The following is a 144179-nucleotide window of genomic DNA, read 5'->3' on the forward strand; positions in this document are numbered from 1 at the left end:
ATGCACCACACTGAGACTCTATCATTTATTACTGATTACTGGTGCGCATGGAGATAAACTGGCAGGATGATCCCACTACTTTAACCAGCTGTTCATGCTTAGTCATATATGTTTATAGGTTAAGGTATATGCTAGGTCCTATTGTGCATAACTCTACCAAGCTTATCATTGTAAACACTGGAGCGATATGAATAGACAAACATACATATTTTAAAATACATGGAATTTGTGGCTACGAGAACGAATTTGCCTCAAATATTTAGTAATGGTAGAGATTTAGGGGGCGGGCTCTAAATCTGCATTTTGACAAGATGGTGCTGCGTTCTATTACCGTGGGAAATAATGGTTTTAACCATTTAGTGTAACAAAAACACGTCGCGCAACGTAGTAGAAATTTCGTTATGTGACTTTCATTGCCATGATAACGTAGGCTACCATGACAGCCTTTAATAATTGGTTTGGGTTTTTAAATTTTATACTTTTGGGGGATAAAAGCCCTCCCTATATATTTTCTCATTCTTGTTTACCCCTAAACTATACGTTCGAATGTATTAGATTTTACTTGTAAACTTGTAAACAAAAGCTGTAAAATGTCATACTATGTTATACTTCTTTTGTTTAAATCTTCGCATCGCACACAGTGTTTAAGAGATTGCGAAAAAATAAAATAAAATAAAGGAAGCCCAACAAAAATCAGAATTTCCGAGTAGACCATAAAGGCAGCATCGGACTGTCAGCTGTGGAGAGAGAAGGTGTGTTTAGTTAGTGGATTTCGGGAGCGCAGAGTCACTCGGTCTCTAATCTCGCCTGTTGTTAGCTCGCACTCGTGCATTTACCCGTCTCTCCCCTGTTTTTTTTTTCTTTTCCCCTTTCTCTCCGCGGATACACGTTTAAAGTAAAAAAACAAAAAAAAACAACGTTTATGGTCCTGGCTGAAGATTTCACCATGTCTCGCACAGACGAGGTTCACCGTTTGACGGAAAATGTCTACAAGGTAAGGTTCAACTAATTAATAAAGTTCGGAGGTATATACGAGCATGTAATTTTAGCCGCAAAGTAAACACTGCAGCGGCAAAATGAATTTGATCTTTGTATAGTTTTGGTCAAGATGCATTCAAAACCCATTTTTTTTAAATCATCGATGATCCCTTAAGGGAGAGGCGCCGAAGCTCAGCAGGTTACTATTATTATTATTTTTTATTTTTCACTTGATCAAAATAATGTATTTTCCGCCTCCCTGTACTTTTGCGTTCCACCACAACTTAAGGCAACACCTTTCCATCAAAACTGCAAAATCAAAGTCACTCACTCTTGCTATTCCTGCTCCTTGGCCTGATGCATGAGTAGCCTACACCTATAGTGGTCTGCTTGAAGGTAGTGTGAGCTGTTCGTTGGTTAACTACTGGTTATTGAGCACAGCCTGCTGAAACATTAACATACTGCATTCCAGAAGTCGGTGCTTGAGTGGCACAAAAGTCTAAGCATCCTGTTGCAACAAGTAAATATTTGCCTCTTCAAACCTGTTCTTCTTAAAACTCCATGTGAACTGCGTTTGATTGCAAAGCCTCAATTCTGGGAAAGACACATTCTAGGTAAAAAAAAAATGAATGGAAGGGATTGCACCATCTAAACCCACCATTTATTTTTAGCTTTTTTCATGTCTCAGTATTTTTAATGCAAAACTTGTCTTCAAATTCTTTTTGTAGAAACAGCAATGGGTTGGATTTACAGCTGTATACTAAAGAAGAGCACCTAATGACAGAATAATAAGGAGATTTGCCATTTATCATCTACCAGTGCTTTCCCCTGTTGGTGTATACATGGCTGGAATGCTCATTTGATTATAGAAGTGGTTGATGAATAACTTAAAAGAGCTAATGCTCTAATCATGCACTTGTTTTCGTGCTGACTGCTTTATAATTTATTAAACCTCACTGCAGGCTTTGTTTAACAACCTTTGCCATGGTTTAGAGTTGCAGCCAGTAATGGAATGTCAACATAATCTCACCGTATGATGGCTTGCTCCTGTGTCTGCTCTGTAATATTCTTGGGTTTCCTTAATGACTTAAGCCTGCTTGAGGTGGTCTCTATCTTATATCTGTATATATATCTAGGTATTGATACGTGTAATAACCTAAATATACTCTATTGCTAGCTGTTTCCATGCAAAGCATAAGCCAGCAGAAGTTTTGCAAAATCCATGAATGAGTCAAGACGAGCTGTTCTGATACCTACAGGGAATTGAGGTATCAGAAATGAGCAGACATCTAGTGGTTCTTAGAGCCATAAATTGAAGTAAATGTTCCCAGCACTGGTTCCAAGTTTACCTGAATGCCCTTTATCATATGGGGTTTATACAAGTGCTTATTTCCTGCAAATGTTGGTAAATCAGTCCCTCCATAAAAGGGGGAAGAAAGAAATGCTCCAGATTCCCGAGTTCTTTGGGGAGAACAGACCCCTCTGCAGATTTTGGTGCTCATTCAAGTAAAAGCCCAGCAGTGAGTCTCTGTCTCTGGGGTGAAGGCTCCCTGTCAAAGCCCTGACAGTCCAACACTGATGGGCAGTAGAGTGGAGAAAGAGAGTCCCACTTCCAACACTGGGGAACTGACCCAGTGGCAAAAGCCAGGAGGTCAGAGAGTGAGTGTTATCTATAGTCACTGCTTCTTTGGCACTTTGTCATGCTTTTTTCACCAAACCTTGCAGCATAAAAGCAAGTTTCGTACTGTTTCTTTAATATTTCAAGAGTTCAGTGTGACCCATATCTCAGTGAGGGGAGAAACACGAGTCTTTTACTGTATACTGCGTGTTGTTAATGCAGTAGAGCTACAATGATGAACTGAGTTAACAGTCAGAAATTATTCCACAAGTATCTGTGTTATTGTGTGTTATTGTCTTTATTCTGGTCATCCTTGAAACACAACTCTAGATATTGTCTGCCTCTCTACAAGATGATTAAGACTAGCTTTGGGTATATGTTAACAGACACGTTTGCATGTTTTTAAGACATTATTATTTGATCCCGTCCTATGACCTTTAATTTTCACAAAGAAATGCAGTTTCAAATTTTTATAGTAGTTTAATTTTTGTGAGAAACAGAATATCATCCAAAAATCCAGGAAAAAAGCAAGTATTTGATCCAGTGCAACCCACCAAGAATTATGTCTCCCAATATACAGATTAGCTATGTGCTATTTTTGTGGTACACAGATTACAATTAATCGATAAATGATCTAAACTTTTTATGAGTATAAAGCTGACCTGTCCTCTGAATCAGCTTCTTCCAGTCCAACATCTGTGCCAGCATGGGCAAGAGCAAAGAGCTCTCAAAGGATATTAAGAACAAGACTGTAAACCTGCACAAGGCTGCAACGGTCTAAAAGACCATCAACAAGAAGCTTGGTGAGAAGGTGACAAGTTTTGCTGCGATTATTTGGAAATGTAAGAAATATAAAATGACCATCAATTGCCCTCAGTCTGAAGATCTTGCCTCACAAGGTGAGGAGGATCTTGAGAAAGCCGGCAGACACAGAAGGCAGTTGGGACCACAATCACCAAGAACACCTCTGGAAACACATTACGCCTAGTGGACTAATATCTTGCAGCACTCATAAGGTCTCCCAGCTCAAGAAGGCACATGTTTAGGACCATTTTAAGTTTCAAGTGAACATCTGAATGATTCAGCGAAGGCTTGGAAGAAAGTGCTGTGTATGACCCAGAGAACACCAACTTCAAGGAGGTGGAAACATTATGCTTTGGGGCTGTTGCTTTGTGGCTGGGTCTTCCAGCATGACAACAATCGAAACACACTGCCAAGGCAACAAAGGAGTGGCTTGCTTAGAAGCACATCATAATCATGGACTGGCCTAGCAAGTTACCAGACTTCAGTCCTCCTCAGTAGAAAATCTTTGAAGAACCTTAAAGGATTTAGAGAGTTTCTATAAAGAGGAGTGGGCCAAAATCCATCCTGAAACATGTGAAAACCCAGTGACCACCAAGTAGTACGTCATATGTTGCTTGGAGATCAAATGCTTATTTCACTAAATGACAGAGAAGTCAGTTTATAGCATTTATTTAATTTAATGTGGTTTTTTTTCTAGATTTTTGCTTGGTATTCTGTGTCTCCCCATTTAAAGGAAACTGCTATGAAAATTGGAGACTTATCATTTCTTGAAAGTGAGCAAACTTCCTAATTCAGCAGGGGGTCAAATAATTATTCCATTGACTGTATATGTGGCACAATCATTGTTTAATCAAGATAAAAAAATTGAGCTGGATCAGTAATAACAAATTTTATTAACCATAGTTTACACTCAAAATAATGCAGTAATCAGCATGTTTCAGCACTTAAATCTACTGTTATGAGTTAAGATGCAAAATTACACATTGTCTGAGGCTGAAATGCAGACTGTCATCTTTAATTTCAGGGGATTTTCAGCCAAACTGATGAAACAGTACAAGTCATGGCTTCTGTTACAGGATTAGATTAAAATGATAGAAAATGGATGCCTGAAAGTGCACAGAGGTAAATGGAAACTTCATCCACCGTATGATCACTGGCTTGGAAAGAAATACACAATGATTGAATATTTCTTTGTGTTTTGCTGAGTAAGAGTCAAACTTGGAATCTCAAGTTGTTGTTTTTCATGTTAGACTTTTTTTGTGCTAATTGCCTGTGGTGATTGAACATGAATAGTTTTGTGCACCTCCAAGCGATAAACACAAAAATAATTGCTTTAACTTCCAAAACCTTGTAACCCTGCTTATCTCTCTGGTCTGTACATATCAGACAGAAGACAATAGTTGTGTTTGTCTGATTTGCAAGCAAAAAACTCCTGAGGAAGAGAAAATGTTAAAAAAAAAAATATGCAGAGACTGTAAAGTCATTGTAGTCAGCAGCTGGGCAGATACCAAGTAATCACTAGGGAGGTGAGGGGGGTAACTGCGCTGCTGTGAGTCATGTTAGCCCAGTTGAGAGTGTGTGTTTAACAGGGCTGGAACTGTAGGCACGGTGAGAGCAAGAGTGGGGATTCTGCATCTCACTCTGAGTATTGTTCCTTCAGCAAAGGGCAGAGACACTCCTTACTTTCCAGAGATGACTTTATCTTAATCAACAAGGGAGTCAACTCTGTAAACCTAGCAATCCCTGCATGATCCTCCATGACTCACTTCAATTCTCCTCCCTCACGTAGACGGGCAGTTCCAGACGAGGTGACTGGTATATAGTCATTCCTGTGCTGACACAGGGAGACAGATACTTAAGACTGACACTCAGCGCTTGCATGTTTGAGAACGTCTGTGTCTGCACCGCTGTCATCTCCACCAGCTGGTCATGCCACCGGCTGCCCGTGAAAGGTGGTGGCCTAGATCAAGCCTCTTAGCATGCCGCTGGATGAAGTCTCAGACTGACCTGGCTCGGGAGGAGGGGAGGACAAGATGAAGCAAATAAACAGATTAGAGCAGGCCTGAATGCAGCTTCGAAAGAACAGAGCTGTGTGCTAAGCCAGTCAATAGTGCAACCTCTTAATTGCTAACATTATATGCTGCTCTCCTGAAGAATAAATAACATGGACGTTTACATCAAAGCTAAACGCCCCGTGGAAGAATGTAACTTTTTCTTGTATTTCTTTACCCTTTGTCACAGAAAGTATTGCGTGTTCTGCCCCCGATACAATGCAGTGCAGGTTTTGAACACACCCTGACAGGTAAGGAAATAAAAGGGTGTGGCTCATCACCACTAGCCCTCAGGACAGCGCCGTTTTCCCATGGAACACCACTCCCTAAATGTCAACACAGCCCGGAAGCCAGTAGATGCCATTTTCTCAAATGTCTGTTATGAATGTGGCAAAATAGTCGTTTGACGTTAAGTGGATCAAGCGCGTTCTGCAGTGCGCTCTTGTTATTTGATCTTCATTTTGTGGTTGCCTGATAGCGGCTGCAGTATGTCTGATTAAAGAAAAAACCCTCATCTGAAATGCAGTTTCTCTGCCTAAAAGACATCTTGTTATGTAATAGGTTTCTCTCTCAGTTGCAATATTGTCGTGACATTCACTACACTCAAATGAATGTTACTCTGGTGATGATAAGAGAACTACAGTTTCACCACAATCTCATGTGGGAGATCTGAACAGGTGGTCTCTTAGCAACAACGTGCCATTATTCTTATGTGTTTCTGTCATATCATTGTGCTAAAAGACTTGCAGTTGGTGAAGGGCTAGAGAAGGCGTGTGAGAGGGAGGAATAGCGATAGAAGGATAGTATTTTTTTTCTTTCAAATATGGACATGTTTATTTCAGAAAGGGAATAAAAGGAGATGTAGAGCTAATGAAATGCTTACTAAAAGCCCCAGAAAGGATCTAGTGTAAACCAGCCTCTTTGATGTATATACAGTGCTGTGTGTCGTTTGTGTGGTCTTACAATAAGAAGTTGTCTGGAGCTGCATAAGTGAAAATGCCATATATTGTTTTATTTGCCTTTTTCCTTGTTGCACGTCAAATAAGGCAACACTTGTCTTATAAAATGCAATTTAAAGGAGTTTAAAATGACTTGTGCTTCTGAACATCTGCCCCCAGAATATAGTGTTTCAACAAGTTTATTCCTGCGGTGCCTAGGGCCTTGAAAAGATTGCATTATGCACTGCAGGAGATATCATAACATTCATTGCCTTTGGAACAGCAGATTTGTTCCCTGTGCCTTTGACTGCGATGCTGAGAGAGGACTATTGCTCCACACACCCACCTTCTCTGCACGTCTGGGGGCGGATGGTTTAGAGACATTCTCTTTTCTTTTACTCATCATTGCTTTTTTTTTTTTTTTTCCTCCAAGGGCATAGACTGGCGATGCTGACTGCTAAATCCAAAGCTACACTCCAGTGACTCAAACATGCTTCATGACAATCACTGATCATTAAGGTTGATTTGAAGTCACCTTGTTAGCATGGCTACTCTCCCGAATGTAGAGGATAGAAAGAAAATGTAAAAGAATATGGAAGGATTTTGTTTATTTTAGAAAAATAAAGCGTTAAAGTGTTGCCAGTGAAGAAGAAGAAGAGATGAAGAGAAGGAAAAATAGATGGAGACATTCCACATCCTTGTTGAAATAGTCCCTAATTACTGTGGAGGGTGAAGCTGTAATTACAGACAGAAAGAGATACAGACACAGAGACAGAAAATTTCAGTTCGTACTGTGTCAATGGACACAATGGTCTTGCATTGATGGGCCATGAACTAGAGTTAACATGCCTGTGGCCGCTCTTACTCTATGCATCTGTGGCAAATGCTGCTACTTTCAGTAGGATTGGCTACACTACACCCACAAGGCCAGCTCAACAGGCAGCCACAGTGCTCTTCTGAGCCCCAAGCCAGTTGTACTTATGGGCAGAAAGTCAGTAATGCTGCATGGATACCCAGATGGTTTGAATGTTCCTTTAGGTGAGAACATTTCCACGCAGCCAAATTCTGCCATTTGGATATAAAATGAGTAATGCAGCAGATTTGCTGCTCTGCCACTGTAAACTTTCTTTTTTTGTAGAATTCAAAAGACCTTTATCTATATCTATATCCATCTATATCTCAGAATGTACATGTATCTCAAGTTCTCACCCATGAATCAGCATCAAAAAAAAAAATCTGTGGCAAAACAATGCCACCCACATGTTATTTTCAAATTAATCAAGCACTTAGTTGACTGACACTGTGGGAAGCTTAAATGGGAAATTTGCAGTTTCAGTTTGTTTAGGTGTTTTCTTTCTGTTTTCGAATGTGGAGAAACTGGAGTGTTACAGGCAGTTCTGTAGCAGTAGGATGCTTGCACAGTACAACACATATTTTTCATTGTATTTATTTGTTTCTTTATTTTTATAGAATTGCCCGCAAGCTTTCAAACTGATGTGCAAAAATGTTAATTTCCTATACATCCAGCCAGTGACGTAACCTAAAATACAATGAAAGATTTTCTCAGATTCAACATTTTCTATTTTTCAATTTGAAAGCTAAAATCATATTTTGAGGGATTTGTGGGAAATGCATCCCTTTCCTCCACAAAAGGAAAAGGATCTTTTGCTGGTAAAAGAAATAAAGCTAGCAAATAAGTCTGGTCTCGGTTGCTGTGGTAACCAGTGTCTGCACTGAGTTAGTTGAATGGCTGATGCTGAGGTGGATGAGGGGGTCACACTAGCTGCAGATGACAGAAAAGCAAACAAACACAGTAAATAGTTGGTCTCTGGTGTGTATGTTATTTGTCCGGCGGAGACAGAAGGGGACATTTCAGTTTAAAGGTGAGGAAAAGATAAAGTAATTGTTTGTAGAGGGCTTGGTTTTTCCTACTCAATCTGAGACCCCTTAGAGACAATTATGGACCCCAAAAGAGTCTTAAAAAAAACTTATGTCTGCTCTGTTATACTGAAATTTGCCAAAGTGCCTTTTCGTGACTAATATTTACAGTAGGGGGCATCTCCAACCTGACAAACCCTTTTATTTCTGTGTAGCATGCAAGGCATTATCATTGAATTGTTGCAAACCCTGACTGAGTTCACAAATACAGCACACAGGAACTGCTGATATTTACCCTCTGCGCTGCAAGTTAATAAGAGTATAGTACAAATCATAAATTCCCCTTTTTATTCCCATCTTACCAGGAGCATGTTTACATGACAGAGGATGGAAAGTAGGCTACTGTTGGCAAGAGGCGATGTATGATTTATAGGCTTTTTTGCAACAGTTTGTTTTCAGTGTTTACATAGTTCCTGACATGAGTCTTTTTGGACTAATGACCATGACTGTAGATCTGCACGAAACCCTTTCCACTGTTTATGTTCACAATAAAAATAAAACTTATTCAAAAAATTGGATGACATTTAATACAAGCGTCTAAACCTGCACTGGGTTGTTTCACTACATTTCAAAATTTTAGAAAAGGAAACCTCTTGTGTGGCACAGCAACATCATTATCTGTGACATAAAAGCCAGCGCTGAAACTGTCAGGAGTTGTTGCAACCAAAGCACACTGTTATAGGAAGAACGTCTCTGTTCTATTTTATATCGATGCCTGTGTTTGACATGAGTGATGCACAACACTTGAGTGTGCACGCTTCCATAACAAAGGAATGGAGGAGCTGTTTTTGAAGTCTACTAACTTTTTTTTTCTGCCCATAATGTTAAAGTTTTCTCCCTTCAAGAGAACTTGGAAAGGACACACGCATTCATGTGGTATTCTGAGATTTGATTTTTACCTTGGCTTCCACTGAGAGCACATGATGTGCCTTCTGCAGCATTAGTAAGGCTTTAAGTATGCGAAACTGCGAACTGGCCATTGGCATCTGCTCAAAGCATATACCTCTGACATAAGCGCATGCTTTGCATTGTTGTTTGCAGTTTCAGGTTTACAGTAGCTCTTCAGTTAGTCTTTAGAGTCCTTGTACTTCACAGTCTCTTGATAAGTGCTGGGAATGCCACTGTACTGTAGGGCTTTGATGCTTTGAAGTCTTAACTTCTTTTTAAATCAAATGATAAAACTGCCCATCCTATTTGAGTATACGCAAGAAGTCAAAACATTCAGTTGTCTTATTTTAAGTGTGACGTTTAAATGGAATTTACTTTCTTCTAGTGAAATGTGATAAAGTTTGGAATGCATTCTCTTAAACGTGTGTCCTATTTCCAATATGGCAACTGTCTCATTAGTTCTAACACCAAAAATTTTTTTTCTGATAAGCTGTGACCAGCCTTAGCACCAAATTGACTGGCTTAGGAGAAAAACCCAGGATGGCATAGCATAAACAACCAGAATACCCTCTGACAGGTACCCAGATATATTCAAATCCAGCACCACTGCTACAATCACAGATTAATTTTGTTTAAATTTTAGTTAACTTAATTGTCTAAAGATTTCATTTTACCCTGATTGTACCTTGATTCATGTGGTCGATGTGAAAAGAAAAATCCCTGTTAAAAAGTCTGAGTTTCGTGACCACACTGTAGAGACATCATTTGGCCAGCAAGGGGTTTTCCCCCAAGAAATGATTTAGTCAAGGTCCCGTCTGAGGTGTACGGTCTGGATCCCATGTTAATAATCATCACACTGGAGCCAAAATATTTGGTCCTAGTACACCAATTAGTTCAGGTATCAGTTGTCCTCCAGCTGATTGAGACTCATTCTTTGCTTATGCACCCTCATTATTAAGAAAGAGAAAGGCAAATGGCATTTTTGCCACTAGTCAGTCCACACAGTATCCACTTTCTTAACATTCTTCCCTAATAACATCAGCAGCTCTGGCAGCTTCTGTCGGCTCTCATCATGTGATAGGTCCTTACAGTCCTCACAAATGCAGTAAATGGCAGATTCAGCTTTCATGTGATCTGGGCATTTATGTATTTATTTAATTTTTTTTTAGGCCTGTGACAAGTTGCTATGTTGAAGAGGAAGTGAGAAGGAATGAGAGAGGGGAGGGTGAGAGGGAACAGATGATGGCTTCCTGGCTTCTGATTGCGCGTGATTCCCCCTGGTTCTAATCAGCTGGTGTTAGTTTCAAATTGCCCCCTTTGCATGTCATTACGATGTTTGTGTGCGTAGGTGTGTGTGTGTGTGTGACAGAGGAGAACAGAGTGAGCAGAGATGAATGACTGTCCCATAATTTGAATCTGCCATCTAGATGCATCGACCTTGTTTCGATTGTTACTGCTATGGTGAGGGGAAACATTGATTTGTTTAGTGCGCAGAAAGAAATCATTTTTTACGTCGCCTAATAAAGTTTTCCTCTAATCCTCCTTTATACATGCACTCATGCACGCCACAGTTCTCTGTATTCTCCCTGTCTCACCTCTGCAGCACAGCTGGGTGTCAAAGAGATCTGATTAATTTTGCAGGAGACATTAGTCTGCCCTCCTTTGATTGTCTCCCTTAATTTTTTGCTCCGAGTGCTGATAATGAATTCAATCAGTCTTCGTGTAGGCAGTGACGAAATGAGCAGACTCTTCCTCTCAGAAGAGGAGAAAATGACTCCAGCCTTGACTTATTTCTTATTTTATGAATTCTTTAATTAGAAGATGATACAACGAGTTTGAAAAGAGGGGGATACAGTAGCTGATTATACACCTTTTCTTCGTAATTCATAGAATATTTCATCCTCACAGTTTTCTATTCAGTCATCTACTTGATAGCTCTCTCTCCCTCCCTGCCTCTCTGTCGCAAAACCTTAAGTGTCTCCTGGCCCCATTTCCCAATTAGTTGTCACAATTAGGGTAACAATGTAGCACAAGAGAACTGGGATGACAAATTTAGCAACAATGGGAAGAGATGAAGAAAGAAACTACCTCACTTTTTTTTCACTTCTTCACTTCCCTTAACTACATGTCATTTAAGTTGTATTGTAATTCATGTCTCTTATATAATAGTTATATCAGTAGCTAATCGCATAATACTGTAAATTGGCTCCATAGCTGCATGCATTACTGTCTGTTTATAGAGTGACAGTGTGTGTGTGTGTGTGTGTGTTCGGAACGTGGAAGAAAAGGCAGCTAGGCTTGTGTCACATACCTTTGGCCTCTTCAGTGGGAGAATGTTCTGTAATGATGCTGTACTGAGCCTAGCTTTTTTTTTTATGTAATCCTCCCACCAGTTTTAAACACCACCACTCTTTATTATAACCACTTGTATCAATGTAGGTGTGTGCACGAGTACACACACATGTATTTGTGAATTTGTGATACACACGTTTGTGTAACCTCTTCAATGAGATGCACTGAATAATTTAGGAATAAATATTTTCTTAGCAAGGTCCTGAGGGTTGTCTTTTATCTTCCCAGAGGTAGAACAAGCAGGGATACAATTTGTATTGAGGTGCTATGTGAACTTGAGATAAGGTTCTCAACCAATTATATTTGTATCCTTTGAGTGTGTTAGTCTAACAGACCCGGGGGGAGAACATTACAATAATTTATAATATGCATTTTACTATTGTTTCATCGTAACTTTGGAATAAGTTTATTTAAAACAATTTTTTTTATTAAAAAATAAAATAAGTAAGCAGACTGAAGAGTAAGCAGACCACTGAAGAGTCTGTAGGACGTTGTTGCCTTGTGTGTGTTTGTATCTGTATAAGAACAAAGTTTCTCACTGTATTGTTGTTCCACGGTGCACTGTAGACTTACCATGAGTCCGTTTTAATTGACAGCTAGACTCAGTCAACAGAAGAGGAGGAGGACTCTAAAAGGCTGTGACTTCTGATTTTAGCCAAACAATATAGGATCCTGAACAACTCTTCCTTGTCCTTTTGCTCACTGGTAGTGTTGCTCTGACCACAGCAAATACTAAAATACTTCATATGTTGTGCAGAGATTTGTGGGTTTCTAAAATAAAGCTATAGGAGTGGGGTATAGCTTCAAAATTATATTACAATATTTCCAGAAAATTTGGAAGAAAAATATTTAATCTACTGAGCAATGTAACCTCAGTAGTGTAAAAGGGTTTTTTCCAATGAGCTACTGTCATTGATGTCAGACTACCTAATTTGAAGTGTGAATTTTCTTAAACAAGGTGCCAGCTGCAGCGGGTTTATAGTGCAGTAGTAGTGATACAGCAATATATCCGATGACACAGTCAAGTCAAACGTAAACACAAAAGTAGCAAGGAATTTTTATCCACTGCCCTCTTTCCCTGATATATGGAACACAACTAGCGAGCATTCCAGTGGTACTCAGTGGAGCATTTGTTTAAGTGTGAGTTGCTTATCTCTAGCTAGTTTCTCCCCCTTTTGTAGCCTGGTTGTCTGGAACAGTGTTTTTGTCTCAAGTGGTGAAACAAATTTGTTATTTTCAGTTTTAGCGGGAACATTTTTCTCGCATGTTTTGCAAAGTACTTCGTTCTCTTGGAGGTTATTAAAATAGCTGCCTGTTTAGATACTAAATCATTACCTGAGATGGACACATGGCTCTGACTCTCAGACATGCCCGAGTGTGCTAGAACGTAAAGGCAAATTTATTACTGGCATTAGCAGGGACAATATGATATGGGACATCCCTGTAAAGCAAAATACTGAAACAAGAGCAACAACTAAATTACTATTAATCTGATGTGTTTCTTTGCTTATACTGTTAATTATATTTCAATGTTTAAGCATTGGTAGTAAACATTTGCTGGTTTCCTTCAGAGCTTCTTTAGTTATATAAAAAAACAATGGTGGAGAATCTCAGGTATTTAACTCCTAGTGGGGGTTGGCCCCTTTGGAGGTGTTTGCTTTTTAAAGCACTCAAGACTCTCATGACATGGATGATTGCAAACCTACACAGATATTTAACTAACACTATATATACACAGTAGTGGCCCACAAGTTGTATCTATATCCAGTTTATAATATAACGCAGAAAAAGATGTTTGGGTAATTGAGGAATAGTGTCATCACATGATTTGTGCTGCAAACCAACTTGTGACTTCATTGATTACAGTGGTCTAGCAATGTCTTTAAAACATGCACAGCACAGCTCTGAAGGCAGTGGTGTGAAATTGCTAGTTAATATAATGAATGAACAACAACCTTTTTATTTTTCTCTTTTCTCTTGACCATTTTGAAAATGTAAATTCTCTACAATAAAGCATCACTTCTTCTTTTGGCTGCTCGCTTTAGGGGTCACCACAGCAGATCATTTGCTTCTATCGCACCCCATCCCTAGCATCCTCTTTTATCACACCAATCCACTGCATGTCGTACTTCATTACATCCATGAACCTCTGTGGTCGTCCTCTTTTCCTCTTCAACATCCTTTCTCCAGTATATCCACTATCCTCCCTCTGCACATGTCCTATCCACCCAGCCTTGCCTTTCTAACTTTACAAACTCCTCAGCCTTTATGGTTTTCCTTTATAGGGCAAAAGTCTATCAGGTATTTGTTATAAAAATATTGTTGACAGACAATAAAAATTTTTTGTAGCAATACTTAAAACTATATCCTAGTTGAATAGCTTTTAAATTGCATTTGCCAATAGATGTATAGATCTAAACCAGTAAATCAGAGTAAATGAGTCATTGATGGTGACTTGTCTTTTGGCATTTTGACGTTATTACTTGTAGTTTGCTCCAGTTTTACAATTTTTTTTGTAAGCAGAGTCATAAAAAGGTGTAGTAATTTAATTACTTATGATAAAGAAAAATAATAGGCAGTTTATATCTTACTCATTTGGACTTTCACTATAGATGGATTACATGCATATATGGTGCTGCTCAACTTTTGGCACAGTTTAAAAAAAGCAATAAGGAAAAAAACTGGCAGAAAAATGAAGGGAAAAGCAAAAATGCTGAAGTCTGAGTGAGGATAAGAGGCCCATGATTTTCAGGATGGGCTGATGGAGTTTTAGCTTGACACTAGTGGCACCTTACCATATTATTTTGCCACTGTGTGGATTCAGGCTAGAAGTAGATCATAAAGTGTTCTCCAGCAGTATTGATGGTTGGTGGAGACTGCTGCTGCTGCAGCAGTGTTGTAGTTGTCTCTCTTTCCCCCTGGCTATTCCTGACTATGTGACTAGGGACCGGCTAATTGGAGGAAGCCCTGGAGAAGCGAAGGAGGGGAGGAGAAGGGAGGTGGTGTTGAGAAGTGTCAAGAATCATGCATTCTCAGCATTTTACACTGCACCTTGGAGTGTATTGGGATACAGTATTTCCGGAGCAAAACAGTGTAGCTTACTGATCCAGCCAAAACAAAAGATATGACTTCTGCGACTGGTTATTATAAAAATGAGAAACCCATTAATAAAATGCTTGAATTTCACTGAACCAGTACTGCAGCACACAGTTCTTGGAAAGGCTGTTAGTACAATTAATCACACTGTAAGCTGGATGTTTTGTCAGGCATTCAAAAGGCAGCAACCCTACAAACACAGTCGAGAGCTATAGTTCAGTAAAAAGATAAAACTTTAAGACGTATTACATTTGAATTGGTAAGTTTACATTTTAATTTGTTAAGACACCAAACCCCCTTTTGCACTATGCTGTAAACATGTTTATTTCTACTGTGAAGTTGGGCATTTTAACATGGCAGTCTATGGGGACCGACTTGCTTTCGGAGCAAGCCTCCAGTAATCATTTGAGGAACTGCAGCTTTTTGGCACGTCGACTTTGGCTCCATATTTCAGCCCCAGAGGTTGCCTGTTGGTCTGTACACTGGTATGTGTTCTGTATATAGCTGTTTACTTTATAGAAAACTGCTTTTGTGCACCTGGAGAAGCTTTGCATATAAAGAGAATGTGAGGCAAAAAGTGGAATAGCGAATAAATAAAGCAATATGCAAGTCTTTGCTCTTGACTTACAGTCTAATGATAAGTAAATGCCCAACCTCCCATCTATTTCTTGTTTTCTTTTTCAGACCATTATGGAGCAGTTCAATCCCTGCTTACGGAACTTTGTTGCCATGGGGAAGAACTATGAGAAGGCCCTTGCCAGTAAGTCCTTTCTTTTTTTCTTTCATGCTCCTGTTTCACTGCAGATTTAGGCACTTAGCCAAGAAAACACTCTGTTTCTTTCTCTTTCTTTATCTCACACACACACACACACACACACACACACACACACACACACACACACACACACACACACACACACACTCTCTCTCCCTTGCTTTATGTATCTAGCTACATATCCTTTTTTTATGCATTTTAAAAAAACAAAACAAAAAAACCCTACAAAATGTATCCTTATGCTAAATAGGCAGACCTAATCATTTGGTGCAGAGCTTCTGGCATTGCTTGTACATGGTTATAGAGGTGTAGTCAGAGCAACACAAAAGGCCTCTAATCTAATTCAAAAGCGAGGATAGCTCACTGTCAGCAGTCAGATTTACAAAGGAAAACAAGTGTGTGTGTGGCTGTGTGGCTATGTGCTTGTGCTTGTGCATTTGTTTGTTGGAATCCCAAACACTTACAGCCATGCCTTTTGAATTCTTCATTTACTCTCTGATTTGAGCTGCTTTTAGAAAATCAGGTCAGGACATTGTACAGTGTTGTCCTTTCTCACATGTAGCACACAGCAGTGTTATCTCACTGCTGGAAACTGTACTGTATTTAATTTAGGCAAGGTAAGGTAGGATGTGCAGGGTGCAGGATGACCACTTGCTGGCTGTGAATTTGCACAACTGTTACTGTGCAGGCATTATTCCCACATCACATGGACTTTGCAGGAGGTATCAGCTTAAAGACCAGTTCATGTTAAATCTGACTGTGTCCATCATTTGCATTCTCACATAAATCTTTGTTGGGCGTTGTTTAGAAAAATTCGGCATTGTAGGGCATGTGTGAAAAATTAGTTTCAAAAAGACTGTCATACAATGTGTTCGTCAACCATAACAAGACCTCCCTCTGCCAGTCCAACTCATCCTACCATTAAGGATGTTCTCTTCCCTAACAAGTCTTTTTCTTTCCGTTGATGCACAATAACTAATCCTGTCCTTGGTTTAAGTAGGAAACAGACTGGTAGGCTCTCACAGAGCCATTAAAGACCCACTTTGCAGAATTGGCTAAACCCAAGGGACTAAGCAGCTCTCATTTGAGGGGGCTGGGGATGGGAGTGCACACCATATCCATATGGTGCAATCACTGAAATTATCCCACACCAGAAATGCCAAAAGCCTTCACTGATAGGCCTGCTTGGTCTGGGTATTAGAGTATTACAGGTTTTCCAACACAGCATTCAGTCAGTGAATTTCACAGTGGCTGGTAAGTGTAAAAGCAACAAATGCTGCGACTGACCGAGTCTAACTGCCAAGCCAACAGAGCCTGTAATTTTTTTATACAAGTCCCCTGACAATATGATGATTTTGACACAGAAAATCTTTACTGTCTTGATCAAGATGTGTTATCCCTCCTCAGAGTGAAGGATCAGTAGCTCTCAAATAAACCCCTCCCCTACCATTTGCCTGCCGTGCAATCGGAGATCCAATAATCCTCTCCGTCTGTCTCTCTGAACCCCTTATCACACATTTCATTAGATAGACCCACCCGTATAGATTCAGCTTATCTAATCAGCCATTCTTCAGTTACAGAGACACTATCACACATGCTACAGCAGCAGCATCAGCAAAAAGAAAGTGTCTGTTGCTGGGAGATCTGCAAGAGCTCTCACAACCCCCCCTACCACACATGTGCAAACTCACATGAACTGACACTCACACATTCACACTTTCCACATCAAGGCAGGCAGGAGGCCTGTTTGACATAACGAAGAGGACTCAGCTATGATGCTCTGAAGGCTCTGCTCTTATTTCTCTGGTCTTTCCCATGCAGTAGAGAAAGAAGGAAGCACAGGCCATCTCCTGCCATTGACTCAGCTGTAATTGGGATTAGCATTAGCATATGTCCCTCAGCCTCGGAGCAGAGCTTCGAGGCTTCCAGCCTAGGAGACTTCCCTTATTGCTATTGCAGGGCAGCTGCATCTGTCTGCTAGAAATAGCTTGCCCCTGCCAGGACATTGTTGTAAATGCGCCTCTCACCTGGCAGCTGTCTGAAAGGCACAGGCCCATCTGTCACCTGGACTGCTGTTGAATTCACCTCAAAAAGCACTGGCCATTATTTGCTGGAGATTGTCAGACTGGTGGAGGACTGCATGGTAGTAAGGCAGAAATCACTGGAAGCTGACTCTGCCCTGTGTGACCTTTGTTAGCCTGGTCAGGTGCGGTTGAAATGATAGTGGCTGAGGTGGATATTGATTTGTGCAGCCAGGACGACTCCTTATTTAGCCGCAGAGCAAATACAAGCAGAACGACTGCCCATTTGGATTAACTTCACTGATTGTTTTTGTGCATGCATGGAGCAAAAGTCAAACTTTCTGTGTGTGCACGAGTAGCCCCTTATTGGTCACGAGACCTACAGCCATGTGCATTCACTGTATGTCATGTGAGAATTTTAGAAACACTGTATGCTTTATGCCTTGCATTAGTGCTAGTGGGGAGCCTGTGGAATCATTGTCTATACAGGTGTACGAGGCTTGTCAATCAGCAGCCAACACAGTCACTGTGTCACCCTGCTGTGGGGTGTTCAAACATATTGACATAAAAGATTAAATGGAATGGAAGAAGCAAAAGTCCAGTGGCGATTATCAGCATGTGGTTAACAGCATGACATTACTCTTTCCTTTGTGAAACAAGGAGCTATTGATTTCTCTTTTTTTCGTATGTATGTGACCTATTGGCCGTGGATCAAAAAGAGGCCTGTGCATTTTATATACATTTATTTATATTTATATATAATAAATACTTAGCTTTTCTTTACTGTATGATATAGAGCAGCGGTCCCCAACCTTTTTTGCGCCACGGACCGGTTTATGCCCGACAATATTTTCATGGACCGGCCTTTAAGGTGTCGCGGATACATACAACAAAATAAAACTAGTACCGGTACCGAAAAAAAGATTTATTCATAACACACGTGAAAAGACCCAGGAAAACCGAGTTAACGATAACAAAATAACGCTGAAAACCAATTTAAAAACCCTGAAAACCATACATTTCACACCTGAGCCTCAACTCTCGCGGCCCGGTACCAAACGACTCACGGACCGGTACTGGTCCGAGGCCCGGGGGTTGGGGACCGCTGATATAGAGGGGAAAAAATAAAGCACACTTGCAAACTTATTTTAAAAAAGGCTTCTGCAGGGTATGGCACAAAAAATTAACATGGAAAAGCTGTTAAAACATGGACAAAGGAAGTGTTTCCAGGTGTTATAAAATATTGAGTGAGTGGTTTCATAGCAAAATGAATTTATCTGAAGTGACCCAAAAAATGCTCACATACTTTATTCTGACTCAAAGGTGCAACATTTATTATTTTTCATATGAAACTAGAAACAGAACAAAAGGAAAAAAAAGAGATTTATTGTTTGAAATACTTCTAAGAGAAACTAGAGATCACTGTATAGAAAGCTGTCACCTGTATTCACACAAAGCTAAACTGTGCATTGTGAGGTTTTTTTCAGAATGGAAAGTGGACTGTTCTGTAACCTTTAAACTAATAATCCCTTTATTTCTTTTTGTACTCACTCCTATTTTCTTCTAGATGTGACATTTGCTGCCAAAGGCTACTTTGATGCTCTGGTCAGAATGGGTGAATTGGCCAGTGAGAGTCAAGGATCCAAAGACTTGGGTAAGTGATGTATATATGATGACCCTACCTTCTTTCTTTCCATCTTATTGGAGGGTTATATTTTTTCCTTCCTTTTTTCTGGTTACATTGGCCTTATAGAGAAGCCGCATTATCTTTCTGTGTATAAAATAATGTGACAGTTAAGTAGCATTTAAGAAGAAAACATGTGGGTTGATAGAGAAGGTGCTTTTTAATTAGTCTTTTTAATCTAGTCATTTCACTCATGGAGGAAATGACTTCTTCACTACACGGGCTTCCTTTTCATAGGGAAATGTTCTAGGAAGGAAAAACAAAACAATGATGAGTGCAGTATCATCAGCAGCACAGTGAGGCTCGGGCTGAACATTGTCATTTTCAACAGCATACATAGTTAGATGCTTTCAACCAAGCTGAAAAGTATAAAGTCTTTTTAGATTTTTGGTAGGAGAGTGCCAGTTTGATACTTTTCCTGCATGGCATGCTTTCATTTTGTGGAAAAATGTATGCGTATACTGGACGTGTTGCTCTTTAGATTAAGTGCTTAAGTCATGTCAATTAGGTGTGTCTGGATGTGAGCATTCTGGTTGCAAACATAGAGGTCAATTGGAAAAGCAACACCTGGTGCTCTCGTAGTGAGTAGTTTCCTAGGTGATCAGTGATTTTCTGTGTGTGTGTGTGTGTGCGTCTGTGCGTCTGTGCGTGTGTTTGCTGTCCCCAGCCCAGGGGAAATCAGCTCATGTTTGAAGAGATTCCCTTTTGCACTGATTGTGCACTCGGCTGCTTGATCTGCGCAGAAGTAGCTGTTGATTTGATGGGGCCTTTGTTGCTGTGGAGCTGAGATACAGTTTGGGTTTCCTCCAGCCCAGCCAACAGGGACTGACATGAAAGTGCTTTCAGGATGTTTTATTCAGCAAGCGATCGTCTCGCTCTCTCTATCTCTATATCTCACAGCGTTTGTGTGGATTTCTATTGATTCCAAAGTTCACAGCAGTACTTCCATGCTTACAGTAGCTGGCTCTTCGTGACCAGACAACCTCGGTTGAAGTTGTCACAAAGACAGAAGAATATATATGTAGTCTAACTGACAGCTGGTCTAATCTCCTCTTGCACCACCAACCACTTGGACTGTAACAGCACTGAATTCTACCTTATTCTTAAAAATACACATTATTGAATGTGCTTGAAGTTTCTGTGTGTGCTGGGATTTGATTTCAATCCTATTCATAACGGAAATAAAGCTGCCAAATTTGGAAATTGTACATAGACCATTGTGTGTAGGATATTTCCATGTGTATGAGGCAACTGAAAACCTATGCCTCAAGGAGGATTTGGAAAAGAACTTGATATTTAAACGACTAAACCTTTCTGTCTTAATATCTGCCCATTCTTGTCTGCCCATCTAGACACAGCAAAGACTGAGATTCTCACTCATTAAGTTTGGAAAAAAAAAAAGATTGTGATGTAATTAAATATAATGCATCCTGTTGTTTGTTGTCTGTTTCATATATCATGTGTGCGTTACACCCAGCGGTTCTCTACGTGCTTCTGTGTTTTCCACAGGAAGAATTAGTGTTTTGTTTTCCAACCGGTTGCTTGCAACATTTTAGAGTCCCCACCCTGAGGTCACGTCCAATATAATGACCTGAAGTTCAACTGTATGTACAGGGTTAGGCCCCAGAGCCGTGGGTTTCCTGTTTGGCTGGTGGTAGAACACTAAAATATCCACAGACCGGGAGCATCTCAACTACCCATATAAACCACAGCCTCTGTGTGCTAAAGTTGAGAGCACACAAAATTTCTGCTTCCAGTATGGAAGTATAGAAGCAGACAAAAGTGTAAAATCAGGCTTGTAAGAAATGCAGTGGATGTGAGTGCTTTAATGGATTCTACCTTAGCAAGCTAGAATCCATTAAAACTGATTGATTTGTTCTGTGGACTAGCTGTGTTTGAGCTGACTGGCTCAATGTCCTTTAAAGGTAATCTGCATCTTTTTTCCCCCGTTTTCTTTTTGTTTGCGCATGTTCACACATGCACGTATGAGTTTGAGCTCTTGTTGCACCTCTTTAAAGCCTGTTAAAAGCTCAGTTAGAGATGGGCGCAAACGGTCCCGCCTACACACCTAAGAGTCTGCAGATGCTAACCATCTCCTTCCTCTCTCCTGGCTTTTTATTTTTTCCTGTCATCTTTGACCCCCTCACACACACTTGCACAGTGAGGGATGAAATTACTTTGTGAAAATGATTGCCTCTGTTGCCTGTTTTCATTATCAAATCGACACACACTGTAGCCTAGCTTGATTCTTTACAACACATTGACAACAAAGCGTGTTCCCACAGGAATCCACTCTGGTGTGCGCTGTACTCCATGTGCGTTCATGCCTTTTATACTTTACATCGTTTTGTGTGTTTGTACATAAACCATGTGCCATTTCTATGTGTTTATATAGTATGAGAGCTCTTTTAATCCACTTGTGTAGATCTCTGCCTAGAGTCTCTCTCTTACCAGCCCCACTACTCCCACATACTCCCTCCCACATATCCTCCTCTGGTTGGGCTAATCATCGCCTGTCACTTTGCCACCCACACACATGCATGAACATGCACACTAACACACACACACACACCTGCTCTCCCTCCCTCATTTCTTTTTCTTTTCTTTCGTTCGCTGTGTCTGCCATCCTACTCTTACTTTATCTCTCTCTCTTCATGTAGGTCTGGAGGGAGTGAGCAATTATAACCTCAGTGAGGCTTGTGGGGCTCTCCAACCCTTTTAGGGAAATGTGGTGTTTGTGGGGCTGGAGGTATTTACAACAGTCCCAACCAACCAGCCCTTCTTCATTGTGTTTATATCCATTTGAAGCTAGAGGCGTGTTATTTACGACTACGCCTGTAGCTAAGGCAGTTTACAGGTTTAAACTCCTCCGGAAATTTCAAGCATTTTGATTTGTCACTGTAACAAGCCCTCTTTTAAATTTCTCAAGGCTGGTTGGTTAGATTTCTGCCAGTCAGTTAAGTTTCCCTATTTTTCCAGAAAAAGTCTTGCTTCAAAGTCTGGTGTGTTGGCTATTTTTGCTCTACTCAATTGATTTCAGAGTTCAAATTAATATGACCTAAATAAAATTAAGAGTCTACACATAACTTTGCATGTCTGAAATATTGCCTGAATCATGGTAGATTGAATCTGTTGTCTTGTCTGCATTTTCTTGCTGCATAACATGGGCTATGTGTATTGCAAATAGACTAGTGCTTTTCTACTCTACTTGAGCACTCAAAGCACATTGCACAACAACCCATTCACCAGTTCACACACACATTCGAACATGCACTTTTCTCTATGCCTAAGCGCTTTCTGTCTAGCATTTACATGCATTCTTACTCTGCTGAACGCATCGGGAGCAACTCAGGTTCAGTATCTTGGCCTTTGACACACAGACGAGAGCAGTCAGAGACTTAGCCATCAACCTTCTGATTAGTAGATGACCTGCTCTATCTCCTAAGCCAGCGGTCCCCAACCCCCGGGCCTCGGACCGGTACCGGTCCGTGAGTCGTTTGGTACCGGGCCGCGAGAGTTGAGGTTCAGGTGTGAAATGTATAGTTTTCAGGGTTTTTATCGGTTTTCAGTGTTATTTTGTTATCGTTTTGATCGTTTACTCGGTTTTCCTGGGTCTTTTCACGTGTGTTATGAATATTTTTTTCTTTTTTTCGGTACCGGTACTAGTTTTATTTTGTTGTATTTATCCGCGACACCTTAAAGGCCGGTCCATGAAAATATTGTCGGGCATAAACCGGTCCGTGGTGCAAAAAAGGTTGGGGACCGCTGTCCTAAGCCACAGTCACAATAGGTAGGCTCAAGCTGCCAGTCTCAAGCAGAGATGAGGCTATTCAGACCCACCTGATGCACAATTGAAAATACTGATTTATTGCGGCTGTCCATGCCAGTAGCTTTCAAGATGTAAACTTGGTGGTTTCCCTCTAACCAGTGAAAGTCAGCACATTAGTTTGTGCACTTGAGTATCATGGATCTGCATGACTGACTTTTCACTGAAGGTATGCTGGAAGGTTTTGGCCTCTTTAAGACTCAGCATGGTCAGTCTGTTCTTCTTTAAAACTTGCCTGTGCTTGGCTGGGTGTGTTCCATTATGCTGTCCTAAATGTTAGCATTTCAGTGAGAGCTTTTTCTAAAAACCTGTGCAAGCACAGAAATTTCGTAGATAACATATTGTTTTTATATTTGCTGTGACTTTCATTTACCCTGTCTCTGGCTAACAATAAAACAAACTCCCCTTTGGCCATTTGATTTATTCGTCTGTTTTCAACAACCCAGGCAAGAATGTGAAATGCATACACTTTAGACTCCCCAGCCAGAGGAAATCAAATATATTTCATCCCCTCTTATCAGCTTCTCTAGCCTTGCTAATAGCCAAATTTTAATAACATCTTGCATGATTCAGCACAAAGACATGTCTTTCGGGAAATAACATGCATTAGGAAAAAAAAAAAGGGAGGCAAATATTAAAAGCACACACTCGCACACAAAAACTCATATTCCTCCCAGTAATTATTGTAGAAAAAAGTGGTACACTCTGGGAAAATGAGGCTGCAAACTGATGTAGCATAACTGTCTTTTTTAGGTTAATGGACCTGGGACACAGGCATTAAATATCTGCCTGTAATTGTATGCTGTCTAAAAGACTACAGTAAATGACATGGTTGTTGCTGAGAGTAAATACTGGGACATGAGGAGTTAACTTTGACATGCTGTATTTGAATACACATACTTTATACATGCATGTCTCTTTAACGGTCTGTCTGTCTTTAGTGTGGCCTACCTCTCTCCTCCTCCAGCACCTGTCCCTGTTTAAATGAGAGCAGAGGAGCTCTTTTCTTAGCTCTGTGCCACCATCCCAGGGGTCTCTGCCTTATCCTGCTCTATTTCTGAGATACGCATTGCATGCTGGGAAGCTAGTGGCCCCTACAGTCTCCATCTACACACATTCACAATGCCCTTCATTTGTTCATGGCAGGGAACGGCATAGTACTGGACAATTTTACTCAAGGCTCAGTGTAAAGGTTACTGTTAAAGTAATCCTACGCAAAATCGAGGTTGTGTAGATCTGTCACTTTAATAAAAGGTCACTAAGGTAGACAATGCAGAGATGTATAATCAATATAAACTACACAGCAGCTGTCCACAAAAATGCATATTAGCACATATACTCACACGTATAAACACTATGTTGCTAGGCAACTTGGTGGTTCTTGATAGTCTCATCTGAACGATTAATTACAGCAATCAATATGTTTGTTGTACTCAAATGTAGGCTCAGCCATCTGCAAATCTACCTATTTATTCTACCAAATACAGATAGTCTATGGAAAGTGTACCTTAGTGCCCTCTTAAAGAGATGGTGCACACTTTGTTGAGGGTAGATATTCCTAAGTGAGTAAAGAAAATAGAGCCACCTTGAGCCTTTTAATATTCAGCATATCATATAGCTTAGCCTAATCGGATGCTAAGATGAAGTAATTCTAATCTTAAACGTCACCAGCACAGTGACCTAATGCTGTTGGGTTGTTGTGCTTTCCAATATTCACAAGCTGCTAACCCTGGTCTCTGGTGGAAGTGGGGAACGTACAGGTGCTGTATACATTTTTAAAAATGTATCTTTTACAGAAACAGCTCTGCCTTCAACTGGCTGCAGATCCAGGAGCAGCTTCTTCTCTGCTGCAGAGTGCTCCACTGCCAAAATGACTGCTACAGCACATTTAAATTCTGCTGGTTAGGCTGCCACCAATGAAAACCAGCAGTTAGTGCCATGCCAGTGTGAAAGTGTGATCAAACCAGTATGTCCACATCCGACATCCATTTATGCAAATCAGATTTTTATGTCATCTAAAACCTTGTCTACTATTTCTATGCCATGATCCAAAAGAGTGTGTGTATTTGTAGGTCTGAGCTTGTACATGGGAAATAATCCACTAGCAGCAACTCTTAGGGTGTAGCCTATACAAAACAGATCAATGCACTTTAGAAGCCCCAGTGAGTCTACTGTTGTTTCCTCTCAGTGGTGCATTAGTGTACTCTGTTGTGTTTAGATGCCCTACACACACACACACACACACACACACACACACACACACACACACACACACACACACACACACACACACACACACACACACACGGTTAAAGCGTTAGATTTTCAAAGCAACCACTCTTTTTTTTTTCTTTTTTCTTTTTTTTTCTTATTTCAGCATGACTGTGCTCTTTTTTTCTTTTTCTTATAGCCTTATAGCATTTGATAAAACTATGCTGTATTAGGGATTCAAATGTAATGTGAAATAAAGGCTATTGCTCTTTTATTTTGAATGCTCTTTTTGTTTTGTTACATTGTTGTGTGACATGACAGCTGTGTTCTTCAGGGATTTTCCAGGTCTCTTCACTTTTCCCTGTCCTACCTCCTGGTGTCTCTTTGCCTAACTTACCCTAGATTGTGTTGAACTTTTTTTTCACTCTGAAGTTGATACTTTTGATTCATAGACGTCTTTGTGTCAGGTGAGGGAGACAAAAGAATTCCACATCACAAACACAGTACTGTGTATTTCTTTATATTTTGGTTTCAAGGAGTCAGACTTTCTTGTAACTTTTGGAGTGTTCTTAAGCAATACTGTAGTTCTCCATGCTTTCTCAAAGTCTCAAAGTCTCAAAGTTTTTCTTTGGATTTTGGCTGCTTTTTTACTCACTTTCAGTCCAATCCTCTGATCATTTTTGGAGGGAGGTTTCATTTGTTAAGCCACTTAACTTTGACCTATAAGTCATTCAAGCTTAAAAAGCTCTAACTGGACAAGTGTGAGATCTAAAAAGATATCTATGGCAGATAAACAGTATTCGATGTTGCTATTGCACAAGGGGGGTTGTACAGCAGCAACCAAAGTATCAGTCATGGTGCCAGACTTTGTTCGGCTTTATGCAGGTTTCCACTAGTTTACTAAAGTACATGCAGCTCTTATACTCCCAGAGGAGACCCCGCAAAACACATATAACAGTTTAGATGTATGGGGAGAATGACAGACAGGAAATGGTCTCCTGCAGTGATCCTTTAGCATATGGGTGACTTTTCAACCCAGTGAACTATATCGGCACCCCACACAAGTTTACGTTGTCATAAATGTATTGAGTCATGCATGTAAACCCCTAGCTTTACATGCATGACTTAGTGAGATCATAGTCCACTAATTAAAATAATTTTAGTGTTTAGTTGTTTTTCTTAAAAGAAAAATCATTATTATTCAAAAGATGCAAAAGTGATGCAAAATTTTCAGTCTCTACTGCCCCTGCGGTAGCATTAAATATTCAGAAAAGGCCATTGTGAAACTGAAAATATGCATATTTTTGGTTTTAAATTATTAGGTCAGCAGCCAAAAAAAATAAAGGTTTTGGTTTAATGATGCCTGATCATTTGAATGTGCTGTCTACCTCTACCTCAGAATTAAAGTCAAGATTATGATATACATTTTTAAACTTTGCCTCACTTCCCATTACATATTTCCGGTTATTATGGCCTACATGCATGACACCATTGCTGGGCAAACTTATATCAGGCTAGTAGGTTGAACAGCTGTGACTGCTAAGCTTCTAATTTAAGCCAGATGTCAAATTTGCATCAGTATTTTTTTTCTCCTCCTGTGAGAGGCTACATGAATGAGCAAAGTGGGAAACGAGTTCAAACGGAGTTTATCGTTGAGTTTACAGAACCTACGTGTACACGGGTGTGTGTCTGCGTCTTTACGAGAGAAGGAGATGGATGAACTTTAAATACAAGCTGGCCTCACAAGCTGTGCTTCCACAGTGTACTACACATGTGCAGCATACACCCTGGGCCATCCAGAGTCTCAGCTATTATCTGTGTCTCACACATTATACTGCTGTCCTATTATACTTGCCTACTTACAGTGTAGTTGTTTCCCTTGTGGCTTGGCTTGCCAGGTAGGCTAGCTTTTACATCCCTGCTTAGTCACAGAAACTGTGTGCACACACACACACATTGTACTTTACTCAGACTCCCCAGGCGAGCCGCACACCACTCTCCTCCCCGGGAGATTTTATATGCGGATGCAATGATGGTTGATTGTAAGGATGGAGATCTTTCAGCTGTGTTTTGTAACACAACATTTTTGCCAGCATTGCTCCTCATCTTGTAGCTTCTTCCATGGCAACGACCCTCGCATTATCCTGCTTCCATGACAACCCTTAGTGAATCTGGTTTGACCTTCACCAGTGATTCAGTGTCTCTCCATCCACCTCCATTCTCTCCATCTCTGTCTCTCGTGTTGCAAACTTCCAGTTTTTATATATATATTTTTTCTTCACCATAGCCCACATTCTGTTATTCACTTTTTTTTTTCTCTATCTCCACCTGTGTGGGTGTATCGTGGCTGCTGTTACACAAGCAGTCAATACATCTACACAAGCTGATGTCATACTTCAGGGGACAGTCTGTTCATATGCATGCACTGGAGTCCTGCAGGCATGCTTCCTTCTCTGACTCAGTGGTTTAAGCTAGCAGGCGTGTGGCTGCTTGTTGCAGAGCTGCAGGTGCAGATAAACCAGATCACCTCACAACAAAGAAACTATTGTTTTTGTCAGCCAGGGACACAGGCGAGGTTCAAGTGCGCTGGGAAATATTGATACTAGAATGACAAGTCCATGAAAGTTTATTTACCGGTGTTTTTCTGCATATCCCATACATAGGTGTGTATCTGTATCTGAGTTTATGGTGAGCAACCTGTCATGTCAGTCCTTGATAGTATGCGGATATCCTTATCAGGCTGGTTGCTCTAAACACCAAGTGTCACTAGCTGTCGTGCATGACACATGTTTTCCGTAGAAACCAATAGCGTTGCAAAACAGATTCCGATTTTTCTCATTTTTGCTTCTTTATTAATTTTAGATGCAATGCTCTGATGTTAACTGCTATTGAAAGATGCCCACGTTGCTGTTGCTGTTGCTGTTTTTATGTGATGTTGAAGTTGCCATGGTAACAATTTGTATCCCCAAAGTGTGTGTTTTCTTTCTCTCTCTCTCTCGCTTGTAAAATATGCTTTGACGTTGTACGTACTGCAGTAATGAAACTACAGATGACAGGATGATATCTTTTTGAAAATGCGTTTTTGTACCTTTCTGGCATCTTCCAAATACCCTGTTTTGCCTGTTTACTGCCACTGTACATGATGTGTGAGTGTACTTTTGTCGGCAGCAGGGTGATGGATACTCATTAGTTAATTGATCTAGCTAGTTGAAGCCACCAACAGAATGACAGAGTTTCTAAGCCTGAAGGGCTGTGATCAGGGATGAGTATCTGTAAGCTGCTTAGCAGGCCTGCTGGGAACTGACAGGATGCTTTGGCCTCCTTCTCAACCCCTGTGAGGCGCAAGATCAGCAGGCAGGTTGCAACATGAGCAAAAGGCGTTGCTGTCTAGGGCATTTGGTGATGAGCTCGTCAGGCGTTGTAGTGTCATTGATTGCAGTGAATTTAGCAAGTGATGAAGGAGGAAAAAAAATCTTGATAAGATGTCAGTTTTTTTGCTGCGCACACAGGTTTTCTGGTGATAAGCAGGTCAGCAAAATTGTAAAAGTGGAATTTTAATTCTGTCACTTTACTGTACTATAAGTCAGAATTGCTGGCAAATGCAGTAAAAAATATCCTAATAAACTACAGTATGCAGTGTTTTGTGCAATTTAATATGCATCTATATGCTGCCTCTAGATGCTGAATGGGGTTAAAAGTAGCTGTGCTAGAAAAGCGTTTCATTCACTGCACGTTATGCTACTGTTAACAATTTTCTTGCAGAATGCTGATTGCATATTGCAGTTTCCTTCCCTCACACGATGTAAACACAAAGCTCAAGTTTCGCAGCTCTGTATAAACTTTGGATTTGTGTTTTTCTTTGAACTGTCAAAGTCAGCTCTGTCGTGGTCACTTCAGTGTCACCGGTTTGCACCGCGCTTGCTGTTTGTTGCAAAGGAGACCACTCCAAAGCCTTTTGGTGCAGAATAAAAGTTTGTTCTGAAACCACTTCAGCTCGAGTAGCGATTTTTACTTATGGAGCATTTTGAGGTGGGTTGAGATGTGCTCTCCTAGGTCAGTTTTCAAAAAGAGGCTGCAACAGGAGAGGAAATAAAGTGCTTTGTCCTTATTTGATGCTTTTACAAAATGGTCGCAACATTAATGTCTGCAGAGACAGAGTAATAGCAAATTGTTTTTTACCCAGACTTTCATCTTTAACTTTTTTCCAGTCATGCTTTTAATTTCTTGGAACCTTTAATTGAAGGTTTCAATACGTAATGCTATGACAAAAAACTTCTGTTTATTTTATAAATGAAACCAAAACTAAACTCATATCTCAGTGCTGTAGCCACTTACTGAAGTTCTCAATCTCTTGTCATTAAATATAGAGCATGTAGCATGTCTGATAGATCTAAAGGGGCTTTGGAAAATATGTCTCATATTTCTGTACATGTATATCTCACACTGTCTTTACACCAGGCCTGTCTCTGTATGTTTGTATGTGTGTCCTTTGCTCAATGTTGCTCTTTGTATTCCTTTTCTTGACAATGCACTGCACATTCAGAAGAGGCAGTCTGTAGGTATATAAACATTAAAACCTCAGTAGCTGCATGACCCTACCTTATCTCTACGTTTTGGCTGTTTAACTTTACTTGTTTATTCTGTGGAGAGTTTAACCTTTCTTTTAGGTGTTTCTTTTTTTTTTTTTTTTTTTTGTTGTTGCACTATAAATTACACTGCCTAGTAATCAAAGAAAGAAAGGCACTATGTTTGATCTCCACAAGACATCAGTATTTTTACCCTTGAACAGCTAGATTTAATTTGAGCCTTTTGCTTCCCCCAGATTTTGTTTTTCACTTCATTCTCTTTTCATTTTTCCCCATCACTTGATGTTGCTTCCCTGCCTCGGTTTTCTGTTATCTTGGGCCAAAAAACAAACTTTCATAACATTCTTCATCGTCCCAGTTGCAAGTCACTTGTCCTGTATGTTTGTGTGTCTTGTATTGCTACTGCATGGGCGTTGCAAGATGGGGTCTCTCTGTTTCTTCTCTGTTGCATTCCTCGTTTAATGTCTTTCTTGTTTCAAAGTTTTTTTTGTTTTGTTTTTCTTGTGGTTCCCCGTTCTCTCTGTTTTCTGCTCATGTTGTAGAGCACTGTTCATGTGTTTCTTCTCTGTCTCCCTGTTTCTCTCTGTGTAGGGGATGTGCTGTTCCAGATGGCAGAGGTCCACAGACAGATCCAAGTGCAGCTAGAGGAGATGGTTTGTATTCTGAGCTCAAAAGGTTTCTAACTGTGCAGCTCAACACTATATGGATACAATTTAAATCTTTTAACAGTAGATCAGTATTAGTTTGGTGGTGTGGCTCTGCTCCCAAAACAATTTGCCCAGTAATGACACAAATTTTGCCCGGAGCTATTGACAGTATGGGATAAGTGATGTTAAATGAACATAAACTGGTATTGAATGAATAGGCCTGCTGAGGCTATATCATCCACATTGCTAACACAGGAGGTGGTTGGGAAAGTCGAGTGAGTTAATTGCGCAGTATGGCATTCTGGGTAATTTTCTTCTTTGCTGCATTATCCAGAAGTTACTGCTGTGCATCTAATACAGAAAAATAATAGAAAAATGTCGTTGCCCTCATTGCTGCCCTTTAGTCATTTGTTTTGGACAGTGTTTCTTAATTCTGCGTCTCTCCCAATGTATGCTATATTGCCAAAAGTTTTCACTCACGCATTCCATTCAATTCAATTCAATTCAATTCAATTCAATTCAATTCAATTCAATTTTATTTATATAGCGCCAAATCACAACAAAAGTCGCCTCAAGGCGCTTCATAGATACAGAGAAAAACCCAACAATCATATGACCCCCTATGAGCAAGCACTTTGGCGACAGTGGGAAGGAAAAACTCCCTTTTAACAGGAAGAAACCTCCGGCAGAACCAGGCTCAGGGAGGGGCGGCCATCTGCTGCGACCGGTTGGGGTGAGAGAAGGAAGACAGGATAAAAGACATGCTGTGGAAGAGAGACAGAGGTTAATAACAGATATGATTCAATGCAGAGAGGTCTATTAATACATAGTGAGTGAGAAAGGTGACTGGAAAGGAAAAACTCAATGCATCTTGGGAATCCCCCGGCAGCCTACGTCTATTGCAGCATAACTAAGGGAGGATTCAGGGTCACCTGGTCCAGCCCTAACTATATGCTTTAGCAAAAAGGAAAGTTTTAAGCCTAATCTTAAAAGTAGAGATAGTTTCTGTCTCCCGAATCCAAACTGGAAGCTGGTTCCACAGAAGAGGGGCCTGAAAACTGAAGGCTCTGCCTCCCATTCTACTTTTAAATACTCTAGGAACAACAAGTAGGCCTGCAGAGCGAGAGCGAAGTGCTCTAATAGGGTGATATGGTACTACAAGGTCATTAAGATAAGATGGGGCCTGATTATTTAAGACCTTGTATGTGAGGAGCAGGATTTTGAATTCAATTCTGGATTTAACAGGAAGCCAATGAAGGGAAGCCAAAACAGGAGAAATATGCTCTCTCCTTCTAGTCCCTGTCAGTACTCTTGCTGCAGCATTTTGGATTAGCTGAAGGCTTTTCAGTGAGTTTTTTGGACATCCTAATAATAATGAATTACAGTAGTCCAGCCTGGAAGTAATAAATGCATGAACTAGTTTTTCAGCGTCACTCTGAGACAGGATATTTCTAATTTTAGAGATGTTGCGCAAATGGAAGAAAGCAGTCTTACATATTTGTTTAATATGTGCGTTGAAGGACATGTCCTGGTCAAAAATGACTCCAAGGTTCCTCACAGCGTTACTGGAGGCCAAGGTAATGCCATCCAGAGTATGAATCTTGTTAGATACCATATTTCTAAGATTTTCTGGGCCGAGTACAATAACCTCAGTTTTATCTGAATTAAGAAGCAGAAAGTTAGCGGCCATCCAGGTCTTTATGTCTTTAAGACATTCCTGCAGTTTAACTAATTGGTGTGTGTTATCTGGCTTCATGGACAGATAGAGCTGGGTGTCATCTGCATAGCAGTGAAAATGTATGCTATGTCTTCTAATGATGCTGCCTAAGGGAAGCATGTATAATGTAAACAGAATTGGTCCTAGCACTGAACCCTGTGGAACTCCATAATTAACCTCAGTGTGTGAAGAGGACTCTCCATTTACATGCACAAATTGGAGTCTATTAGATAGATATGATACAAACCACTGCAGTGCAGTACCTGTAATACCTACAGCATGTTCTAATCGCTCTAATAGGATATTATGGTCGACAGTATCGAACGCTGCACTGAGGTCTAGCAGGACAAGCACAGAGATGAGTCCACTGTCAGAGGCCATAAGAAGATCATTTGTAACCTTCACTAAAGCTGTTTCTGTGCTGTGATGAGCTCTGAAACCTGACTGAAACTCTTCAAATAAACCATTCCTCTGCAGATGATCTGTTAGCTGTTTGACAACTACTCTTTCAAGGATTTTTGATATGAAAGGAAGGTTGGAGATTGGCCTATAATTAGCTAAGACTGCTGGGTCTAGAGATGGCTTTTTGAGTAAAGGTTTAACCACAGCCAGCTTGAAGGCCTGTGGTACATAGCCGACCATTAGAGATAGGTTGATCATATTTAAGATCGAAGAATTAATCAATGGCAGGACTTCTTTGAGCAGTTTTGTAGGAATGGGGTCTAAAAGACACGTTGATGGTTTGGAGGAAGTAATTATTGAAGTTAACTCAGAAAGATCAATTGGAGAAAAAGAGTCTAACTTAACATCAATGGTACTAAGAGTAGCTGTAGATAATATTACATCTGTGGGATGATTACTGGTAATTTTTTCTCTAATGATAAAAATGTTATTTGTGAAGAAGTTCATGAAGTCATTACTAGTTAACGTTAAAGGGATGGTTGGCTCAACAGAGCTCTGACTCTTTGTCAGCCTGGCTACAGTGCTGAAGAGAAACCTGGGGTTGTTCTTATTTTCTTCAATCAGTGATGAATAGTAAGATGTTCTGGCTTTGCGGAGGGCTTTCTTATAAAGCAGCAAACTATTTCTCCAGGCTAAATGATGATCCTCTAAATTTGTGACACGCCATTTCCTCTCCAGATTACGAGTCATCTGCTTTAGGGTACGTGTTTGAGAATTATACCACGGAGTCAGGTACTTCTGATTTGAGACCTTAGTTTTCACTGGAGCTACAGTATCCAGAGTCGTACGTAGTGAGGAGGGGAAATTATTAACAAGATAATCGACCTCTGTTGGGGTAGCGTTCAGATAGCTGCTCTGCTCTGTGTTGGTACAGGGCATTGAAGATGATAACAGTGGGTGGATTATATTCTTAAACTTAGTTACAGCGCTTTCAGAAAGACATCTACTTTGATAAAATCTACTCTCCACCGCTGTGTAATTTAAATAGATTCAGGTGTTCCAATCACTTTCATGACCACGGTGGTGTAAAATTAAGGCATACAGACTCCTTCTACATTTATTTCTGAAAGAATGGGTCACTCTCAGGAGCTCAGTAAATTCCAGCATGGTATCGTGATAGGACAACGAGTCCAGTTGGGTAATTTCCTTCCAACTAAATATTCCACTATCAACTGTTAGTAGTATTATAACAAAGGAGAAGCGATTGGAAACAACAGCAACTCAGCCACAAAGTCGTAGACCGAGGGTGAATTTTCCATGGCCGAGCAGCTGCATCCAAGCCTTACATCACCAAATGCAATGAGGTGGGATTATGGAGTGGGGGGTTGCTGTTTTTCGGAGTTGGGCACAGCCCCTTAGTATCAGTGGAGGAAACTCTTAATGCTTCAACATACCAAGACATTTTGGACAATTTCACGTTTCCAACTTGTTGGGAACAGTTTGGGGACAGCCCCTTCATGTTCCAACATGAATGTGCACCATTGTACTAAGCAAAGTCTATAAAGACATGGATGAGCCAGTTTGGTGTGAACTTGACTGGCCTGCTCAGAGCCCTGACCTCAACACAATAGAACACATTTGAGATTAATCAGAGTTGAGACTGCGACCCAGGCATTCTTGTCTAACATCGGTATCTGACCTTGCTTCTGAAAGAATGGTCATAAATTCCCATCAACACATTTCTAAACCTTGTGGAAAGCCTTCCCAGAAGAGTTAAAGGTGCTAGAGCTGCAAAAGGTGGGCCAACGTCATATTAAACCTTATGGATTAAGAATGTCTCTCACGTTCATACGTGTGTGAAGACAGACGAGCAAATACTTTTGGCATTATAGTGTATATGTGCGACTATCTGTGGGGTACCATCTTGAATCCGATTTAAGAGAGGAGCAAGAATGACCTGGGTTTAAAGTCTACCACTAATACACGGCATTATACATGATAAAATCCCAAATTTGTTGCAGTTTTAGACTTAAGACTTGTTAAACTCTTTGCCCACATTCTCATTCAAAGTAGTAAATCCCTCCACATCTTCACTTTTCAAGCATTCTCCCAGAGGCTCTTGTTATAGCCAAACGTTTTCCTGTCTAAGATTAGTTTTTTTTCCCTTTCCATTCATTATATAACATTTTCAGTCTTTTGCTGCTTCTGTCCTTTTTCTTTTGTTTTGAGTGCTACATGAATTTTTAAAGGTTTAAATGATTTGATAGCCATTGCCTTTTGGTTTATGAATATTTCAAATAGCATTCAAAATTTTTTGGAAACATTGTTGTGGTTTAAACTAATACATATATGGGATATTAGCAGAGCTTTACCTAAATTCCCATTTTTTGAACATTAAGTTAAATTGACATCACAGGACAATATTGTTTCTGTATGTTATCTCACTTACCACACAAGACCTGTCATGTTAACTTAAATCTTTTGCGTTTTTTCTCCAGCTGAAATCCTTCCACAATGAGCTCCTGTCCGAGCTCGAGAAGAAGGTGGACCTGGATGCTCGTTATTTGACTGTGAGTATTTGTACTTTGTGCTTCCAAATCCAGAGGAGAGCGCCACTTCATAAGTACACTCCATATGTGAGCTTATTTTAACAGTTCATGTAATGTGGCATCGAATTAGTTACGGCTTGATTTGACCTTAAATGGTTACAGAGATGGAGGTAAAGCTGTGTGTGTGTGTGTGTGTGTGTGTGTGTGTGTGTGTGTGTGTGTGTGTGTTTGTGTGTGTGTCTGTGTACACATGTGTGTGCATGTGTGTTCTCAACTATTTCAAAGTCTGAGACAATTAAAGGGTCTGTCTGGGAAAGGAGATGTTTTGAAATAACATAATAACATTCAAGTCTACTCACCCCATCAAGGGTAGACTGATTATAATAAACCCCTCCTGGAGTGTGTTGTGTGTAAGCGCTGTGAAGCTGGTCTACATGTGATATCTTTAGAATGAGTGGGTTGCAGCCTGAGTGTAGAGCAGTACTGCTGTGCCTTGTTTTGGGGGATGGGACGCTACCATTATTGTACGGTTTTGTTGGAAGGACCACGTTATGAGCTGCTTCAGCTCCCAGCTACTCACTCACACACACTCTTTATATAACATTGCTTTTTAATGGGGAGGGGTGGGTGTCATTTAACAGGGAGACCTATCAGTAAACTCAGATGGTGTTATATTGAGTTAATATTAAAGCCGTGAGATGTGTTAGAAACCATCTTGAATTGCTGACTCTCTTATACATCTAATATAAATTTCTCATTCTTCTGCAGTTTCAGACATTTATTTCTGGGAATTTCCCCGAGCCTTTAACAACCATCATTTAATATGGATGCCTTTCTGATCTGCTGCAGTGACAATAGTGATCACTTTACCTCAGACTTTTTGAAATAATCATCTGAAACTTTGACTGAGTTCAGAAAGACTGGAGTGTTTCCTCGGGGGGATTTTTCTCTCTTTTCTTCTATTTTGCTTGTGCTCCATGAAATACACATCAGAGTTTGGACTGAATAACACTGAATTCCAAAAAGCAAATAGAAGCAAAGAGAAGCATCTCAGTCAAATCAGCCTTCAAAACAAGGGTCAAATTCTCAACGCATACCAAAGTTCACCATCTGACCCCTCTGTTTCTAATCTGCTTTAAGCACACAAACCAGTTATCTGTCTGGAATAATACCCAATGATGGAGAGTTGTGTAGTAAACGCATGAAAGTGTACTGGCTTTAGCTTTAATTAGGGGGTGAATTTCAGCTCAACAAAGAGGATGCTTGGGATATTACTTTATATACCCTGCAGGGCAAACTTACTCAATAGTCAATTGTTCTGTTTCTACTCACTGCTATGATTTATGTGCTAAAGTGTGTTCACAATAGAGCCACAGCTCCCAGGACCTAAATTAAATGTCAATAGCAGAACAGCAAATGCTGTGTGCACTGCTCTTCTGGAAGGACTGCGGTAATGAAAGGATGGGTTATTCAGATTCGTTGTTATTGTGTTACAAACAGGATAACCTGTGCACAGACGTATTTTGGTAATTTTTCTTTTGTGAAAACATATTAAACAGAGGGACTTCTTATGTTAAACTATGTAGTAGTGGCCAAAAAAATCCCAGCCATTTTTTTAAGTGTGGTGTTGGGGAGGTCTGTGCTGTTTACAGGATTTCAGTCAAGCTCAATCCTATAGAAGTAAGCCACCCTTTTCTCAGCTATGAAATTGAAAAACCGCATGTGTCATACTGCTAGATTCCTGGTGACAACAGCGGCTTCTTTTCTGTGCCTTTTCAGAATACCTAGAATATGCTACCTGCATCTTCAGTGACTTACAGTACGCAAATGTGGGTGTTGAACCCTCATGCATGAGCTCTCCAATTTTGCCGTGTACTGAAACCACATGAGCTTTGTCACACTAGGCACTGTTTCTATAGCAACAGAGCTGGTAAAGCCTGGAAACAAAGTTGTTTTGCTCATAAATGAATAAATAAGCAAATTATATTAATCAAAGTATATTTCTGGTTTAAAAAACACTAATGAATAGCTTTTATAATTTTTACAAGCAATCATGCATTGGTTTTGTTTTGTTTTTGTTTTGTTTTTGTTTGTTTTTTTTAAACATTGTTGGATCTCACAGATTGTTGCCCATTTCACATCATGAAAATCAATTTTAACCAGGTTGAGAAAGTACTTAGTGACAGCAAATGCTTTAGGAGACACAATCGCAAGCAGTGCAGATGTTAAATCAGTCAAAAAGGACAAATAAAAAGCAATCCCAGAGCTTATAAAAGATTATGTAAATTGCATTAATTAAAAAAGACTGCTTTGGGACATTTTTAAATTATCCTATCTTGCAGCATCAGTGCCATACAAAAATAATTTTCTGGTGTATCATAAAACTGAAGCATGTTTCAGAACTCTAGCAAATTATTTCTGTGCTTTTGTGCTATGGGTGGAATCCAGAGTTTTGTTTTTTAGTTTTCTTCTGAGCTTCAAACTTGCCTGAAAACCTTTGGGAAATGGTTTTCATTCCTGTTACTTACTTGCCTCATTTATTTCTCTGCCTTTTTCTTTTTTTCTCACTCAGACTATTTAATTTGCGGCCCTGTTTTAGGAAGTCTAATTTTGTGTTGTGCACCACTTGCTGCCCCACGTAGGCTGCCCTGAAGAAATACCAGATGGAACACAAGAGCAAAGGGGAGAGTCTGGAGAAGTGCCAAGCTGAACTAAAGAAGCTGCGCAGAAAGAGCCAGGGCAGCAAGAACCCCTCCAAGTATGGAGAAAAAGAGATACAGGTGAGCCTGTTTTGAGAGTTTTTGCATGTCTTCAAACATTTGCAATTATTACAATGAAAGGGCAACATTTAAGCATGCAAAGCCCCCAAGAACAGAAATGACAAGAACAAAATTCAGAAATAACAAACCAAATCTTGAGTTTCTCAAGTCAGATGGACTGCTGTGCTTAGTTTCAGCAGGATTTCCATGAATTTGGGTGACTTATAAGACTCAAAACAGCTAGGATGCGGTGGTGATGAGGCGTTTTCCTGAGTGGGAAGGCAAATAGTGGAGGTTTGATTATGAACTGTGCACCCTTAACAATCTTTATTACATTGAGACACGTACGACAAGCACTTTGACAAGAACATGCGTGAGGAAATAACTACACTAATTCATGTACCGAGGTGTGTGCACTTTACTCAGCCAGTATTTTACAGCGCAAGGCTTTGATCAACGTTTTAATGGGGTGAGTAAAAGCACAGCCTGCAAATGCGACACAAAATAGATGACTCAATTATCAAAAATGGGCTAGATACGATGACAGAAATCTGAGGATGTTATACATCAAATGTTGATGGTTAAAAAAAAAAAAAGTCATAGCCGGATGTTATCCAAGTATACTATTTATCCAATTTTTTCTGTGTTTTAGTTGCTTAATAAAATGATTATCCTAATAATACTACAGCGTATCACAGCCTGAACTGTCTTAGCCAAGCTTTCTTGTAGTTTAAGTAATCTTCAGGAAGAGTTCACCAGGCTTCTCAAAGCTCTGCTTTGGATGTTAGCTACCTTTAGTTCCCACGCTGCTTCGATAATGGTGAGGTCCAGGCTCCTGGGAGGCCAGTCCATGTGTTCTGATAGTGTTAGTACTGATAGTCCTATCTAGTACTGATAATTAGATACTGATAGTGGTCCATTGTTTGGCTTTCTATTCAGGTATGCTTTTAAATCATTGGCAGTGTGTGTGGTAATGCTGAAAAATGACGTTGCTGGCAAAGAGATGCTTTTCAGTTGGGATTGCATGTTGGATCAAAATCTAAAATCTGGGTAGAAACTCACTGTTGTATCTCTCTCCTGACGTCCTGTGCATATGTTTAAATCAACAACTTCAGCTTTAGATTTATCACGCTATAACACTCATTTCTCATCTCTTTTATCTTGTATCAAATCGTGATTTATTTATTTTTTCCAAATTTCTTAAAGACATTACTTTCAGACACAGTTCATCTGCTATTAATATTTTTATTAACTCTGCCACTTCTTTTGCACTCCACTTGTACAGTTTCCTCAAATTTCTTAAGGTAACACTGTGCACCATGCTGGTATATGCCAATCTTTAAGCTAATAGCTCTCTAGGAATCACCTTGATGCAAAAGATGCTATTTTTTTTTATGCCTGTCAAAATGTGTTATCTTTGGCATCTTTTTGCAGATTCATCTCAAGAAATCAGAACAGATGTTCTGTGACAGGCTGCCAGTTACAAAACGCCTAAAGATACAACCTAAAATTGTTTTTTTTCCAAGATGTGTTTTACGTGTGGACAAAAAAGTGGTTCATCCCTTGATTTATGTGCCTGTTTACTCATAGGTCAAAAAAAATGAGTGCTAAAGCAGGAAATATCCAAAGAGAAATGTTTGAAATACTGACAGCCTGGAGAAATGCTGCTCAAGACCACTTTAAAAAACAGCAGAATATCTAGCTCCTTTAGAAATAAAATATAAAGGAATGATCAGTGGCTCAACGCTTTTGCACAGTACCGTGTGTCTTTTGCACAGTTATTAGAAATTCGACATTTACTTTATAACCTGCTGTGAAGTATAGATCAAATGTTTAATCATCACTTAAAAGAAAATGATTTAAAAAAACAAAGCAATCAAACTTTAAACAATGCTGACTCAGTGTTTACATGCATTATGGAAACTGGATCCACGAAGAGATCAAAGCACCGTTTGCACTCATTTCGTGATTGTTTCCATAGGAAAGCAGCATCTGTGGGAGTCCTTCAAGTGAAACGAATGTTGACGAGTTGAAAAGACTCTTTGCTGTTAGACATAACTTAATTAGTTATCTTTCATAGTTCATTATCTAGCATTTGACCACCTGCTTGACAGCAGAAAACATGCTCCTGCAAAGGCACTCCTTTTCTCATTGTCAGGCTTTATTCAAATGCTGTCTGCATGTTTATTTGTTTAGTCCTGTAGCCAGTGTCAATATCAAACTGAGAAAAATGACACAGCAGAGAATGTCAACAGTGTGATTGCTGTTCCTTCACAAGGCTGGAAACTTGAGTCTGATGGAGGGAAAAATGTCAAACTAACAGGTCAAGACTTGTAGGGTAATTACTGCGGGGTTGGTCTTTGCCGTGAAATGTGGCCGTCCATGACAGAATCAGATTGATGATTCTAGCCTCACTTAAGCATAGCACTGTTTTCCAGAGTTCTCTGGGTTTAAAAACATTCCTTTGCTTTTCAGGTTCTTGAAGAATAGGCTCCTCCTCTGTCTGATCAGTTTACATGCTATGACACGCACTTAGTCACACATCTGCCCTATCCTGTCTGGAGCAGTATGGCAGTGCTGGATTGATCTGACTGCTGTGTCACATTGAGTTTGTTCCACGGTGTCAGGCATGTCATGAAGAGACGCTGTCTGAAGTGTCATCATAAAGCATCAAAGCTCGCAGTGTGTAGCCGTCCGGTTTTGTTCAGACCACTGCTTGAATTGAGACGGATGTTTGAGGGCACTACAGCAATAAAGCTCAGCTAAGAATGGCAAGTTGCTACATGTATCTGGCTACCTAGCGTGTGCTACATAATTAGACCTGTGGTAAGGTTCCCATGGCATAATTTGATAACAGCAACTGCAACTTTCAGAAATAAAGAAGTGCAAATAGTAGTTTAATGATGTAAAATTTCAAAATATTGGTCTAAATTCCCGATATAAATGACAGGCCAACTTAGATTAATGCTTTCTGTCTTTACATTCTACTGACAGTTTAGCTTTATTATAGACTTCAGAGTTGTAATAGGATTGCAAAAGACCCCTGGGGGCATCAATCCATCTTTTTTTTCTTAATGGCTGTGCAAGAGGAAAGTAGTTGCCACAGTAGTTGGGCAAATAAACTGACTAATATCACAGAGCTACTACCCAAAAAGCAAAAAATACACCTTTTGCTTATTGGGCATAGAGAAGTGAAGCTCTTCTTCTGAGTTTGTATGACCGGAAAAGCTCTGGACCTACAATGTTCAGTCAGTTAGCAGAAAAAAGCAAAAATCAATCTCCCTTTCTCATTTTCAGCCCGCTCACTCTCCCTGATCATATCATGTCTGTGGGCGTGTGAGAGAAAAGTCAACTCGTTTGTGCCTGAGCCCCGCAGGGAAGACGACACACAGAGAGGGAAAGAGCCCTGCACTCCCACAAGACCTGCGCTGCACAATGACAACCATCCACCTAGAAAGAGATAGAAAGTGACCGGCTGCAGATATAAAGTCTGCAGCTTACTTTGTGCAGATAGAAAATGGTTCTTTCTCCAGCAACTGAGAAAGCACAACTAAAAGTTGCTAAGATGCACTCACCATTTGCTTCTCCTAGGCCACATTTCTGTTATTTTAGCAGATGAGAGTCAAAAAGATTTCCTTTTTTTCGTGGCCTCTCTTTTCATTAAAAAGTAAAGTATGTCTGAACAGTCTGGCAACAGACACCGGCAAACTTATTGATCGTCTTCCTCTCCTCTCACTCCACTGTCTCTCCCGCTTCGGTATATGTCCCTTTGTATTTCCTCCCCTCCTCATTCTCTCTTGCCTTCAGTGGTCAAAGCCTGCTAGAATACTAATCAGTTCATTATGTAGTTCATTGGAGAGGACAAAGGTACTATAGAAAGGTGTTTCATCTAGATAAACTCCTTTGCTCTGTAGAGGCTGTTAATAAGAGCCCAGACAGTCACAGACAGACGAGTTCATGATTAAGAATTAATATCATTAGATGTTTGATAAGCTCTGGGCTTCTTCAGCTCTGTGTCATTAAAAAAAATGAAAAGTGATCCTAACCTGGAATTGTGGGTACATTCAATCACATTCATGCACAGCTCGAAAAAGGCACAAGATATGAGCTTTGACAAAGACACTGTAATGTGTAGTTTCCTTCTGTCGTGCCCTGAAGCATTACAATACAGTTCTTGAATCCGAAGAGTACTGATGAGGAAGGAACAGAAGAGCAGACCTAAGCAGCTCTGAGCTGTGCAATGAGATGCTCTCGAATCCCCACAGGAATAAACGGAGTATAAACAGTTTTGATGTTTTGAATCTTATAGTTTTCTTCACTTTTTGAAGGATGTGAACGCTCCTCCCTCCACGTTGCGTGCAATTATGGAAAGCCCTGTTGGTACACAGTGTAACAGAGTGCATAATGCCACATGCAGTTTTTTGCTGTCTTATTAGGATTTCGTCCTGAATATGTCAGTGTAAAGAGGCATAAAAAGAGAGAGGCAGATATGCTAATCCAGTGAACTCTGAATGTAAGAACTGCACTAACTTGTAGCAGGTTCCATTCATGTTCATAACCTTTGCAAAACAAGTCATTCGATCTATGATGTAGCCTGAGGTCCCTAAGTTATAATAGTGGCTGGTGTTTGCTTAGGCTTTTTCTTACTGCATCATTGTCTTGGGTTACTTTGGTGACCTTTTTGAATGACTGAGAATTTGGGGCTTGTGAATTTGAAAAGTGGAGAGGGCACACTGGTTGAGCTGCTCCTATTAGCTCTGCTTAGAAGTGCTAGAAAGGCTAGCAGACTGTGAGTCACAGGCTGCAGAAACAAAAAAGGGTCACTCCAACAGAGAAATGAGAAGAAGAGGAGGAGCAGATCTTTAAATGGTCATTTTGTGGCTTCCCTGATATAACTGAAGACCCATTTACACATTTTAGCAAGCTGAATTGTCCACCTTTGGGGCGGATGTGTGACATATTTCTCTCTTGCTTTCTGCCTCCTCTCTTTATTCTCTCTGCAATGTAGACTATGACTCATACCAAAACAAAATTGCAGTCTTTAATAAGAAAGCAACAGGTGGGAGCAGGAATGCCCCAAATTAAAATGTAGTAAAAAAAAAAAGAAAAGAAATAAAGAGCTCTCAGTAGACTAAAATATGTGCATCATTCTTCCATCCTTCTCTTTCCTGATTTGCAACTTGGCTCCATTGAATTGTGTAATGGTGCAGGTGAATTTCTTCCTGTGACAAAAGGCTGGAATTCAAAATGTGGTGAGCACTGTTTGCTCACAGGAAGACGGTCCCGGGTTCAAATCCACCGGCCGTCTGGGACCTTTTTCTGTCGAATTTGCATGTTCTTCCTGTGCCTGTGTGGGTTCTCTCCAGGTACGCCGGCTTCCTCCCACAATCGAAAGCCATGCATGTTAGGTTAATTATAAATTGGCGGTAGGTGTGAACCTGAGTGTGAATGGTTGTTTGTCTTCCTGTGTTAGCCCTGAGACAGACTGGCAACCTGTCCAGGGGTTCCCCGCTTCTAAGTGGGGTACTGGCTACAGTCCCACACCTCTCCCCTTGTGACCCTGAATTAGATAAGCAAACGAATAGCTGGACGCATCTTTTTCAAAATGTTTGTGTTCACTATCATTTAGCCACTTTAAATATTCCTACATGCATGGAATCAGTGTTGTGTTGACTGCTGGCAGTGGGGAAGTAGTGTGCTCTGGTGGTTACTCAATGAAATGCAGTACATCGGCGCTGCGTGGTCTCACCATGGGATCTTAGATTTGCCTACGGGGAGGAATTTGATCAACTTCATCAGTCTTAATGGGCCACAATGTGGAACCCTCGAACTTCTATTTTAATTAAGAACACTGAACTTAGGACCTATTAATCACACTGAGATGCCAACAGCAGCATAAGTTATGAACTATTTTTCTCTTTTCAGCCAGTAAGATTCAGATACCCAGGAATCATGTTTCATGCAGACTTGTGGCTTTACTATGCAGTGGTTTACACCTTCGCCGAACAAGAGAAAGATCCAAGTTCAGTGCTGAAAGATGACAGGTTGCACCAGAAGGTCATTCGAAGCAGACCTAAAGTAACCTCTGCGGTGACCCCTTATGTTAAGGAAGCAGCCGAATTTAGCTAATATTTGATTCAGACTAATCCAAACTTTACTTTTTAAGAATATTTATCATAAACCTGCCGGGACTACAGATTAAAATTTGCATGTATGGCTAAATTTCTTAAATTCCTTTGATGGATTTAAGTGCTCATGTAAATAATGTGCATTGTCGATATCTTATTCTTGCAACAGTGTATTTATGTTTAACATAGATGACCTGAATGAAGTATATTTACAGAGCATTCAACCAAAAGAAACCCCAGTTTTCACTCTAGTTAAAAATCAATGCAAGTAAATATAACACACTCTTCTAGGTCAGTATTTATTAGCAGATGGTACAGTATTAAAGCCATGAAAGTTGACTCAATTGACCTACTTTTAGAATAGTCTGCAAAACTCTTAGCTACTTGAATGCAAACTCAATGCATTGTAAATGCACTTTGGAAGAACGTGGTCACAAAAACACCTAAATGCCATTTCATCTTGGAAAAAAAAGACCCCCTATAGCTTCTCGCCACTTACTGACCCTTCGATGCGCGTGCATGTCTGTGTGCTGTCCCCGCTGACATTTCCCATTTTACAGAATTCATGTTTAGACAAACTTAAAGTTTGGGATCGCTCCCTCCTGCTGTTTTAACATTACTCACTCTTGTACAGACATTAACACACCTGTTATTTGTTATTGTCCAATATGTAAAATGGATTAGTGGGTCTTTGTGAGCAGTTCCTCCTCCACACTGCGGGATCTTCAGTCATAATTGCTGTGCCTCGATAGCACTCGGCAGGGAAAATCTTGCCAGAGAAAGTTACTGAGTAAGGCTCTCTCCTTGCACAACTATTACTGCCAAGGTGCACTTAACCCCTAATTGCTCCAGTGGAGCTGTGAAGTGATTGACAGTACAAGATTGTGCAGCACTGAGCAGCTCCTTGGTGTGAATATGTGTAATTGCATGAATGTGAAGTAGGGTGTTATTTTGAAAAAAAAAAAAAAGTACTTAGGTGTTAGCCAGCTGCAAGGACCCCTTTCTAGTCAGATCTTCCGTCCACTGGCCTTACTTATTAAATGTGAAATCTGTCTTTTTACTTTTTTTTTCTTTAATTACAATACCTATGAAGCATCTGTACTTCACAGTGTACCAATAACCAGAACTTCTTTCCTGGCTGTCTCAGCAGTAGAATTTTTAGCAGCAATAATGAAAGGTCTTCTTATTTTTTTTTTTTTTTTTGGATAAACATCTTTGGGAATCTTTCTACAAATCTGCAGATGCAATCATGATGTCCTGCTCAGTAATTGTCCTGTCCATTGTGTTTTCTCCTTCAGTATGTGGAGACAATCAGCAGCAAGCAGACTGAGTTGGACACCTTCATTGCTGATGGATACAAGACGGCCTTGTCTGAGGAGCGCCGCAGGTACTGCTTCCTAGTCGACCGTCAGTGTGCTGTGGCTAAGAACAGCAGCGCCTACCATGGCAAGGTAAGATCACTAAATTATCATACCGTTCTGGGTGGAGACTACGGTCTCGTTCCAGATACTTTAACTATCTTCCACAGTCATACTTTAATTGGTAATTCTAAATTGACCGTTGATATGAATGCAAGCCTGAATTGATGTTTGTCTGTCTGCAAACGTCTGTCTACCTTTCTACTTATGACAGCTCCCACTGGTGACCCCAAATAGGATAAATGGTTAAGACAATATTTTATACCTGTATGGTTAGTATTTCCTGTAATAATTTGTTCAGTTATCAAGCGTTTGTAGGCAAGGCTCAGCTCCATGTGGAGCCTAGCCTGTTTTCAGTAGCTGTATTAATTTAGATAATTTGAAACATGTTGTCTGTATTATCTGGTCAAAAAGGGATGTGTGCAGAGCTTTTAAAGTCAGTTTAAACAACTACTCCCCATCTGTTATCTCAGAGTCATTTTAAGTTTATGAACCACTGTTGTATATATAATTCAGTTGCATTTGTTTTGACCACTCAAAGGGGCCTCTTTGGTTTTAAAAAATTGATTATCATCGTAGACGGTGCCAAGCTGACAGGTATATTTGAAGCTGTAATCCATCAGTGCACCTGCATGCATCTGGTTGCCTTTTTCTATGTGGAGAACGGCTTCGCTTTTTCAGTTTATTAAAGGCTAATAGGAAAAGACTTTAAAAAGCCAAATCTTGAGTAAGACGGATTGAAATAAATTGCACACAGCCTTTTGCCCGTATTGTTTACAACAGCAGTCACTAGAAAATTTTTAACTGCTTGTTATTTTTCACATTGGTGCTGACATTTGAAGCAAAGAACCTTTGAATCCAAGCAAATATCCCCTCATAGCATACAATCAAAGGTAGTGGAGAGTTGTTATAGAAGGATTTAGTCAGTTTATATATTTATGGTGTGTGTGTGTGTTTGTCGGTGTGTGTTTCTGTGAGCTTGTGTGAACTGCAAATACAAGCCTATCCATTTTTCAAGGATATCAAATTCATGTGTAATGGAGTACATCTGTCTCCAGGGAATACTGGTGGGTGTAAACTGTCAGCCTGAAGATGTGGCTGGAGGAGGTGTGTGTGTGTGTGTGTGCGTGCGTGCACGTGCCAGCTATCCTCCTGCTGCTTTTTTTCCCCATCATGGAGTCTAGTCATTAATCAGGATGGGAGTGTGCGTGAGAAGAATTCACCTTCAGCAAACTGAAGAACCCTCTCCCAGAGGGTTTCTAGTGTGTGTTTGCCTGTGTGTAACACAAAGAAAAAAAAGAGATGATGTGAGCTGCAGACTGGTCAATACACAGTGACAAAATACAGTTTGTGCATGCATGTGTGTGTGTAGGTACCATACAGACATACAAACGTGATCTTGGTTTAACTGTACAGTATTTTGGTAGTTTTAAAAAAGAACAGCCGTGTCCACGGGCTGTGAGATGTTGCAGTGGGCAGCTTGGTTGTATGTTAGCCTGCCTCACCCACGCAGCACATTATCAAAGCTGCACTGAGGGCAGTGGTCAAGGATGCTCTGCAAGGAAATATCTTTGAGGACTTGACTTGTTTTTTTTTGTTTTTTGTTTTGTTTTGTGTTTTTTTTTTTAAGGGGGGGGGGGCTGCTTAGCTGAGTGCTTTTTCTCTGGTGACACTGCAGCCACAACAGTATCTCTGCTTTTAACATAAATGTGTTTTTTCTGGTTTCCCCAAATCACTTCCTTTTTCCTTTCAGGGTAAAGACCTTCTGACCCAGAAGATCCCAGTGTGGCAACAGGCCTGCTCAGACCCAAACAAGCTGCCGGAGAGGGCCATGCTCCTGGCCCAGCAGATGGGCTCTGCTGCCCTTGGGGGTGCAAGTCCTCTGCATACCTCCAAATCCAATCTGGTCATTTCAGACCCCATTCCTGGGGCACAGCCACTTCCTGTGCCCCCAGAGTTGGCTGTCTTTATGGGTAGTGGCCTTGGACACCCAGCGGTAAGTTTAGAAAATATTTATTTATGTTAATAAGTGAGTTGCTGTTTATTATGTTAGTTAATAGCATTGATTTTCTGCTTGGAAACCTATGAGTCCTTGCATTCCTGTAAAGGCTTTGGCATGCACACCCACACCAGCATTGTTCAGACAAAGAATATTCCAGTGACAAAGGCCTAGAAGAGCACACGGACCAACCCAAATTTTTTATCTGGTTTCCAATCTCCCCAGAACCCCTACAACCCACAGGACTCAAAGGGTCTTCTGCCCCAGTGCTTGATCCCACAGTGCACTTCCGCAGATAGTGATCCTTATATTACTTCTGTAATTTAATTCTCAAATATGATGTTAAAGATTTAAGATTCCTGGCATTTTACACATACTTTAGGCTTGTTTTTATAGAGAAAATGAAATTATTTAACTGGAGTTTCTTCACTCCATTTCCTCAAGGCCACCACTGAGTAAGAGCTAGCACTGCTCTCCTTATGTCGGCTCGTGTGCTTTTGGCCCTCCATAAGGAAGCAAATCAAACAAACATTTCTCTTTAAAGATGGCACTCAAGTTAATGAGCTGTTAAGTCTTCATTTCATGCAGTGCAGCAACAAAGTAAACTTAGATGACCTTACTAGACTTAATCAGTCACTTTGAAATGTATTTTGTAGGTCTACAGCTCCAGTGCTATTCCGTATATACCAAACTTCATCTTAATCCAAAAAATTAGGATGAACTGCCGCTACAGCATTCCACACTGTAAGCCTTTTTTACTGTTCTTAGTGAATCTATGCTTGTTTATTTCAGAGACTGATGGGTCCCGATGGCATGTCCATGGTCAATGGGACAACGGGAGTCCAAGGAGAGGAATACTGGGCAGAAGAAGCAGCAATGTCTATTTCCCAAGTTAGGCCTTCATCCCCTTCAACCCAGGCACAGGTACAGTCCCAGGTCCAGCCCCAGAGACAGGTCAGCGACGTCTACTCCAATACCCTACCTGTCCGCAGGCCTGCCCCCGCCAAGAATAAAAACCCAGTGGGTAAGATGTTATCCAAATACTACAAAACTGTCGAAAGAGGAAAACGGGCAGAATGTTTGAACCTCTTCCTTCATTGAGGAGCATAAAACTTATCATTGCAAGTATTTTTTCAATAACGATGAAACATTACCTTCCAACCTGAATATGGAGTTAAAAAAAGAAAAGGTGAAGTTTGCTTTAAAATGTTGATAATATGATCATATGCAAGATTTCAGTTAAGTACAGAATTGTATAACAAAAGCTGCTAATGTTGTTATATCTGACTGTTGACTGATTCTTCCATGAGTTTGTTCAGCTCAAGTCATTCCAGTAGTCTGATGTTAATCATGTTGCTCACATATATCCGCTTTCAAACCCAACAGGAGAGACACGAACCCTGCCTAGATCCAGTTCGATGGCGGCAGGACTGGAAAAGAACGGGCGCTCCCGTGTCCAGGCCATCTTTTCCCACGCTGCAGGTGACAACAGCACCCTGCTTAGTTTCTCCGAGGGAGATGTCATCACCCTGCTAGTGCCTGAAGCGCGTGATGGCTGGCACTATGGGGAGAATGAGAAAAACAAGATGTAAGTAATGTGTAATTTATTCTGTTTTGCCCGAATCCAAACTGTAAAATAAGCTAAATGTTTGTCGATTAGGAGCAGCCCATAGTCACATGTACATTTAACAAACTCTGCACTTTTAACAGGCGTGGCTGGTTCCCGTTCTCCTACACACGCGTGCTTCCTGACAGTGACAGTGAGAAGCTCAGAGTGAAGTATGCAGGATAAACACTGCCACACTTAATAATTCTGAATGAGACCAAGTCTGAGGCCATTGTTTTCTTACCCCTCCAGCCTGCACCATGGGAAAAGTAGCAGTACAGGGAACTTGTTGGAGAATGATGCATCAGTGCCCACACCGGACTACGGCCTGACTGCCCGACTGCTGGCACAAAGCCTAGCACAGCCCCGCCCACGCCCCTACAGCATGGCAGGCTTTGGCACACAGGTACTGTAACATGTCGCTGTACTTTTTAGTGAACAGTACCATTTCTGCACTTGTTACTTGCTAAATTAATTTGTAGCTCCCACCTGAGTTTGTCTTATGTTGCGTAATTAAATGAGTAATCCTCCAGTAAGTGAAAATCAGACTTTTGCTCACTTTCTGCTGCCATCTAGTGTTTGTATTTAAATACAGCAGATGATTCAGTAGTGGGTCTATGAGCACACAATGACTGCTTAACACTTGTTTTTTCAGCCTGCTATTGAGGATTATGATGGTCGCTTTGCCACAAGGTAAGTGCCTTTTTTGCCCTACCTACTAAGTATTGATCGATAATGTATGACTGCTACTGCCATCTGAAACACTTGACACTCGAGACAGCAAGGCAACTGCTGAACATGCACATATCCCAATTTAAATGTAGCATACTTTCACTGCTTTCTAAACAGATAAAATTTATTTTACTGAGGAAAAATAACCTACTAGTACTGGGGTCATCACAAAGTCAGTATGGATCGAAGTGTGATGCCTGAGTTAGTGGTAATTAAGCTCAATTGTTCTGTAAATGTATTTTTTTATTATTTATTATAAATCTGCTTTTATTACTATTTTTAATTTATTTAGTGTGTTTTTGATTTTTTTTTATGTGCAGGAGTGTTTTTATTTACTTATTTATCTATTTTATACTATTATTTTATTTTATTTATTTATTTTTTGCCAATAATCCCAAAGACAGTAGTTCACTACTGATTTCAAACTGAAAAAAAGAGATAAATAGATAAATTTGGCCTTCTTTTTTTTTTTTTTTGACACAACTTTGACAGTAAGCCACTGATCTCTTCATCCACTAATTGTTTCTAAACTAACGAGAACACTTGGACTCAAGCAAAAGTTCTGCTTTGCCATAGAATTTAAAATTTTCAACTTTGCCATACTGTATGTATGCAGTGTTTGCTTTAAATATTATTTCTTGTGTCGTCTTTATCCTTTCCTCTTTGCTCTTCTTTACTTTTTAAGTAGCTTGTTAAAGTTGAGCAGGGTCAGTATCAGTGTATTGACAGAGTGATTTTTTTGATCCATTGTGTTTTAACTCTAAACAAGTCCTTGCTGACTCGTCAGGGTAATGTGAGGTTGAGGTTCAGAATTATGCTGTGCCTGTTTCTGTCCGATCAGGGAGTGCATCTTTGCGTATATACCTGTCTGTAAATGTGTGTACGTGTGAGAGTGGGAGAGAGGAGAAATGTCCTGGTGTGTATGTGCATTTGTACTGGTGTTTGGTGGATTACATGTTGTGACAGTAGACATCACGCTGACTTCATCTCAGTCATCGCTGCTTGTCAGCCTGGGGCTTTGGGCACCAGTGTCAAGATGTTTTACATACTCCTGTCTGCTCTAAATGTGTGTGTATTTTTCTTTCTGTATCAGTATTTTGAGACAACTCTGTCCTGAAGGGTGTATTCACCCCAACAGACTAATACTGCATCCCTCCAGCTAAGGAGATGACTTGATGATTTTCTCATCAACAGCAACATATTGGGTTTGTCTGTTTTTCAAAGACTGGTCGAGTCAAACACAATCAAAATATGCACAACAATATCAGCAAACATATCTGCGTAAAAGTGTTGATGAGGGAATTGGAAGTCCAATCTTCTTGATTATGGCAGGTGTGTTTGGAGTTGTAGCTGTGGGTGGGGCAAAATAGATTTCCTGACCCCACCTGCCCTTCTCCTAAACTCTACTCTGCCGCCTTGTGCCTGTCTTGTCTTTCTCCATTTCTCTCTGAGTGTGTCCGACCTGGCAAGCTTCCTTCTCTCTTTGTTCCACAGTGACAGTCCTGATGGCAAATTGATTTCGACTGTGTGAGAACAGACATACAGACAGAAACAGACAGCTCCGGATAGCACAGGGGCCTCTTCCCCCCCCCTCCCCCCCATCTTTCCCCCTTCTTAGCCTCCCTCCTGTCCAATTATCTCCACCTCTTCTCCTCTGCCTCCACACACACCCCTTCTCCGAATGGAAGAGGCCAGTTTCATCCCTCCTTTCTGTCCTCTCTTCCTCCCCGGGTCCCTCCTTTCCTCCTTCCGTCCGTCCTGGGGTGCTGCTGGTGGTGGTGTCGGTGTGGACAGTAGCGGTTGGTGGGTGGAGGATTGCGTTGAGCGAGAGAGCCAGAGCGGGGCCTACCTGCTCGGCATGCAGCGATATGGACTCTGAATTCGCTATCACAGTCCACCATCACGGACTGATCTCGCAAGAGACTGCCTTTGCTACTGCTTATCTTTCATGCATGTACATGGTTGTGTCATTTTGTCAAACTAAAGGACATTCATGTACTGTACAAGTGCCAAAAGACTTCAATGTCGATGTACTAAAGCCACTGACTGAATGGCCTTTTTAAGCACAAGTGGGCCCAATATTATTGATTTCCCACCAAACACATACACGCTCAAAAAGCTTTGTTCAAAGTAAGGCTGCACGGCAGATTACTCTGTTTCCATTCTGAGACTTCCCCTACGTCCTGCTGTGCTTCCTCGTGTCAGTGCTAGACTTTATTTTCCGTCCAGAGGGTGTGTCATATATGCCTTACTTTGCTTTTTTTTTTTCTATTTAATACAGATTTTATGTGCGATGAAGCATTTTTTTAATTGAGCTTCAATAATATACATTATATATAGCTAAATATAAATTGTTTCTGTCCGTCCACTAAATTGCACTGTATTTTTGGTCATCACATGGTATAGTAAAAAAAAAAAAAGCAAATTAAATTAAAATTCCCACTTTTGTCAACACAAACCCTCTTTTTGCCATCCTTTCCTGAACCTACTGCCACAGTTATTACTTAAATAAAATGCCTCACTCCTGTAACCTTCAGTTTTGTCTTCTTTTTTTGTTCTTTCCTCCCCCCCCCCCCCCCCCCCCCCCCACACACACACACACACACTTTTTTTCCTTCTAATCCTGAAGGTACAGTTAGCTTGGAAGGGTCCATGATCTTTTGTTGAGTATCCCCAATAACAGCTGTGAATTAGTTTTAGGTTAAATAATAACCACAGCTTCTGCAGCTTTCAGTGTTTATGATTGTATTCCCTGAGTGGCTATGTAGTTTTTTTGTTGTTTTTTTTATTTATTTTTTTGGTCTTTTCTTTTTAAAAAAAAAAAATATATTGTCCTTGTAAAAAATAAAATCAAATAAATGATAATAATAATAATAAATATTATTATTAAATTAAAAATTAACATATTTCCAGAAACAATGAAACCTGCTGATTAGTTGAAGTGTTTATCTTATGCATGCTGTGGAGGGAAACCAGAAAATGTAATATTGAGATTTGACCTTGAATGTATGGTGAATTTTTACAAAGGTATTCTAAATAAAACATACATCTATATATTAATAAACAGTGTGGTCTGACGAGAAATCTGTTCTGTCGATGATAATTTCCTTGTTCGGCTCAGAACTGATTCTTTTTATTTTTCACTTTTCCCCCTCAAAACCAACACCTACCTGTGACTCATTTCAAGCCACAACTCTGTTCTGTGCATGCGGTTTCATCCTTACTCACTCCCCCAAGCACCTGTAACATCTGTGCTGCTCTTGATAGCCTGTTGGTGTGTGAGGTGGTGTTGTGTGCACTTTGACCTGAACTCTACCTGCCTGCTTTCCTTCTCTTTGGTTGTTTTTTAAATATGATTTTGACTTACTTGTGCTTGAGTTGTATTTGGGTCATATAAACAGCAGTGCACACACTTTTTGCAGACGTGCGGTTGATTTTATTTATTTTTATTTACTGTCAGATTTGTTCCCAGTGAGCTTTGCAATTTGAAAGGATTGTAGAGTGCTGTATACAGTATGGCATGTTGAGCATGAAGTGCGTACCTCTGTTTTGCATCCCCCATTTCAGTCGTGTACTGTTATCAGTTTCAGTATGTATGCATTGCACCAGACTAACCAGTGTCCTTACAAAATGTGACCCATGCATGATCTGAGAGATGAGCCATTCAAATCCAAAAGTTCTTTTTACCTTCCAGTTTGGGTCCAGAATTGTCCCGGTTCTGAGGGAACAGGACCTCCGTAAGTCCACCAGTCTCCATCGCCTTTCAGCCAAGCAGTCTCTTATCTTCTGCTCTCTATTACTGTCTGGTTCTCATTGTTGTCATTGGCTGTCTGGCTGCAGTTAAGACGCAGGGAATAGCTGGTCTTTTCTGTCCTTTGGCCTCTTTGGAGTTGGCATCACTTGGTTCTGTCAATCCAGCAGGCCTTGGGTTGTAAAAGAAGTACTTTTATATTTTAATTTATGTATTTTTTTTTCTTTCTGTGTGTAACCCAACATCATACAGAGAAGACACTAACCCTTCATGCATGCCTATAACACGCTATTTAATTAGAATTTGTTCATCATATGCTTGCTAAATCTCACAAAACTGCAACTTTTTGCTCAACTTACTGTTGGAAACTTTAGGAAGGTAGAAGTCTTTGGGTGTGGTTACATATTTAACCATCTAGATCTTGTACTTTGCTCAAGCTAACTATAAGTCTTGTCTCACCCCTCCTCTCCCCACAGTGACCGTTCCCTGGAGGTCTACCTCCGGCCTTCCTTCTCTGATGACCGAGCTACACCCATCTTCTACTAGCAGCCTGCTGCCCCCTTTTTACCCTCGCGGGCCTTTCCTTTTTAAAAAGCAAGAGATAATGGCCAACACTGGCAGGTTTCAGTTGTATAACGTTATCGCAAGAGGGCCCAGTGGCTGTGGAAATTCACTTAAAGAATTTCCCATCAATGTTTTTTGCAAATGCTTTCACGAAACATTGAATGTTTTAGTCAGAACAGTGTGACAGTTAGATTTAATTATTTAGATCATACCAATTGTGAATAAGGTATTGCTAATAAGTTTTACTAGTGATGCCAATACATTAATATTTATCTGTACTTCTGTTATGCTATTTTTTGGTTTCTGCAACACTTTACACTGTAACTTTCACTGGAAGATTATTTGAATTAAGTATCAGTGGAGGGGCACACTGCAATAGTTGCTTACGTGAGCTGAGAAAACGAGAAAAAGATGGTTGTAAACAGTTTACCACACATTGCTGTAATGTGAACTGAGTAATTTGAATACTCAGACTGATGGTTGAACCCTGACAGGCGATGAGTAAACTATAATTTTGCTTTTGTTAGGTAATAATATAGAATTATATATTGACTAGTTGTGATACAGTATACCCAGATTTCCAATGTGGGAACTGTGCCTTCTAGGTGTTCTTTTTTTTGTTTGTTTTTTCTTTATATGCATATGGCGATATCCATTTTGTTCTGTAAAGTGGTTTGAGGGAATATGCATCGCAGTTCTATTTGTATTTTTATATTACTGAAAACGTTGATGGGATTATTTCACTTTCTTTGGCTTGAGCAAGCTTTCGTACAGTGCAGGCGCAATTCCACAGGTATAACACGGGAATAAACTGCTACTCTTTCCTTATGTTCAAATTTCAGTAATATCTAAGCTGCCAGATTGCCAGGAAATGAAATGCAGTGCATACAGGAGGTTTGTTTTTTTTAATATATATATATATATATAAATACATATATATATTCAGCTTTGAGGGGGTGGTAGCTTATCAGATAAGGTACAGTATTATCATAGCTTTGATCATTTGTTCTCAGTATTTTACAGTACACTCACCTGGGACACAAGATTAGAGGCATGTTTTTCTTTTTTACAATATGATGTATGGGGTTAGTGCTGAAAGTGTGGTTGAAAAGTAAGAATGTGTTGTGTGAATGAGCTGAAATGCCTCTTAGTCTCCAGGAAATAAACTGTTACGTCACAAAAACCTTTTGTGGATGAGTCGTTTCCACTGAGAATTACGGTCATGCTTTTACTACATAGCTCATTTAAGAATCAAGTTTCAAATGCATTTTTTTTAACTTTTATATAGCCCTCACCTCATCCATGTCTCTCTGTTTGTATTATATCTGTACCGTGCAGACCATGCATGTAAATTAACTTGTCCAAAATAAATCCATATGGGCACAGACTTCATACTTTTATGTGTTGTGTTTTGTTTGTTTTACACTTGTTGACATTAATACAGATAAATATATCACAGACACAAAAGGGGGAAAAGTATTTGGATTTATTTGTTTTGGATAGTACAACAGCCGTGAGTGAGGGATGAATGGAAACAGCAATGATGTTACTACCGGTGCATAAAACAACCCACCTCACCTTCTCCAAAGGCGTCTGCCACTTTAGCCAATGGGCTTTGAAATATCTCTTTGGCAAATTTGAGAGACTATCATCCTGGATTGCATCTTCTTCAAATTCTCTATACAAAAATACTAGCAATGTTTTCTCTTCTTGCAGAACTTCAAAGGCAAGGAAAGAGGAAACTGAATTGGCACTTGGAGCTACAGGAGGATAGAGAGGGGGGAGTGAGCTGCCGATACAGCAGTAGTAATTCAAGTCAAGCTACCTGCTACATGTTGATATAGGATTCATACAATTGTCCTATTTTGAATGTCTTTTTTTCTTCCCCTTATCACCTCATACCTGGTTCATTCAGCACTAACATAACAGATGCGTAATGGATGAGACCAAGACCTAGATGCAGAAAAGATGCTCGAAAATGATAACTGACATTCAACATTTATAACTGGCATGTTGATACTGACACCACTCAACAGTGGTAACGCATCTAAGTCCCTTTTGAAGTCATTCTACTGATGATCAAATTTATTTAAAAAAAAAAAAAAAAACAACCCTAAATCTAGAAACGGCACGTGGACACTAATGGGGGGAATCTCATTGTTCAGCTGATTCGTTGCAGAATGTGGACACGGAGAGCAATGTGGGGAACACAAAGTGTTTCAGAAAGGTGTGGAGAGCCGTGGGTTGTCATTAACTAGAGTGAGTGGTGGAGAATATGGTAGTGGTAACATCCTGGTTTTCTGTATTATGTTGCCATTAACATTAAATCCACAAAGTCCCACAATGGTGATTTGGATAACATGAGAAATTAGGATGAAGCACCTCCAGCTCCACCATCATCACCAGCTATAACTTTTCATTGAAGTCAAATATTTTGTTTGAAAATCCATTGTAGTTTCTTATGTAACAATCATCAAGCACTGTTTTCTGGCACCAACAATGAGAGCCGTAACAGTCTTAAGTTGCCAGAAAATGCCAGATGGTAAGCAGATGGACAAAGGCAGCCAATGAGAGGAGCAGCTATGTCTGTCATTTCACTTTTTTTTTTTTTCCTTTTTTGGGGGGATTATTTTTATAATTCACAAATCAAAAGAACTGTAAGGTCACGAAAAGGAACTGATGCCGCATTTAGCAAATAAATACTGCGTGTCAAAACTAACATTTCTATTTCTGCAGACAATAACACTTCGCTTTGTATCCACTTTAGGTTGCCATCCGTGCAGCTATTGCTCTTTCTTCATAAAAAATAAATAAAATAATAATAATAGTGTGCAAATCATTCGGGGTACTTCACTACAATATGAGGCACTGTCTCATAAAGGGTCACCAGGGTCAGATGCCCCAAAGGTCGATTAAAAAATAAAACTCTGTAAAACATCTAGATATAATAATGCTTTTTCTGTGTTGAGAAGAACCTGGAATCGACCTTCTCTCATCGTGGTGGCATGGCACTCTCAGTCTTTTGGATTATCGTCACTGTTCCCTGTGAGACACAAGAGATTGGAAATAGAAGGTAAAAATATTACATTTATTTATTTACCAACTTCACAACAAAAACAAATTAACCAGGAATGCCCTAGATCTACTTTGTCTGTGTAATAAGCCACATCCCTGCCAATATTAGCACTTAAATATTAGATTTTAGGAATCTTTAAATCCACTTTGTCTTTCAGCTGTTTATATTAGCTGCATGTGGATCTTTGCTTACAACATTACAATGGAAGCCATCTTTCAATAGCCACATTGCAAAGTAGGATCAGTATTTTAAACTGAGGTGACGTTTAGTGGAGTGTGACAATTTTAGAGAAACTTTTACTACCACAAGTTGGACTAAAAGGCATTTTTACCTTTTGCTGAGCTCATCTGGGAGTCGCAAACATGTGTGATAGAGAATCGTGACACCATAAAACGATTAAGTGCTACAGCGGCTGGTTTAGGTGCCTCGGGACTGTTGGAGAGAGAAGTGGGTGTTAACGGGGGCTCGAGTGTGGTGACAGGTGAGGATGGACAGGGCTCAAAGGACAGGTCATCTTCCGATTCGCAGTTCCCACCTGAATGCACACAGAAAGTCATAATCGCTTTGTTAAATGCAGTGAGAAAAAAAGTGAGGCTTATTCTTTGCAACATATTGCATCCTCACCCTCTTCTGATTTGTTTCCATCTGTTTGTTTAGAAACACAGGGTGATTCACGTGACTGAGCTTCAAGTTCAGGGTCAGGTTGGGGCTGCTGGTCAAAGTTTTTTGTCTCTGATGTTTCTTCTCCACTGGCCTCTACTTCTGTTGAGAAGGAATAGTCGGCCAGCTCTCCTGTGGGGCTCTCCTGGAAGGCATAAAAACCAATTAAGTGATTTAATTTAATATAATAATCTCCCCAGTTTGTACAACGTTGACCTATTAAAATATTGTACCTGGTCAAAAAGGAACACTGTGACATCATCAAAAAAAGACACCGCTTTTTTCTTCCTCTCCAACTCCTCACAGAAGGATTCGGTGAGCAGGCCGGGCATCTTCAGGAGGCTGCGGAGGTGTCTAGCCCTGCTGCAGTCACTCACCACCACCGGCACTGTGGTGAAATCCTCCTCACTCTCCTCACTGTCTTCATCTTGAATGTTGTAGGTCCTCAGCTCTTCATCAGAATCGCTATCATCCGAGTCATCTTCATCCTCTGCCTCCTCCAGTGGAGCTCTTACATCCTCTCCACAAAGCTCCAGCAATGATGAGGAAGTGGACAGGTCAAGAGGACCATTGGATTCTCCACACAAACTGTCTTGTGAGTCACATTCTTCTGCATCTATGTCCTCGAATTCTTCCTCATTTATTCTCGCACCATCCCCTCTGTCGTCTGTCTCCTCGTTGACATGACTGAATTCGGGTAGCTCCTCCTCCTCTGTGGAGCCATCACCATTTTCATTTTCTTTGGGGGACTCGTCATTGTCATTGTTGGTTATGGTGGAGCCAGTATGCAATGACTGGGAATTGGAGCAGTCTTCTCTCCTGCTCCCCTCTTCCCGGGCATCCTGGACAGTGGAATTTGGCTCAGATCCAGTGGCGGGGTTAAGCTCTGTGGAAGGTTCGTCTTCTGAGTGCTCTGTCTCCAACCCAAGATCATCATCTGCAGGGGCGGTCTCTTTGGTCAGGCAGCCACCCATCTGTGGAGGAAATGGTGACAGCATAGACAACCCAGGGGTGGGAAGAGAATGGGCTGAACTATTGTCAGCCTCTGAGAGATTCACCAAAGCACAACTTTTGATGTGTCTCAGATTTGTTAAAGTTTCCCCATTGGCAAACTTCTTTTCTACAGCATGATTATTTCCTAAAAGGCTTGGTTTCTCAGCAGGGGGGTGACAGTTACGTGGACCTGCAAAGAACTTACTGCCGTCCTCTTGGGGACTCCTCTCATCATAGTCAGAAAAATAGGCTGAGTCCCTGTAGGGGTTCTTCTCAGTTAGACTTTTTAACTGTACCTCTGAGTTGCTTGTGGAAGTGCAGACCCCTTGTCCTAAACCCACCTGCAAAACAAGCTCGGATTCTCCGCCCAGCCTAGGGCTCCTCTCACCACCCAGGGGATCTCCAAGCTCTTTAAAAATAAACTCTGGAGATTCGTTGTTCTCTGTGTCATAGCCGCTATCCAGTGATTTGGGCAGGACTGGGATATTGAAGGGATCAGGGCTTAAGGGGCTTGCCATTGATGAAAACAGGTTGTTGGTGTCTAAAGAGTCACCAGCTGTCTCTGGCTTCTTCTGCGGGCTGAGCTCTTCCTCCTCTATCTCAGCATAGTCGAGGTTGAAGTCTGCAAAGATCCCTGAAGTAATATCTGTAATGTCATCTTCTTCCTCACTGTAGTCACCAAGTTCAACCAGGCATATGCTGGAGTCTCTTACGCCAACTCCACTATCTAATGTTCTGCTTCTCTCAGGTGTCTCTGCATAGTTTAGCTTCTTGTCGCTCAGATCAAAAGATACTCCTGTCGAAATGCCCTCCCAGATCTTACTTCTCTGCTTATCTGACAGTTGTCCTGCTTGACTAGCCTGAGGCTTCCTAAAAGAGGATGGTGATTTTATGTGGCTTGCCTCAGGTATCATTTCAGAATACGTTCTCTCTCCATAAAGAAATGATTGCGTTCCATATTTTCCACCCTCTCTATCTCTGGTATTTATTCTTGCATCTGTGAGAGAATTGGTACTTTGCACATTATCTTTAGTTGTGTTCCTTTCCACTTGAAAGGCATCTTCCTCTTTTTCTTGGTGGCATAAGTGAATGTATGAGCCTAAATCAGTTGGTTTGCTACAACTATTACAGTCAGATCCTCTTCCTCCTCCTTCTGAGGCACCACAAGACCTGGAGCTGTGGAAGGTTCTGGTGGTGGCTTTGGTTAAAGACCATAATTCAGTTGTGTTTGACTGACCGGTATACTGCAGATCCAGACAGCTGTCACATCCACTGCCTGTCTGCCTTGTGTCAAAGCTCAGGCTGTTATTGTTTGCAGAATGGTTTGAGATCCAGTTTGTGGCCTCTCCCTCGGAGAAAAGGTCATCCTCGATTTCTCCACTTCTCTGTTGACCCAAAAGCACGCCGTCAGCGGTTCCTGCATCAATTCCGATGTGGTTAACAATAGATAGTCTCTTTCTAAGATGACCTACCATATTATGGCAGCTTTCATTAACTGTGCTATGATTTGTGTTTGCTTCAAGGTAGGGATCACAGAACCCTAAGCTGGGGCTACTGACTGCTTGTGATAAACTGCGTGGGTTCTCTAACTGCTCCTTAGACTCTGCTGGCCGTTCTGCAGAGTCATTGAGATTGGACGAAAGGCAATTTTGGGAGTGGCCTAGTTGTGGGGGGCTGGTGCTGTATATGTGTCTGAGCAGTGGTTCCCTGGTTAGTTGGCTAGTGGGACTTGAATCAGAGTCATAGGCAGTGGATTTGATGTTATCAGCAGTAGACCAGTATGCGCTGGGTTGTGCTGTGGTTGAACAAGTTTCACTCTCAGATAGCAATCTACTGTCACTGACTTCTAATCCTGGGCTGTAGTCCACAATGCTGTCATCCAGGTTAATGTTACACTCTACTGGTTCCTCTATGCGAATGTAGTACTCACTGCTGACTGAGGGGCTGTGGGCACTCAATACTGGAACCACACTCGGGTGTTGGGGTTCATAATAGGATGGGGACATGCTTGAGGTAAGGCTATCAGTCTTGCAGCCCCCTGTGGTGCTTCCCTTGCTTGAATAGTAGATATCCTGGTAATGTGGGTTCCCTTGCCCCAGTGGACCACTGGTGGAGGAGGAGCAGTAGGGTTGCTCAGCTCGGGCCTGCTCCCATTTGTATTCAAAGTTGAGACCGTGGCTGGTCTCTGTGACAGTCAGTAGGTCATCACCTGTGTCAGAGTGGAAGCTGTCAGAGAAGTGCTCCAAGAGGGGGAAGGAGGATGAAGCAGAGGAGGCCAGCTCCACTGCTTGAGTTTGGTCTGTATTAGGTGCTTCTGCTGAGGCTGGTGTAGGGGTTAGAACTAGAGCTGTGGATGTAGCTGTGTGAGAGGTGCTGCCAAGCAAATTGGGTCTCAAGGCATTCCAGCGTTGCTCAAAGTCTTCCTCAGCTTCACTGGAGCCTTTGGCACACAAGTATGTGACCAGAAGGTGTACTTCCTCACTGCTGGGTCTCAGCTCTGGCTGCAGCCAGCAGAACTGCATTACCTCGTACCTGAACGGAGAAGAGGGACCGAAAAGACCACACACACCTTCAGGCTGGAAAACACTTATTGGTATCCTAAGATATTTTTGTTAAAAAAAGAAGAAAAGTTCAGAAGCAACATTTTAAAAAAAGGTAATATAAGGAGAACTTCAAAGTCAGCACTTTATAGCAACACCTAGCACTTATTTACTGCACTAGTCAATAGCATATACAGCATAGTATATGAAGGAGGTGCAGTGGAGATGCTGACACAGTTAGAAGATGTTTATGCTTTTCTTTGTGCATCTGTGTGGCTTCTCAGTGTTTGTACCAAATAGTTTAATTCCTTAGGGAGCAATTTTGAAATAAAAAATAAATAAAAAACAATATCTGGCAGGCTTCCCAGGTAAAGATGAATGACGTGATTCGGATCTGGTCGATGCCAAGGGGATCATAAAGAATAGGGAGAGTATTGATCATCTGCCCTTGGTAGCAAAGACAAATGTTGCTACAACGGACTTGTATCAAAATAAATAAAAAAGTTATAAAACAGGAAAAATAAGGTTGTTAGAAACTCATTGGTCAGTTTGAACTGAAGGCTTACCAGCATCTAGAATCTATTTTGTGTGGCATCACTAATGTATAAGCTACTAGTCTTTTCTAGTGTCAGTATTCACTGTATGTACAGTAGGTTCTCCTGAGTGTAGTTATGTGTGGATATCTTACCAGCGGTCAGCCAAGGGGAACTGAAGCTGGGGTTTGGGTAGTTTAAGCTGCTGTTCCTTCACAGCATATGTCAAGACCTGTCTGTCAGAATAGTGTCTATACGGCTGGTTTCCCAGCTCAAACAACTCCCACAAAGTCACCCCAAATGACCTGAAACACACAAAGAAATATTTTAGGTTGGTCAATTCACATATTCCGGATAGAAAAACTTTCCAAACAAACTGTTCCACTCATTCGGTAACCCTTCAGATGGCTTGCCTTAAGTATGTGTGAACTCGAACTGTAGCTTCGATAATCTGCAATAAAAGCTTCCATTTCTCTCCCTTTACATAACTCACCATATGTTGCTGCTTTTGGTTTGGTCAACAACCAACAGGTTTCCATGGACCTCGTCTATGAGTTCAGGTGCAATCCAGCGCAGGGGTACCCAAATCTGGTCTTGTGTTATATAATAGTCATCCTACAGAATTAAAAAAAAAAGAGATATTGAGTACTAGGAGCATTACTAGCAGTCTTTAAAAATTACAGATATTTCAAAAGACTGACCTTGTACCGACTGTGAGAAAGTCCATAGTCTCCAATCTTAACTGACATTTCTGATGTTAGGAGGCAGTTTCGCAAGGCCAGGTCACTGTTGAAAATAAAAAACAACCAACCCCCCCAAAAACTGTTAAATAGAGAGATAAAACAATGCCACTTTTATTCAGAAAGACGCACTATGTGCAACAATGTAGCTGTTATTGTTTTCCCCTAATTAACTCTCTGTCCATGTGTGTGTTACAGTCTAAGCCTGTTCCTTAATAATTTAACTTTTTGGTATTTTCATGTTTAAAAAAATGTTTCTCTTGCGATCTGATCTATTTTAAAAAATTGCAGCTGAAGTATCTTGAGAAGAGTCTGGGGTGATTTTTCTTTTAACCTGCACTAGAATGTTGGCACTTCTTTTTTTTACTGCAACATACAGTAATGTTGTCAGTTAAAATTCAGTGATAAATGACAGAATTATATAATTAGAGTAACATACATATCACCTAAGTGCGTAAACACACTCACAATTAAGTCAGTAAGTGGAATCTCACCTCCTCCACAATGGGAGCTTTCAGCCTGGCAGTCACTAATTGGTTGCTAGGGCCACCACCACTGCATGGATGGTGGAGTGAGAACGAGAGGGGCTCGCCCCCAGCAACAAAATCACTGATGCTGGAGTTTGTGACAACTACTCAGGCAGCACCAGGATGTTGTTGCCAGGAGAGACCAACAGGTGGCGCACAAACCATTCAAGTAGATTCTTCCTTTTAAAGCTCAAATTGCAGAAGGTAAAGGGAGCGGGACTGACACACATACCTGTGGATGAAGTTGTTTTTGTGAAGGTGCAGAAGCCCTGAAGCAATGTCACATGCCATTCTCTGGAGGATCAACGGGTCAGGTGTCTCAGAATCAGCTACTTGACAGCTGTGGAGGTAACTCTTCAGATCACCCTAAGAGGGGAAAAAATATGAGAACATGAGACACACTGACTTTTCTTTAATTCTGCAAACAAAACTAAACAAAGAAATTTAAAAAATATATATGAAGGACTGAACAAACAAAGTTGGTCATTAAAATGTGTCTTACCATAGGGCAAAACTCCATGACCAACAGAAAAGGAGTAACCTCTGTACATTGTGCCAAGCACTGCAAGAGGGCAGGGTGCTGGAGGGTCCTGTGAGACAATTTTAGAAGGTATGATTGTGCAAAGACCATACCGGTAATAAAATAAAAACGTGTGGAGTTTCTGAAGTTTGATAAAACTGACCGGTATGGCTGGACCTCTTCAAGAAATTGCATCTGGTCCTGGACACTGGCACTGGCCTTCAGCTCCTTCACCACCACCTGGGTGGTGCTGAGGCCTGCATTGACCTCGCCCAGCAGAACCTGCAAGATTTAGCCAGCATCGATAAACTGTAGATTTAGAAACCAAAGTAAACATAAAGTAGGAATGGAAATGGTGTGCAAAACAATCCAGGAAGAAAGGTAAATTGTAGGGAATCTAATGTGGCTGTGTATTTCAACTCTTCCCCTGTAGAATAAACTCCCCGATCGAATTAGCCTCACTGGAGCATTCAATATAAGAGTAGAACACATTTTAAAAACCACTTATTATAGTAAGGAAGCTGCTGTTTAAACTAGAATATTGAAATAGTAATATTGAGTGCAAAGGTGTTTAAAATCTCTCTATCTAAAAACTGACTGAGTGTATTCTTTCAGAACTAAATAAAAGTTTTACCTTGCCAAACCAGCCATTTCCAATCTCCTTCAGATAGAGCAGACTGTGGCGTCCAAGGTCTGATGATTTCAGCAGTTGGACTGGAAAAGAGCAATAAGAAATACATACAGTAAGATTACTCTCAGACATGAAGAAAATGATGGCTTTAGCATCAAAGAAGTGACTAAGAGAAAAGAAATCTTACAAGAACAATTTTCAACGCACTGAACGAGGTAAACAAGAGAAAAATCGAAAGTTAAGAATGCTGTCTGCAGAAACGAAAAGAAGCTGAGCTCCACAGCAGAGAAAAAGAAAACTGAAAACACAGATAAGGCAAAAATGCAGAAACCTCTCTGAGCAAAAGAATACATTTCCTAAATAAAATGTCACATTTACTGAAGAGAAGCTTGCCTGAAGCCAAATAAATGTTTTACTTTCCATATAAATTAAATTGTCCTTTAAGAACAAAGGATTTTTTTGTCACGACACAAATTGCAGAAACACCATAATTCTACAAATCATCCATCTTATGCACAAAATCAAATACCTCCATGGATCTTCATATTTTAAGTATGAAGACGTTGAAAGGACGATGATGATGGAGCAGCGGAGCGGCCAGCCACTCTGAGCACCGTCACAGCGACTGAGTCCGAGTCCCAGGCTGAGATGAAGTACTGGTTCAGAGTGTGAGAACCAAGAGCCCGTGGCCCCGGCCCCAGCCCCAGGCAACTTAGCCTCATTGTGTGTATGTGAGAAGGAGCCCACGGTCACAGTGTGTGTGTGAGCGCCTCGGCAGGATTTAACCCTCCGAGCCCTTGCACAGCTGAACAAGCTCACCGCGTTGCCTCTCCCCGTCTCCACCGAGCTCATCCTCCAACTGGGACACATACAAAAACACATACTGTCTCATCTAAAGCTCTCCAGCTGTCGAGCGAAGGCCGAAATCCCTGCTTCCTATATAGTCTTCCAGCTACAGTACACAAAAGAGCAGACAATCTTTAAGTCCGATCTACTGAACAAAAAAAAAAAGATGAGATGAGATGCCCCGGCCACCAAGATCTTCTGGTCATGTATCCCGCCTGATGTGACTGTCATGTATGTTGGTTGTGTACCGTTTGACACGCCACCTCTATGTGCAGCTTCAACACACCCAGTAGTGACATAAGGCCCCCATAATGCCCCCCTATCACCCAGGACAGCAGCATTCCTCAGCCAAACATGACACAAACACTGCTCTGTCCACAAAAAAAGACCTCTGTCATATGCATTCACCACCCCTATCTCTCTGCTCTTAGGTCCTGGTGCATGCCACCACCCTTCCCCTGTCTTTCCTCATTCTGTCACAGACCCCTCACTGTATTCTCCTCATAATGCCAGTCCTCCGCTTGCGCGTTCCATGGACGTTTTAGCCAGGCCTTATGCTCCCCCACTGCCCAGCCGGTTTAAAACAGGCCCATTGTTTGGTTCGCTCACTCACACACACACACTCACAGTGTCTCCTGGTACCCAGTGCACCAAACACACACACACACACACACACACACACACACACACACACACACACACACACACACACAAAAGTGGCACACAAGGCCCATTCTCCACTGGAACGCTGGACAGAGGTTGTGTCACAGTGATAACAGAACAACACTTCTCCACCCCAGCCTCCAAGCCTCTACTACCCCTGCTCGACAGAGCGACAGAGAGAGAGAAATTAAGAAGTCATATTATTCCAAATGTGGAATTTATGAGCGTGAGTGTGCATTCTTGTCCTACTATTGGCATTTCTTGAAAAGATGCAACTGAAAATACATGCTAACACTTTAAACATGGACTTTGAGTCAGCTTTGGGCTTCTATAGGGAGTCTGAAAGTTTGACACGATCTGTTAGACAAAAGATTAGAGCAACAAGTGGAAAAGAAGAACTCTCAGATTGTTAAAGGCAAACATTGTGCTGTGTGTTCAAACTGATGTATGGGTTCATATAGAAAATATCATCCATGCCTGGTGTATAAAATATACTACTGGTATTTTCTTACCAGTAGTGAGGATAATTCATTCACCCCATGCATGCTAGTTTGAGGGTAGGCAGTTTATGACATGTGACGGAGCTTCTGATGATTATGTATGGGTAACAACAAATGTAAAACATCTATTCAGAAAAACCGAAAATATCAACTTTAAAGGAAATATACATTCTGTGTATCTTCAGTGCTTAATTGTGTGAAATATACATGTAAAAAAGTAAATCCAACAGTGCAAAAGGTTAAACTATTTATAAAGAGGAATGAGTCATAGAGTGTTCTCCCTCTGAATCACTGGAAGGAGTCAATATCACTCTTTTCACGATCTCGCCTTTCGCCATTTACCCATTCCTCACCCTGCAACACCTGGACCAATCATACAGCAGTAGCTATGGGGGAAAGAGGCGAGAATAGTGATTGGCTGTGAGCCCGAGGCTGCCTTGTCCAATCATTGCTGACGCTTACACCCTGGGACGCTGAGCAGCAACTCACCTCCCTTCTAGCTGAGCACAGTGCAGCGCGCACAGCCAGTGAGTCATACAGGGTGAGGCACTTTGAGCACCCAGGATCTGACTTGCACTGAGATCGACAAATATATACACATCACATCAAGGCGAAAGCACACTTGAACATCCCGCGTCTGAGGTAGAATGTCGTGAAATAATACAAATATAGAATTATCAACTAAAAATACTAAAATAATATGAAACACTGTTCTAAAATAAGATGATAAAAACAGAAAAAAACAAACCGCATTCATGTGCTGGAACATGGATTTAACCCTCATCTCATTGCCTGGGTTCCATGCAGATCACAGAGCAGTAATCTTTGACATATCTCAATTTTTCTCATATTTTCATGACTTTTTTAGGCAATTTGTTCCTAATGATTCCACGTCCCTGTTTTCCCTGTTTTGCTTTAATTAGTGCTTTTTAAAAAATACACATGTTCTGGGGTCTCAAGAGACCCCAATTACGCCTAAGCAGTTTTTAAAAAAAAATAGAACTATTTATTTAGTCAATGTTTGCCATGAGTCTCAAATGGGAGTATCACACAGTTTTCACAGAGGCGGAGGCACTCTAGCAGTGATTTTAAAGAAGAAAAACTCAGATGTCATTGCCAGATGGAAACTTATCAGAACATTGGAGACATCGCCGTCTACATGTCTACCTGAGACAGATAGATGCCCTGGTCCTGCCACATATGAAAAGGAGGGCTGATACTGTTGCATTGCAAGCCTCAATCTGAGCAGCAATGACCCCCCCTGGGCAAAACTCCATCTGCTGACGTGACTGTCAAATGCTAGGCTGGACAATCTAAAAGGTGTTACCTTTGCTGCTGAAAGCAGAAACTGTTTGCTTCCCCTGTCACATGCCAACATGCCCTGAGCAAAGCATGAGGCTAATTGGGTGCTACAGTGTAACTGCCTGGATTTTGTGTTTGTTTTTTGCTAGTTCCAGTCTCTGTTCAACTGCAGTTAGAGTCGGTTTACATTTCCAGCAATAAGTCAGACTTGCTTCAGTGGGTGTTGGTCGATTCTGTTCATGGACAGAATTTCTGGGTGCAGCCGGGGGGTGGAGGGTGTCAGGTTCAGTGGTCTCAGGATCTCGTTTCTGTTTTTCGCAAATTATGTGGTTTTGCTGGCTTCATTGAGCCATCACCTTTGAGTTCGTTCTTGGCCTGTTTGCAGCCAAGTGTGAAATGGCTGGGATGAGAATTAGAAGCTCCAAGTCTAAGGCCATAGTTCTCAGCTGGAAAAGGGTGGAATGCCCACTCCAGTTCAGAACAAGCAACTGCCCCAAGTGCAGCAGTTTAAGGTATCTTAGTGTTTGTACACGAATGAATGGAGAGTGAAGGAGGAGACTGACAGATAGATAGGTGAAATCTTTGCAGACACTGAGCATATAAGTGAATCTGTCAGTTTAATGGTCAGTGTAAGTTCCTACATTCTCGTATAGTTATGAGCTCTGGGCAGTGACTGTTTATATAACTAATAATGCTTTGAGTAGCAATAAGGTGTGATATTATCATTATTTTGCTATTATATTTGCCTCTTGGAGTAAATTGCAGGGTTTTTGTTGGGGTTTTTTCGTCTTTGTTTGTTTGTCGCATCAGTCCATGTATGTTAAATATGTTGGCAGGATGAGGGTTGAAAAGACTGCTGTAGCAGTCTCTTGCAATGGGGTTAGGTCAGATCCCTTTTTTACATTTGCGAAATTATGCAGCAGGTCAATTTCTATATACGTTTCACAGTAGTTAGATATCGCTCTTTTACTGAGACACAGGGTAAGGGAGAAAAAACAAATAAAAGACTAAAAATGAAGAAGGCCAACTGAGCTTGGCAGAATTTGCTCAGTTTATATCTTCTACATGAATAAAACCAGTGAGATGTTCCACAATCCACTTGAGAAATGCAGCCTGTGTTACATCTCTTAGAATGGCTTAAAAGAAGTAATGGAGGTCAAGAGGACTGAAAAAAAAAACCACCCAGCAAACCCAAGTTCATAGTTCAAATACTCCAATACATCACCTAGAAGTGTTATTTGTGTATGCTGTTGTGCAGTTTCTTACTGGATCTGCCAGGTTGTTTGGAGACAGGCAGGGAGACCTCGGTGAGTGGAAGGATGTAAACCTCGGGGCCATTCTGGGAGGAAGGCGAGGCCAGGGCGGAGAGATCTGCCTGGTACTCCTCTCCCTCTGTGTTTTCAAACTCCTGGCGCAAAGAAACACGCTGGGATTAGTCATCCACTCACAGTCGTCCTTCCACTGAAATAGTGGGAGACAATGGTTCAACTGTGAAGACATTCAAATGCACTGAGGCACTTCCACCTACCCATATACATTAGTCATGTACATTGTAGGGTGCATTGTGTGGGACGCTGTGGGGGAACACATAAATGCATGCCACTATTCAAACCGTATGCACAAAGCCTGTCTTTATTTCCTCCCTCCAGTGTATTTACTTTCTTACACAGCTGAACATCAGAAACATAATTCTTATTTTCAGGTTTTGTTTTGTTTTTTATTCACAGAGAAAGAAACTTTGTTGTTGAGTACATTTTATCTCATAGAGACTTGTTCTAATAGATTTAACTTTGAAAATTACATCAGGATTCGCACTAAAAGGCCTCATGGGAAACAACTGTGTTCTGATAGCTGTGAGATTTAAACTGTGCTATTACATCTGCCACTACAGTGTCTGAATGATCTCAGTTTTTCCTGGTGTTTCCGTCTGCACAGTTTTATGCGACGCAGTCTGTATTGCACACTACACACAAAAAAGCTATTCACACAGTGTACACTGAGCCACTATAGCACATTAGGAGGAAAAGGAAGCGAATATAATCAGCTATAAAAAACAAGCAAACAAACAAAATGCTAATCCCCTCCTCAAAGAGGCAAAACTCATGGAAGATGATGATCCTCTCTTTCCATTTGCTATACACCATATCCCATATCTTCCACTCTGCCACTTATACTTCATCCTAAAAATGGACTCTCTGGTCTGCTGCAGTGTCCTTGCACTTCAGCTGCTGTAGCTTGTCCATGCTCTCTCCCAAAATGTATGTATAAATACTGCTGATATTAAACCAAGAGGCAGATCTCTATGGACTACTTGCCTTTTACTGGCCAGTAGGAACACTTAGCACTTGCAAATGACAAATCCTGCACTGCCGTTTACATGTAGTTGCCTCTCCTCACCTTCTGCTGCATGCATATAGTTTCAAAATATGCACTGTGTTCATTCACCCAATAGGTAGAATTTATTGTTTGGTAATTTACAAACAAGGACCACCATTATTGATACAATTGCTAAAAATACTGAGTGAAAAAAACAACCAAACAACTACAGTAAATAAACAGTAAAGTAGAAAAACTGTAATCTAATATATATAATAGAAAAAATTGGTTTCATCAGGATATGTAAAAATAACTGAATAAAGCAAGAGTCTCACGTGTGTTCCATTAATTTATTGTTCAGAGCTTTTTCTCCAGCAGTTTCAGCCTAACAGCAACCTCTGAAAGGTTAATAACCACTGATGTAAAGAAACAGTAAAGAGAGAGCTGGAAGAAATTAGAAAGGATGATATTAAGCTGCAGGTTGAATATTTGAATGGCTGTGTGTGTGTGTGTGTGTGTGTGTGTGTGTGTGTGTGTGTGTGTTATTCAACATGTGTTATAAAACACTAATATGTACATAGGAATGTGTGTGTGTGTGTGTGTCTTTCTCATTGAGCAGAACCATCTGCCACTCTCCTCAGAGTGAAGTGTGAAAGCGAGCACCTGGCTGTGAGTCAGCATTGCACAGCTCCCCAGAGAGCCTTCAGTTTAGAAAGCACTTAATACCCAGCCTTGCACTACATGCACCAGTAAGAACACTGCGATGAAGAGGAATAATGAAGCTTTTTGGACGGTGCAACAGTGCAGCTCTGCAGTCCCACAACACTGCACACCTTACAAGCGAGTTGTTGAGAGGGACAGACAGGGGGACCGCTTAATCATGATGTGATACCTGGTGTTAACCTAAGAAACAGAGATAAATATTTGAAAACATCTGCGCTCTAAAATCGAAATACATCTCCCTTAACAAGAACTTGGCTTGTCTTCATATGCAATGTCTGTCATGTCCTTGTGCAAGACACTGACTCGTTGGGACGGCTGTTTAGTAGCCCTATTTCCATCCTGAACTCTGATGACATGGTGCTGGAAGACAATATCCCTGCAGGAATCAATAGTTCTATACTGGTTTATCAACCCGGCTGAAAGACGAAGCTTTGCTTTGTCAAGAAAAACAAATCAACTATTGTATGACGGTGTTTTAGCAGCTTAAGCCATCTTTGTGTCGTTAGGGCCAGTGAAAAGTAGACACAGACTGAGGCTTCTGCTGTTCCTGCTGGTTATTAAACTACGTTTTCACATAATGAGGCTGAGGCGATCTGGCATGGGAGAGACAGACTGCCACACACACAAACACACTTATCCACTAATAGGAAAAGTTCTGCAGTTGTTAAAGGTACCTCTCTATGCAGTGCTCATTAGTGACACTGTTGTCCCTGCAGCATGTACCTACTAGAGGCAGTTCCCATTGATTCTCATCACATATAGTACATACACAAGGAACAAGCAGCTCGGCTCTAATCCCCACTCCTGCACTGTCCTCTGCTTTCTACAGCTATCTAATCAACAACAGCAATGTCGAACACAGGTTTCATCCTCCCATTTGAATACTGTAATTGAATTTGCTCAAGTAATTACAAAACAAGACACTGTTGTCCAGTCAGGGCTGTAATGTTTGCATTCCCTAACTAAAAACAGTTACAGACAAATATACATAGACAAAATGAAAACATATTGCAACACTTCTTCCATAAAACAAACAGCATGCTCATAAGAAACTAGTAATGGCAAGAAGCAGGTACGGCAGCGACTCGAGAGTTACTCCTCCTTCTCTCCTTCTTTCCATATGCCCCCTGCCTGTGTCAGTCACTGTTAGCCCTCATCAGCTGCTCAGTTCAGTGCTGATGTTTGACACAGCATGACTGAGTCATGCTGGCAGCCAAAGGCAACACACAGACAATGTGTGCCAGTGTGGAATTGGTAAGTCTTCCACTTTCATACAGTCAGACAATAGTCATTAGCAAGACTAAAACACTTAAGGTGTGCTTTACTGATGCAGAAAGAGAGAGACATTCACGTTAATTAATTAAATCAGTACAGAACCCTTTTTTTTTTGAGGAAAAAGGGAAACAGGAACAATAATTTGTTTACACACATGCCAACATAGATGTAAGGCAAAAACACAGTTTGTATAAATTCTAACAAGCTTGGAAGTCAATAATTGTTAGGACCATTTTTATTCGTCATCACAGTTTTTTTCAGGAAAAATTCAGTTCAATTCAGTGGTATTATATAGCACCATATCACAACAGTTGCCTCAAGGGGCTTTACATTGTAAGGCAAAGACCCTACAATAATGCAGAGAATACAGGCTTCTTAAAGGACATTCAAAGCTATCCTTTAGGCACTGGCTGCCTTGTGTTCCATGATGGGTAGCGTTCCACTGGCTGTTTTTCTACCCAGGTATGCTTTTACTGCATGGGTAGTACGTAACTGACATGCTGAAAAACAAAGCTGCTGTCAATCAAATGCTTTCTAGACAGCATTGCATGCTGAATCAAAATCTTTGTGTTCGGAATTGCATCAATTTTGATAAGATCCCGCAAACCCCTGGCTGAAGAGTCTCCACCAAGTTTTACTGATGGCTGTACACAATCAGTGTTGTACCTTTCTCCTGACCCTCTTCATATATACTGACAGTGATGTGAACCAAAATTTCAAGTTTGGATTCATTAGTCCATCAACCTGTTGCCACAGATTTTCAGCCTAGTTCTTTTGTCATTTGGCTTATCTAAGCATTTTCTTCATGTTTCCCTTCCTTTAGAATGGATTCCATGTGTGTCCATGTGTGTGTGGATACTAGCAGTGTGTTATTTTAACTGCATAAAATCTAACAAACTTCAGCAGATATAAAAGCAAGTTTCCTTTTTTTTTTCCACTTTCTTTCTTTTTTTTGTTACTCGGCTAACTCGCAGATCATCATATTCCCTGGACATCTACTGACTCCATAGAGTTTGTGTTACTCTCACTACGTCCAGTTGGGGGCAGCAGGGAGCTCACCTTGAAGCCAATGTCTCCCTTCTTGCAGCAGAGGCAAGCCAGCATGAGGAAGACGAAGGTGAAGAGGCCAGAAAAGGAGACAGCTACTACTGCCAGAGATGAAGGCCAAGACAGCTCGCTCAGTGGAGCCCCATCTGCAACATCAGAAGATAAAGCGAGTGTTAAAAGCATGGAACCAGAAATCAGATGGTAAACTGTAGTCATACAGGAAATTAAAACCAAAGTGCAGATAGAGGTGATTTGTGAATGTTTATGGGCAAGCCTGATGAAAGAAGCATGACTCCTCATTAGCATTTCTTCTTCAGTTTCATATTCATCTCCATAGACTGTGTAGAAAGTAGGCTGCCGTAGATTAATTACAGTGGTTACGATGTACTCTGAGTCATAGAAGCTGAAAGTTTTAAACCGCCCACCAAAACAATTGCTGCTAAATAAATGAATAAAGCGGCAGCAGAGTAGGAGTAATGGCTCATTCTATTTCAGTGTAAAAAACGATGATGAAAATGCTGACTGTGTACTTTTAATGCACTTTGCGACTTCTTCAATACCGCCCAAGCTGCTCTCAAAGGAGTCTTTGGAACTAAAGTACAACTAAAAATTAATTAGTTGTAGGTAATTGATTTCCATTAAACCACAGCAAAATGTTTTCTTTTGGTTTGTATGTGGCCACAATCTGCTGTGTTGTTCCTGTATGCATATATGCAGCACACATGTGTTAGTTTGTCTTTCAGCCTGTAGTAACTTAGAAAAGGCCAGAGGGGCCAGATGTCAGAGTTTGGCGCATCTACATAAGCTGATTTACAGCGTTAAACCTGCTGCCAGCACAGATGGAAGAGACAAAGGAAGAAGGAGAGACAGAGGAAGAGAGACAGAGAGTCTGTGAAAGAAGGCTTGGAACAGATGCAAACATGCAGGCATGAATTAGCAGTATTCTTTCCACATAGCTCAAGACATTTATTCAATCATTTTTTACTTTCTTCTTCTTTTTTAAAAATCTTTCTTCATGACATCTACACAGACACACAGCAACAAAACTTTATACACCTTCAGTTCAAACTACTGATCAGAGGACAAAACATGCCGATATTATACTGTGTTGTACATATATGTTATTTCCTCTGTCCATAATTATGATAATCTCCAATTTCTTAAAGAGCACCTTGCTGGCATTTTCTTAACTAGAGATTTTCTGTATTAAAGAGCAATTCTCAGATTTTGGTGATAACCTTCAGGTTTACTGTAATGATAAGATTTTTATTCCTTGCAATAGATGAATAAATGTCTTTCAGACTCTGTCTCTCCTGTCTGAAATGCAAGAACTGCATTAGAAAGTTTTATTAAACTGACCGTGGTGACATCATTATGATGTGACTCAGAATAACGTTTTCAAATAGTGAATTTCCTATTGAGGCTGAAAAAACTTAACTTATCATAAAAATATAAATTATATAAGCACACAACCTAAATTAAGGATTATAGTTAGATTATATATATTATATATTCAGTAAAAGATTAGATGTTGTAGTCACTGATAATGCATTGCTTTAAATGGCTTTATAGTTTTATCTACAGTAGTTTATCTACAGTAACCCTGTAGCTTTTCTTTATATGTAAATCATGAATTCATCAGCCGGTTCAAGAAAAGGAGCAGAACTGTATTTAACTGTATTCAATCCATTTTCCTTTATTACTTTACAACTGTGATGTTAACACACAAAAGCATACTCCAGTGCTGACTGGGATAGCTGTGGTCTGTGATTCTTGTGCCTGGGTTTTTAACAGCTCCATGACTAAGACCCAGCAGTCCAGACCCATTCGGCTGCAGGGAGCATCCTCTTCCGGCCCTGACAGCTTTTGCAACCCAAACAGAACTACTCCAACCAAAGCTTAACCCTGAGGTCATGGCTAAAAAGCCCTGTATACCCTCCATTTACATATACATGGAAGTGGACAGTGCAAACAGGCAGGGTTCCTATGTGAAGCCTGCTTTGAGAATTGCAGTGCATGAGTGTATATGTGTGGGCACTGACCCGCCAACACATCACCATGGTAACGTCCTGATGGCCAACACATATTAGTTGATTGGCTTTTACAGTGCGGTAAACCTCATGCCCCTTCCTTTTTGCTGATGCCTTGCCCGCTGAGAGAGGGTGTGTGTGTCTGTGTGTCTCACTATGTGAGAGCTTGTGAAGTGGAAAAGAAGGTGATTATGAAACTAAACAAAGCAGCGTCCTTTCTAGATCCACCACATACCACAACACACAGCCTGTGAGGGGGCTGATAGGGAAATAGGGGATGATCCTTAAAATGCCATCTTTTCAAGCCTTCTAATGTTCTAAGTATCAAGAAGCAAACCATAAAAGTAAATGAAATATGCAATCTTTCCCTCTGTAACACAATATTAAACATTTCACCTCTGTTATTCTCACATTTATGGCAGAATTTGTATCTGCTCAACAGTTACTCCAAAGAATTACACTGTATACTAAAACATATGTACATGCACTGATTCATTACTCAATCCCTTTGCACAGAATTTTCTGCTGTCTCCTCATTACAAAACAACAAACACAACCCATTATATCAAATAGGAATAAAATGTTGGGTGCTTTAGAATGCAAGAAAAATGCAATAAAATATTCTAAAAGCAACATGAAAATGTCAAGTGGTATTAAAAAGAATAAGAGTTAGCATTTTGCGTTAAGTTACTGCTGCACAATTTAGGTGCCGGCAGGGCTGGATTGATGGATGAATGTGGGGAAGGAGGAGGGAGTGGGGAGGAACCATGCTGTGCAGATGGTGCCAGAAACAGCAATGATACATGCTGAATCAGAGGGCACGGTGACTCAGAGCCCACTGAAGGACACAACATAAAACAGACATACACATGTTGTCACTTCTAAAGGAGACTATTAGTTGCCTGTCATCGTGTACAAGCCCAGGAGCTGATCAATTGGTCCTGTTTCTGCTTGCTACCAATAAACAGTTGGTTACAGTCCCCAGTCCCACAGCACAGTCCCACAATATATATATATATATATATATATATATATATATATATATATATATATATATATATATATATATATATTTAGTTCACTAGAGCTGATGTCACTGACAACTGTTACTAACTAACTAATTTTGCAGCTTCAGAGAAGCTAAATGCCAGCTTCATACACAGCTTTGAGACAGGAGATTTCTTTTCCTTTCACAGTTGCAACTGGGACTTCTGTTTGCAAAAATAAGGTTCGCATGTATACTGAATTCCAACAGTTCTCTCCTTACTAGATACTGGGATGCAGTATCTAGTATTCACTAATGATGCACAAGGCAATCAGAATGAAGATCAGCATTTCTATGGATATACAAATCCTAAACTCTTTTATGCAGGCTCCTCCTTTGAAGCCTTGAGTTTGGAAATGTGGGTTCTGCAATCCGAATGCCAAATGAAAGGCACTGCATGGTTCTGTACAGTATGTAGCAACATGTCAGCCTGGCTCTACAGTGTGCCCTACTTTATGAGCAGTTATACTCTAAAAAAATTACTCTACTAAAATTTGGAAAAAATGAATATTATGTTGTTTTAAATAAGACTTGGAACTAGTGGTCAAGCCATTGGACTCATGAGATACTAAATCACAATACTAGATTTATTTTTGCAACCAGAGCTAGAGGCTACATCCATCTTTTATGTACAGTCTATGTACATAAAACTAGTGAGACAGTACTAGCGAGACCAATAAAATATCCAGGAAGTCCAAGGTTTACTGAATGGTGAGCTATATACTACTGGAGGTTTTTACACAGCAATTCCTCAAATAAATATTGTTGTTTGTTTATTTGTTTGTTTTCAAGAAATTCTGCTGTATGCCTGAAACTCTGGTCTGGGTTCAGGGCAAACAATCGACCAACTAATTGGAGGATCAAGTTTCTGTAAGTCACTGTAACATTTTAGTAAAAACAAATAAATAAAACAACAAATAAACATAAATAAAAAACTACTACCCTTTCTATAAGCTTTGGGAATCAATTTAAGGAAAATTCCAAATACTGACAGTAGAGCTAAGTTTTTTCACAATGTCAAACCACCTTTACTTTGAACAATGGAGTGCAAGTACCTAGTTGCTAACTTACAAGTATGTATAAGTGCATGATTGGCAAGGTGGAGATTTTAGGACACACACAGAGTTTGGGGAATCCCCAAATGCAAGTGGTGTCTGTACTTCTTTGCATATCCCTTCACCACCAGGACTCTGCCAAAGAGGAGTTTCAAAATGGGTCAGTAAATAGGGGACTGCAGAATCCATATCTGCTCCCTTTTTAGCTTCCTGGGACTCTTCCCAGTTGGGAATCTAAGTCATATTCTAGGATACTTTTCAATATTTAGCCAAAATTAAGGCATTTGGATCATTATTAAGCCTTCCTTCTTTACAAGAAAGTCAAATATGGTCACCCAGAAGAAAATCCGAGGTATAAATATAAATATGAAAGTGCAATATTTGAAAAGCCGTCTCACTTCCTCTTGGAGGAATCGCGAACTGAGCGACAACTCGTGGTTCTTCATAAATATTAGAAAAGCACACATTAGTTCGCCAGCTGCACAGCGAAATGAAAATAAAGCACTTAAATCCATGCTCATACCCACTTTATTAAAAAGCTGTCTTTAGGACTGAAGAGAGATGAGAAATGTCCTGAAACACAGGAGGGGGAGTGATGGAGCCACCATGCCACCCCCACAATTCAGACTGATGATGGCAAGGATGCAGTAGGATAAAGGGGGGGATAAAGAAAAAAACAATGTAGTGGCATAACGAGACAGAATGAATGAAGCCATCTGCATTGCTTTGCACTTCCCAATAGTGGGAAACCTTCAGTGTTTCTTCTGGCTTGTGCTGTGAGATGATGGTCAAACAATCTAATACTAGGTTTAGGATTGATGTGCACATGTCACATCGCAGTGGCTAAAGAAAATCTGCTGAGTCTTTCACGATCATAGAGCTGACAATGCAGGTTTAAAACTAAATAATGGCCATGAAATGCAAACAGCAGACTGGCTATATCAGAAACAGTTGACTGCTCAAAGTGTCAGTGCAGGAATAAGGTCTACCAATAGTAATGAAAGCAAGATGAACCATCTTACTGTCTGACCGTGCTCCATGAAATACCGCGGGCAATGATACCAAGTAATAAAGAGTGAGCAAGAAAAATAGACATGTAGAAAGCTCAAGGCCCACAGCATGAAGTAAAGAGAAAAGCTAAGCTCAGCATATGTACATGTGGCTGTGTGTGTGTGTGTTCATGCATGTATACAAAGGATGAGGATACGATGTGTTAAGCACAACCACTGAGCTTTTAACAGTATATCATAAATAAACCAATAAGGTAGAGCCTTGTGTTGCTGTGCAGCTCATACGGCCCACTTCACCAGCTAAAAAACATCTACTGCTGCCTAAATGCAACTCTGGGTAACTACACGGTGCTCGTGTTCATCATGCATTAAAAAAAAAATCTGTTCCAAATCGACAGAAACGGGACACACAGGGGACAAACGAGGTATTTTATTCAGGACAGAGTGAGAATATTAAGATCTCCCTCCCACACTCATATGAAGGCCAGAGCTGAGCCATGTGTTCATATTCGCATGCAGACATAAGAACTTGCACCCACGCAGAAAATCCAGTGAAGGTGGCGCACTAAGCTCCATAAAATAACATTGGACTAATGAGGTCCATGAGGAGGAGCACTAACACACAAACAATATTGCGGGCTTCGCCCTCTGCGAGATGCCGTGTCTCCTCGCTGTGCACCTCTGTTTAGCGCTTTGCTTCAGTCTCTCGCTGGTCTCTCTGGTAGCTCTCACTTTTATTTATTTATTTATTTTACCAAGGGGCCTGCAGGGTGGGCAGCGTGCCAGACTACACACCACTGCAATCAAACCGTCTCCAGAAAGAGCGGGGTGAGATACAGTTTCAGCTGCAATTAGTATTCAATAGATCGGGCATGTTTTAATTTAAATAAATAGTGTGTTAAGTCTGTGTGTGGTCAGTGGCCAAGCACTGCGTTTTGTGAGTGTTAGGAAGGCCCTAAGCACAGCATGTGACAGCCATTCCTTCTATACAGAAGCTTATATTAAGAAATAATATTTGCAACTTCGTTTGATATTAAAGAGAACATTTAAATGATCTTGGAAGACAATGAAATATTTTACAGAGGAACATTTCTAAAAGGTAAGAACGACTAAGTTGATATTAGTATGCTTTGAAAATAATGCAGCAAGTCCTAGACTGTGGCAGTAAGTGTCACCACTTATGCAAGAGTAGACTAGTTTCTTCCAGTTTTACACCCTTAATGCACTTCTACTGTCGCTCAATTCTACGGAGAGGAAACGATGAAAATCTGTGAAAGAGACACACACAGGACAGGAGAGCAGAAAACAGTCCAAATTTACATTTAGGACAATGCTGGAGGGCCAAACAAGCATCTCCATCTGCCCTGCCTGGGCGGTACCAAGTGGCATCCAATAATACCATTCGCTTTCACACATAAATCGCATAGCGGAGAGAAGGAAAAATGCACACGAGGCATCTGCATTTGCAAGCAGTGACAGGCAAATCACCAATCAAATCATTTTAATTGCAATAGCTGAAAAATTCCAGTTTCAGGTGATTAACAGAGAGCTGCCTTTGTGAATATATGATCATTCTGCGCTGCTTTTCTTCAAGTTAATGTCAAGATTTAATGTGAGGACCAACTTGAGACTTCTTATGTGGGGATGCAAAGTTGCTGGACTTAGTTCCTGCTTTTTCATCTAGTGGGATGTAGCAGTTTGACACAGACTGACTTCTCAAGGGAAAACCAAACGACAAGTTGAGAGAGATAAAAATGCTCTGAAGAAACAAGAAAAGTTAAATCAGAAAGTTAGAGGATCGCAAGACTGTAATGACACAGGGATGAACACAGGAACATACAGAGGAGAAAGCAACAAATACACATGTGCACAGATGTCAGACTAAGGAAGGGTTGGGAGCAGAGGGAACAGAATGACATGATTAATGGCAGGATATGGTATCCTCCACCATCTTACATCCTCTTTGCTGTTCTGTAGTCGCACTGTCTGTGCATGACTGCAGATAGTAGAGGGATGAGCTGGCCTGCAGAGAGCCATGATAACTGTCATTAACTGGGAGTGAGAGCCCAGGAGGACCACTATGGATCTGCATTATAGGCCTGCCATGTCCATCCGCCTACAGCCCAGGCAAGGGCACACTACTGTAAAAAAGGGTTTGAATATCAGCTCTGCTTATAACGGATAGATCTTTTAAGACACACTAATTACAAGACCAGGGCAGTGAATGAAAAAGTGTTAGCTGCAACATTTAACATTAATAATTCATTTATTTGAGCCATTATTATGATTTACGTACAGACCATTGCAGAGGGGACTAGCAGCCTCTGCTGGCCTTTACCCTGCACTTTATAATGTGTGCTGATGGCTGAGATTTTGAAGGAAAACTGCTAATTTTGGGTAATTATTATGCAGCACGATAGAATCAAAGCTGATGTTCTTCACAAATAGAACAAAAGCTGTTCACAGTTTATCATTAACTGGCAAACAGAGAGCTGCGTGAATGAATGGGATGAAAATATGTTTATCCTCTCGAGTCCGCTAGAGTGGGAAACAGAGGATTGTGTGATGCATGTGTTACCACTCAGCCATATATTCAAGTACGGAGATTTTATTGAGGTAAATGGACAGAGAGTATGATGAAGTAACCACACGAACCCCTCTATGACATGTATATATACAAGCCTATTTTTGTGCTTAGTGATACAAACTGTAATAGTTCTTCCTGTTAGCCAGAGGAAGAGAATATAAAAGATACTTAATTTCTACACAACTCATATTTCATTTAAGCTCTAACAGCTCTGGACTCAACAAAGTGGCCAGGTTATGTTTTCCTATTGGCTTAGCATTGATAAATATATAGGTGTAATCATCTAGTTCAATTGTGGATATGATCTGACCATTTCTATTTCACTGCTCTCTACGCTATTACAACTGGAACGAAGAATTGATGTAAACAGGAGTCAGTGCCTTTTAAAAACATTAAACTAACATCACTATTGCTTTACACACAAAAGAAGATGCATCAGAAAGAAAATTATTGTATGTCCTCTATGCAAAAGCTGTCAAACAAAACCTAAGAGGATCATTCCTCTACACCAAGTAACAATACTATTTAAATTACATTTTTCTTTATTAATACAGAGAATACAATGCAGTTTTTCCTAAACTCTAGTAAAAAAAATGGCAGAATTAGAGTCACACAACTTTTACAGCTACTGAATTGTATAAATTGTCATCAGTGACAGAGCTGTCTGCATGCAGACCTGACAGAGCGCAACTCTGCACTCACATGACACCACACTTGTATACTTAGGCATTAGGCTGATAAACACAAATTTAATGCATGTGCAAACCATATGCACTTTACATGACAGAGTCAGCCAGAGTCTTGTGATGCATACCACAGCAGCGAATGCCCAATAGTTTTTGACTGTGTGCAAATGTAAAAGCTGAAATGCAAATATTCCCGTACAAAACAATTTAATGTGAATTAAGCTGGTCCGTGTTTGTCTGCTTCTGTTAAACATGTGCCTATTCTGACCCAAATGCAGTGAACACACTAGCACACAATGAGCACACTTTCCACCCAAATTCCAGCAGCAGCTGTTTAGTTATCGTCTTATAATAACACAATTCTAAAAACTGACTACACATCAACCTTGTTTTTGAACTAGCGCTATTCATTTGTTATGTGAGATGTTGCTAAATTGCCACCAGTGCAATCTGACATTTACAGTGCACAGAAAAATTTAACACTGTATTTCCTCCCTAAACAACTACACACAGAGCTTTAAACAACTGTGGCACACCACATCATCACACAGAGAGCACACAGAGGAGACATAGATGGTTTCCCTTCAGTGCTGAAATCCACTTCATTCTTATTCTAGTTCCCCCAGAGGAAGACTTATGCAACCAAAGTGCTTGGTGTTACACATGAAGAGATGAATAATCAAATAGTCCGCGGTGACTGGCTTGTACTGACCCAGTCAGTGGGAGGAGCTTCGAGAGCAAACACAGAAACCATTTTTAAAATCTCTTCCCTTCAGCATCACCGACGCCTTAGCCTGCAGCAGTGTGTCCATGTGTATGCGGGGTCACGTGAAAGCTTTCCTCAATGTGAAACATGCATGGAACATGTGTACACCAAGACACTATTTATAACATGTACACTCGATGCCACGGCCACCTCCAGGCATTAGAGGTGAGTGCTGAAAGACAGCCTCCCACAGTGCTGCATTGTCAGCTTGTTGGTGTATCAGTGCTTCCTTCCATATCAATCCATTGTCTGTTTGCAGTGACAGTGATGCGCTGCAGATTTAGTCTGTATGAAGTATGCAGCCAGGTCTAAACGTTAACGCGCACGTACATCTGCTACCGCTCCTGATGGGAGCGCTCTCCTTGGTGCTGAAGCAATAGTAGGCCAGGTGTTGGCTGCAGTTGTTGGTGCAGAATGCTACACTCTACTGAGTGCAGCCGGGTGCTACTTTACCCCTGGCTGCACTCAGACCGAACCCCAACCCAGTCATGTGAAGGCTGATGAATTCAAACCTGCTACGGTGTGTCTGTCTTGGCTGATGGCTTATATAATGCCAGCCAATGTGACAGTTGACTTGGCCTCATGGTTGTTTTCATGTCTGGATGTGTGTTTTTGAACATGTGTCACTGTTTGCGTGAAAGTCTGCAGAGGTAGAGCACACCGTGTTCTTATACAGCCCGGGGCATGTGGACAAAATGCAGCTGTGGAGGTTGGCTTGAGGGGTGCTGCAGTTCAAACGCTGCCTGAATTTTAGCTTTGATGTCAAATCAACCAAGTGTTTGTGTGAGTGAGGGTGTGCTGAATTTGTGTGTGCATGCACAGTTGATTACACTGTTAAAATGGTCAGTTTGAAAAGCTCCAAATGGTGGAATGATGGAGAATCTGACATTTACATCCTCCCAGTAGTTTGTATGTGTGGCTATCGTTTCATTTCACTGCCCCATTCCCTCAAATTAGTGGATCGAAAAATGAGAGTGTGTTTAATTAATCTGCAAACAGCATATTCAGCGACTACAGCTAATTCCTCTCTGAGTATGTCCCTCCCCTTTAAGGGTCTCTAGCATTTTTCCGTCCTTAGCAGTGGCTGCAGAAATGATTGGTTCCTTCTAAAACACACCCCCTCCATCTCCTAGGCAACATTGATTCTCAGTCCAATTACTAGAAAGGAATCGGATCGGTGGTGAGGGCCTCCTCTCATGAGAAATATAGATCATTTTGACAGGAGTGACAGTCCAGACCCCATACTTAATTCCAGCGATATACAAGCCACATTCACAGTCCCACTCATACCCCACCCTTTCCACCTCATATAAGCTGAAATCTTCATATATGTAAAGCTGTAAGAGAGGCTCTCCCACTTCAAGCTGATGAAAGAAAATATGTTTCACTGAATAATCCTGATGGAATGTTTTACAACCCTGTGTTCTCCAGTAGGGAAAAAATGCAAATGCAACAATATCACAGATGGCCCACAAGAGCTTCAGCAGGCATTTTACACATAATTTAATTGGGAGCTATTTATCATTTTTCCAAATTAAAAGAACTCTTTTGGTTTGTTTGTATCATATTGCACTAAACATTCCCAGGGATGGCCAGATCAGCACCCACCACTTATTTTTCAAGTATATGAAGGCAGAAATTTCTTCATGTAATATTTTACAACTTTGCAAATGCAAAAAGAAAGACATATAATCACATATAACCTAATTTTAAATGGAAGCCCCCTTTTTGTGCTACATTTGGACTTAAGGACAAGAGAGCTTAGAGACACCAAATAAGACATGGAGAGAGTCACAGGAAGATAGAAGAGGGTGGAATAATTGGACAGAAACGGATCAGGGATCACTGAGAGTGTCCAGAGTGGGGAGGACAGATAGAGCCTGAAACTTGAGAGCCACTGTGCTCAGTGCTGTCATTTGTATGCTCAGCACACTGCACCCAGTGCAGGGACTCTCTTAGTCCTGTTTACATTTGTACACAGTTATTTATTCTGCTCTAATTCAAGCCCTGCCATCCTGTGTGAGGGCTTGTCTTTCTGCTCAGTTGTCACAAAACACTGCAGCAGCACACGGGCTCACCTTTGCCAAGATCCTGTCACTTGACATGCTGGGGACGATTAAATGCTGCATCCAAATGAGGACCAAAAACTGCAACCTCAAACAGCAGAACCATGCATAGCTGTAATGTATTAGTCAGCCTACAGGCGCACACCCTGATCACAGCACAGACATACTAGTACATGCATGCACACAACAACTGCAGGGATGTATGTGTAGGTAGGATTATGCAGGTTCAGTGCAGGTATAACTTTTAACCCTCTTTTCACCAAGCTATGATATGGCCTGACAGTGAAAAAAACCACCTATATATAGACTGTAAGGGTTTAGGATCATTGTGTTTTTTCACGACATACACTGGTATATTATTGATGCTACTGTTGGTTAAGAAAGAAAATGTATGTACATATGATATATGGCATATTACCAACAGTGATCACTCAACCAAATCATAAAAAGCACATAAATAACGAGCAGCTCTCCAGCGAACGGATAAACATTCTTATTAGAAATAGGAAATCCTTCCGTTTGACCCTTACCTGTGTCGAAGTGAGAACTGAAGGCAAAACTGGGATTGAAAAAAGCCGAAGACATGACAATTACATGTAGAGCAAAGACCATCCTCCTCGTCGCTTTTCAGAAGACAGCAAATGCCTAACCGAAAACAAGGGTCAAAAAATAAATTCCTGACTCAGGTGCGTGTGTAATTTAAGAAGCCTAACCTCTAACGGAAGCAATAATGCGCAGCATTTTATTCCAGCACACCTCATAGAGAGCCCCCCGAAAATCCTGCTTCACCTTCAGCTCGAGCAGACCTGGAGACAGATGTTGACAGTCGTTTCCATTTGAACACATCTGTGTGTTGACTTTTTGAACACTAAAATCATGAATCATGCCACGCGCTTTCTTTCTTTCGGCTATCTTTTGACAGAATCAGTTCATCTACTCGGTCACCGAGTGAAAGCCTTCTGTTATTTACACCGATTTTATACACTCTAAAATCTGGATTGTTCCAAAAAATTTGGAAATATCCCATGTGTGTTTCTTTCAGAATAAAAACCTTCTAAACGCCCTGCCTTGTACTACATGTAACATGCCAGTTAATGGCAAAACAGTTGATTTGGGTTTAAAAAGATGCGACGGTAAGCAACGCGCATTTGGGATTCAGCTTCGGTAAAGAAAGACTGAGCGACATCTTGCACCACTGTCAAGTGACCAGGTTTGTAGAACTACTTCCGTTTAAGACTTTCACAATAAGAAGTCAATCACATAGTTTCTCCAAGAGACCCATTTTTATAATTATTTTAATGACGGAATTAGCTTGACTTCCGTAATGACCAAGGGTTCTCTGACGCACTTGACAAAATCGTTTCTTAAATTAAAAAAAATGCTGGTAGAGCAAGCGCGCGACCGTTCGTGCACTGGGTCATGATCAACCTTAAATGAAAACGTTTTAGCCTAATTTGAAGTCATTTGCATTACCTTACTGTCTGCCTTCGAAACAAGACATGCCCAGGAGGAGGCAAAGAAAGGACGCCCAACAGCCTCCATACACTCCATAGAAGGTATTGCTTGGTCTATCATGGTTTCATGATTAGGTCCTGTCACTGTTAAAATGCGCTGGGAATTGAAGTCACATGTTAATTATTTTTGCACAGAATGGTAAAAGGCTGGTTTTACTGTGGCCAAAAGCAGAATTAATTTGTAAAATAAAAGTCTTTTATCCCCCTTCTTCCTTATTTATTTATTGCATATTTGTTTTTGTTTAAATGTTTCAGATCATCAACCACATTTTAATATTAGATAAAGATAATGCAAGAAAATACAAAATTCTATTTTAAGTGATGATTTCATTTATTAGGGGGGGGGAGTATCTAAACCTGCCTGACCCTATGTGTGCAAGGAACTGCCCCTAAACCTAATAACTGGTTGTGCTGCCCCATACTTAATTCCAGCTATATACACGCCGCATGCACAGCCTCATTCTCTCTCTCACCACTAGATGGCAAAGAGCAATCTTCACAATATGTTGAAGAGATTTATGATTATTTATTCCAATTGTTAGTTGGTTTTAAAGCAGAGTGACACTGTAAGAAACTTTTTTAATTATCAAAAGCATCAAAATAAAAACATACAACTTGTTAATAAATATAAATGTTAGTTAAAGCGCTTGATGCTCCTGCACCTCCTGAAGCTCCATTGTTCCACTGAAGGAAAAAGCACCCCAGACCATTATGGTGCCCCCTCCACTGTGTCGCGTAGAAAACATCTCAGGTGGGATCTGCTTCTCATGCCAGTAACGTTGGAAACCATCAGGACCATCAACGTTAAATTTTTTTTCTCTTCAGAGAATAAAACTTTCTTCCATCTTTCAATGTCCCATGTTTGGTGCTCTCTTGCAAAGTCCAAACGGTCAGTTCTGTGATGTTCAAGGAGACGAGGACATTGAAGACGTTTTTTGTTTTGGAAGCCCTTCAGTCTCAGATGCCGTCTGATGGTTATGGGGGGGCAGTCGGCACCAGTAACGGCCTTAATCGTCCAGTGTCTTGACGGACAGCCAATTGTATCCTCCAGCTCAGTGCTAGGTGGGATTATTTGGGGTTTTCCCCTTGACGTCTTTGTTCCAAAACCCTCAGGATCATTTAAGAAATTTCAAATGACTGTCTTACTGCGTCCCACCTCAGCAGTGATGGCATGCTGCAAGAGACCCTGCAGTTCAACAACCTGACCACGTTCAAAAAGGGAAAATATTTTGGCCTTTGCCATCAGAACGTCATGACAGTGTGACAACCTGACAGAAAATGACAATGAATCCACATTTTTGCACAGATTAGGCCTTTTAAAGGCATGTGGTCCTAAACTTTCTGTAAAACAGCCTCTTTTAGTTTAAGCGTTGTTTTCAAGAAATTGCATGTTCAAAAAATGTTTTGTCGCACTCCCATTTATTCTTGTTGGATGTTGAAGCTGGAAACCTTGTTAAGATCCAGGCAAAATATGATTTTTTGCCATCTTTCAAGTGATCTTTTGATCGGGACTGTATATTAAAAAATATAAATGTTTTGAGTGCGTTTATCTGCAGATGCTTAGTTAAAGTGCATAGAAACTGATTTGGAACCGTTTATACAATATCATTTGTCTTAAAAATTTGTATTATTTAATTTCAAGTTTAGTTTTTTGTTTTTTTATGAAAAGATGTTTGTATTCAATCTCCTCCCATTGCTAACTGGTTTACTGAAGTTAATATATGAAGTAAAAACATTACAATCTGACCTTAATATGGCCTAGTTTTACATCAAATCTGATTGTGTCTGAAGTATTTTATTGGTCTCGAAGCAATCATACTGCTACTGTATAATTTTAGAGTACTACTAATAATATCAGTAATGATTTTTAAAAAGAACTGATGCTTTTGGGAAAAAAAAATCTGTGTAGTTTGGAATTTTCATAGTTTTTCCTTTTCGTGTTTAAAAGTAAAAAAATTCTGCTGCACCAGATTTTCTAGATGTTATTATTATTATTTTTATCATTATTATAGATTTTTCAGATTATTGTCTACATCACTTACTGTTACTTCAGACCTCATTTCTGGTTTCTGAACACCTTCTATTAATTTTCAGGCTCCAGCCTCCCTCCTCCTGTCCTGACGGTCTTCCCTCCATCCAGTGCTGAGCTTCAGGCCAGTGAAGAGATTCAGTTATATTTAGTAAAGAGCACACACAGGAGAATTTAATTTAATCATTTTTGAAATATGCAAGTAGTCTTATTCTTATAATCAATATATTAATACATAAATAAAATTCTGAAAATGCATGCTTTATCATATTTGTCTACTAGGTGGCAGCATTTGATAATTCTAAGTATACATAGGCACACATGTTATTGGTTTAAACTGCTGGTTGTGCAGCAGCTTGCAAATCTTCACACTTAGTGAAGCATCACCTCTCTACTCCTCCACCTCTTCCTGCCCAGGATGCACCTGTGGGTCTCATCCTCTCACTTAGAATACATGAAGAAATATAAGTCAGACTGAGAATGTTTTAGTAAACATTAATTAGCCACCACAGTCAACGTGTCACCAGGCGAAGCACTGATTTTATTTAAGTGTAGTGCAACAATAATCCAAACACAAAATCCACAGTAGTGATGATCCCAATTCCCAAGTTTCAGTGACTCTCCCAGATTCAACTTCTCCACAGAAAGTCTCTCCAGAACTCAGATTTGCTCACCGCTCTCACAGGATTTCTCCACAGTTATCTGCACACAGTAGGACAAAGATAAGTTTTCTTTACAGGTAAATGTGGTGATAGGGCCAATAATACAGTGGCATTCGTGCATGTATGTATCAAGCACAAAGAGCGAAACCCTGTATGGGTGAGTGTATATTTTTTGTAAAATAAATAAATAAATAAATAAATAAAATAATCACATGACTGATATAGCTGCTATGTCAGGAAGTGGTGTGTTTGCATTTTTGGCTCATCATCACCCACTACACAACGGAACCATTTAGAGAAAGAACATTTTCTCCAGTCTGAGATCATTTAATCCTTCCTTCTCCCCTCACATACACAAGCACTTCCACTGTCAGGAGCACTAATATTTCCTAAACAAAACTTTCACTCTGACTTGAAGTTCTTCACTTATAGTACCCTGCAAAAAAAACAAACAAACAATTTTATAAAGTCTACATTAAACACACTGTATTAATCATATATTTGTATTTCTAAATGAACAAATTATTCAATATATACACTTCTTCTCATTCAGTTAGCACTTTATCATTAGCTGGTTATTTAAACAGGACCATTCGTCACTCATTTGGTGTTTAGATATCAGTTAAGTCTCTCTCTACAGGTTTAATCCAGGTTGCCAGCTATATGCATACATATATATCATTTATATATTTATTTTTTTAAATCCATTGCTTAACCACTCCTTTTAGTGGCGTCTCCAATAAAGTTATCGGTGATAGCAGGGTGGCACACAAAAGACAGGAAACTAGGATGAGTCACACTATTGCACATAGACCAGCACACCCACACCCACAGATAACAGAGGACAGGTAGAGCGCTCAAGAGGGAGACAAAAAGGACAGAGGCACCATGACAGTTTGTTGTCCATGTCCTTGACCTCACTGATTATAGTGTAGTTTGTTTTAGACCTATGGTCCTAGTATTACAGCATGATGGGTAGCAAATAATACTGTTCTACTTTGTCTGCAGTTGGTTGTTGCATTAGCTGTGTTATGCCACCAGGTGGCACTCTGTGACCTATTATTAGAAAGTTTCATGACCGCTTAAGGTGAACGCAGTTCCTTCTTTGTGTAAAAGTGTTTCTGTGTTGCATTCATGCAGAGGCGGCGAAAGTACAGACATTCTTTATGCAAATAGAAGTAGAGACACTTGTGTAAAAAATACCCAGTCAAAATCTGAAGTACTGATTCAGGTGGAAAAAGTACAGGCTTTGAAATGTAACTAAACCTTCTGTTACATTAATGTAGAGTAGTCACCGGTTAAAGTGAGGTTTGGGGAGCCCTAAGTGTGTCACTGCTTGAACAAGATCAAACTTCTCCTTCTGCAGGTATCCATGTAAACATGCTGTTACTGACAGGAGGGCCTAGAAAACAAAGGTCCAGTATGCTGAGGAGAATTTAACAAGTTTTGTCTTCAGTCCCACTGGGATAGGTGTGCTGATGGTCGAGAAGCACTTAGTGATGGATGGGAAATGCCCTACAATGACTGAGGGGGTTTGGCCCTTGGCCATTTTGAACTTCACATGGCTGCATGCTGAGGCAGCAACCCCTAACCCTACTCAAGTAAGTTAAAGTGAAGTAAAGACTCGTTGAAAAATGTACTTCTAAAAGTACTTTTATTGCACCATGTTCATTAACTCATGAGCTGTTGTAACGTGAATCAAATGGGTGAATTACAACCTCAGCATGCAGTCAAGTTCTATAGAGTCTTACTAATGACCTACTCATGTTATTCAGGTGTGTTGCAGCAGGGACACATCGAAAAGTTTCAGGACACCTTGTCAAGTCTTTTTACACACAGCAAGTTTGTTGCTGTGTGTAATGTGGCTCTGTGTCCCTGAGGATATTCTAGTGCTTTCTGGCAACTTATTTCCTGACTCCATTTGGCATATATTTTTGATTCCTTTGGACTTGTTTTGGATTCTTTTCCTCTATCGACAACATTAAAACTTGATGGTTTGAAATTAGTTCCTAATTTTTAAAAAAAAGGTGCATCCTGTCCACAGCACAGATGTCACTTGGCAGTTAGTGACGGTAACATTGTAATAAGTTTGCAGTAGTTATTTTAGGGGTGAAAATCTTGACTTTAATGTGGACTGAATTACAGAGTAAAATGCATACTTTACATGTTTCTAATTAGATTAAAGACTAATTTGTCTTTTCATTTGTGCCTGCTTTTTACTGTCCTTTTCCTTTTCTTTTCCTCCTCTTCATAGTTCCTGCTGTTGTTCCCAATGCTTATAACCTTTTGGAGGTTTTTTTCAGGGTTTTCTTATGGTTTTGGTGGTGTGGAGTATTGTAACAATGGCACCTTCAGCTGATCTATTAGCTTTGCATCTGAGTGGGCCGAGTGAGGGTGGCAGGCAGGACATGATGTGGTGTGGAACCAGCTTCTTGAAACACTTTAACAGGTGTTAGAGCAACTGGTCAGTAGTCATTGAGGCTCCTAATGTTTGTTTGTTTAGGCAGTGGGACAATTCAGAATGTTAAAAGAAGACATGCAAGCCGCTAGTATTTAGCCATCACAAAATATTTGCAGAATCATAACCATATCACCATATAATTGATACCTGTCAACATGATTTCACTTTCCTTTTCCTTAAATCCAAAACTAATAATAAAATGATATCTCAGGATTGGCAACTTTATCATATTTAGGAGTATTAGTCTAGCAATGAGGTCATGTCTAGTCTTACAAATGTCTTCTGTAATTAAAAATGCAAGTACAGCATATCTGATAACCTGGTAATTTGTGTTGAATGAATTTTTTTTGTTTGCTCAACAGTTGTACAACTACTTTCCAATGCTGTTCAGTTGGGTTAAAGCCAGCAAAGAACTGATGGAGAACACCTCCACTAATAGGAGACAGATGGCAGCATTGACCAAGAGTTTGCAGGACACCCTTGATTCACAGTTTTGCAGAGTTTTAATGGATTCTTTTCTTGTTTGAAAGATTCAACTTCAGGTAATCACCTGATTTATTAAGTTCTCACTCAATTCTGTTTAAATTTTTGGATTGAAACAAATTTTAGAAAGAAATCTGCACATATAAATGCCAAGACCTAAATTGGATGAACTACATTTCCAAAGTATTCATATTATAGAGAACAATTTCTTCCTGTTCTCTAGTTGTATGTCATCTGGAAATATGAATTATCACTATCACAAAGACAACCTGCTGATTTCTGTTGTCAACCTATTTAGTGCTGTCACAGAAACGACAGTTATTTACATATAAAAGCAAGTTAAAAGGCTTAATATACAACATGTGCACCATTTCTGAGTTATTGCAAAGTTTAATGAGAAAATACTTTTCTATCTTTGGAGTTTAACTGTAATCACATCACTCTTGAAAGTCTTTCAGCCATTCTCACAATTATTGAATGAATAAATATTATAATAATATCTGTACACTAGAGAGTATCATTTCATAATTTGTTGTACATGAAGCACACGTTTCACTTGTTTAAAAAGCTGGTTGCAGACTTGCTAGTTACAAAAAAACCCCCTTCACACTCAGTTAGTGAAGCATCACCTCGACCCTTTTCTGTTTCTCCTGCCCAGGATGCACCTGCAAGTTTCCGCAACTCATTTCTAACCTCATGTAAATAAAGAAGTATCAGCTTTCTGTAAAATAAAACAGAGCTGCTACTTACTGGAAATGCTTCAGTTATGATCATCCTGAAACAATTAGCTGAATACTGTTTACATTTTTTCTCTGATTGCATATCTCATGTACTGTTAAGAAAGACTAAACAGAGTCCACGTCTGTAACTTCTTTTCAGGATGCACCTACAGGCCTCAGTATCTCATTTATAAAGTATCAACTATCTATAAAAGTAGAAAATTGCTTGAAAGTTTTTAATTGCTGTAGATATTTTCTGTATTTTCAGAGTTTGCTTTCACTGGATCTTCACCATCAACTGTGTTTGGGCATCACCTTTACAATAAGTCTGGTCTCATTGACTTATGAAGATTTCAACAGCTCAATAAAGTTCAATAAGAAGATCTGTACTTACTCCTCCAAATATCTCCATCTAAATTCTGTTTAGAAAAATTTATTTCTAATGACCTCTTCCTATTGAAATGGCTGCAGATGTGCAGATTTCTCTTTCATCTTACAGTTTCATCTCATTTTTAAATATTTAGATGATTGCATTTTTGTGGAAACCATAAATTTTGATGTCAGAGAATAGCGCTAAAGCTGAAATTGTCTACTTTACATTGCTTCAAAAATTTTAAATATAATTAAAAATTCTGAATAAAGCACAAAAAAAGGATCAAATATAACCAAGCATAATCCTGTTTCATTTAGGACGTGGAGAATGTAACCATTCCAATGTAAGAAACAAACAAACAAACACATAGAAAAAAATGCATGATCTTGCCTGCCTTAAGCAGACAAGCACAAAACATCCCCAGCACCAATAATAGTAATAGTACTAATAATACAGGCAAGACAAATAAAAAAAAAAAATAAAAAAATAAGCTCCGCCTCCTGTTAGCTGTATTAAATAACTTCTCCACCACCATCTCTCCACTGAATACTTAGCCCACACTGAAAACATGCTCACTGTGCAATCATCACTTGTCTAACATGTAAAGAGTCTTACTTACAGTATAGCTTAAACCCCATTTTATATTCATTTGTCAGTGTGTTACTCTTGACTTTATGTCTTCTTGTTGTTTGCAGGTGTGAGTGGTGTGACGGTGCTGACACAGAAACCTCCTGTTTTATCAGTGAGGAAAGGAGAGACAGCCACCATGGACTGTAACCTGGGGACTGTAACTAACAATGCTGCTTGGTGGTATAAACAGATTCCAGGAGGAGCTCCTCAGTTTGTGGTAGTCTTTTATCGGAGCTGGAGTTCTCCAACCTATGGCTCTGGGTTCTCTTCTCCAAAATTCACATCCACTCATCAGTCAACAAAAGATTATTGTTTGATTATCAAAAATGTGGAGGAGGGAGACTCTGCAGTCTATTACTGTAAGACATATGACGACTCTGTTGATGAGTTCGTATCACAGTGAATTACACTGTGACAAAAACCTCCACAGAGATACTTCTGCTTTTTGATGGTCTTTTTATAAAAGACACAAAAAACAAACTCACTGTAATCCCACCACCTTCAAATAGTGTTTTTTTTTCCTAGCTGCAGAATTAAGAGATTAAAGAAGAATCTCAGATAGAGCTCTTCAGTATGTACACAGTATTTCAATGGGGACAAACAGATGCTAATTGTTCGAATGAAGTTACCTGAAGTGCTTTAATGCTGAGCCTTATATTAATCTAATATTAACCAAAATGCCATAAAATCATATAGTGTAGTATTAAGTGGACACGGCCCTGAAAAATAAAGGCATTAGACTATGTGTCCTTAGGGGATAGAAATGTAGTAGACATTCGCCCACGTTTGCCTGCAGAGAGTAGATAACGGGGAACTGTGTTTTAGTGGAAAGTTACTGAAATGCTGTTGTTTAGACTAGAATGGGCCAGCTTGGAATAAAAACTGTTAAGCGCACGTCACCATTTTGAGATTTGCGGCAACGTGTCATGCAGGAAGCTTCTCCCTTCTAGAAGTATTGTGTAAGAGAATAAAGTGTAAAATGGTTTACTGAGCAGTGTGTTGTCTTCCATCGGATTCCTATGAGGAATCAAAGGAACCCGGTGAAGTGTTGATATTTAACATAATTAACAGTTAAAAGCAGGAGACTCTGCAAAGTGCTACTGTGAAACATGGAGAGACTTTATTGGGGAGGACATAACACAGTGGTGAATACTGTGACAAAAAAACTAACAGACAAACTAAGCGACACCACAGCTTTTGTGAAATCTGAACATATTACATTCCCAAACACACAGTGTGGAACAAAACACAGAAATATAGAAACAGTCCGCACCTATAATGTTTTAGGTAATATAATTTGGTCGTTCCTAGTGTCCTAGAATGGTAGCAGAAAGCTACTCACTTTTTGTTTATATTAATACTACTACTACTACTACTACTACTAATAATAATAATAATAATAATAAAAAAGTATTGTTATTGTATTATTATTATTATTATTAGTAGTAGTAGTAGTAGTTAAAAAGTATATATAAACAAAAAAATTGATGGATGATTAAGAAGAAAGGAAGGTAACCAATGAAATACAAACAAAACCCAACAGCTCCTCCTCCCATTACTTGTGTTAAATAGCTCTTCCAAATCTTTCACTTCTTAATTCTTTGCTCAAATCAACAACATGCTGGTGACTCTCTGTGCTCTCATCACTGCTCTAACATGTAAAGAGTCTAAGTTACAGTATAGCTCAGACCTCATGTTATATTCATCTGTATGTGTGTTTCTCTTGACTCCATGCCTTCTTGTTGTTTGCAGGTGTGAGTGGTGTGACAGTGGTGACACAGAAACCTCCTGTTGTATCAGTGAGGAAGGGAGAGACAGCCACCATGGACTGTAACCTGGGAACTGTTACTGACACTGGTGCCTTTTGGTATAAACAGATTCCAGGAGGAGTTCCTCAGTTTGTGCTGTATTTTTATCATAGCGATAGTTCTCCAGACTATGGCTCTGGGTTCTCCTCTCCAAAATTCACATCCACTCATCAGTCAACAACAGATTATCGTTTGATCATCAAGAATGTGGAGGAGGGAGACTCTGCAGTCTATCACTGTGAGACATGGGATGACTCTGCTAAAGAGGATGTATCACAGTGATTAACACTGTGACAAAAACCTCCTTACTTTTCCTTCTGCTTTTTTAGACTCTATACTGGTCACAGCGCTGTCAAGTATACTCAGTGTAATATCTCCAGCTGCATATAATGAATTTACAAACAAAAAATTGCTGTTTTTGATTTCCACTTATTTATTTCCACTTTTACTAACTACACTACGCATTAAATAATACACAGACAAGGGGTCGGCAGATTGATCTGATATCAATAGTATTGATACTTTACTTTCATCCTTTCCTTTTCCTTTGTCTGGTCTTCTCATGCAGGCACGCTTTGCCCAGCTCCTGCACATGCCGAGGAAGGGCAAAGCACAACATGTTGTCCTGTGTTTAGTTGCATCATGCTCACATGACTCTGTGCCACTGAGCAGTGACATGCTGCAGCGATTGAAAGAGACATCATTTACACCTGTAAATGAAAATGGTACCTGTTGGAAGGATTTTCTCTACTGTGGCAACAGCGCCATCTTATATAAAGTCATGAAAGACCATGAGTAGGAGCAGAACGAAAATGCTGTAGTGATGACAGACTTACTGTACTTGGCAGAAAAAAATGAACGGTGGCTCAGAATTAAACAAACACTTTTTGAAGCTTAATTTACACCAAACATTTGACAGACAGCAAAATCATTTCCAACACCCAGAAGGACAGCAAGGAGATGCTTTCCAGGGATACATTGACGGGTGCCTTAGTACTACAGACCTGAAGAAGGCTGAGAGTTCCTCTTCCCCAGCCAAGAACGAGATGCCATCTTCCTAGAGAAGTTCCCCAGCAGGCTGGAACACTCACTGCTGAAAATGCCTCACTGTGGGACTCGGTCAAGTCTCTAACTGAGAATGTGACCCAGCTCAGTGAAGAAAATAAGGATATAATTGGCTGTTTTTGACTACTTTTGATTTTACCTCTATATTTCACCTTTAAAAACTATTTATCTTGCCTTGTTTGGTATCGCTCTTTTCACCACAACCTCACATGTCTGAATTTACTGTTATTTTTTTCATTTTGACATACTTAACACAACTGATGTAAAATCAGACAAAAAACATAAAATCAGTGTGTTGAGGAACCAGGGCACCCTGACGAGAAGTGGGCTACTGGAACAAGAAGGCATCGGTGGGCAAGAGACGAAAATAGGGTTGTTGTAATGCTAGTATGCAACCATGTAACCCTGGCGGAAGGGGTTACATGAATAGGATGAGGGACCTATGGATTCTTCCATACACAACATCCAAAATGACGGCGAAACAACTAGCAGCTCAGTGTTCAGGGGGGAGATACCATTACCCCCACCCAAGATTGGGTACCAAGCTCCAAGTGCGATAGGAGAAGGATCGTTGAGTGTGAGAGGAACTGACCTGAAAGATATGATCATGGCCAAGTTTGAAACGGCAACTAAGCCGGTTGCCAAGACTACGTGAAGTACCCTCAGAAGGTCTGCTAGATGATGTTAATGCCTCACTACGGACGATACCTACAGCCACCATTACCGAGACTAACAAGCTGATCTACAAGTTGAACAGCCACAAGGGGCAGTACCCTCCATGGAGAAGCAGGCTAAAGGCTAAGATCAAGGTAGCACTGAGGGAGGTTAGTGGAGTTGCAGAAAGGTGCGATGAAGAAGGTGCCTAAGAAGTACAGGAACCTGTCCATACCTGAGGCTTGGAAACTGCCAAGCAACGACTCACAGCCTGGGCCAGCCGCTTGAAGAGATTTTTGTTAGAAAAACTTGTGTCATGACAGTTTGAAGAACATGTGTTGCCACTTTATAATATACAAACTGTACACTAGTGAGCAATGGTGTATAGGTTTAAATGTATAAAGGTCAAAGTTACAGTGAAACTACATGTTTCTGACCCTGAATTAATTTGCATCGTCAGTCAGTGAAGCATTACCTCTCTACTTCTTCATCCCCTCTTTCCCAGGATGCACCTGCAAGAGTTCATTTATTATTTACATATACAGTACATGTAAATGAAGAAGTGTCAGCACTCTGTAACACTCTACATGTTTAAACTATTCTAATTAGGAAAAGCGAAGGCATCAAATGATTTTTCTCTTTAAATATACAATTTCACCTGTCCACACACATTTTATTTTCAATAATTATCCAAGCTTGACATATTTTTCTGTAAATATTCTCTACATTACATTTAATAAAGCTGATAAATTACATTATACATCCTGATGTATTGATGAGTGAATTAAGGTCAGACTGTATACAGTTATTGATATTGGTGCCAGAGGAGTTCATCATATTGCAATATGTCAAAGGGACAATCGTCCAACAGATGACAGTTTCTTGTCAAAAATGCACTCACCAGTCAAAATCTGATTTGACTCTCAGGATAAAGACAGGAGACTCAGATATTTGTTACTATAAAACAAGGGAAACATATTAAAAACATGCAACACAGTGATTTACTTAGTGACAAATACCTCTTTACTAAGCATCCTTACTTCTGTTTCCTGACTGTGTAAAACAATAGTCCAACAGAGCTATGCTGGAGCAATACATATGCTTAAACAATGTTTTCTGTGATTATTTTAATGTTTCTCATAAACTCTATTTCCTATTGTAATACAGAATTTTAAATAAATGAACAGTGTTGTCCTGCAGTATTCATATTGTCACTATTATTAATCCATATTGTTAATGGTCTATGAGAAATTTCTGCTGTTTACTTTGCTCTTCTTGTCTTTATTTTAGTGTAACTCCTCAACCTCAAGTGGATGAAGCTAAGCTATCAGTTAAACGATCCCACTCAAGTCTATTATGACTTAGTAAAGTAAGCAGGAGGACAGGCCAAATTAAATTTCAGTGTCAACCAGTTGGCTGGGCCTCTCCCATATCTACTGATTAGCCGTTTTTTTTTTTGGTTCTGTAACTGCTCATGAAAATAAAACAACTTGGTGACAATATAAGCTGGGACTCTATTAGCTAATTTTTTGTGTACATACTGTATGGACACTGTGTTCAGTTGTTACCCATATGGAAAAGATATATATAAATATTATAAAGTTTGTATCTGTCTTGTGTGAAACTTGTATGAAAAGCATACAAGAGTGAAAACAGATATAAGATCCCTTGAAAAATTATATAAATGAAACTTGTATGTTTTGGATACTTCCTAAAACAATATATGAAAGTAATGACTAAGTGGCCACTTTCATGACTAATCATATAAGCCTTATATGATTCACTATATGAAGTAGGCCACATCTTATGCAAGTCTTTTATAAGTTTTTACTATTTCTTTTCCATATGGGTATGTATTTCTAAATAAAGTGATATTTTATAAAATCTTGTACTAACATTAACCATTCCATTTTCATGAAACTGCAAAGAAAAGTTCTGGCATTTTAGTGGTTTTGATTATGTAATAATGCCAATGATCTGTAGTAAGGCATAGCACTTTGACTATTCTGTCTTGTAATTAGTGAAACATGAAAAAAAACATTAATATGTTTGTGCTATTTCATTTGATTACAACTCTTTATTTATATTATTGTTTTTTGTCTCCTCAAAGTTCATACATTTATACTGTGTCTTAATTTTAAATCTATTGCTCCATCTTTTTAAGTATCAGGATGAATCCAAAGCCCTATTCCATTTTTTAGCTTCAGTTAAAAGAAGAATGTGCTTCCCAAACCTAGAAATATTTTATTTATTTTAAGTTGGTCAAACATAGGCTGTTGGCTAGGTACTGCTCTGTGTTTGTCCAAACATACTAACACACTAATCCATAATTTTAAAAAAGTAATTGTTCTAGCATCAACAATACAGCTAAAGGACATTAACAAAGTAATATTAAAGCTCCTCCTCCTGTCAGTCTCTCTGAGTTTCAGTTATATATTAAATGGTTCACACCTCCTCTCTTCATCGTACTTAGACAGTGCAATCTCTTTCTAAGTCCATTCTCAGCTCATACTGTCAACATGCTGGTGACTCTCTGTGTTCTCATCGCTGCTCTAACATGTATGAGACCTATTTATACTTCAGACTAATCTTAGTTTAGGTGCTGGATTCATATATCAGTGTGCTTCATATGACTCCATGTCTTATTGTTGTTTGCAGGTGTGAGTGGTGTGACGGTGGTGACACAGAAACCTGTTGTATCAGTGAGGAAAGGAGAGACAGCCACCATGGACTGTAACCTGGGGACTGTTACTGGCAATGCTGCTTGGTGGTATAAACAGACTCCAGGAGGAGTTCCTCAGTTTCTGGTGTCCTTTTATCATGGCTGGAGTTCTCCAAACTATGGTTCTGGGTTCTCTGCTCCAAAATTCACATCCACTCATCAGTCAACAACAGATTATCGTTTGATCCTCAAGAATGTGGAGGAGGGAGACTCTGCAGTCTATTACTGTAAGACATGGGACAGCAATGTTGCTGTATCACAGTGATTTACACTGTGACAGAAACCTCCTCACTAATACTTCTGTTTTTTGACACTCTTCCACATCCTGATAACAGAGAGATCAAGCAACTCAGTGTAAACCCACAATAATGTGTTGCAGTTTTCTCAAAGCAGAAAAGTCATAGCACTTCTCAATCAGTTCCAAAAAACACGATAATGAATAAATGTAAACCTTTCACCACCCTATAAAGACAGAGTCATCAAAAAAAACAAAAAAATCCTCAAAACATTACTAACTTTGGAAACAGTTCTGCATTAATGCAGGTCTAATGTAGTGCAAACATTTTTCAGAAATAAAATGAAATGTGAAGGAATTTTTGGAAACTTTACATAACTAATGTAATGGAGAAAAGTAAATTGATACTTGTGAAACTCTAGATCAGAGAACAGGCAAGGAAAATATTTAAAAAAACTGAGAACATGGCACCAACTAATGTATAGTCCAGTACAGTCACGCTACATAAATTAAACAACCACTTTATTAGGGACACCTGTTCTAGTGCTCATTATAGTGATCCAAATATCTAATATCTAGCAACTTGAAGCTAGCAATGCACATATCTAGATATGGTCAAGAAAGACTGCAGAAGTTCAAACCGATCATCAGAATGAAGAAGAAAGACGACTAAATGTGTGATGGTTATTGTTGTTAGACAGGCTGGCATGAGTATTTCAGACACTGTTAATGTACCGGGATTATTTTTTTGCACAACCATCTCTAGGGTTCACAGGGATGGAGGACTCAAATGAGAAAATATCCAGCGAGCAGCAGTTCTTGGTGCAATGTTTCAAAACAAGGTATGCAGAAGAGCATCTTTGGAAGCATCTGACCTTGAAGCAGATGGGCTACAGCAACAGAAGGCCAAAATGAGAGCCACACCAACAGGTACAACAACTTTTTCAAGAATATTATTTTATGACAGACTTGAGCGTGAATGATGAATATGAATCAGAAACATGTGAAACAATGTGAACAACAATGTGAAACTGCTCATGAATCACTTAATCTATGAGTGAAAGTAGTTTTCTTAAATCTCCTCCTCCTTTAGTTTGCCTCTCCTCTTTATAAGCTCCAGCTCTCTTCTCCTACTCACTTCTCGGCTGAACAGTAAAGATCATTTACACCTCACACTGACAACATGCTGTGGACCTTCTGCACTCTCATCACTGCTCTAACATGTAAGATCTTCTACTCATTCCATTTCCCCTCCATATTTAGAGCTAAACTTTAAACTTCTGTTTTTTCTGTGTTTCCTGGCAGATGTTGATGCAGTGATCGTGTTGACCCAGACACCTGCTGTCCACACAGTTTCTCCAGGTCAAGAAGTTGTTCTCAACTGCAACATAGAGAGATATGATTGGAATTATGTTAGCTGGTATAAACAAGTTCCTGGAACGGTTCCTCAGTATGTTCTAAGATTTCGTCATTCTGACAGCTCACCCAGCTTTGGAACAGGATTCTCCTCGGACAGATTCAACTCTAAATCCTCATCAAACATTGATTACCAGTTCATTATCAAGCGAGCAGAGACAGGAGACTCTGCAGTGTATTACTGTCAGACATATGATGACTCTGCCAGTGCAGCTGTACCACAGTGATTTAGACAGTGACAAAAACCTCCTCATTAGTACTTCTGCTTTTTAAAAACTTTCACTTGTAAAAAAAACCCCTCTAATGTGTTATTAAACACTAAATTCTCCTTTTTTAAATGCTTTTTAATCTTTGTTATTAAAAGCATAAAGAGGAAAGCACTAAAATATGTACATCTCATTTACTAACATCAGCCCACACAGATCACATAAATAAACGATCCAACATATAGTATTATATGTTGCTGCAAGCTATTTTTAATAACAGAAATTTTATAGACACTACTCACAGGTCTAACTGTCCAACTGCAGTTTAACGTATCACTTAAAATAAAGTGTCATTAACATGTCATTAAAAAAAAATACAAAGCTATACTGAAGTTGGTTTAGAACTTCTAGACCATTTTCATTTACATTTAGTTTGTATTATTCAGAAACGCATTTTTAAGGCAGAAGGAAAATGTAGAAGGGGGAGGATAAGGACACTAGTGATAAACCTTTGATTCTTTTACAGCCACTTTTCAAGAACATGGTGTGATTTATTCTAGGTAATGTATTATTATGGTATATATTTTTCTATCATTTGTAAAAATGATGAGGATGAAACTGACTGACATAATACTCATGGGAAGAAAATATACAGTATCTACTCAGTGTCTTTTCTGCACACTGCAATTCTGTCAAGAATACTTGAATGCATTTTAAGTATTTTACTTGTTTAAATGATTAGTACTAGTGCTCGTAAACCACAACGTAATGATCTGTGAATGTGTTTGAAAGCGACTGTTTACAGTACACAGCAGTTATGTTAAAAATATATTTCTTGTATTTTCCTGCTCTATTAGCTGGTCCAAAGGCTATCTGCAAATATAAATTACAAAAACTAAAAGTTATTTTATTTGCAAAAACTAACAGTTGGCATTAGTTTATTTTACAAATAAACTAATGCCAACAAATTGAATAACAAAAGCACAATAAACTATAAACATTCAGCTTATTTGAAATGAATAAGATTTTGACATAAATTTTGACATAAATCCAATTTTTTTTGAGTAGCTGAGTTTTTGATCACAAATACACACACACACACACACACACACACACACACACACACACACACACACATGATGGCTAACCAACCAGACATAGTGGTGGTAGACAAACAGAAGAAGACGGCCATAGAGATCGATGTAGCGGTTGTCAGCAGCGAATGACAGCAACAACAGAAAGAAGGAACATGTTGGGTCTGAATATGCAACGCTGCTGGAATTAGACCATGAGAGACTGCAAACAGAGCACAAGAGCCACTCATACGTTTTACTTGCAAGGGGAGACTGCACTCAGACAGCTAACACAAGCACACCTGTAGCCAACTCCAAACTTCAGCCTCCTCTCACAGTCTTTTATTCAACCCAGCTACACAACCCTCCGCCGTAAAACCCCTGTGGCGTGCCATAAAACCTAAGGCACTGTGTGTGTGTGTGCATGTGCGAGCATGTGAATAAGTGTGTATATGCCTGTGTGTGTGTGCATATGTGTATGTGTTAGGGGTGCAATGATACACAAAATTCACGGTTCGGTTCGATACTTTGGTGTCACGGTTCGATATTTTTTCGATACAAAAAAATGTTCATGCTTTTTTAATTTGTCATTTATTAAAATTATAAATATATATTTTAACTCAAAAGTACAGTTTTTAAATTTAATGTTGCTGAAACAAAGTAATAAAAAAATAAATCTATCTGATCAAGAAATCACTCATCTTTGGAAAAGAGAGTTTATTACAGAGAAATGGCTCTTTCTAAAATAAAAGCTACACTAATACGCTTCTTCTGGGGTATACTCTCAGCAGCATATTAAACATATCAGGTCCCCATAAGGAGAATCATGTGCTAACGGCTAAATGACTCGGGTAAAGTTTGTAGCATGCGTGCTTGTTGTTTTTGTCTGCTTCCACTTCTCTTTGCACTAGGATGCTGTCGGTGTAAATGTGCAGTCATATTCGTTGTGTTCCCACTAGTGCTGTCAGCGTTAATCTCGTTGAAATGACGTTAACGCCACAACACGACAAATCTCCGTTAACGAGCTACCGCGGATCGCGCCGTGCGTGGGGCTGGACGGCCAACACGTTAACGAGCAAACTACGCTAACGCACTAGTTCCCACCAATGTAATTGAGCATTGCGTGGCACATCCAACATACTGTTTTACTTTTGTCCATGACGCGCTTACCTTCAGGGTCATACGTCACATGAAAACCAAAATAGTTCCAAACGCCAGATCTGAATTAGGGTGGGGGAGGTTCAATTTGCCATGTTGCAACGAGAGCTTAACTTCTGTCTCGCTAGCTTGCCCTGCGCTCAGTGAATCTGCGTTCGACTTCTCCGCCTAGGCTGCACTGTCGAGCGCAGATCCACTGAGCGCTCAACACAGACGTCAGAAGAAAAGTTGATAAAATAAATTAAAAATTTTGTATTGTTCAATACATATGCTTACCGAACCGAAAGCACTGAATCGAACGGTTCAATATCGATACGAGTATCGTTGCACCCCTAGTATGTGTCTCTGTATACATGACTTCCTGCCACACAATATATGCTTACAACTGTTTAACCACATTTCCTAGTTATCCAAAGGTCATCTCCCCTCACCCGTATATGACTTAACTTTAATGGTTCACCATATACAAGCATAGTCGAGCCCCTAAATGGCCAGGAGTGAACATCCTTTACCAGATAAGGACACCATAATCTCACATGGAATTTACCTGCAGTTAAACATTACAGCCTCCCCACCATTCAACAGGCCAGGGAGGAGAACAGAAGAATATCTAAACATGCTGTTTAAGACAAGGTTTACAAACTTAAGCACAACAATGACAACATTTAACCAAATCACTCCAACAGAACACGAGAAGCTTGAGAAATGCCAAAGAGAAGAGCTAGAGAAGATGTAGAGGGTGAAGGTAATAGTGGTGTCAGTGTTAATCGGAGCACTAGGTGCAGTGACTCCCAAGCTAGGCGAGTGGCTCCATCAGATCCCAGCAACAACATCGAAGATCTCTGTCCAGAAGAGCAGAAGAGCGCAGTCGTAGGAACAGCTAAAAAGCTAAGATACTGCGCAGGACCCTCAAGCTCCCAGGCCTCTGGGACTCTCAGTGGTGCTCGTTTGTACAAACAGATTCAGTATTCATCAGTGTGTGCTGAAGATGTATCATGGCTGGAGTGATCCAAGATATGGCTCTAGTTTCGCCTCTCTAAAATTCACATCTATTCATCAGTCAACTTCAGATTATCATTTGATCATAAACAATGTGGAAAAGGGAGACTCTGCAGTCTATTACTGTAGGACACTGGACAGATCTGTTGAAAGTGGGGTATCACAACGATTTACACTGTAGATTTTCAAAACCATCAAAAGACTCAGTGTAACATACGACCAATGTTCCCTCTAAGCTGCGTACGTGCGTAATTGCGCACTGCTGGTATGGTCTCTGCGCACAAAAAATGTGCGTTGCACACAAAAAAAATCTAACTTGAATTGAAATTAAAATTAAAACTTTAACACTTCTGTTTTGCAGTGTTAGTCAGTAAGTGACTGGCTGCTCCCGTATGGGATTACAGCGATGCCACCGTATCCCATAGTCCAGCCAATAATGCGATTCACATTCGTATATACGCAGCTAATCAACGTTCAGACACATGAAAAATTAGAGGGAACATTGCATACAACCTTCAGTTAAAGTGCTATTAAACACTGGATTGCTCATTTTTTGATTTTTTAACCTTCAATATTAAAAGTAGCTGGAATAAATTTGATAGTATTGACATATAAATATATAAATATATAAATCTGATTCCTGTTACAGTGTGTTTAACATTTTAAAGCAAAAAGTAATAAGATACAGCTAATCAATATTACAAGGCTACCCTGAACTCAGATCCGATCTTCTAGATCAAGAGAATTTATAGAAATTTAGTTTGGATTAATCAGAAACTCATTTATAAGGTAGAAAGAAAGGCTGTCACAAAAATGTTATTCAGAGACAGTGCAGCTCTGATGAATTCTGACCAATAATGAGGACTTCATCAAATCTTGCACAAAACAAGTGACACAAAGGAATAAACATGACTACAGAGAGAGCAGGTATTTAAAACACTTTAACATTGTTATAAAATACAAACAGATGAAGTGAATGAGATGTTGACAGTAAAAGTTAGTCTCTACAGGATGTTTCAGTTCCTCTCCCCTCATCAGTGACAGTCAGGAGGTTTTTGTACAGCCATGTATACAAACTGAATCACTGTGGTATTCGGACAAGGCACCAAGCTGATTTTAACAAGTAAGTGCTTTTTAAATGATCATAAAACAAGAGAGATTTTGCACAAATCTGCTGATGACTACTTAATTCAATATGTTTCTTGTTCAGCATCATTTTTTATGATTTTGTACAACATGAAATAGTTTCAGGTTGTCTCATATACAGGAGACATGGATTTGTTATATAAAAAAAACGTGTAAAGGGGTCAAACTAAATTTTTGTATTTTTATATAAATGTTGTTCACTGAAAATGAGGTGAAATATGTTGTTGTTCACTCTTATTATTCCCATAATGTTTAAATTTATATTTAGGTCAATTTGAAAAACATACACAGGCATGTTTTCTCTTTCTTCAATAGTAGTTAACAGTGTTACTAATGTTAATGTGATTAGAACCTGGCCTAATTTATTTTTTTTTAAATGAAAGAAAATTACTCACAGTAGCTGACACGTTATGCAGAAAATATGCTCTAGAATTAAATTTTACATGAAAAGTTAAATAGTAACTAGTCATATTTTATTTGGGAAAAATTAAAAAAGAAATTCAAATGATGCGTTGGATTGTTATTTCTATACTGTTTTGCAGATTTTAATTATTTTAAACATTAATATTGTTTCTTTTCAAATTTTATAATGTATTACTTCTTTTATCATTATCTCCTTTCTTTTGATTTTTCTTTTTCTTTTCTCTGAACATCCTTCATGTATTTTCAGCCTCCAGCCTCCCTCCTCCTGTCCTGACAGTCTTCCCTCCGTCCAGTGCTGAGCTCCAGTCTGACACAGCTTCTCTGGTCTGTCTGTCCAGTCAGTCTGTGCCTTTTGCAGATGTGAGCTGGTTGGCTGCTGGGAGTCCAGTGAGCAGTGAGATCTCTACCAGCACTGCTGTTCAGAGACCAGACCAGACTTACCAAATCAGCAGCTCTCTGACCATCCAGACATCAGACTGGAACATGGATAAGGTTTATACATGTAAAGTGTCTTTGGGCTCACAGACTTCAGAGAAAACCATCAAGAAGTCAGAATGTCCCACTGAATAGTCGAGGACCAGAATGTGCATTTAAAATCTGCTTCTTTACTGCTTGTGCTGTTTGCTCATTACAGTCTTTACATGTTAGAAATCAGAATAAAGCAAAAGGTTTAAGTCATGTATTCATTTGCTGGTTTTTGACAAGTATTTTCAGGAATTCATGTCTTGCATTAAATTAATAAAAACATTGGTTTAAAAAAAAGTGTTTTCTTTTCAGTAAATAAGAAATTGTGTCACTGTTCAGTAAGATGAATGGAATGAAGTGTTAAATCAACGTTTAGAAGCACACCATTTTTTAAACGTCTTCTTCCCATAGTTAAAACATAAATATATTCTGAAACATGCTATGTAATATTTGAACACTAGAGAGCATCATTTAATAATTCTTCCTGAGTAACAGAGAGGGCAAGTGTCAAAGGTTTAAAATGTTGGTTATAGATTTGCAAATGAATCTTTACACTCAGTTAGTGAAGCATAACCTGTCAGCTCTTCTGTTTCTTCCAGGATGCACCTGCAGGTCTTAGTAACTCATTTATAACTTCAAGTAAATGAAGTATCAGCTCTCTGTAAAATAAAATGGAACTGCTGTTTACTGGCAACGTTTCAATTCATACCATTATTTTATTCAGTTAGCTGAATACTCTTAGATTTTAGCCTAAACATAACTTATTTACTGTAAAGCAGCACTAAGTAGAGTTCAGTTATGAAACTAAACCTTTCTGCATCTTTCTACTGTCATTTGCTGTTTTGCTTTAAACATTTAAACCATTATATATAACCAGTAGGTAAGTCTGTCTCATTCCGGATGTAGCTTTTTTACAAACGGTATTTTTATTTTTTTAGTTATCTATAAACTGTATTCTTCATTTTCTGGTATTTATTCTGTTAGTTATTTAGATGTTCCCACTGTCATGGCATCATTAACTTTAATAGCTGCACAGTGGCTCAGAGGAAAGCACTCCAAGGGATCTTTAACACCGCCCAAAAGATCACTGGCTGCCCTCTCCCCACACTGGAAGATCTACACAACACCCACTGTCTTAAAAAAGCCCAAAACATCATAAAAGATACCTCACATCCTGGCCACTCCCTGTTTGAACTGTTGCCCTCAGGCAGACGGTACAGAGCAATCAGTGTAAGGACTAATAGACTCAAACACAGCTTTTATCCAACTGCAATAAGACATCTGAATACTGCTACAAAAAAAATGTTCATCACGCCATTCTTGTATTAATCTATGCACTGACTGAAGCATGTATGTGGGAATGTATGTGAATGTTCGCTGATACTTCTTATATGCACTTTAAGTATTCTATTTATTTTGTTTATTGAATTTTATTGTTTTATTTATATTTTGATATTGTTAGGGATGATGCACTGATCGGGGGCCATTTTTAATTTCGTTGTACCTGTGACAGTGACAATAAAGATTCTGATTGGATCTGATCTGAATAATGACACATTAATATAAGATATTATCTATAAATATCTAACAAGAACATAATTAAATGAAAACAAAACACTGGGCACAAGACCCAGGACCATGACCCATGAAAGCAATCCGTTTCTTCCACTTTTGTGAAAAGTCGCCTACTTTAGACCTTTGCAAGAAAGTCATCCTCTCAGAAAGATTTCCCTTTATATTCCAGTTCTTTGTTTTATTTTTTATTTTATTTTTTGTAACCAATCAATGAGCAATATTTAGCATTAGTACAGTATTGATCTTTTTTTAATCACAACATCCTCTTGAATTACTCCAAAATACAGCACCATGATATCTACAGGGATTTCACAGCCTGGCTTCTTTCTTTGAGTTAGACTTGTATTGTTCCAAAATATTATGATTTTATTACATTTCCAGAGGTTTTGTGAGTGGGTGGCATTTATGTGACCAGACTGTCTCTGGCTTTTGTAACTTATACATTCCTTTTAAGGTGTAACAAAAACACAAATTCGATTTTTTCGAAGTAAATTCTCTTCAATTATTTCACATTGTGTGTCACCCACATAGATGATCAATCCTCCTTTGATATTTGTATATCTAGTTCTTTTTCCCATTTTGTTTTAATATCAGTATTATTCCCTTTGTGCTTCTGGAGGCCTTGGTATACTTTTCCCATTTTTCTTTTTTAATGTTTCAATTGAAATATATACATCATGTTGTTAATAAAAAATAAATGAAGAAAAAAGAAAATAAATATTGTGATGATGTAATAGGGTGAAAGGAGGAGACACAGCTCCTCCTGTTAGTTGTATTAAATGGCTCCTCCAGCACCTTTTCTTCAGTTCTTAGTTCACATCGACATCATGCTGGTGACTCTCTGTGCTCTCATCACTGCTCTAACATGTAAATTTTGACTTATATACGACACATATATACTAATGTCGGTGTGTTTCTCTTGACTCTGTGTCTTCATGTTGTTTGCAGGTGTGAGTGGTGTGACGGTGGTGACACAGAAACCTCCTGTTGTGTCAGTGAGAAAAGGAGAGACAGCCACCATGGACTGTAACCTGGGGACTGTTACTGGCAGTGGTGCTCGTTGGTATAAACAGATTCCAGGAGGAGTTCCTCAGTATGTGCTGCGGTTTTATCATAGCTCTAGTTCTCCAAACTATGGCTCTGGGTTCTCATCACCAAAATTCACATCCACCCATCAGTCAAGATCAGATTATCGTTTGATCATCAGCAATGTGGAGGAGGGAGACTCTGCAGTCTATTACTGTAAGACATGGGACAGCTCTGTTAATGAGTTCGTATCACACTGATTTACACTGTGACAAAAACCTCCACACAGACACTTCTGCTTTTTGATGGGTTTTTTTTTATAAAAGACACACCCAACAAACTCAGTGTAATCCCACCACTTTCAAATAGTGTTTTTTTTTTCCTAGCTGCGAAATTAAGAGATTAGAGAAGAATCTCTGATGGAGCTCTTCAGTATGCACACAGTTTTTCAGTGTGGACAAGCAGATGTTAATTAACAGTTAAAAGCAGGAGACTCAGCAATGTGCTACTGTGAAACATAGAGAGACATTAGGGAGGACATAAAAAGAAAAACAAACAAACTAAGTGACACCACAGCTTTTGTCGAATCTGAACATATTACATTCCCAAACACCCAGTGTGGAATAAAACACAGAAATACCAAAATGAATGTAACAGTCTACACCTAAAATGTTTTAGGTAATATAAATTGGTCAGTCCTAGCTCCCTTGAATGGTAGCAGAAAACTACTCACTTTTTGTTTAAAATAATAATAATAGTAGTAGTAGTGAAAAAACTATATATAAACAATCAAAAATGATGGATGATTAAGAAGAAAGGAAGGTAACCAATGAAATACAAACAAAAACCAACAGCTCCTCCTCCCATTAGTTGTGTTAAATAGCTCTTCCAAATCTTTCACTTCTCAATTCTTTGCTCAAATGAACAACATGCTGGTGACTCTCTGTGCTCTCATCACTGCTCTAACATGTAAAGAGTCTGAGTTACAGTATAGCTTAGACCCCATGTTATATTCATCTGTATTATCTTGACTCCATGTGTTCTTGTTGTTTGCAGGTGTGAGTGGTGTGACGGTGGTGACACAGAAACCGCTTCCATCAGTGAGGAAAGGAGAGACAGCCACCACTGTTACTGGTAATGCTGGTCGTTTAAACAGATTCCAGGAGGAGTTCGTCAATATGTGCTGAATTTTCGTCATAACTGGAGTTCTCCAGACTATGGCTCTGGATTCTGAATCAGAATCAGAATCAGAATACTTTATTGATCCCTAGGGGGAAATTATGTTGGTTACAGTGCTCCAGTACAAACAGTAACAAAAACAGACAATACAAGAAATAAGAAATAGCACAATATATACAATATATACATATATATAAGTCACTTACTAATAAATATCTGAATAAGAAAGAAGAGCATGTCCAAAAAGGGTGTAGCTATTGCAGTATACAGTGTGTTAGGTGGATGAGTTGTACAGGGAGATGGCCACAGGCAGGAGTGATTCCCTGTGTCGTTCAGTGGTGCTTTTTGGTAATCTCAGTCTCTCACTGAATGTGCTCCTGTGGCTAGCCAGCATGTCATGGAGTGGAAGGGAGGAATTATCCAATATTGTCGTGATCTTGGACAACATTCATCTCTCCATCACCACCTTAAGAGAGTCCAGCTTCATTCCCACAACACTGCTGGCCTTGCAGATCAGTTTATTGAGTCTGTTATCATCAGCAACCCTCCACCTGCTGCCCCAGCATGCAACAGCGTAGAGGAGAGCACTGGCCACAACAGACTTGTAGAAAATCCTGAGCATTGTCCGACAGATGTTGAAGGACCTCAGCTGCCTCAGAAAATAGAGTCGACTCTGGCCCTTCCTGTAAAGTGCTGTGGTGTTTTTAGCCCAGTCCAGTTTATTGTCAATGTATACACCGAGGTATTTTTAGTCATCCACAATGTCAGCATTGACCCCCTGGATTGAAACAGGGGTCAAGTGTTTCCTGGTCTTCCTCAAGTCCACAACCAATTCCTTGGTCTTTGCCACGTTGAGCTGCAGATGATTCTGTTCACACCACTTGACAAATGAGTCGACCACAGTACGGTACCCTGACTCATCATCTCTGCTGATGCATCCAACCACTGCAGAGTCATCAGAAAACTTCTGAAGATGGCAGGTCTCTGTGCAGTGGCTGAAGTCTGTGGTGTAGAGGGTGAAGAGGAAGGGGGAGAGGACAGTCCCTTGTGGTGCCCCTGTGTTGCTGATTACCTTGTCAGACACACACTATGGGAGACGCACATATTGTGGTCTTTCTGTCAGGTAATCAACAATCCAGGACACCAAAGAAGCATCCACATGCATCGCTGTCAGCTTATCACCCAGGAGGGTTGGCCTGATGGTGTTGAAAGCACTGGAAAAGTAAAAAAACATGACCCTCATAGTACTCGCTGGCTGGTGCAGGTGGGTGTAGACATGATTGAGCAGACAGATGATGACTACAAAAATCCTCTTGATATTGCAGTTCAGTCATTTCGCTAATTTGTTTAACAAAGGATTTTTAGACTCTTTCACATTCAGATTACAGATTAATCAGGACATCTCAGTGTAACCCACAACCTTCAAATAGTGTGTTATTAAATACTGGATTGCTTCCTTTTTTTATTGTTTAATTCAAACTATATACAATCTGAGAATATAGCACCAACTACTTTATAGTCAAGTAAAGTGCATACATTCAGCAACCACTTTATTAGCTAAGCCTGTTCCACTGCTTGTCACTCTAAACCAAATAACCGGCATTTCACATCAGCAGCATCTCAAAGCATTTAGTCATGCAGGCATTATCAAGACAGCCTGCTGGAGTTCAAACCGAGGATCAAAATAAGGAAGAATGATGATTGAACGTGGCATGATTATTCATGTCTGATGAGCTGGTGTGAGTATTTTAGATATATATGTGTACTGGGATTTTCCTGCTCAACCACCTCTAGGGTTTACGGGGAATGGACTGAAATGAGAAAACATCCAGTGAACAGCAGTTCTTTGGTAATAATACCTTGCTGAGGTCAGAGAAGACTGACCATATTACTTTGAGCTGATAGAAATATAAAAGAAACTCAAATTACCACTCAATACAAGCAAGCTATGCAGAAGAGTATCTTTGAAAGCACAACACATCTGACCTTGAAGCTGATGGGCTACAGGAAAAGAAGACTACACCTGTCAGCTAGGAACAGGAAACTGGGGCTATAATTTGCACTGTTTCACCGACATTAAACAACAGAAGACTGAAAAACACTGAACTCGAATGACTGCAGTAACCAGATCTCAGTCCAGTAGAACAACCTTGAAACATGCTTGAAAAGGAAATTTGGAAGAGCAGCTGTGACAAAAGAGTGTCTCATTAATATGCAGCTAATCAAAAACAATGTTATAGCGACTATAGATCATAGTGAGATAATCTTCTTTTAAATTTAGTGTGTATTAATCAGAAACACATTCGTAAGGCTTTTTCTAATCTAATAATCAATATTTGAAATATCTGACCTGTGAATGGAAGCTTTTTTTGTTGAAACTCTTCCCTGTGATTTTCTCTATACCCAGTGTCTTCAAGAGCTTTCATATCTCTTCTCTTCTAGGTGCATTTCTGTTAACATCACTTGAATGTTGTTCAGAATGATCTAATCCTATTTTCTAAATGGTTTTTACTAGTGCTCAGAAACCACCAAGCGAACGTGAGAGAAAATGAGAGTACAATTAAATATAAAATGATAAAGTTAACAGTAGATTTTCTTTTGCTGATCTAAATCCAGATACTTTCAAGAAATATAACAACACAATATTTTAATCTTATTTTATCTTTACAAACACCAAGTGTTATGTACAAATGTGCAGGGGTAGGGGCTCTGGGAAATCCAAGGGGAAAAGACGGGGTTAATCACACTCTCTCCTATTCAGTGACACACTGCCGTTTTTCCAGCCTCACTTCACTCGCTCACGAATCACTCCACAGGAAGACAGGGATGGTCCAGGAGGTCTATTTACAAGAGAACACAAATTAGCACAAAGGCAAGGAACACACAAGAGCGATGAATATTCTTTGAGCCAGGGCAACGCTGACTTATGCTCTCTGATATTCTTTGATGTGGAGATAATAGATCTATCAAGAACACTCTATGTAACCCACAACTTTCAGATAAAGTGTTATTAAACACTGGATTGCGCCTTCTTTGATTCTTTTAACATTCATTATTAAAACTATAAAGAGCAAAGCACTGAAATATGTGTTGTGGTTCTGGGTCTTGGACCCAGGATTTGGAATTTTCTGGATTTTCATGATTGTTTTGTATTTTGATGATGATATTTATCTTTCACTAGTTAGTCTTGAGTTTATGAATTCATTGTCCCTGAGTTCCCTTGTGTTCTCAGTTTAGTTTGTAGTTCCCCATCTGTGTTTATGTCATTTTCTTTCCGTGTCATTATCTCTCTCTCTCTTTCTCTCCCTTTGTGTTTCTCTCTCACTGTGTCCCTTGCCTTCTCGCTCCATGTCTCAGTCGTGTCTGTGTTCATCTCCATTTTCTGTTCCCATGTTCACCTCATTATGGTTCATCCTTTGTCTCCCCAGTCAGTCGTGCACTTCCCTTTCTGTCTTTCCTCTCTTCTATTGCCAAGCAGATGTCTCCTCGTCTGGGTCTCAGTCTGCGTGCCACGTCCTGTTTTATTTTGATGGCCCCTTGCTTCCGCTGTGATGTTATGTTTAATTTGTTCCTGCTGTGCTTCTATTTTCTTTTTCAGACTTTTGTGTATATATTGTGTCAGTCGTCCCTTGTCCCTCATCCGACTCTCTGACTGTGTCTCAGTAGTTTTCCAAGTTTAGGTTATTTTTGCATTCTGGTTTCTCTTTATTTTATGTGCTGGTGTTCAGCCCAAAATAAATGGCTCATCTTCTGTTTCCAAGTTTCCTGTTTCCCTGTGTTGTCTGTGCATGGGTCCACACCTCGCCTCACGCGATCTGTGGGCAAGTGGGCAGAGGTAGGAGATTCTGAACATCTTTCATGTGTTTTCAGGCTCCAGCCTCCCTCCTCCTGTCCTGACAGTCTTCCCTCCGTCCAGTGCTGAGCTCCAGTCCAACACAGCTTCTCTGGTCTGTCTGTCCAGTCAGTCTGTGCCTTTTGCAGATGTGAGCTGGTTGGCTGCTGGGAGTCCAGTGAGCAGTGGGATCTCTACCAGCACTGCTGTTCAGAGAACAGACCAGACTTACCAAATCAGCAGCTCTCTGACCATCCAGACATCAGACTGGAACATGGATAAGGTTTATACATGTAAAGTGTCTTTGGGCTCACAGACTTCAGAGAAAACCATCAAGAAGTCAGAATGTCCCACTGAATAGTCGAGGACCAGAATGTGCATTTAAAATCTGCTTCTTTACTTCTCTTGCTGTTTGCTCCTTACAAAAGAATCTGCTCATAAGAACATCATTTTTAAAATGTATTTTTCCCATAATTGAAACATAAGTATATTCTCAAATAAATGCTATGAACACTAGATAGCATTATTAAGTAGGAGAGGCCAAGTGTCACTGGTTTAAAATGTTGGTTGTAAGCTTCAATAATATCTTCACATTTAGTGAAGCATCACCTTTAAACTCCTCCCTCTCTTCCTGCCCAGCATGCACCTACAGGTCTTAGTTTTTCATTTATAACCTCATGTTTTCAGCTTTCTGTCAACTAAACTGATCCTACGATGTGAATTGCTGCTTACTGAAAATGTTTCAGTTGCTGTCATTTGGTCATTCACAAACTGTTTTATTTTTGGACAAACATAACTTTATGTATTGTGAAGAAAGTCTAAATAAAGTAATAAAGTCTATATTCATTTTTCTGTTGTTTTCTGAACCTTGTGCTGCTGTAACAAGTGAATTTCCATCCAGCGCCCCCCGAATCAAACTTGCAGAGCTTCTGGCTGTTGTAGCATGGCACCAAATGAAATCTGTCCCCAAAATGTTCACATACAGAGCGCTGAAGCTGAAATTTTGCACTTAATATCACTTGTTGAGGAAATTTGCAATCTAATTTAAAATAACCAAATTTAAATAAAACCAATCACAATTGTTTTTTTTTTAATTTATTTATTACTTTTTATTTAGTAATTTTTAATTTTGATTAAACTGATTGTTGGTAACAATGTCACTTACAAGAAGATAGCATCTCCTTCAGCTGACATGATGTAATTTAAATGCTGTGAAAAATTTTTGACATATTTATCAGTTTTATTTTTACAGTTTATTTTAACTTTTAAATCTTAATGTCTTTTCAAAGTGTGGGAATTCCAAGCTGCAAACTGTTTCTGTTTTAAAAAAAAAACTGTTTTCATACATCACATTTGTGAACAGGCCCATCTTATTTACAGATATTTAGTTATTTAATTAGACGATCCCACTGTTGTGCAAAGTCACTACAAATGTTGAGGTGCCAGAGAATAACCTGCTGTGAAAATAATTTTCACAGCATTCTAAACTTAATAATAATAATAATAATAATAATAATAATATCAATAAAACGGGGAAAAGAAAAAAACTCCAATGCTCCTCCTCCTGTTAGTTGTATTAAATAGCTCTTCCACCATCATCTCTCCACTCAGTTCTTAGCCCACACTGACAACATGCTGGTGACTCTCTGTGCTCTCATCACTGCTCTAACATGTAAAGAGTCTACAATATACGAAGAAGAATGGATCTCATGTTAGATTTAAATGTCAGTGTGTTTGTCTTGACTCCATGTCTTCTTGTTGTTTGCAGGTGTGAGTGGTGTGACGGTGGTGACACAGAAACCTCCTGTTTTATCAGTGAGGAAAGGAGAGACAGCCACCATGGACTGTAACCTGGGGACTGTTACAAATAATGTTGCTGCCTGGCATAAACAGATTCCAGGAGGAGCTCCTCAGTTTGTGCTGAGCATGTATCATAGATGGAGTTCTCCAACCTATGGCTCTGGGTTCTCCTCTCCCAAATTCACATCCACTCATCAGTCAACATCAGATTATCGTTTGATTATCAAGAATGTGGAGGAGGGAGACTCTGCAGTCTATTACTGTCAGACATGGGACAGCTCTGCTAACAGTGGGGTATCACAGTGATTCACACTGTGACAAAAACCTCCTCACAGATACTTCTGCTTTTTGATGCTCTTTCACATCCTGATAAAAGACTCCTCCAACAAAGACACACTGACACTCCACCACTTTCGAATACTGTGTTATTTGTTCTTTTAATTGAAAAAAAAAATCTTAAAAATATGAATCATCTTATTCTTACTGTATATAACTAAAAATTATCTAAAAGTAATAGAAATTTGACAGACACCTGTCTCAGCTCTGAAATAATGATAAACATTCATCCAGCAGCAATAAATATAAGAAATGTGTGATGTTTGAGGATAAGGACATTTGTATTTATGTATTTATGTATTTATTTATTTTTGCCTGTCCTGTTTGGATCTTTAGCCATCAGAATTGTTGTCTGAAGGCCAAGAAAGATGCCAAGCGGATTCACTTTACCAATTGGATCATCAGGGCCTTGCCATATTGGTCCATTTGATTGACTTTTATTATAATTATGTATTTATTTTATTTTATTATTGGTTGTTACAGACGGGACAGACATGACTGGGGGATAGGACAGGGAGAAAGAATGAAAGAAAGAGAGACAAAGAAAAATAGAGGGGAGATGAGATGGTGAGAAAGGGGGGAAGAAAGAAAGAAAAACAAACAAAACACCTGGATCACCTGTATGGAGATAAAAAAAAAAACAGAAGAGAAAACAAACAAAAAAAGAGCAACATAATAAATACAACACCAACACAATAAACTAGCTAACAGTAGATAACAGTACATACTAAGTATTACATGTTATTGTGCAGCACGCAAGATCAACAGCGCACAATGTGCTTTGAGTTAGCAGCCAAGAAAGATGTAGTTTGTGTCTGTGAACACCCGTGTGTACACCTGTGTGCACACCTGTGTGGATCAGCACGCTTGTATTCAAAAGGTTTCTCCATGTAACGGTCTGCTAAGGAGTGTGGGAAGCCATAGACCCGTCCCCCAGGGCATGAAGCACGTATGGAGGAGATCCAGGCCCCAGACGTCCAGAGGCCCCAGAGTACGAGGACCCAAGGAGGACCACCAAAGCCAGCTGTGCCAGCCTCAGGCCCGGAGGCCAGAGGGCACCCCACCCCCGGAAGGGGCCCAGCCGGGCCACAGGCGCCAGGCCCCACCAATCGGCCACCAGGAGTGAGTCGGTACATACATGAGCGCCCAGCCCCAGACACCAAGAACCACCAACACACCAACGTCTGAGGACATCAGCCACCGGCAGGGAGTGTGGTGAGGGGAGATAGGCCTCCATACCTCGGAGAGCCTGAGATGTTCCCAGAGAGGTAGAGTCGAACAGGCGCATGCAGACACAAACGTGCATTCCCACCCCCATATACACAAACAAATACTCAGCACTCACCTGACGTGGAGACAGACACAAATAGACACTGTACACACATTCACACTCCCCAAACATACTCTATATCCCAGGTCAAGGTACCCCTGCCCCCAGAGGGGCAAACCGTACCTAGACCCAGGAGATGTAACCCTTCTCTGTGGGGTAGAGGCAAGCAGACCGCCTCCTTGTCTGCAGTAGCAGGGAGGCCCCGCATCCCAGAACCCAATCTGACGGCCAGCACCTCCTCCCAGCCCCCCAGCCCCGACATTAACAGAATGGGGGTGAGTGAAGACCTCAAACACATTTGCATTTAAACGTAAACTGTTCTAATGAATTTGCTGAGACTTGTTCTACCTCATGTTGTCATAAATTTCAGTATCTCTTCGCTTCTCAATCAAGTCCTGTTCACATTTCAGCTAGAAAGAGATGGGTGTTAACATCTCAAATTGACAATATTTTTGTTCCCCAGATCAAAAAGCTTTTTGTACCGAGTTTTCATCATGACTGGAGTTCTCCAGACTTTGGCTCTGGATTCTCCTCAGTCAGTATGTAGAGAATCTTTCCATGAGGACAATTCACTTTACTTTGGAACAGGATTCTCCTCACACCGATTCAACATTACATCATCAGACACTGATTAACAGTTACAAGCAGGAGACTCAGCAGTGTACTCTCAAACACTGAGTGACATTATTAACACATTTAATCCCACTGGCAACAATTGTTGCGTTGGGATTAAATGGGAGGACTGTGACAAAACAAACAAACAAAAAACTTGAATGAGTGACACTACAGCTTTTGTGAAATCTTAAGATTTAATATTTTCAGTCATTCAGTGTGACACAAAATGTTGAAATACAAAAATGATTACAGTTGTCTACACCTAAAATGTTTTAGCTAACATAACTCAGTCAGTCCTAGTATTATAGCTGAAAACTATTCACCTATAAATATCTTTTTTCACCCAACTAAACTCAAGGGGACCATGGGGAGAGCTGTCCTTTTTGTGGTGCTTGTAAAACTGTGATACATGTTTTCCTGCAATGTTCCAGCCTGAGGAGTGGATCATAACTTCTGTGTTCTAAGTTTCTATGTGATGAGCTTGGGGAGGTTTTTTCCATTGACACATTTATCCTGAGGCCAGTGTACATAAGACAGCACTTTATAGCACCAATACTGCATCTGAAGGACTGGAGAAGGAAGAAATTTATTACAATAAACATCAGGACCACAATTTTAAGGGAGAGGAGGGAGACATCACTATCACCAATAATTATAAAAACAAAAACAGAATTACCCTCCACTGAAGATAATTTACCTAAAAGTATCACAAACTATGCAGGAGGAGGAGCACAAACTAAAGCTGCTCCTCCTATCGGCCTCTTCGAGATTCCGTGTTATATTAAATGGTTTACACCTCATCTCCTCATCCTAAAGAAGCGTTGAAATCTCTTTCCAAGTTACAAGTCCATTCTGAGCGCACACTGACAACATGCTGGTGACTCTCTGTGCTCTCATCACTGTTCTAGCAAGTATGGAATCTTATTTATGCTTCAGATTAGTGGTTATTTGTTGGATTCATATGTCAGTGTGTTTGTCTTGACTTCATGTCTTCTTGTTGTTTGCAGGTGTGAGTGGTGTGACGGTGGTGACACAGAAACCTGTTTTATCAGTGAGGAAAGGAGAGACAGCCACCATGGACTGTAACCTGGGGACTGTTACTAACAGTGGTGTTCGTTGGTATAAACAGATTCCAGGAGGAGTTCCTCAGTATGTGCTCTATTTTTATTATAGCAATAGTGGTCCAACCTATGGCTCTGGGTTCTCCTCACCAAAATTCACATCCACTCATCAGTCAAGATCAGATTATCGTTTGATCATCAAAAATGTGGAGGAGGGAGACTCTGCAGTCTATTACTGTCAGACGTGGGACAGCTCTGTTAATGAGTACGTATCACAGTGATTTACAGTGTGACAAAAACTTCCCCACTGTTACTTCTGCTTTTTGATGCTCTTTTTTTCACATGCTGACAAAACACCCATTCAACAAACTCAGTGTAAACCCACCACCTTCAAATAGTGTGTTTATTGTTATTTTTTATTTATTTTAATGTTCATCAATGAAAACCCACCAACTCTAGAGCGTGTTTTTATAAACACAGAATTACTCTTTTTGATACATTTTAGCAATCATCACTGAAAGTATATAAAATATCAAGGAATACGACGACCACCAACAACACAAGTTGTCACATATATGTACACAATGATGTACGTGTTTTTAAATAACAGCAATGTGATAAAATTCTGATAACTGTCACATTCTAGCTGCAGTAAATCACATTAATCAACCTAAATAGATACTGTTAAAGTTGCACAATGTTTCATATGAAGTGAAAATGCAGCAAAATTAAATTTGATCTGTTGCAAGCAAGCAACAGATCAAATTTAATTGCTCACTACAATTCTTTTCACACCTCAGCTGAATAGTAAAGGATGTTTACACGTCACACTGACAACATGCTGGGGACTGTCTGCTCTCTCATCACTTCTCTAAAGTGTAAGACATTCTTCTCATCTGTTTTATAGCCCATCGTTTTGGAGAAAGACATTTTACACATGTTCTTTATGTGTTTGTTGGCAGATGTTAATGCAGTGTTAGTGTTTATTCAGATATCTGCTGTCCACTCTAGGTAAAGAAGATGTTCTCAGCTGCAACACAGAGAAATGGTTGAATTATGTTAGATGGTCTAAACATTAGTTTCTTTTTTTTTATTCATATAGCATATTTAATTACAACAGCAATGTTGACCAAAGTGCTGTATAAAAATACAAAATAATTAGTACCAAATAACCTATAATATTACTTTATTATTAATACCAAACAAATGTCAAATATCTCTCTTAATGTATTAAAAGCCAATAAATACAAAAGTGTTTTAAGATGTGATTTAAAAGGATTGACAGCAGGAGCCTGTCTGATGTGTAAGGGTAGATCAAGGGTAGGCAACTCCAGGCCTCGAGGGCCAGTGTACTGCAGGTTTTAGATATCACCCTGGGTCAACACACTAGAATCAAATGATTAGTTCATTACCAGGCCTCTGGAGAACTTCAAGACATGCTGAGGAGGTCATTTAGCAATTTGAATCAGCCGTATTGGATCATGAACACATCTAAAACCAGGGGTGTAGATATAATCTACACGCCTAAACTGTGTAGATAATATCACAGTTTAGGCGTTACAACCCCAAACGCTTGATCACCTCTGTGAACCAGCCTCGACCTTGGTATGGTTAAAAGCAAAAGATTATTTGATCAACAAGATCTAGAGGGCACATAAGGCTGTAAGAGGTCAGACAAATACCCCGGAGCCTGTCAATTCAAGGCTTTGTAAGTCAACAATAAAATTTTAAAATCAAGTTTGAAGTGAACAGCAAGCCGGTGAAGATAGGCAAGCACCGGGGAAATGTGTTCACGTCTATTGGTTCGTGTCAGAAGACGAGCTGCAGCATTTGTCAAAGTCATTATGGCAGCTTACTTGGCTTTCGAACCTCTATCCCCAGAGCTGTACTTTTTAACACAAATATATCTACTTTCTACTCCTAACTTTTTCAAAACAGAATTGTTGCATTTGGTTCATTTATAGCATTTATGCTCAAGAGTCAAAGTAGGCTGGAAGGAGTGCAGGTGTCTTCAGGTACTTCAGAATCTAGCTAGCTCTACAGAAGAGGATGAGGAATTAAGAAAGTGACTGGCAGATGTTGATGCAGTGATAGCGTTGACCCAGATGGCTACTGTCCACACAGTTTCTTCAGGTCAACAAGCTGTTGTCAACTGCAACATTGAGAGAGATGATAGGAATTCTGTTAGCTGCTATAAACAAGTTCCTGGAGGGGTTCCTCAGTATGCTTTAAGATTTCCCTATTCTGAGAGCTCACACAGCTTTGAAACAAGATGCAGACAGATTCAACTCTACATCCTCATCAATTATTGATTATCACTTAAATATCAAGCGGACAGAAACAGGAGCAGTGCATTACTGTCAGACATGGGATGACTCTGCTGATGATTCCATATCAGAATTATTTACATTTTGGGAAAAAATTTCCTCAGCATTATTTTTGCTTTCTTTGAATCTTTTACTTGAAGACAGTCCCATGAAGAAAACTCTAGGTAACATATAACCTTCAAATAACCCGTTATTAAACAACGGCTATCTAATTTTTAAAAAATTTTAAACCTTCATTATTAAAAATAGCTAGAGTAAATGTAATAGTATTTAGATTACACAAATTTGATCACTGTTACACTTTGTTTAACACTTAATACTTAATAAGAACGTTAATAAGATGCAGCTATTAAAATTAAGGCTACACTAAACTCTGATTAGAGCTTCTAGATTGAGAAAATTTAAAGAAACTTAATTTGGATTAATCAGAAACACATTTATAAAAATGGAAATGAAGAAATGTTAGGACAACTTTTGATTTCTTTGTAAGACATGGTTGTCAAACACTATGCGACCATTTGCTCTCTTTTATCTGCTCTAACATGGTGGATCCTACATGTTAGAACATGTCTACTTCATTTTATAGCCTGTACAAAAAACATTAAATTTATTTAATCTGTTTTTATTTTCTGAGAGGTGGGGATTCAGCAAAAGTGTTGACCCAAGTAACCAGTACTCAGTTCTGAGATTTCATCATTCTTACAGCTCAACTGCATTTTCAGTAGGATTCTCCTCAGACAGACTAATATCTAAATCCTGACCAAACACTGATTTCAAGTCTATTATCAATCATGCAGAGACAGGAGACTCTGCAGTGAGTTCCTGTCAGACATTGGAAGACTCTCCCAAGAAAGCTGGTTCATAGAGAAGCAGACTGTGGCCAAAATCTTATTGAGAGACAGTACAGCTCTGATTAATGCTGGCCAATAATGATGACTTTATTAAATCTTGCACAAAACAAGTGACATGAAGGAATAAACATGACTACACAGAGAGAGACACAGTTATAAAATACAAACAGATGAAGTGAATGAGATGTTGACAGTGAAAGTTGGTCTCTACAGGATGTTTCAGTTCCTCTCCCCTCATCAGTGACAGTCAGGAGGTTTTTGTACAGCCATGTATACAAACTGAATCACTGTGGTATTCGGACAAGGCACCAAGCTGGTTGTGACAAGTAAGTACTTTTTAACTGATCATAAAACAAGAGAGATTTTGCAAAAATCTGCTGATGACTACTTAGTTCAATATGTTTCTTGTTCTGCATCATTTTTTACGATTTTGTACAATCTGAAATAGTTTCAGGTTGTCTCATATACAGCAGACATGAATTACTTATGTTTAAAAAAATGTGAAATGGTGTCAAACCAGTTCTATGAAAATGGTGTGAAATATGTTGTTTTTCCGTTCTTATTGCTTTTAATTTATGTTTAGGTTGGTATTTCAAAAACATACATAAGCCCGTTTTCTCTTTCTTCAATAGTTGTTAACAGTGTTACTGAAGTTCAAAATTACTTTGAAGTGATTAGAGCCTGGCTGTACACTTTACTTTGACGTGAAAGAAAATTACCCATATTAGCTGACATGTTATGCAGAAACATGTAGAATTAAATCAAAGATATCTTACATGGAAAGTCAAACAGTAATTAATCATATTTTATTTGGTAAAAATATAAAAAGAAATTCAAACAATATGTTGGATCTATATATTTTTGTATTGTACATTAGTTTTGTTTTCTTCTAACTTCATAACAAATGTTATGTTTATTCCATATTTACTCTTCTTGATTTCTTCTGGTTTCATGACTTCATGTCCAATTTCCTTCTTTCCTTTCATTTTTTTTTTTTGTTTTCTGAACATCTTTCATGTATTTTCAGGCTCCAGCCTCCCTCCTCCTGTCCTGACAGTCTTCCCTCCGTCCAGTGCTGAGCTCCAGTCCAACACAGCTTCTCTGGTCTGTCTGTCCAGTCAGTCTGTGCCTTTTGCAGATGTGAGCTGGTTGGCTGCTGGGAGTCCAGTGAGCAGTGGGATCTCTACCAGCACTGCTGTTCAGAGACCAGACCAGACTTACCAAATCAGCAGCTCTCTGACCATCCAGACATCAGACTGGAACATGGATAAGGTTTATACATGTAAAGTGTCTTTGGGCTCACAGACTTCAGAGAAAACCATCAAGAAGTCAGAATGTCCCACTGAATAGTCGAGGACCAGAATGTGCATTTAAAATCTGCTTCTTTACTGCTTGTGCTGTTTGCTCATTACAGTCTTTACATGTTAGAAATCAAAATAATGCAAAAGGTTTAAGTCATGTATTCATTTGCTGGTTTTTAACAAGTATTTTCAGGAATTCATGTTTTGCATTAAATTAATAAAAGCATTGATTTAAAAATGTGTTTTCTTGTGAATAAATGGGAAATTGCGCCACTGTTTTACACTAACATAAATTTAAGGTGATTGAAATGAACTGTTACATTTTAGAGAGGGGCACACCGAGGAAAACAACACTCATAAGCACAAAATTTTCAATTTTCTTGCTCCCATAGTTAAAACACAAGTATATTCTGACATACAGACTAAGTAACACTTGACCACTAGAGAGCATCATTTAATATTTCTTCATGAGTAAGAGAGAAGGTAAGTGTCACTGGTTTAAAATGTTGGTTGTAGATTTGCAAATGTATCTACACTCTCGGTTAGTGAAGTATCGCCTCTCTGTACTTCTGTTTCTTCGCTTCCAGGATGCACCTGCAGGTCTTAGTAACTCAAGTAAATGGCAAATAAGCTCCCTGTAAAATAAAATGGAACTGCTGTTTTTAATGGAAATGTTTCAGTTCATATCATTTGATCATTCAGAGACAGCTGAGCACGGTACGATGTTTGCCTAAACCTAACTTACTGTTAAAGAACACTAAATGAAGTCCAGTTATGAAACTAAGCCTTTCTGCATCTTTCTGCTGTCATTTGTTGTTTTGCATTGAACATTAAAACCATTACATATAACCAGTCGGTAATATCTAACAAGAACAGAAGTTGAATGAAAAACACAAAACACTGTGCAGAAGACCCAGGACCATGACACATGAATGCAATCCATTCCTTCCACTTTTGTGAAAAGGCGTCTCCTTTAGACCTTTGCAAGAAACCCATCCTCTCATAAAGATATCCTTTATATACCCTTTAATTACTCCAAGATACAGCATCATGGGATCTACAGGGATTTTGCCACCTATTTCCTTTCTTAGAGTTAAACATGTATCGTCCCAAAATATTTGAACTTTATTTCATGTCCAAAGATTTTGTGAGGGGGTGTCATTCATGTGACCACATTGTCTCCTGCTGCTGTGACTCACATTGCTTTTAATGTGTAACAAAGACACAAATTCAATTTTTTCTAACCAAATTCTCTCCAGTCTGTTGAGCTTGTGTGTCACCCACATAGAAGATAAATTCTCCTTTGTTATTTACATGTCTAATTCTTTTTTGTTTTAATATCAAAGCTGAATGTTTGTGGAAGTAGTTTTTAGTTTGTTTTTAGTTTTAGCTATTTTAGGGGGATATCTGTGTGTGCAGGTGACTATTACTGTGCATAATTATTAGGCAACTTAACAAAAAACAAATATATACCCATTTCAATTATTTATTTTTACCAGTGAAACCAATATAACATCTCCACATTCACAAATATACATTTCTGACATTCAAAAACAAAACAAAAACAAATCAGCGACCAATATAGCCACCTTTCTTTGCAAGGACACTCAAAAGCCTGCCATCCATGGATTCTGTCAGTGTTTTGATCTGTTCACCATCAACATTGCGTGCAGCAGCAACCACAGCCTCCCAGACACTGTTCAGAGAGGTGTACTGTTTTCCCTCCTTGTAGTTCTCACATTTGATGATGGACCACAGGTTCTCAATGGGGTTCAGATCAGGTGAACAAGGAGGCCATGTCATTAGTTTTTCTTCTTTTATACCCTTTCTTGCCAGCCACGCTGTGGAGTACTTGGACGCGTGTGATGGAGCATTGTCCTGCATGAAAATCATGTTTTACTTGAAGGATGCAGACTTCTTCCTGTACCACTGCTTGAAGAAGGTGTCTTCCAGAAACTGGCAGTAGGACTGGGAGTTGAGCTTGACTCCATCCTCAACCCGAAAAGGCCCCACAAGCTCATCTTTGATGATACCAGCCCAAACCAGTACTCCACCTCCACCTTGCTGGCGTCTGAGTCGGACTGGATCTCTCTGCCCTTTACCAATCCAGCCACGGGCCCATCCATCTGGCCCATCAAGACTCACTCTCATTTCATCAGTCCATAAAACCTTAGAAAAACCAGTCTTGAGATATTTCTTGGCCCAGTCTTGACGTTTCAGCTTGTGTGTCTTGTTCAGTGGTGGTCGTCTTTCAGCCTTTCTTACCTTGGCCATGTCTCTGAGTATTGCACACCTTGTGCTTTTGGGCACTCCAGTGATGTTGCAGCTCTGAAATATGGCCAAACTGGTGGCAAGTGGCATCTTGGCAGCTGCACGCTTGACTTTTCTCAGTTCATGGGCAGTTATTTTGCGCCTTGGTTTTTCCACACGCTTCTTGCGACCCTGTTGACTATTTTGAATGAAACGCTTGATTGTTCGATGATCACGCTTCAGAAGCTTTGCAATTTTGAGACTGCTGCATCCCTCTGCAAGATATCTCACTATTTTTGACTTTTCTGAGCCTGTCAAGTCCTTCTTTTGACCCATTTTGCCAAAGGAAAGGAAGTTGCCTAATAATTATGCACACCTGATATAGGGTGTTGATGTCATTAGACCACACCCCTTCTCATTACAGAGACGCACATCACCTAATATGCTTAATTGGTAGTAGGCTTTCGAGCCTATACAGCTTGGAGTAAGACAACATGCATGAAGAGGATGATGTGGACAAAATACTCATTTGCCTAATAATTCTGCACTCCCTGTATATACACTATGATGCTAATAAAGAAATAAATGAAGACAAAAGAAAAACAATATTACGATGATGTAATAGGGAGAAAGGAGGAGACACAGCTCCGCCTCCTGATACTTGTATTAAATGGCTCCTCCAGCGACTTTTCTCGGAATCAGTTCTTAGTTCACATCGACATCATGCTGGTGACTCTCTGTGCTATCATCACTGCTCTAACATGTAAACACTTTGACTTATTTTGCACACATATTTTAATGTCAGTGTGTTTCTCTTGACTCCATGTCTTCTTGTTGTTTGCAGGTGTGAGTAGTGTGACGGTGCTGACACAGAAACCTCCTGTTGTGTCAGTGAGGAAAGGAGAGACAGCCACCATGGACTGTAACCTGGGGACTGTTACTGACTCTGCTGCCTTCTGGTATAAACAGATTCCAGGAGGAAGTCCTCAGCATGTGGTGAGGTTTCGTCATACCTGGAGTTCTCCATACTATGGCTCTGGATTCTCTTCCCCAAAATTCACATGTACTCATCAGTCAACAACAGATTATCGTTTGATCATTAAAAATGTGGAGGAGGGAGACTCTGCAGTCTATTACTGTAAGACATGGGACAGCTCTGTTAATGAGTACACATCACAGTGATTTACACTGTGACAAAAACTTCCTCACTATTACTTCTGCTTTTTGTGCACAAACTCGGTGCACCAAAGGCACACAATTAGTTCTTAAATATTGCTCTGTTAAATTTACCCATTGTATTTTTTTTTTCATTTGCACTTTCACTTTAAATAAACAAAGCACCAAAATAGACACACATTCTTCACACATAAAACCTCACATCATCAGCTTTTAATATTATTGTACTGTAAAACATGTTTGATCAAAAACATTCTCACATTGTTAACTAGTTAATCTGATTTCAAGCCACAGTAAGAAAAAAATGAGACCACACAAATCCTCTTTATTTTACAGTTCAATAATTTCACTAATTCATGCTTCACTAAAATTCAGTCAAAATAAAACAAGACTGCATCAAACTCAGATCAGGTCCGCTAGTTAAAGAGAGTTTTTATTTTGAATCAGCTTTAGTTTTGGATTGATTGTGTTAAAAGTTGTCATTGTTGTGTTTAAAATTTTAAACCTTTCCTTAAAATGCAGGCACGTTCCATGTAAGATTCTGGTTTCCTTATTTAGTAAGGAATGTTTACTTTCTGCCGTTTATGGGCTCCCCTGTACCTTGTATATAGTGGACCATTAAAGGGGGTTGAGCCATATATGGGGTGAAGGGAGATGACCCTTTTATGACTAGGGATGTTGTAAACATATATTTTGTAGCAGGAAGTCACGTATACAGAGACACATACACACACACACATTCACTCACATGCTCGCACACACACACACACACACACACACACGGTGCCTTTGTGACACACTATATGGGTTTTACAATTGAGTGTTGTGTGTTTACTGAATACAAGGCTGCGAGGGGAGTTTGGAGTTGGCTACAGGCTGCTTGTGTAAGTTCTGTGAGTGCAACCTCCCCTTGCAAGTAAAGCGAACGAGTGGCTCTTGTGTTCTGTTTGTAGTCTCTCGTGGTCTGATTCCAGCAGGGTCGTATGTTTAGACCCAACATTTAGTTCATCAGAAGCATGTTCATGAGGTAAAAAGAGAATGTAAACATATACAGATCAGTGAATTTCTCTGTGTTTATTTATTGCCATTATTTTTTCCTACAATCATGATGTCAGAATGTCCCAATGAATAGTCAAGGACCAGAATGTGCATTTAGAATATGCCTCTTTACTGCTTCTGCTGTTTGCTCAATGCAAAGTTTACATGTTAGAAATCAGAATAAAGTAAAATGTTTAAGTCATGTGTTTATTTGTAGATATTCAAAGGAACTGATATTTTTGCATTCACTCAAAAGCATTGGATATACAACATTTGTCTTCCTTTTTAGTAAACAAGATTACATTTTCAAAGTAGCCACTAACATAAATTTAGAATGACAAACCTGAAATTGTTACATTTTAGTAAGGTGAAGATACAAGAACATAATCAACGTGTAACCACATTTGTGAAATGTCCACTCTAACTTTGTTAAATAAATACAAATAAATATGTAAAGAAATAAATACAATGCAGTGAAAATGCATGCTGTTCTATATTTGTAGACTGGCGAGTAACATTACACAATTCTGCATGCACAAAACCTCCTCACAATGTATATAAAACATCACCAACTCTGCAACATTGTGTGTGTGTCCTTTCTATAAAATGGATTGCCTCGATAAAAGCATTGAATTAAAAACATTCTTTTTTACTTTTTAGTGAACAGAATAATTTTACACTTAGTGTGAAAGTAGAGACTAATGTAACATTTAGTGAGGTAAATATAGAAGAACCTCAACATTATCCAAAAATGTCAAAATGTCACATTAACAATTTCTAACAGTGTTCTCTAGACAGTGATACGTTTAAATGTAGAAAAATTTAAATCAAGGTTTAATTTTTGAATAAAGCACAAGATTAAGTATCAAATGTAACCAACTGTAATCCTGTCTCATTTTGGATGTGAAGAGAGTAACTATTCCAAAATTCAAAACAACAAATAAACAAAAAATGAACAATGAAAAAAAAGAAGATGACAAAACGTTACCAACACCATTGAGAACACTAACAATATTAGTAATACAGGCAAAACAAAAAAAAACCCTCCAATGCTCCTCCTCCTGTTAGTTGTATTAAATAGCTCCTCCACCATCACCTCTCCACTCAGTTGTTAGTCCACACTGACAACATGCTGGTGACTCTCTGTGCTCTCATCACTGCTCTAACATGTAAAGAGTCTAAAATATACTGAAGAATAGACCTCATGCTATATTCAAATGTCAGTGTGTTTCTCATGACTCCATATCTTCTTGTTTGCAGGTGTGAGTGGTGTGACGGTGCTGACACAGAAACCTCCTGTTTTATCAGTGAGGAAAGGAGAGACAGCCACCATGGACTGTAACCTGGGGACTGTTACAAATAATGTTGCTGCCTGGTATAAACAGATTCCAGGAGGAGTTCCTCAGTTTGTGCTGTATTTTTATCATAGCTATAGTTCTCCAACCTATGGCTCTGGGTTCTCCTCTCCCAAATTCACATCCACTCATCAGTCAACATCAGATTATCGTTTGATCATCAAGAGTGTGGAGGAGGGAGACTCTGCAGTCTATTACTGTCAGACATGGGACAGCTCTGTTAATGAGTACGTATCACAGTGATTTATACTGTGACAAAAACTTCCTCACTATTACTTCTGCTTTTTGTGCACAAACTCAGTGCACCAAAGGCACACAATTAGTTCTTAAACATTGCTCTGTTAAATTTATTCATTGCATTTCTTTCATTTGCACTTTCATTTTAAATAAACAAAGCACCAAAATAGACACACATTATTCACTCATAAAACCTCACACCATCAGCTTTTAATATTATTGTGGTGTAAAATATGTTTGATCAAAAACATTGTCAACATGTTAATTCTAATCAGATTCCAAGCTGTAGCCTCTAGCTTCAGAGAGAAGAAGCATGTTAATGAGGTAGAAAGAGAATGTAAACATATACAGATAAATGAATTTCTCTGTGTTTGTGTATTTCTATTGTTTTTTCTTTTTCTTTTCTTTTTTTTAGATAATCAATGTATCTAATTTCTTGTTATGAAAGAGGAATATATTGCTTCACTGAGTGAATGGGTTAAATGCAGAGAGGAATTTCCGCACGGGGATCAATAAAGTATACATTATTATTATTATTATTATTATTATTATTATTATTATTATTATTATTATTATTATTATTATAATAAACCATATAATGTCATGTTACGGCTGTGACAGGAAGGATTAGGACCCAAATGCAGGACTCGAACAAAAGGTTCAACTGAAAAAGGCAGCTTTATTTGCTGTGACAAAAACCCGGAATATTACAACTGAGAAAAACAAAACTGGAAATTAGAAAAACACAGAGCTAGAAGTTATCCGGTGCCACAGAGAAAACACATAGCAATGAGGGAGTATGATGGTACAACATAACAATAGACAGAGGAAAACACAGGGCGTAATACACAGGGAGTAACGAGGGAATCAGACACAGGAGGAGAGCACATCTGGGAGCAATCACACATAACCGGACGTGAAGGAAGCACAACTGGAAACATTAAGAAAGAACACGAGACTATCAAAGTAAAACAGGAAGCAGGAGAAGGAACGGAGATACAGACTTGACACAAAACACCGACTGACAGCGGAGACAGAGCGAACATGGGTCACGGAGACAAGAGTAACTAACAGTCACAGGGAGACATGACTGACTGGGGAGACACAGGAGATGAACGAACACAGAGACAAGGGAGACTTGACAGGATACGAAGAACACAGCGCAGAGAAAACACGGAGGAAGAGACTAAACACAGGCTGAGATGAACACTAAGGGAGGGAGAACTAAGATCACTGAGAACTTGAAAGGAAACCAAAATCATGAACAACAGTAATCAAAGAATATAAATCCAAAACCTGACTCGCAGACCCAGGACCATGACATATACACTGTTTAAGTCATTTATTAGTTTTTGAAGAGCATTTACAAAGAAGATTATATGAAATCATTGAGATTGAAACAATAATGCTCATACAAAGGCAATTTTCACTGTATGAAATTATACGCCATCAAACTGTTTAACTCCTCTCTGGAGGGGAGAGGGAGGGGCAACAAAGGAGGGGGGAACAACTAAGCTGTAGTGCCTTTTCACTGTGCAATACTTTTTGTTAATAACCAACGGTGCAATAGACTTCAATACTTGAAATGTGCAATACTCTTTATTTATATATGTCTCTGTATTTATATATGTGTATATATGGTATTCTGCTCACATTCTGTAACTTCTGTCGGTGCTGTGCTATTTGGAAACCGAATTTCCCAGAGGAACCCACCCGAGGGATTAATAAAGTTTTTTCTTATCTTATCTTATCTTTATCTTATCTTATAAATTATTTATATTGGTAATTTAAGTCTTTTATAAAAGAAGGCTGTTTTTCTGAAACTCCTCTTTCAGTTCTGCTCTCCTCTGTGTCTTTATAAGTGTCATTGATTACCACTTCATAATTAAACAGGCGGAGACAGGAGACTCCGCAGTGTATTACTGACACACATGATGACATGATAATAATGAGTAAGTATCACAGTGATGTACTAAAATGTACTCACTATTACTTGTGCTTTTTGAGACTGGGCCATGTTAAAATAAAAGAGCTATTAAGAAAGCTCAAGAAGAATTATAAAAATATGATCTTCTCGAAATTAAGTGAATGTCTCTATTTAAAAAATTTCATGATGTGATATTATAGTATATATATTATATCGGAAATCTGTTCACTATTTTTATTACAGATTATATCAGTAAGGAAGCTGACTAAATATTAACTGATAACTTATGGCAAAGAGGTGGGATTAAATAAGTGTGTACTTCTTCCCACTCCCTTTATACATGTACATGAATCAGAACGGTAGCAATATTGAAATGTACTGACTTTCATATAGTATTTTTCTCTCTCTTATTTTCTTTACTAAATGTACCTGTATATTGTTTACATGTTTGAAATAAATTAACAATAACAAAAAACCCACCACCTTGAAACCTTTTCCACATTTGTCAAAACATGAACAGTCAATCACCTCAGGTCTGTGATGAATGAATACAAAGCTTTCACCATCCCTGAAGACCAAGTCATCAAAAATATTCAGTTTGAAGTAATTTGACTGAAAACATTAATTCAGTGATGGACTATTCTGGAAAGTGATCAATCTAGAGTTGTGACTGACAAAAGTACAAAGAGTTTTGATGAGATTTGAGCCAATGCGAGAAAAAAAACACTGAAAAAACACTGAATTACTGACTCATTAATGACTCATTTTAACATTTATCACTACAAAAACACAAATGATCATACACACAATGCTAACAAACACAAAAATGTGTATGCTGCTCTATGTGATTTGTTTTAATAATATAGATTTGATGTATACTAGTCTATAGTGATAAACTCTGATAACTGTTGCACTGCAGGTGCAACACATGTGGCAATAATCAGACTAAAAGGATTGTTACACAATAAGGTTGTGTAAAATAGATACATGTAAATGAAGAACTGTCGCCTGTCAAGACAATGTTTAAAGTGAAAATGCAGCTAAATTAAAGTTTAGTTGATAATCAATCATAAACACACTTGGGTAGAAAGAAAATGTAACGTGTGAGCATAAAGACATCAGTGATAAACATTTGTTTCTTTTACAACAACTTTTTTCAAGAGTAGTTTCTTATGACAAACATGAGTGTAAATGATGAATATGAATCAGAATGAATGAAAGTAGTTTTGCTGAACCTCCTCCTCCTTTGGTTTCCTCTGTGTCTTTATAAGCTCCAGTATCTCCTCTCACAATCTTACTCACAACTCATCTGAACAGTAAAGATCATTTACACCTCACACTGACAACATGCTGTGGACCCTCTGCACTCTCATCACTGCTCTAACATGTAAGATCTTCTTCTCATTTCTGTTTTTATTCCATATTTAGAGTTAAACTTTTACCTTCAGTTTTTTCTGTTTCCTGGCAGATGTTGATGCAGTGATCGTGTTGACCCAGACACCTGCTGTTCACACAGTTTCTCCAGGTCAACAAGCTGTTCTCAACTGCAACATAGAGAGATATGATGGGAATTATGTTAGATGGTATAAACAAGTTCATGGAGAGGCTCCTCAGTATGTTCTAAGATTTCGTCATTCTGACAGCTCACTTGAATTTGGAACAGGATTCTCCTCAGACAGGTTCAACTCTAAATCCTCATCAAACATTGATTACCAGTTCATTATCAAGCGAGCAGAGACAGGAGACTCTGCAGTGTATTACTGTCAGACATATGATGACTCTGCTTCTGCACCCGTATCACAGTGATTCAGGCTGTGACAAAAACCTCCTCATTAGTACTTCTGCTTTTTCAGACTCTATCACTTACAGATTATAGATTCATCAAGAAAATTCTAAAGAAAATGCACCACCTTCAGATACTGTGTTTTTAAATACTGGATTTCTAGTTTTTTGTTCTTTAATTAAAAATATAAAAAGGAAAACAATAAAAAAAATTCACAAATTATCAGATAAACCAAATTACATGTTCTCTCATACAATTTGGTGCAATTCTCACAGCAGAAAAGCCCACTGTGCATGCTCGTCTCAGAACAATTAGCTGTGCAAAAGACACTTCAACAATGAAACTGTTTCACATTTGTCAAAAACATCAATAGTCAGTAAATTATTTAAACTCTGTGATGAGTGAATGTAAAACTTTGACTACACTACAGAGTCATCAAAATGTTTAGTTTTTTTTTTTTTCCTCAAAACATTACTGACCTTTGATAGAGTTCTGCAGAGTGTAAGCTTAATGTAGAACAAAAAAAATCAGAAACAAAAATGAAATGTGAAGAATGTCTTTGAAACTTTACATAACTGATGAAATGGAGAAGAGCAAAATAATACTCGTCAAACTCTATGCATGAGAAAACAGACAAAGAAAACACATAACAGTATAATCCAGTAAAGTCACACTACATACATTCAGCAACCACTTTATTAATTATGCCTCTTCCACTGCTCGCCACAGTCATCCAAATATCTAACCAGCATTTCACATCAGCAGCAACTCAAAGCATTTACGCATGCAGGTATAAGACTGCTGAAGTTCAAACTGAGCATCTTTGAAAGCCCATCTGACCTTGAAGCAGATGGGCTACAGCAACAGCAAGAAATTTTATCAGACATTTTATAGACACTACTCACAGGTCTAACTGTTACATTAGAACTGCAGTTTACCTGAAGTGTCGTTAACATGCGGTTAAACAAAAATACAAAGTGATACTGAAGTTAGTTTAGAACTTTTAGACCATCTTCATTTACGTTTAGTTTGTTCAGATCATAAACATATTTATGAGGCAGAAGGAAAATGTAGAAGGGTGAGGTATAGACACTAGTGATAAATGTTTGATACTTTTACAACCACTTTTCAAGAACATTATTTTTGTCAGACATGGTGATTAAGCATGACTTTGGTAATCCTGATGGTTTGATTGATTGTAGTTATTGTATTATTATTGTATATATTTTTCTATCATTTGTACAAAAACATGATTAATATTGTAGTAAATAATTAATATAGATAGCTGTGCAGTCCATAGGGGTTTTATTTACAACATTACGAAAACTAAAACTTATTTTATTTGCAAAAGCAAACAGAAATAGTATTGTCATGGGACCGAATGGACTGTACCAAAACTGGAGTCTGGCGCACGAACCCAGAACAGGGACAGCAGGTGGTTTAACAATATTTTATTGGTTAGGCTTAGACTTTGGAAATGTGGCAAGGAAAAAAGCAATGAAACTTAGAGCTTGACGTGGCATGGCCTGGGTAACGTGGCTAAGGGAACGCAGAACTAGAGAGAGAACGGAGCCTAAGATGTAGACTGGAGCTGGGCAGTAAGCAGTCACACTGAGGAGAGAGGACAATGGAGTTAGGGAAGTAGTGGAGGGAGCCCTGAAGTGGTAAGCAATTTGTATTGCTATTCTTACTTGCAGGAGGAGAAACAGAGCAATGAGAGGAGGGCAATGGGGATCTGTGGTGAGCAGATGTAGTGTGATGGCAGGAGGGCAGGCAGGTGAGGCACAGAGTGATTTCCAGAGTGGTGGCTTGGTATCTTAAGTCTTAGAGTAGAGTGTGACCCAAAGGTTTGAGCCAAGGTGAATCCAGGAACTGCGGCAAAACAAAGTTTAGTTAACAAGGTAAATCACAGAGACCGTTTTATCATGAGGTTGATGACAAATTGGGGGTGAATGAATGTCAGCGTGAGGCTTAAATCACTCTGGCTTGATTGCCTGCAATTGACTCAAGGTGTGCAGGAACTGGAGGAGGTGGCCCCCGCCCAGGGGTGGATCCCAGGTAGGTTCAGGAGCCTCATGGAAATTCCAGCCACCCACCACAGACCATGACAAGTACATTCCCATAACAAAACATACTTTGTTATTGATGACCGATAAATAAAAAGAAAAAAAAGAATACAATACAGTTCTAGAATTGTGTTGAATGGGATTATTTTACAACAAACTAATGGCAACAAATTTAATTGTCATGGCGGGTTATGCCGCTGTGTTTGTTGAACAGACCAAAGAGCAGACACAAAGGGACATGGAACTCAGGGTTTAACAAAAGACGAGCATATATTGTGGCTGATAACATGAATAACAAACTCAAACGAAGGCAAACAGGGGCGAGAGCTAAATGGAAACCTAAACTGGGAGAAGTAAAATAACTGAGACAGAGATGAGACCGAGGAACTATGAATCGACTAAGACAACTATGATAACTGTGAATACCTGCAGGGAGTTAACACAGATGATCCAACAAAGACTGAAAGGACACACACAGACTAAATATACAGAAGGGAGATTAGGGGAAGTGGAAACACATGAGGAAACAGCTGACACAATAGACCAGGGGTAAATGGTTCTTATATAGTGCTTTTGTACTCGTTCTGAGCACTCAAAGCACTTTATACAACTAATTCATTCACCCAATCACACCCATTCACACAAGCACTTTCTTCTGAGCTCTTAAGTGCTAAGTATCTACCATTCATACACATTCACACTGCGATGGACGCATCGGAGAGCAACATGGGGTTAGTATTGTGCCCAAGGATATTTGGCATGCAGACTGGAGCAGCCTGGGATCGAACCACCTTCTGGTTAGTGGCTGACCTGCTCTGCCACCTGAGCTACAGCCACCCCAGGGGTGTCGAACTCCAGGACTCGAGAGCCGGTGTCCTGCAGGTTTTAGATCTCACCCTGGGTCAACACACCTGAATCAAATGATTAGTTCATTACTAGCCCTGGAGAACTTCAAGACATGTTGAGGAGGTCATTTAGCAATTTAAATCAGCTGTGTTGGATCAAGGACACATCTAAAACCTGCAGGATGCCGGCCCTCAAGGACTGGAGTTCGACACCTGTGCAATAGACCATAATGACAGGTAAGAGTAAAATAAGCACACAGAACATAGAAACAAGACTTTCAAAAAAAGGGAAACATGATGGGATGCAGACATGATACCAACCTGACAACATGAACCAAAAAGGGAGAGTAAAAAATAAGGGGTGATGACACGAAAGGGCCTAAAAACAAAGGAGTAAAACAGCCACGTAGGCCTGAGAGAAATTAGGTAGATAAGCAAAAAAAGGAAACTAGATCACAAATAAATAACAAAATACAATGAAACTCAAAACACTGGGTCACATGACCCAGGACCATGACATTAATAACAAAAGCACTAATTTGAAATTAATGACATGAATAAAGATTTTTTGAGTACTTGGGTTTTCTCTTATTCCAATAGTATTACAGCAGTGTTACTGAAGTTAAAAATAAATTTTAAGTGATGAGAAACTGGCCCAACAGTTTTCTTTGAAATGAAAGAAAATAATTCACAGTAGCTGACATGTTATGCAGAAACCTGTAGAATTAAATCCTAGAAAATTTTAAAAAGAAGTTCAGTGTTGGATTATTATTTCAATATATTTTTGCAGACTGTTTTTCATTACAAATATTCTGTTTATTCCATATTGACTCCTGTTGATTGATTTATTTTGTTTTCATTGCTTAATTTGTAATTTCTCATTCTCTAATTTCCTTTGATTTTTCTTTTCTTTTTTAAAAAAATGTTCTTCGTGTATTTTCAGGCTCCAGCCTCCCTCCTCCTGTCCTGACAGTCTTCCCTCCGTCCAGTGCTGAGCTCCAGTCCAACACAGCTTCTCTGGTCTGTCTGTCCAGTCAGTCTGTGAAATTTGCAGATGTGAGCTGGTTTTCTGGTGGGAGTCCAGTGAGCAGTGGGATCTCTACCAGCACTGCTGTTCAGAGACCAGACCAGACTTACCAAATCAGCAGCTCTCTGACCATCCAGACATCAGACTGGAACATGGATAAGGTTTATACATGTAAAGTGTCCTTGGGCTCACAGACTTTAAGTTCAAGTTCAAATTTTATTCACCACATGCAGGTTGCCCTGCAGAGGAATGGACCCGCCCCCCAACCTTACACACACAACACAGACATCTCATGGGGATACAAGTCGGAGAACGGTTACGTTACAGAAAACCACTGAGTTTTTGTTCGGCTCCAGCCTTGAGCCCACAGCTGGCACCGAAGGGATAGCCACATTATGATGGTGGTTTTACTTTAGTGCGAACAACTCATGAGAATTTCAAAGCTGTTCTTAACACTCCGACACTGGTCTCTCAATCTCCCGTGGGAGAGCCACGAGCTTCTCCATGATGTTATCAAACTTGCGCTCCGTGGTCTTGTCATTCTTGTGCTCAAAGAGCAGATTCTGAGAACTCACGACCGCAGTGAGCTGCTCCATGATGTGATCCAACTTTCGCTCAGAGGTCTTATTCTGAGTAGTCACAGCAGCCGCAAGCTTCTCCAAGATCTTATCCATGCTGCATTCAGTGAGCCCATTCTGAGAAGTCGCGCCTCGTCCCATCATTTCAGCCTTTGGGGGGGGTTTGAACAGCTGGTTCCGCTTTCTTTATTCTTCGATAAGCCAGGGCCAAGCCAGCTCCGATCAGCAAGAACCCTGTTATCATGGTTCTGAATAGATATCTTCAGCGTCCTCGATCGACAGTCCCGCCAGGCACACGACCCTCCAGTTATGCCAACCGTCCATCGTGTATCCGGCAGGGAAAGTACCTCCAGGACACTCGGGCTCACCCGAGCCCAGACTTCTCGTTGAGAAAAGGGTGTCAATAGCATTCAGGGACCAGTTGATCAAATCCATAATTCTCTTTTAGGTTTTAGAGAACAGACTGTGAGAGAGTGTTCCAGGGAAAGTAATAAAAAAAACACGAGACTAGACAAGGACATAAGAGCTAAGCAGGAAAGATAAGGGAGAGGAGGAGAGGAGAAAAGTGCGACCGCCTTCGCCAAGAGCCAAACGATTTTACACAAAATTATCAAGAAGTCAGAATGTCCCACTGAATAGTCAAGGATCAGAATGTGCATTTACAATATGCCTCTTTATGCTTCTGCTGTTTGCTAAGTCTGCATGTTCTGTCTACCTTATATAGCATGTAAAGATCTAGAGAAACGTATTCATGTATTTATCACTTCAAGACCAGATTATTGTTACTCTCTTTACTTGGGACTCCAATTTTCCCTCCTTCAGCGATTGCAATTGCTAAAAAATGCCGCAGCACGTCTCTTATCCGGCACTAGAAGGTATGATTCCATCACCCCGTTCTAGCCAACTTACACTGGCTTCCTATTAAATATCGATTTAATTTTAAAATCTTATTGTTTACTTATAAAATTCGAAATAATAGGGCGCCAAATTACTTAGCTGATCTCCTCTGTCAGTATAGCCCTAAGAGAGCACGAAGATCACCGGGTCAACTGCTCTTAGTGCAACCTAGATCTCAGCTGAAGACTGGAGGAGACCGTGCCTTTGCTGTTGCCGCACCCAAATTATGGAATAATCTTCCTCTTGACATTCGTGCATCTGAGTCTATTCAATCTTTTAAATCACATCTAAAACCTTACTTGTTTAACCTAGCATCCGAAGCTAATTAGAGTGATTTTCATCCGGCTCTGCATTTGCATTTTGTAATTATTTTATATCTGTAGTTTATATTTTTTATATTGTGATTTTATCTGTGTTATGGTATTACTGGAAAGCACTTTGGTGTACTTTGGTCTTTAAATGTGCTATACACACAAATTTGATATGATACATGTTAGAAATCACAGTAAAGCAAAATGTTTAAGTCATGTGTTTATTTGCAGATATTCAAAGAAACTGCTATTTTTCATATATCAATAAAAGCACTGGCTATACAACATTTGTTTTACTTTTTTAGTGAGCAAGAATACACTTTCAAAGTAGCCACTAACATAAAATCAGAATGGGGCGACTGTGGCTCAGGGGGTTGGGAAGCGCATCTGTAACCAGAAGGTTACAGATGCGCTGTACGGTCGCCGATCCCCGGGCTCTCTGTCCTGGTCGTTGTGTCCTTGGGCAAGACACTTTACCCTACTGCCTACTGGTGTTGGCCAGAGGGGCCGATGGCGCGATATGGCAGCCTCGCTTCTGTCAGTCTGCCCCAGGGCAGCTGTGGCTACAACCGTAGCTTGCCTCCACCAGTGTGTGAATGCGAGAGTGAATGAATAGTGGCATTGTAAAGCGCTTTGGGTGCCTTGAAAAGCGCTATATAAATCCAATCCATTATTATTATTATTAGTAACCTGAAATTGTTGCATTTTATTAAGGTGAAGATATGAGAACATAATTAACATGTAACCACATTTAACTGTTTAACTCTAAAGAAATGCTCTGAAAATGCCTGTTTTTCCATATTTGTAGGCTGGAGATTATCATTACACAATTCTGCTTGAAAACTCAAAGGGAAAGGTGACACTGGTTCAAAACGTCAGTTATAAATTTGTAAATAAATCTTCACACTCAGTTAGTGAAGCATCACATCTCTCCTCCTCCCTCTCTTCCTGTCCAGGATACATCTGCAGGTCTCGGTATCTTTTATAACTTCATGCAAATGAAGTCGTGTCAGCTCTCTGTAACATTAGATGAGACTTTCCCTGACTATAAAATGTGATTTATATTATTATATTTTCAGGCTGCATTTCACTATAATTTGGTAAATTAAAGGCAGTTTACCTCTTTGGTTTGGTCTATGAACTTCTCATAATAAACTAAACTAAATGGAGTCCAGCTCTACTCTCAACTCTACTCCTTTACAGTTCACTTGGTCTTCAGGAAGTTCCTGTATGCTCTCTCCTCATGAGTATTGTTGTGCACCAGTAGGAACCCGGAATCCACTGCATCAGAGAAACACACTCCTCCGCCGTACTGGAGGATTTGGAGTCCATGTTTTTCTTCATACTAACAGCTAAGACACTGACCATAGCCAAATACAAAACTAGTGAAGAAACACTCAGAAAAAGTAAAAGGGGAAAATGCCAGTGACTTCCACGTGTAAAATCATTTGTTTTGATTGTTCTTTCATCATTGCCTGTTGTGCACCTGTTGTTGATTGCATTAAGACTAAATCAGCTGAAATTGATTAACAATCGAACAAACCTCTGCTACTTGACTGATCAGACCAGAAATTTAACTTACTTGATGCGATACTCTTAAAAAGTGTTTCTTTAATTTTTTTGGAACAGCATATATTTCCTGTGCTTCCCTTTCACTGGATGTTCTTATGGTTTTTCATAGTTTGGAAATTTTAAGCTGAAAACTTAATGTTTCTGCAAATAATGCTAATATCATTACTGTCATTTTCTAGACTTTTATGGCATTTGTAGCTACTGAACACTGTGTATTTTCAGGCTGCAGCCTCTGTGCTCCTGTGCTGATTAACAACCCCCTCTGCTACTTGACTGCAGCTGGGGCTGATCAGCTAATGAGGCTCTCCCTCTATCAGGAGGTGACTCGGACTGGAGGAGAGAGCTGTGCTGGGAGAAAAGCTGCAAAAGCAGTCTGATCAAGTTAGTGTGAAAGTAGTCACTAACGTAACGTTTAGTGAGGTAAATATACAAGAACCTCAGCATGATTAAAAATATCTAACAGTGTTCTCTAGATGGTGATGAATTCAAATTTAGCAAAAGTTACATCAAGGCATATTTTTTGAATAAAGCACAAGTTTAAGTAAAATATAACCAACTATAATCCTGCCTCACTTTAGATGTGGAGATAGTAACCATTATAAAATTCAAAATAACAATCAAACAAACAAAAAAGAAATGAATAAAGGGAAAAAGAAGAAGAAAACAGAAGACATTACCAACATCAGTGTTTATGAAGATAATGTTAATGATACAGGTTAGAGAAAGGGGGGGAAATCCAGTGCTCCTCCTCCTGTCAGTCTCTCTGAGTTTCAGTGATATATTTAATGGTTCACACCTCCTCTCCTCTACAGAAGGAGTCTAATCTCTTTCCAAATTACAAATCCATTCTCAACACACACTGACAACATGCTGGTGACTCTCTGTGCTCTCGTCACTGCTCTAACATGTAAAGAGTCTAAAATATACTGAAGAAAAGACCTCATGTTACATTTAAATGTCAGTGTGTTTCTCTTGACTCCATGTCTTCTTGTTGTTTGCAGGTGTGAGTGGGGTGACGGTGCTGACACAGAAACCTCCTGTTTTATCAGTGAGGAAAGGAGAGACAGCCACCATGGACTGTAACCTGGGGACTGTTACTGGCAGTGCTGCTCGGTGGTATAAACAGATTCCAGGAGGAGTTCCTCAGTTTGTGCTGTATTTTTATCATAGCTCTAGGTCTCCAAGCTATGGCTCTGGGTTCTCTGCTCCAAAATTCACATCCACTCATCAGTCAACATCAGATTATCGTTTGATCATCAACAATGTGGAGGAGGGAGACTCTGCAGTCTATTACTGTAAGACTTGGGACAGCAATAATGCTGTATCACAGTGATTTATACTGTGACAAAAACCTCCTCACTCATACTTCTGCTTTTTGATGCTCTTTTTTTCACATACTGACAAAAGACCCATTCAACAAACTCAGTTTTAACCCACCACCTTCAAATAGTGTGTTTATTGTTATTTTTTATTTATTTTAATGTTCATCAATGAAAACTCAACAACTTCAGATAGTCTATTAATAAACACTGAATTACTCTTTTTGATACATTTTAACTATCATCACTTAAAGTATATAATATCGAGGAATATGATGACCACCAAAAACACAAATTGCCATATATATGAACACAATTATGTGCGTGTTTTTAAATAACAGCAATTTCACAAACGGTTGTCTAAAACTCTGATAACTGTCACAATCTAGCTGCAGTAAATGACAATAATCAGCCTAAACAGATACTGTTAATGTTGCACAATGAGGTTTAAAAATGTTTCATATGAAGTAAAAATGTAGCTAAATTCAATTATATCTGTTGCTTCTCTTCTCTCTACAATTGTTTTCATATCTCAGATGAATATTAAAGGATATTTACACCTCACACTGACAACATGCTGGGGACTGTCTGCTCTCTCATCACTTCTCTAAAGTGTAAGATGTTCTTCTCATCTGTTTCATAGCCCATGTTTTTGGAGAAAGACATTTCACTCATGTTCTTTCTGTGTTTGTTGGCACATGTTAATGCAGCGGAAGTGTTTATCCAGATACCTGCTGTCCACAAGGTTTCTCCAGGTCAAGAAGTTGTTCTCAGCTGCAATATGGTTGAATTATGTTAGATGGTCTAAAAAAGAAGGAGGGGTACCTGGGTTTTGTCATTCTGGCAGCTCACTTGGCGTTGGAACAGGTTCTCTGTCCCCAGAGGTGGGAAGTAACCAAGTAGAAATGCTTACTTACTGTACTTAAGTACAAAGTTTTCAACTAGCTGTTCTCAACTGGAACATTGAGAGAGATGATAGGAATTTTGTTAGCTGGTATAAACAAGTTCTGTATGTTCCAAGATTTCTCCATTCTGACAGTTCACCCAGCTTTGAAACAAGATTCTCCTCAGAAAGATTCAACTCTACGTCCTCATCATCATCTTATTAAACATTGGATTGCTCATTTTTTAAATTCTTTTTTTTTTTTTTTTTTTTTTTTTTACCGTTAACCTGCTCAAATACAACATTAAAAAGGCTGAACGCTTTTATGTCAGCTGGTACAAACAGGTTCCTGGTTCTTCTCCTCAGTTCTGAGATTTCATCATTCTCACAGCTCACCTGCAATTTCAGCAGGATTCTCCTCAGACAGACTAATATCTAAATCCTGACCAAACACTGATTTCAAGTATATTATCAATCATTCAGAGACAGGAGACTCTGCAGTGAGTTCCTGTTAGACATTGGAAGACTCTTCCAATAAAGCTGGTTCATAGTGAAGCAGACTGTGGCCAAAATCTTATTGAGAGACAGTACAGCTTTGATTAATGCTGGCCAATAATGAGGACTTTATTAAATCTTGCACAAAACAAGTGACATAAAAGAACAAACATGACTACACACAGAGAGACACAGTTATAAAATACAAACAGATTGATGAAGTGAATGAGATGTTGACAGTGAAAGTTAGTCTCTACAGGATGTTTCAGTTCCTCTCCCCTCATCAGTGACAGTCAGGAGGTTTTTGTACAGCCATGTATACAAACTGAATCACTGTGGTATTCGGACAAGGCACCAAGCTGGTTGTGACAAGTAAGTACTTTTTAACTGATCATAAAACAACAGAGATTTTGCAAAAATCTGCTGATGACTACTTAATTCAATATGTTTCTTGTTCAGCATCATTTTTTATGATTTTGTACAATCTGAAATAGTTTCAGGTTGTCTCATATACAGGAGACATGAATTACATGTTTAAAAAATGTGAAATGGGGTCAAACCAGTTCTCTTACAATGGTGTGAAATATGTTGTTTTTCCGTTCTTATTGCTTCTAATTTGTGTTTAGGTTGGTATTTCAAAAACATACATAGGCCCATTTTCTCTTTCTTCAATAGTTGTTAACACTGTTACTGAAGTTCAAAATTACTTTCAAGTGATTAGAACCTGGCTGTACACTTTTCTTTGACGTGAAAGAAAATTACCCATATTAG

At 39.6% G+C, this 144179-nt stretch overlaps 6 protein-coding genes, 1 long non-coding RNA gene and 1 gene segment (V, D, J or C); 7 read left to right on the forward strand and 1 right to left on the reverse strand.

Moving 5' to 3' along the window:
* Window positions 1–745: 745 nt before the first annotated feature.
* LOC146388476 (BAR/IMD domain-containing adapter protein 2-like) lies at window positions 746–55430 on the forward strand. Of its 7 annotated transcripts, none has more exons than XR_014800045.1 (15): window positions 746–994; window positions 15348–15423; window positions 19027–19113; window positions 30358–30419; window positions 35031–35102; window positions 37724–37861; window positions 45267–45419; window positions 47140–47382; window positions 48178–48409; window positions 48772–48973; window positions 49096–49164; window positions 49244–49397; window positions 49647–49684; window positions 51518–53460; window positions 53951–55430. XR_014800045.1 is itself a non-coding variant. In XM_084925822.1 (15 exons), exons 1-14 carry the CDS (start codon window positions 923–925, stop codon window positions 53443–53445), a joined length of 1626 nt encoding a protein of 541 aa, XP_084781948.1. In that variant the 5' UTR covers window positions 746–922; the 3' UTR covers window positions 53446–53460; window positions 53951–55430. The 7 variants fall into 7 exon arrangements, 6 of the variants coding, with proteins under 6 accessions (XP_084781948.1, XP_084781946.1, XP_084781942.1 ...); XM_084925822.1 differs by having other exon boundaries at window positions 53418–53460; XM_084925820.1 differs by having other exon boundaries at window positions 51218–55430.
* A 79-nt stretch (window positions 55431–55509) lies between these two features.
* LOC146388477 (serine/threonine-protein kinase LMTK1-like) lies at window positions 55510–85386 on the reverse strand. 3 transcript variants are annotated; one of them, XM_084925814.1, is made up of 15 exons: window positions 84932–85386; window positions 84706–84734; window positions 72943–73076; window positions 68836–68977; window positions 64262–64341; window positions 63791–63909; window positions 63610–63697; window positions 63340–63473; window positions 62542–62626; window positions 62334–62455; window positions 61996–62145; window positions 58008–61299; window positions 57739–57919; window positions 57446–57649; window positions 55510–57081 (listed from the first exon to the last, which is right to left on the reverse strand). In XM_084925814.1, exons 1-15 carry the CDS (start codon window positions 84934–84936, stop codon window positions 57053–57055), a joined length of 4794 nt encoding a protein of 1597 aa, XP_084781940.1. In that variant the 5' UTR covers window positions 84937–85386; the 3' UTR covers window positions 55510–57052. The 3 variants fall into 3 exon arrangements, with proteins under 3 accessions (XP_084781940.1, XP_084781939.1, XP_084781941.1); XM_084925813.1 differs by having other exon boundaries at window positions 84706–84820; XM_084925815.1 differs by lacking the exons at window positions 68836–68977; window positions 72943–73076; window positions 84706–84734; window positions 84932–85386 and adding an exon at window positions 64788–65895.
* On the forward strand, window positions 65877–74237 carry LOC146388478 (uncharacterized). The gene is made up of 2 exons (XR_014800046.1): window positions 65877–65993; window positions 72858–74237. It is a non-coding gene; the product is annotated as an uncharacterized LOC146388478 (long non-coding RNA).
* Window positions 85387–94465: 9079 nt separating the features above from the next.
* On the forward strand, window positions 94466–106692 carry LOC146388479 (immunoglobulin lambda-1 light chain-like). 2 transcript variants are annotated; one of them, XM_084925825.1, is made up of 5 exons: window positions 99056–99132; window positions 99232–99542; window positions 104877–104887; window positions 105471–105505; window positions 106199–106692. In XM_084925825.1, exons 1-5 carry the CDS (start codon window positions 99093–99095, stop codon window positions 106519–106521), a joined length of 720 nt encoding a protein of 239 aa, XP_084781951.1. In that variant the 5' UTR covers window positions 99056–99092; the 3' UTR covers window positions 106522–106692. The 2 variants fall into 2 exon arrangements, with proteins under 2 accessions (XP_084781950.1, XP_084781951.1); XM_084925824.1 differs by lacking the exons at window positions 99056–99132; window positions 99232–99542; window positions 104877–104887 and adding exons at window positions 94466–94704; window positions 94799–95121 and having other exon boundaries at window positions 105469–105505.
* A 2123-nt stretch (window positions 106693–108815) lies between these two features.
* On the forward strand, window positions 108816–114423 carry LOC146388480 (immunoglobulin lambda-1 light chain-like). The gene is made up of 4 exons (XM_084924846.1): window positions 108816–108858; window positions 108940–109265; window positions 113925–114021; window positions 114067–114423. Exons 1-4 carry the CDS (start codon window positions 108819–108821, stop codon window positions 114387–114389), a joined length of 786 nt encoding a protein of 261 aa, XP_084780972.1. The 5' UTR covers window positions 108816–108818; the 3' UTR covers window positions 114390–114423.
* Window positions 114424–115660: 1237 nt separating this feature from the next.
* Window positions 115661–116134, forward strand: LOC146388481 (immunoglobulin kappa variable 3-20-like). The segment is given in 2 exon segments: window positions 115661–115700; window positions 115797–116134. Coding segments are annotated over 2 exon segments (378 nt in total).
* A 2795-nt stretch (window positions 116135–118929) lies between these two features.
* LOC146388482 (immunoglobulin lambda-1 light chain-like) lies at window positions 118930–123892 on the forward strand. Its single transcript, XM_084925823.1, has 4 exons — window positions 118930–119020; window positions 119117–119439; window positions 122641–122674; window positions 123376–123892. Exons 1-4 carry the CDS (start codon window positions 118981–118983, stop codon window positions 123696–123698), a joined length of 720 nt encoding a protein of 239 aa, XP_084781949.1. The 5' UTR covers window positions 118930–118980; the 3' UTR covers window positions 123699–123892.
* Window positions 123893–126609: 2717 nt separating this feature from the next.
* LOC146388483 (immunoglobulin lambda-1 light chain-like) overlaps window positions 126610–144179 on the forward strand; it is an 18812-nt gene continuing 1242 nt past the window's right edge. Inside the window, exons 1-3 of one of the 3 annotated variants that reach the window (XM_084925827.1) lie at window positions 126610–126662; window positions 126744–127071; window positions 143749–143780. In XM_084925827.1, coding sequence (XP_084781953.1) covers window positions 126623–126662; window positions 126744–127071; window positions 143749–143780 — 400 coding nt within the window. In that variant the 5' untranslated portion in view covers window positions 126610–126622. Of the gene's footprint in view, window positions 126663–126743; window positions 127072–129221; window positions 129283–129373; window positions 129700–141540; window positions 141619–141712; window positions 142033–143746; window positions 143781–144179 lie in introns of those variants that run through there. The other 2 variants (XM_084925826.1, XM_084925828.1) reach the window with 2 other exon arrangements.

This window comes from Perissodus microlepis, chromosome 4 (genome assembly GCF_051167445.1).
Source record: "Perissodus microlepis isolate ML-2025 ecotype Zambia chromosome 4, ASM5116744v1, whole genome shotgun sequence".
Lineage (NCBI taxonomy): Eukaryota > Metazoa > Chordata > Actinopteri > Cichliformes > Cichlidae > Perissodus > Perissodus microlepis.

Excerpts from the sequence above, each read along its gene's own strand:
- LOC146388477 (XM_084925813.1), bottom strand. The coding sequence starts at position 84,787 with ATGGTCTTTGCTCTACATGTAATTGTCATGTCTTCGGCTTTTTTCAAT. Across the intron at positions 57,920-58,007 it reads CAGTGTTCCTTTTTGACCAG|GAGAGCCCCACAGGAGAGCT; the intron begins GTACAATATTTT and ends TATGCCTTCCAG. Across the intron at positions 57,082-57,445 it reads CCAGATGAGCTCAGCAAAAG|GGAACAGTGACGATAATCCA; the intron begins GTAAAAATGCCT and ends TGTGTCTCACAG.
- LOC146388480 (XM_084924846.1), top strand. The coding sequence starts at position 108,819 with ATGCTGGTGACTCTCTGTGCTCTCATCACTGCTCTAACAT. Across the intron at positions 108,859-108,939 it reads TCTCATCACTGCTCTAACAT|GTGTGAGTGGTGTGACGGTG; the intron begins GTAAATTTTGAC and ends TGTTGTTTGCAG. Across the intron at positions 114,022-114,066 it reads CTCACGCGATCTGTGGGCAA|GCTCCAGCCTCCCTCCTCCT; the intron begins GTGGGCAGAGGT and ends ATGTGTTTTCAG.
- LOC146388482 (XM_084925823.1), top strand. The coding sequence starts at position 118,981 with ATGCTGGTGACTCTCTGTGCTCTCATCACTGTTCTAGCAA. Across the intron at positions 119,021-119,116 it reads TCTCATCACTGTTCTAGCAA|GTGTGAGTGGTGTGACGGTG; the intron begins GTATGGAATCTT and ends TGTTGTTTGCAG. Across the intron at positions 122,675-123,375 it reads CACCAAGCTGGTTGTGACAA|GCTCCAGCCTCCCTCCTCCT; the intron begins GTAAGTACTTTT and ends ATGTATTTTCAG.
- LOC146388479 (XM_084925824.1), top strand. The coding sequence starts at position 94,665 with ATGCTGGTGACTCTCTGTGCTCTCATCACTGCTCTAACAT. Across the intron at positions 94,705-94,798 it reads TCTCATCACTGCTCTAACAT|GTGTGAGTGGTGTGACAGTG; the intron begins GTAAAGAGTCTA and ends TGTTGTTTGCAG. Across the intron at positions 105,506-106,198 it reads CACCAAGCTGATTTTAACAA|CCTCCAGCCTCCCTCCTCCT; the intron begins GTAAGTGCTTTT and ends ATGTATTTTCAG.
- LOC146388476 (XM_084925816.1), top strand. The coding sequence starts at position 923 with ATGGTCCTGGCTGAAGATTTCACCATGTCTCGCACAGACGAGGTTCAC. Across the intron at positions 30,420-35,030 it reads AAGTGCAGCTAGAGGAGATG|CTGAAATCCTTCCACAATGA; the intron begins GTTTGTATTCTG and ends TTTTTTCTCCAG. Across the intron at positions 49,165-49,243 it reads AGTGAGAAGCTCAGAGTGAA|CCTGCACCATGGGAAAAGTA; the intron begins GTATGCAGGATA and ends TTACCCCTCCAG.